The sequence below is a fragment of the Halichoerus grypus genome, chromosome 13 (assembly GCF_964656455.1).
Source record: "Halichoerus grypus chromosome 13, mHalGry1.hap1.1, whole genome shotgun sequence".
Classification (NCBI taxonomy): domain Eukaryota; kingdom Metazoa; phylum Chordata; class Mammalia; order Carnivora; family Phocidae; genus Halichoerus; species Halichoerus grypus.
Window position 1 is genome coordinate 27,077,882 of NC_135724.1, and position 109,408 is coordinate 27,187,289.

General features: G+C 41.6%; 1 protein-coding gene and 2 long non-coding RNA genes across 6 annotated transcripts; all 3 read right to left on the minus strand.

The window, feature by feature from the left end:
- Positions 1-6,081: 6,081 nt before the first annotated feature.
- LOC144379845 (uncharacterized) lies at positions 6,082-7,744 on the minus strand. Its single transcript, XR_013443318.1, has 2 exons — positions 7,138-7,744; positions 6,082-6,248 (listed from the first exon to the last, which is right to left on the minus strand). It is a non-coding gene; the product is annotated as an uncharacterized LOC144379845 (long non-coding RNA).
- Positions 7,745-10,713: 2,969 nt separating this feature from the next.
- Positions 10,714-92,347, minus strand: ARK2N (arkadia (RNF111) N-terminal like PKA signaling regulator 2N). Of its 4 annotated transcripts, XM_078060373.1 has the most exons (6): positions 91,555-91,845; positions 87,390-87,558; positions 56,399-57,183; positions 34,503-34,685; positions 22,731-22,857; positions 10,714-14,736 (listed from the first exon to the last, which is right to left on the minus strand). In XM_078060373.1, the coding sequence occupies exons 3-6, from the start codon at positions 57,111-57,113 to the stop codon at positions 14,547-14,549; spliced, it is 1,215 nt and encodes a 404-aa protein (XP_077916499.1). In that variant the 5' UTR covers positions 57,114-57,183; positions 87,390-87,558; positions 91,555-91,845; the 3' UTR covers positions 10,714-14,546. The 4 variants fall into 4 exon arrangements, with proteins under 4 accessions (XP_077916499.1, XP_035963486.1, XP_035963482.1 ...); XM_036107593.2 differs by lacking the exons at positions 87,390-87,558; positions 91,555-91,845 and adding an exon at positions 92,167-92,347; XM_036107589.2 differs by lacking the exon at positions 87,390-87,558.
- On the minus strand, positions 42,227-56,392 carry LOC144379846 (uncharacterized). Its single transcript, XR_013443319.1, has 2 exons — positions 54,120-56,392; positions 42,227-48,395 (listed from the first exon to the last, which is right to left on the minus strand). It is a non-coding gene; the product is annotated as an uncharacterized LOC144379846 (long non-coding RNA).
- Positions 92,348-109,408: the final 17,061 nt, after the last annotated feature.

The window sequence follows — 109,408 nt, forward strand, 5'->3', positions numbered from 1 at the left end:
CCCAGCCACCCTCTCACCTGGTGCGAGTGGAGCAGAGAGAGCGGCGGGGAGAGGGACCAACCCGCCCTCCACCCTGGACCCCTGGGCCCGTGTATTCCTGCAACTGGGGACACAGCACCGTCCACCAGCTGTATTCTGGGGACTACGCCCAACTGAGTGTCCTCCTCGAGCTGGGACCTTAGCTGCAAACGGTCCCATCACTCTAGTCGGTCCGCTGCGTCCCGCGATTTGGTTTATGAACCAGACCAACTCGTCCCGCCGTCCCGCACCCACTGTTGCACTTCCTTTGTCATAAAATGGGCCTCTTGATCTGAGGCGATGAGTCATCACATGTTACTAAATCAGGCAGTCTGTAAACACTCAGATTAACACCAGAGTAAGTATCAATCCCCAGAAGGAGGATTAGCGGCTCTTTCCAGGGTGGGAGGGGCCCAACGTAATCAACTTCCGGCAAGCAGCTGGCCGCCGGTCAAGGGCTCGGGGCCTCTGTGCCCACAGACCAGTCAGCAGTGGCAGGGCCAGACCGCCTTCGAGAGGGAGCTGGTGCTGCTGGGCCCCTGCCTGCCTCCATCCGTCACCATGGCTACCCTGTGCGTGAGCTCAGCACGCAAGCCCGGGGATGGCTGAGGACAAGGCTGACCCTCCACGGAGCACCATGTTGTCCACGTGGTGGGTGCACTCTGATGAGCATGAGCGTGAACACAAAGACCCACACGCTTTGTGTCCACGCCCATAGAACAATCCACACGCCCCTTCCCCAGGCCTCCTTGTCTCCCTCTTCTCGGCATTTTCTTTTCAGGCACCTGACCAACCAACCCAACCAATGGCCACTGCACAAGATACATATCCTTATTAAAATACACACTTCTCCCCCTGGACCGCACTGAATTACAGGTGTTCTGCTTGAAGTTCTGCCCACCTGGAAAGGCTCCACGAACCACTGTCTTTCAGGGCTACCCTGCATGGGGCTTTAGTGAAACCCACAGTCCGTTTTTGGCCAACACCAGCACATTGAACCAGGCCTAAAACCTTTCTTCCTCCATCAGCTGATCACAAGAAAATGCTTGGCACGAACTGAGAGAGAGACATCAATGCAACGGCGGGGGGCGGGGGGGGGAGGGGGTGTGCCTTGGAGGTCTGGAGAAGAGGCACATGCAGCGAGTCTGTTCGTGCAGCTTACTTGTGCCCCCTGGCCCTGCTGACACCTGATTCTAGATGTTGCCACTTCCATCTTTGAGTCGACTTAATTTATAACATGAATGGTACAAAACCCCGCTCATGATGAGCAACTCCAAGGTCTCGGTCAACTCATGTCCTGTGGTCAGGGCCCAACAGCATGCTAGGAGCTGCTTTTCAAATGGGGACTAGAAAGCATAGTCCTGCTCCTGAACCTACAGGGTCCATGATATACCTCTCCTCCTGGGGCTTTGCCACAGACTCCATGCTGCATCCTTACCCACCATGGATACCTCTATCACCACTGGACTTGCTGGGCTGCGTGGTCCACACAGAGCAGCTTGCCTGGGAGGCAGGCTTGCTGCAAAGCCCTTCCTTGCTCCAAGTCACTCCATGAATGGACTGGATTAGTATTTCCAAATATGCTATATATGTGTCCCAAAGCCAAAGGGGTCCATCAAGTGCTCTGTCTCCTTCCTAATAGCAGAGGATACAACGGACAATAACTTGTCCTCATCTTAGAGGAAGGTGACATGGGACACCCCAAAGCCTCTGCTACATTCGCCACACTTGATCCCTTTCTCGACCCCTTTTCAGCATTTCCTCCTCAATGGGTACAATAACCTGGGAGCCCCTTGCTTCCTCTTTCTTCCTCATTCACATGCTCTGCACCACCCCAACTCTGTCACCAAGTCCTGAAGATTCAACCTCTTACATTGACTTCTTCGGTCAGACCTCTCCTCCCTGTTCTCCTTCTCACCACCTTGATGCAGCCTTCTTCGTATCTGCTCAGTTCCTGCAGAAGCTTCCTCATCGAACTCCCCATTTCCAACCTCGAGTCTCTTCTAGTTCATTCACCCATTTTACCACAAGGGAGAGCTGCTCTCATTCCTCCCCTCTGCACGACACCTTAGTGCTCCCATCACTTCGGAGATACATCTTGATCGCACTGATGCCTTTCACTGTAGGCGGGCTGGGGGTAAGGTTCCTGTTCTACTGAGGAAGACCAGTACCCAGAGTGTCTGTGGGATGTTAGTGAGGCATTCAAGGCCCTTCCCCGCAGGGCTTCCAACTAGATCTCTGGCTTACTCCCCACCACTCACCCCATTTCTCCCAACTGGCAGCTTCTCTATTAAGCCAAACTTGCTCTTTCTCACCTTCATGCTTACCTAAGCTTTGTGCCTGGAACGACACCCACCACATCCTCCACTCTCTACTTCCTCAGATCCCACAGTTCCTAGCCCTCCCATGAACTTAGCCGTCACCTTCTGCAGGAGCTCTTTCCCTATTTGTTCATTTCACCCCAGTGCTGGCCTAGGCAGCCTTCCTCCTGTTCCCACTGCACGGAGCTCTGTCTCAGCGCCTGTTAGGATTTGTTACTCCAGACAGAGCAAAGCTACTTGAGAATGAGGACTGGCTTCCAGTCACCTTCGTGTCTCTGGGGACTGGCACAGTGCCCAGCGTATAGCGAGTATTTACTAAGGGTTTGCTGAACCAGTGAAATCTGCATGGTACGGGGGTAGCAAACTAGCAGCCTACAGGCTGAATCAGACCTGCAGGCAAGTTCTCTTTGGCCCACACACTTCCTGGCTGAGTGAGGTCAACCAGGATTGATCCAGGTTACAGGGCTGATGACACGGAATTGGCCTCTATTCCCTTCGGCTGACTGCCTAGCCAACTAGACATGTACTCAGGCGATACACCAGACCAAGACCGCAAGCGACCACAGCCCCAGGATGCACTGTCCCGTACAGCGAAGGCTCACCCGCAGCTTCCAAGACTCAGCAACCTGTACAGAATGAGGAACGGAGCACCAGACGTACTCGGGCTCCCTGCTTTTTATCCCATGCAAAAGGACTGGGGTGGGGGTGGGGGGTGGCAGGAGAGGTGGGGGTGGCACAGGTCCACCTTATTTTTATTTCTTCCTGTACCAACAGATCTACTCAGGTTGTATCTTCAGCAGGTCTGACCATAGCCACACAATATACACAGATCAGAAATTTCACATTTGCATTTTAAAAATCCTGATTCCCTTTCTCTCTTGAAAAAAAAATCCACAGACCTGACATCAAGCCTGCACTTTCTCACAAGAGATGCACCTTCCCCCTTAGACAAGGCCCAGGCTCTCTGCACTCTGCCACACCCCCACTGGTCTAGCTCAATGATTGCTTCCATCGCCAACCCTGCTTTATCATTTGGGTCTGTAACTTCTAAAGTGCTTCGAATCATCCTCTGCTATTTTACGATCTTCTTTGATCGCCCCATGGTAGGCGTGCATGTATCCTCCTTTCAGAGGACAAAAGGCTGGGATCCAGAGAGGTGGCCGATGGTAGTAGGTCACAGAGCTTGTGAGCAATGAAGGCAGGATTCAAATCCAGACCTTGGGACTTTCTCCCCCCCACCCCATGCCAGTTAGCACAGACACGAACTGTTGCTTGCCTTCTTGAAAGTACTTCACTTGTTTCGAGAATATTGTAAGGATTTAGTCTTGTTGCTGGGAAACTGTTAGCAGCCTACAGCCTAGTTTTATTTGATCTACACACTTCCTGGTTGAGCCAGCCAAGTGACTGGGGCAGGGCTGGCAAGACAGGGCACGGCTTGGACGTCACTCACGCACCCCTCTAATGACAAGCCTGTAAGGCGGGTACTGTCATCCCCACTTGATGGGTGGCACAGAGAGGTCCGACGGACGCAAGATGGGATCCTCTGATTATACACTAGATTGGTTCTATCGGGTGTTAAAATGACAACATCCTTCAGTCGCAGTTGGTCAGCTGCCCCTGCCGAGCCGCCTGAGTGCCCTCCCCACCGGTGCCCTGGGCACTTCGTCAGGACCTGCAGGTTACGGCAGCCTGTGACGGGCCGTCCTCCTTCTGGTGCTGCCTGGCTCGTGCCTACGCCAACAGGATTTGGACGATTTCATCAGAGGGGGAGGTTCACATTTGTAACTTCACAAACTAAGGTACTCTGCCAAGGGGCCCAAAAAGCTGATTGGCAGAATTTAGTCATCCACTTTGGGGTGTGGGAGACTATAAATGGATGAAAGAGAACAAGTACTACCTGGCACAGCCTAAAAGCCAAGGTCCCAACACGTTTTCCGCCTCAAGCCGTCTAGGGAACACCGGGCTCCCAGGCGGAACAGTGACAGCAACTTGGGGCCCGTCACCACCACGCGGGATGGGGACCGCTGCGACAGAACCTCGCAGGGCAGGGGCATGTAGTATAGTGGGAAACCGCCCCGGGCCCGCCCACCGTGCCTCACTGGCCGAAGGATGCAGCGAGGGCCACTCTGGCAGGGTATCGGCCGACAGACATGGTGCCCGAAGGTGGCTGCAAACTTTATGGGCCAGGGCCAGGGGCCGGGGGCACGCACTCGCACTTCAGAGGGAAGAGCTGGTTTCTTTCACGATAACCTTCATCCCCAGTGGCAAATCTGATCTGCACAGAAACCTCAGCACTTTGCAACTCTCTTTGGAGGGTAGGTCCCCTCCCAAAGCTGCATCTCGGGGGCAGGGCGATCTGCACTGAGGAAGTTGGGCCTGCTTGCCTTCAATTCCTGTCACATTGGTCTCCTGGGTCCCTTTTCATCACTGGGCTGTAATTTACCTAAACCCAGTTTCTGCAGAGTGTGTGGCACCCATTCATGCCAAGATAGTAACATCTTAAAAAGCGTGGTCCTCTTGATTCCAAAGGATTTGGTATTTTTTCAATTAACAGATATACTGAAATATACACATAACATAAAATTCACCCTTTTAAAGTGTAATAATTCAGTGGCTTTTAATATAGTCAGAGTGGTGTGCCATCACCACTCTGGAATTTTATTTTATTTTATTTTTTTTTAATAGATTTTTTTTTTTTTAAAGATTTTATTTATTTGAGACAGAGAGAATGAGAGAGAGAGAGCACGTGGGAGGGGGGAGGGTCAGAGGGAGAAGCGATGCGGGACTCGATCCAGGGACTCCAGGATCATGACCTGAGCCGAAGGCAGTCGCTTAACCAACTGAGCCACCCAGGCGCCCACCACTCTGGAATTTTAGAATTATTTTCTTCACCCACCCAAAGAGAAACTTCTTAACCCATTAGCAATCACTCCCTATTTCCACTTCCCCTTCAGCCCCTGGCAACCACTAATCTACTTGTTTCTATAATTTGTCCATTCTGGACATTTCCCATAGATGAAAGAGTATGTGGGCTTTTGTAACTGGCTTCTTTCATTTAATATGCCTTCAAGGTTCACCCGTGCTGTACCATGTTACCAGTACTTCATTCCTATCTACGGCTGGATACCCAACTATGCGGCTACATCACACGCTGCTCACCCACTCAACGGCTGGCTGCCGGCCACTTGCATTGTCGCCACCTTTCGGCTACTACGACTAAAGCTGCCATCAACACTTGGGTCTAAGTTTTTGTGTGAACCTAGGTTTCCATTTCTTTGGGGATATACTTAGGATAGGAGTGGCTGAGTCGTATGGTAACAGTCAAACCATTTTCCAAAGTGGCCGCACCACCTCACATTCCTACCAGCAACGTACGAGGCTCCTGATTTCTCCACTGCCTCACCAACACGTTATCTGATTTTGATTCTAGCTATCCTAGGTGTGGTGAAGCGGTATTTCACTGTGGTTTTGAGGTGCATTTCCCTGATGACTAATGACATTTAACATCTTTTCATGTGTTATTGACCATGAATAGATGTATGAAGACATACATCTATTCAGATCCCTTGTCCACTTATTAATTGGTTTGTCTTTTTATTATTGACTTGTAAGAGCTCCTTATTTATTCTAGATAGAAGTCCCTTACCAGACAAAGGTTTGCAAATATTTTCTCCCACTCAGTGAATTGTCTTTTCGTTTTCTTAATGGTGTCCTTTGAAGCACAAAGTTTATTCTGATGAAATCCAATTTACCAGTTTTATTTTTTGTTGTTGTTTGTGCTTTTGGTAACATATACAACAAGTGCTGAGGGGGAAAAAAGTGTTGAGGACATCTAAAAAGAATCAGCTTCAGATCTTAACCCATGCCCACTAATATCATCTGGGAAGTCATATGGAGCTTTTGTTCTTTCTACTTGAGACAGAGAAAAAAAATTTAATTTTATTACAAAATATTTAAGATACATAAAAAAGCACAAAGAATAACACACATCTGTGTCCCCACTACCCAACCTAAGAAGTTTTACGCATAAAGTTGAAGTCCCTGTGCCCCTCCCACCCTACCTCCCCTTCTGGAGGCAACCATTACCCTGAATTTGGTGTTTATTATTCTCATGAATTTCCTTATAGTCTTACTACACGTGTATGTATCCTTTATTAATATGTAGTGTTTTGTCCTTTTAAGCTTCATATAAATGGCATCACATAACACATAATCTGAAATTTCCTTTTTCTACACTGAGATTTATCTATGTTGACAAAACTGCTGTTAAGTATATGAATATAGATCTAGTTCATTAATTTCCACAGTGGCTAAACATTGTATAAATACACTGTTTATCCATCCTATAGATAAACATCCATATTGCCAAAAACTGGAGAAAATGACACTAAGTATTTTTTAGCACATAAACTAGTTTCTCTAGAACCATGGCTTTCCGTATCTTTTTGACTATAACCCCAGTACAAAAAATGTGCCTTGTATCTTGACCCTTTGCACACATCCATATACTTGTGTGTAGGTGTGTATCAGCATGTAACAAAGGTTTCATGTAATAATACTGTCTGTTTTCTGCTGTGTTGTTCTATTCCCTTAAATAGATAAACAAAAGAGGGTTTACAGACACTTGAACTGATTTCATGACTCCCCTATATAGGCTACCACCAACGTTTAAAACCTGCTCAGGAGTATTATCCCAAGGTGTGGAATTTGTGGGTCATGAGACGCCTTAGTCAGCTCAGGATGCCATAGCAAAATATTATGGAGTGGGTGGCTTAAACAACAGAGATTTTTTTCTCACCGTTCTGGAGGCCGGACGTCCAAGACCAGCGTGCCAGCACGGTTGGATGTGGTAAGAGCTCTCTTCCTGGCGCACAGCCTCCTTCTTACTGGGTCCTCACATGCGAAGCTCAGGTCTCCTCCTCTTCTTCTAAGAACACTAATCCTATCACAGGGACTCCCATGTAATCCAAATGTAATTACTGCCCAAGGGTACCACCTCCAAATATCATCAGACCAGGGAGTAGGGCTTCAACATACGAATTTGGGGTAGGGTAGGGGGGACATAAACATTCAGCCCATACATGGGGTATACACATATTCAGCTTTACTAGACAATTCCACTGTTTTCCAAAGTAGTTGTAGCAAGTTATGCTCACACAAAAAGACAAGTAAGTTGCCACTGTTCTGCATCCTGGTTGGATTTTTTTTTTTTTTTAAAGATTTTATTTATTTATTTGACAGAGAGAGACCCAGCGAGAGAGGGAACACAAGCAGGGGGAGTGGGAGAGGGAGAAGCAGACTTCCCGCTGAGCAGGAAGCCCGATGCGGGGCTCGATCCCAGGACCCTGGGATCATGACCTGAGCCAAAGGCAGATGCTTAACAACTGAGCCACCCAGGCGCCCCAATCCTGGTTGGGTTTAAATGTATTCCCGATCCTGCCTGTGTGAAATGGCATCCTGTAAAGTTAAGTATGTGTTTCCATAATTAGTAGTGAGCCCAACCAAGCATCTTTCCTATGTTTACTGGCCATCTGTAGTTTCCCGTTCCACAAACTATGAGACAGGGAATCTATCTATGGAAAAAGTTTCCATGGTCACTCCAGAGCCTGCGCTGGGACGCATACTCAAGTGTGTGGTTCTCAGGTTTAAATCTTTGACCACTTACCTAAGAGTAAAGGGACTCAACCAAACATTACCCTCTCAGGAAGACTTCCAATTCTTCTCAGGCCAGAGCAAAGTAGAATCAGCAGCAAAAAGAATGAAGGAAAACCAGGTGGAGAAAAGAGGTTTTGTTTTTCTTAAAGCTAAAAAGTCCTAATTTGGACCATAGAAAAAATCTGTTCTTGCAAAGTCTAGCCATGCAAATTTGGAAAAGTTGTTATTCTTCTGTTCTCAGTCTTCCAATCTGCAAAATTAGGATAACAATCTGTACCACTCCTTATTCCCATGTGGAAATTTTGAAATAAACATTCTTTTAAAACTTTGAAAATAAAAGAGATTGTCAAAAGTCAAGGTTCTGCGAGCATTAGTCATCCAATGCCTTCCAAAAGCCTAAGAGGACAGAACTGTAGTCCTTTGAACAGCTTCCTGGAGTGAGCCGCTCTCCTAAATTCTTGCCTGAAAAGCCCGATGGCTTTGCAGAACAACAAATTATCTCCTAAAAGAACACGGCCCTACCCTTCAGGCTCAGTAAAGAGATCTGAGAAATTCTTCATTTTACAGGTATAGAAATTAACTCCCTTAGGTGGTCAGATAGTCTTTCAAGGATCTCCTAGTCTCTGATTCAAGCTTTTCATACACTAGCCACCACACCCTCCCCTCTGGTCTAATGGCCCCTGGTGCTCCAGGTCCCAAGGTCCATCCTAATGCCAGACTTGCTTGCTTCAGACTCCATTACAGGTGTGAGGGCTCAACAGTGAACAATACTTCACCTTCCCACCCTTAGAATGGAGTCATCACGGAAAGGAAACAGAAATGACTCCTCTCAAGTGTCAATTATCAAAAGCACGAAGGAAAAAGCTGGTATCATATAGCTTCTTTCACTAAAGAATAAGAAGCTAGATCGATATAATTTACAAGCAAAGGGTACTCCCAACCAGCAGGCCAGGATCTGAGGTCACGTGGGCTGCTGCCGCCACAGCCCCCTTCTAAGGTTTGACTTCACTCACCCACCCCACCAAATGGGATCGCAAGGCTAGGCTGAAACAAAGAAACAGTGAATCCTCATCACACAAAGGGATCCCTGCCTAAAGCCCCCTCCATCTACAAGGCCTGCGCCTGCACAGAGATGCACCATTGCAGCACCGAACTGAATAGTGCCACAGCGTCCGGAGCAAATGGGTGCTCTTTCTGCATCTCTAGGAGGCGCACAATCATCATCTGCATCTTTGTCCGAGCCCACTGTTCTTTCCGGTATTTTCTACTGCTTTCTTCTGCTCCAAGCAGATTCTCCCAGCCAAAGCTCCACCACAGCCCAGGAACTTCTCAGACTCTGTGACTCGGTGCTCTCAAACATGGAGTCAAGAAAGTCATACCTACCAATGACCTAGGAAGTTCACTCCTTCCTAGATGAGGAATAGAGTTAAAACAACCAAACCCAGGGGCACCTGGGTGGCTCAGTTGGTTAAGCGTCTGCCTTCGGCTCAGGTCATGATGCCAGGGTCCTGGGATCGAGCCCCGCATCGGGCTCCCATGCTTAGCAGGGAGCCTGCTTCTCCCTCTGCCGCTCCCCCTGCTTGTGCACTCTCTGTGTTAAATAAACAAAATCTTTAAAAAACAAAACAACACACACACACAACCAAACCTAGAAGAGGTTCACTTTACTTCAGCTGCAAAATTGGAGCCAAAGAGCTATTTATATATTTGGTCAAGTATTATCTATAATTTTTCTCAGGAGTAAAGTTATAAATAGCTGTCATCTACCATGAAAAACACACCAATAAGGCAAGGCGAGGCCAAAAGCCAGCCAAGCGTAGAATGAGAAAGGCAGAATGAGATTAAGAACTAGCCACAAATTATTTTACTTACTCATTCTATAAAAGCGGCATCCAAGGGCAAAAGGGATCAAAAGCAAGGACCTAGATAAACAGTTTTCTTCTGGAGTCCAAGAAAAGAAGAGTTTCTCATAGGCACTAACATGTCGAGGTCTCAGATACGAGGTAGTTCAATAGAACCGTTCCAGAATGCTGAAAACATTTCCCAACAGCTAACGCTGTATTTCCTCATTGTTAATGGACCCCTTTCCAGTGCAAGTAGAACTAAGAATTTCTGAGGAACATGAAGAGATCCAGGAGTGGTATTTTAGTAAAGACAGGCCTCATTCTCCCCAGTTCCTTGTTCCCTTTAACATGAAGATAAATGAGAAAAGTCATGTGATGTTAATATGTAGTTACTCTAATTTTTATAGCTAAATAAAACCCCTGAATATAGAACCAAATTAAAGGACAAGTTCTTTTAGGCTGTTTTGAAACCCCTACATTTGATTCGATGTTCAACCACATGCCCAGTGCATGCGGTTGTGCAGCTGGTGCTGGCCCCTGGGAAGTAACCGTCCGCTGAGTTTTCTGCCCAGGAGCAAAGGTGCTAGGAAGCCTTCTGCTCTCTTTGAAATCTCACTGGTCCTAGCTGGAAAGGGAGGCAGGGGCCACAGGAAAGCCAGTGCAAAGCTACTTTTATCTAGATCTAACACACCAACAGCCACGTGCAAAACACCTTGGGAGTAGGATACAGCTATTGCTTGGAAAAAGTCGGCATACCAATAAGATCTGTTAACAAAATACAATCCACTTTCACATCCAAAAGCTAACTCAGAAGCTGCTCCAGACACCATCTAATTAACTGAAGCAGATAGAAAAAAAATCCTCAGAAATTATCATTGTTTAAATACACTCTATTTTATTTTGTCTTAAAATAGTTTAACCTTTATGCTACAGACTTATTTCAAAAAACAGAAAATCTTATCTTGCACCAAAAAATATATATATAACACTCTGTTTTATTATTTTTTTTCTCCAAAGACCATTAAATACTAAATGGAAACAAAAACTAAATAATGAATGTAAAGAAGAACTAAATTTTGTTTTAAAAACTAGAGTTGCACATTTTAAAACATTAATTCTCAGCAATGATTTCTCGTCACTGCATCAAGTCCACGCTCACACTCCAGCAACAGCAGACCTGTCGACCACCAAGTGCATTGGTTCCTAGCCATACAATGGCTAACATTTCATTTTCATGGTAAGAGGAGCAAAAGGCTTCATAGGACCTTTGTACTCTTTAAAAAACAAAACAAAACAACAAAAATATTTCCTAGTTATCCAGTGATTTTTCTTTTAAGATCACTAACCTTTAAAATTTGTTAAAAGAATAAGATGTAGTGTTTTAAATAAAATGAAAAATACAACAGCATTGGACTAAAATACGTGATTATTTTAAACAAACAGTGCACAATCTGAGGAAGTTTGGTTAGGGCGCAATCATTTATATATATACATGGAAGTCACATCATACACATACTGGAAAACAGAAATTACGGGCTCCTTGCATTTGAAAAAAAAGTTTAAACTAAAAGACAACATTGTGTCCCCAGCTCTTTCAAAAACCTTGTGACACAGTATAAAAAGCAGGCAACAAATTCATTTGTAAGTTAACTATGGTGCTAATCTGCTAAAAGTAACAGTGAACAACTGACTAACTTAGCAAATCAGAGGGTTCATATTCATAATTGAGAACAATAAAAGCAGAGTTTATGCAATGCTCAATTGTAACGAATACTGGAGTCCATTCAGTCTGGCCCCTTCCATCAGAATGAAAAGACAGCTACTGGTGAGCAGCACGTACGTGTTCTAGGGCAGCAACAAGGACGCAACAGCCAGTTCTTGCTCTGTGGTTTCAAACTGGAGGGCAGGAAGGGACTTAACTGAATTTGTGCCACAATCCAACCTGTGACCCAAGTGCATCATTTTAGCAGAGATATTACTTTGAACAATGTTCTGTGAAGCATAAAGAAGTATTTATGCTACCAAATCCAACACTTTGGTTAACAACAATCCCTTTAAAAGAAATTTCAAATGTCACAGGAGTTGTTACCCACAGAATTTTATCAGTACAATACCTTGCCAGAAACCACACCCCCGCTCTTCTGGATCTGGCAATGAAAGAAGAGTTGAAACAGAGTCTCTCTCTAGTTAGTAGGTGGAAAAATCCCAACCCTGCAGGGGAAAACAGTTGACTGTCTCTACCATCCCTTCCCCTCCCCCTTTTGCATATTAATTTCTAAATCCCTGTTCTGGTGCATCAAGTCAGGTAGTCAGGATGCTGGAACGGGGGCAGGTGCGGGAAAAGTGCGACCTGGTGTAAAAGGAAAAGGCCACAGAAGAGCTTGGTTATGACTCTGCTCTCTGCTCCCAATCCAGAGTGCACACAGCACACCAGAAGAATTCTCTCTAGAGGATGACTACTAGGGGCTAAAGAAAGTATGTCATGGGTAATCACCTGCTGTGTGGAACTGGACAAAACACACTATTAACATAAGAATAGGTAATGCGAAAACATTCTTTAAAATGGGGCTCTGCCCTGATGCTGGGGAAAAAATAAGCTGCAAAAACTTCAAGTCATATAATCCACTCTATTCTTTTCCCAATGATTTTCCTGGAAAACACAGACCAGAAATTGTACATTTCTGCTTTGTCTAGCATTTTAATTCAAGTCAAAAACAACGTGTAACAGTAAAATTCAATAAATTAATCCTAAAGTAAAATATGAAGGTCCAAGGATACACCAGTAGTGAATCTGCAGAAGGTCCTATTTCGCTCTGGCCTCTGGATCTTTGGTTTTTGTCTAGAACTGTGGCCATGTGAGAGACTTGATATATGAGGTGCTAAAACTGGAGGTTCATGATCTTTTATAAGCCTGATCTATTAAAAGTAGATTGACAGGAAAATAAAAAGTTGATGAAGAACAGAGGCCAGATCAAATGAGAGGCTATCAGAGAAGATCAAAGAACACACGCTTATATCCACTCCCATGGAAGAGGTACATGGAAGAACTAAAGCAGCAGGAAGGAGGGTAAAGGACTAAATGAGTCTTTACCAAAAAAAAAAGAAGAAGAAGAAGAAGAAGAAAAGGCCAGGCAGGTGGAGCCAGGCAGACTCTGACACATGTGCATGCAGGGGTGTCCCCAATTGTCTTGGCAGCCCCGCTGCACCTACCCTGCACCGTGCCTTACGCAGGACAGGTACCTGGTACATGTGTGTCCACTGATTGACGACTGAAAATGGTAGTTCCATGCTCTTATGATAAGGAAGAGCCACCAAGGCATTTGGGGAGGGAAGCAAAGGGCTACAGCAATGTTATATGGCAAGTATGGGAACAAAAGAAAAGCAAACAAAAACTACGGAAAAACAAAAGATGAGGTCTTCTAAGCCAATAGTACTTCACTCCTCCCTGTGCACAGTACATAGTGTTCTAACTAGGTATTGCTTGTAAAAGAATTCACTAGTAACTACAACATGTTAGAGGAAAAAAGGTAGTAACTAATGCCACAAAACTCCAACACTGGCATTTCCTGAGTTCCCTGAAGCTCCTATCACCCTTTGCTTATTGAGAGACTGTAAAACCTACAGTGTCATTTATGTGCTTTGCATCTGGTTTCTTGTGGTGCATTTTGCTTTTTCCACTTTTAGATGGTAGAGGAGAAAAAGACCCAAATATAGCATCAAGTCTATTTCAGCTCAAGTGTCGAACAGTTGTTCCTCCTCTATGAAGAGACCAGCTATGAAAGAAGGCACTGTCTTCTCAGACTTGTAAGTGCCCACAGTCTAAGAGGTGAACGCAACTCTTCATATTCTACCTAAATAATAGGTATCTGTGTTCTCCCGTTATTTGAACAAACCAGGAAAAAAAGTTGAGGGAGAGAGATTTTCCTACTGATCTCTCAATACTCTCCTCCCATGCCCAGAAAACCTCATGGTGGGTATCTATCTGAAATGCCTCTGCCCCAAAAGCAGACATTTTCCAAAGAGTTATGAATTATTGCAACAAGGAGACCAACTAAGTCACCTTAGCAGTATTTATAAACACAAAGGGCCACATCAATTATTTGTGTTGTGGGAAGTCAGCCAGGAGCAAAGTCAGGAAAGAAGGCAGAAGACTTAAGCTAAAAGAAAAGTAATACTTCTGTCTTCTATTTTTAAGGACAGGTTTTCAAATGCACATGCCCTACTAGGTGCCAAGAAGGACCTGACTAAATGTGTGCAAATGCCCTAAGGTAGGAGTGCCAATGGGTGGGCTGACAGTGGTCAAGTCTAGATATTAATTTTATTACACAGAAAAATAAATACAAGATTCAAAAACTGAAATCCATTTCACCTGGTAATTAAAATATTATTCTAAAAGGAAGGCAGAGTTTCCTAAGATCAAAAGTCACCAAGTAAAATGAAGCTCTCTAATAAATTCATCATCCTCATATTTCTACTGAGGGAAAGAAGAAATTCTTTTCTCTGTGCTAAGTTATTTTCCTAAGTGACTTCTTTTAATTTAAAAAAAAAAAAAAAAGGAGGGGAGGGGGGCAATTTTCCATGAGTTTCGATTATACAAATGCCACAAACAGCTTCTGAGGCTGAAGCTATGACAATGAACTTCCATGTCACAAAGAGGAGGAGGAGGAAGTGGAAGGGAACAGTGCAGAGGAAACACAGTGACCTTGTATTACAGTAGGTATTTACGTCTGCTATCCTCATCCAAGGTAAGATCAACAACTTCCGCGGGTGAAGCCCAAGTCTGCTGGGGAGTCACAGCGGTCCATGACTGTGTTTGCCGGGTGCTGACATACTGCGTGCCGGAACCGTGCTTCCACGACGAAACACTCTGAATCACACCTCCTCGAGGATGAACACACCTGCAATCGAGGTGAAGAGCAAAAGCATAAGCCTGATTAATCCCACCACAGGGAAAATAGAAGGCAATATGGCCTCAGTAGCACCAATTGATACTTTTACAAAGATAAGCCTACTGTGTGAGTTCATGAAACTCACAACCAATATCCTTCCCATCCTCCTCCCTCTTTGTCTTCCTTCCCGCCTCTCTCAATTTAGCCTAAAAACGGACAAGAGTCTTGTCTCAGTCAGAAACTCCTGAGTTATGTCTAGATCTGTTACTGAAATGGACAGATAACATAATGTTTCTCTTAACACAATTAAACCTCTGGGGTCTTCAGGACAGGGCAGAATATAAATCCAGAGCAAAATTAAGATACCCAAACAATCTTAGTCTAACCAAATGAAACAGTAAGAAATATAGGTATAAGCTGTTCTCCTAAATAAGTTCTATGCCATCCTGGGAATAATATCTTCCAAGAGAGTAATAGTAATACTCCTTTACAGATTGGATTTCTAGGAGTCTGTAAGTACTAGGTCATGCATAAAGGATCAATTTCCCTTACCCTGAAGGTCACAACAGAACACCTGGTTCATTCATCTGAACTGCTTATGTGTTTTATGTTTTAGTTCAGGGAAAGTAACAAAGGCTGAAGTGCTCTGTCCGTTAAGATCCTCTAAAAGTGTTTTATCAGAGGGACAGAACTGCCTTGCTGATAAATCTCACCAAGAGTTCACTGGAAGAAAACGGTTTCTGAAACACTGACATAATGAATTCCACATTCCAATCAAATGCTAGAACTGTGAGCCTCCTGGATGAATCACTGAGGGACTCTGGATTCTGATGAGTGGAAGGCAGGCCGCTCAAGCTTTCGGTGCTACTTTGGTCCTCACATCTAACTTACTGACCAGAGCCTGCGTAATATATGTGAAAGTGACAGCTGGTAGGATTCTAGTCACATAAACTACTACAGTGGGTCTTGAGCAGCTGCTCGAACAGGCTGCGTACAACGAGTGGTGCTGGATCACGGGAGAATTCCAGCTCTGCCCACTGCTACCTGCACTACCAGATGCAAAAGAACATTAGGGTAACAATGGACAAGATTTAGTTGCAAAACTGCTGAAGGACTCTTAAGATCCTGCAAAGAGGCCTTGCTCCTACAAAGGTAGCCTGAAAGTTACTCCCTTACCAAGACAGGTGCCAAAAAACAGATCCCCTGGGGCCAAAGCAAGGGGCAGACCGTAGATTTGTTACCATACCAGAAGCCCATTATCTGTTCAGAATGGGCAAAGTAGCTATTAACCCAGAGGCTACTATGGTTTCAAAGATTAGCTAGTGAAAAGCACTAAAATATGAGACATAAAATCCAAAGACTAATCCAGATCTGTCCAATCCATTAAGTACACTCAGATGAAGTGATCTTGTAATCACAGAAGAATGTCAGCCAAAGGAGACCATGTAACATTTATAGAAATGGTTTTGATGACTGATGGCACTAGCATACTGAGTTTCTTAAGCAGTCTCACCTCATCTGACAATCCCAACAGACCTATGAGGTAGACGTAGAAGTTACTATCCATACTCAACCAAAAGGGAAACTGAGGATTCAGGTGGTTACATGATTTGCCCAGGGTCACACTGCTTGAAAGTGGTGGGCCAAAGAGCTGCAAGCCAGGTCTGATCTTGAGTCCACTGCTTTTCACATCAGCTTGTCGCTTTACAATGTGTGTATTAAATTAGATAAGGCAAAACATAGTGAGTGCAAAGCAGAGTGCAAAAATAGGCCCAGATTAACAATTTAAAAATATAAAGTTCTTCAACAATTCGAAAGCTCACCTGTACAAGTACAGGAGGCTAGAACTTAGCAGAATTCAGAGACTGAATGGCTACAGAGAGAATCAATGCAATCTTTGGCAGAATTCCTAGAAATATCTCCAAAATAAAAGAGGTATTTAGTCCCAACTGTTAACTCTGCACTGCTCCCTAAGTAATCATACAAGGGAGCGGCTTTAAAAAGGATCTGATCCAGGGGCTCCTGGGTGGCTCAGCTGGTTAAGCGTCTTGACTCTTGATTTCAGCTCAGGTCATGATCTCAAGGTTGTGAGACTGAGCCCGGTGTCGGGCTCCCAGATCATAGTGGAGTCTGCTTGAGAGTTTCTCTCTCCCTCTGCCCTCCCCACCCCACGCTCACTCTCACTCTTGCTCTCTTGAGTGCACTCTCTCTCTAAAATAAATAAATAAATCTTTAAAAAATAAAATAAAAGGGATCGGATCATTTTACGGAAGAGAAAACCAAGGCCAAAAGACAACTGTCCAGGGTCTTAAGCAAGTTAAGCACAGGACCCCAAAAAAGGTCTCCATCAGGGAGTTTATTTTCCACTAAGTAACTATGCCTTCCTCAGACTGCACCTGAAGCACTATACTATGTCTGATTGTAAGGAGCACTGCCTGGCCCCTGGGAATCATTCGATAAACAGCAAAGCAGATTCTAGAATATACTCAGAGTAGGAGAGGGAGAGGTGTAGAGACAGTATATACCACTGAGGACGGGTAGACACAGAAAGGAGAATAAGGAGATGAGGCACTTCAACTATCTGAATTAGATCACTTCTGTAGTTATGTTACAAATGAATCCAGTTACTAGAAACCAACTTGGACTACTTTAAGCAAAAAAGAGAATTTGCTGAAAAGACACTTGAGCACCTCAAAGAACCTAAGGATGATGGAATAACTAGGTCTCATTCATTTAATTCAAGCCTCAACCCTCTCAGTCTGTTTCTCTCATTTCAAAATTTTAGATTCTCTGGATTATGTGATGATCCCATCTTCAGTCAAAAGCTTTCTCAGCTCCTATTTAACTGCAACTGGAAGGTCAAATCCCAAAGAAGAGAGAATCACCATGGAAGAAGGTGGCTACTCCACCCTGTACAGAGATCTCAAGAGCAAACTAACAACCACGAATCAAGTTTATGGAGGGAAGTTTTAGACGATCATTACTACACAACAACTGCAGCTAATGGAATACACTGCCTTTTAAACATTCAAGCAAGTGCTAGGGTATCTGTCAAGAATATTAGAGTATTCTAAGATGACTTCTAAGGTTAGTACTGACTTTAAGATTTTGAATACAGGCAAAACCCTCCTTTTAGAGGTGAGGCTGGTAGTCACAGGGGGCACAACGGTGGGAAGGTTGTAAATGGAAGATGGCACAGGAGGGATTTCTGTTTCTTGATTGGAGCACTAGTTACCTGAGTGTGGGCAGTTTGCAAGAAGTAAAATGTACACTTACAACTTTTCTGTGTGTGTTATAAGCCAATAAAACATTCAAGAAATTTTTTGTGATTTAATGACCTCAACCTTCTTGAATAAAATGGTAGCTAAGAGATGGATGAGGCCAGAACAAGGCTTTTACCACATTTCCTTTTTAAGTACAGGGCAAAAAGACTCAAGCTGGTAAACAAAAGAATGCTGGAGAAACATTTCAACTATTTTATAAGATGGTGTACATTATAGATCAACTTATACCAGATAGGGAGGGAAAAAATTTCAGGAGGAAAAGGGACCGGAACAATTGTTATCAGCCCTATAGAGATGCCCTATAAAGAAGGATATGAGAGGCTCAAATTTCTGGTAAGGCTGCGAACATAAAATACAGTTTCATGGATTATCACAAAACCCTTTTCTGTATGATGAAAGGTCTGGCATGGGAACACACTCAGCTGTTTTTTAATTGATCCAATCCAATTCTAGTGCAGGCACAGGCTGTGCTTTCACAAAGCCATTTATCTGTGTATGATGGGCAATAGGCATAAAACATAACCTAGAGTCATATTTTGAGTCCTATACCCAAGAAAATGCTTAGGACTCACTTTCCTCCAAAAAAACCTACTTTATAAATAATAAGTTTTGAAAGAATAATTTCCTGCTCTTCATATACTGAAACCAATAAAGGAGAGAATTCACAGTGGAAAAGAAAAGGTTAAGCTGATCATCAGAGGGCAGGCTCTGATGATCAGCTTTTGATACAGTTAACTTACTATCCTAAGAAAACAACATTAAACATTAATCATTTTTGCTCTCATTTACAGAGCATGAACGTGACCTCTTAGATAACATTCCTACTTATTTTTCCTAACTGAAGATGAAATGAATCCTTGGCTTCAGGGAAATGCCTGCCTGTCTCCCTTGCTTTTTTGAAGACTGATGTTTGCAATTGGTTCTAGGAAGCAATCAGTTTTAAATGCAAAAGGATTCTAGCATCAGTTCTTCTGTGGAGGGATGAACCAACATTAAGACAAATGAACACAGGATCAAAGACTACAGTGAAATGAGGTAAGGATCTGATTATTCCCAAAAGCTTCACAGGACAGGTACCAAAGAAACTGTTCCAACAGTTCCATAACAGAAAGGCCTGTTCTGTATGCATTCATCTTCCTAGGGCAATTACCAATGAGGCTAGTAGAAGAAAAGGAAAAAGGACCAAGGACAAAGAAAAATATTGGCAGAGGGCCATAAATTAAAACTTCTGCAAAATTAAATGGGCACAGAGGAACTAGAGGTGCTGGAAAAGTCTCTATCTCATTGGCGAAGAACATCTTGTGAAAATGGACTGTCCCAAAATTAACATCTAGAAATGATAACATTTAGGTAATGTCCGGAGTTAATCACAGCAATACAAGACAGCCATAAAAGATGCATTCAAACCATTAGTTCAGAAGGCATGCTTTCTAGTCTATGACTAGAAGAAACACAGAAACTAAGAGAACATATCAAAATCTAAATTTAAAAAGCAGGGAAAGATATTAACGTGCAGGAAAAGAAAAACTGTTAAAAAAAAAAAAAAAAAGACACAACATAACTAGAACTACTGAGTCAATGTGAAACAAAATGCTTCCAATATGGAAAAATGGCAATGCAATTCAAGTCAGAGCAATCACAATCCCAAAGAGAACAACTCAAGAACCAAGTCTGAGTTTTTTAAAAACTCTCAGAAAGCCCACAGCAAGGTAGAATATCAAAAGAAAAAATAAGAACAGGACAACTAAATCCACACAAAACATCTATGCATGCACATCAAATTAGAAAAGATGTGGATCAAAACCTAAAACCTTTTTCCAAGCGATAACCCTGCCAGAAGCCCATCAATACTTCATAACTGCAACCCTAGACCTGTAAAAGAAATAAATTCCAGATGAGATACAGGCAGCCAAAGTGGTCACTCCGAAGCAACCAACAAGAAAGCTTCTCCCCCCACCTGCTTCTCAGATTTTTAATCTCAAATGTTTGAAAGATTGTCAGGCTTCCTCTAAAGAAAGTACTGGAAAAATGTTCAAAAAGACATAGAAGAGCCAGTGAGACTCTATTCAGTCCTAGGCCCAAAAAGCAAAATAAAAGATCCCCTCAGAATGACACAGGAGTCTGTTCAAAGTACTCAAACAAAACTTGCCAGCTGTACATTCTATCATATGGGCAGTATTCACCATCTCTGAGAGTTCATAATCAATTTGTCACCTCTAACATAGCATTTCCACAGGATTCAAACCAAAGGATCAGAATAAAACATATCTTGATGATTCAGAGCCTGTAAGGAAAAAGTCCTTGAAAGTAACATTACCTCATATTATTTACAACGTAGCCAGTCACTTGACTTAGTTTAAGAGTGGAACAAACAGGTCTACAGAGTAAAATGACAATCTGGATAAAAGACCTATTAAGTATGGAGACGGGTGTACTAGAGAAAGAGAGAGAGAGAGTGAGAGTGTGTGTGTGTGTGTGTGTGTGTGTGGGTAAGAACTTAGAATTTAAATTTCCAAGTTTTAACAGAAATATAATGATAATTTTAACTCCAGATACCAAAATACTGGTAGAAAAAAAGAAGCTAAAGAGTTTATGATGGAAGAAAAGTTGAACAAAGAAGCCAAGAAGAAAGGTGGCTCACTTCTATAACACTTCTAGGCACAAGTAAACAGTAAAGAAGGGAGATCTGATAGAAGTTAATAGAGAACTGGACCAAGTAATATGTCTCAGAGACAAAGAGATCAAGTAAGCAACACAGGTTATTACTTACTCTTTGCTAGTTCAGTAGGAACACATGACTAATAGTGAATTAAAACATGAAATTAACTCAAGAGGAAGTTGGTGAATGGATAATGTGCTCCTGGCAAAATTGAAGATAATTTACCTCTATCAATTTGTTAATAGGCAGGATAAGGTTTATAGTAAGGATTAAAGGATAATCATGTCTTCTATATTGTAAGGAACAACGGTGAAATAAATAATGGCAAACACATGCTAAAGTAAAGGAAAAAATCAGAAGCTCTATCCTCTCATCTGAGGGGTAAGTCGGCATGCAGGGAATAGATGAAAAAAGAGAACAGGAAAAAGTTCTTGACTAAGGCAGAAAAAAAAGGAAAAAGAAGGAGATTAAGAAAAGACTGAAGAATGAAAATTCTTTCCCACCAGAATAGGGGAAATAACCATTAAAAACAGGAAAGAAAAAAGGAAGCAGCCATGCAGACATACTTATGGCATAAACACAGGAGAGAGGAGGAAGTGTTTAAGTCTGGTAACATCTGAGAACGGGCCACTTTTGGGGAGAAGACATATTAAAACAATGACTTAACTCTACATCCTTAAAGTCCCAACAGGTACGACCTGAAAAATGCTCTCAGAAACTAGGATCAGTTCTCATTAAGACAAACGTAGCCTCAATTTACACACATGTGTATTTTGCCTGCACTCTCCACTCCTAAGTTCACCTTTTATATACATGACAGAAGAAATGCTGGTGAATGTTTTATTACCTTTCTAACCAAAGAATAAAATCAGATCTAAGAGCCAGGTAATGTAGATATTGTGTCATATGCCTACTTGGGGCAATCAGGAAATCACAACTTAACTCTTGTGGCCCAGGAGAAAAGTTGTTTGCTAATGTAGAATACAGATTTTCCCAAGTCTACATTTTTGTTCTCTAGTGTGTGTGTGAAATGTTCCTCAGGAGCACCTCTGAGAGGGCTATAACTGATTCTTAGGAACATTATCTTAAAGCGAGAGTCAGTACATTTTTTCTACAAGGGGGCAGAGGTAAGTATCTTGGGCTCTGAGGGCTATGAGGCATCTGCTGAAACTTCTCAACACTGTCACTGGAGCGCAACAGCCACAGACAATATGTAGATGAACAAATATGGCTCCATTCCCATAAAATTTTATTTATGGATAAATGCAATTTATTTGAATTTCTTTTCATATAATTTTCACATGTCACAAAACCTTCTTCTTCTTTTGATCTCCCCTCCCCCTACCCTTAACCATTTAAAAATGTAAACCAGTCTGATCTTAAGGTCCATACAAAAACAGGCAGCGGACCAGATTTGACCTGTGGGCTACAGTTTGCTCACCCCTAAACTTAAAGAATGACAAATTTCAAAAATTTTCATAATACTACACAAAGTTGACATCTTGTGGCTTTTTTTAATCCTAAAAAAAGAGGACTGCCTGAGTCACATGAACATCACTAGAAATCTACTACGTTAGGAACAGACCGAAGTAACTCGCAAGTTTTAATGAAAGATAAGGAGAGGTGCTTTAGGAAACAAGCAATAGAGGTATGATGTCCGATGTATATTTCCCAATTGTTTGCTCCCAATATATTTCCAGATAAAGTGAAAGGCAAGAAAATATGAATGACAGGGGGAAAAGTAGGGTGATACTTAAGCCATAAGAGAAAAATCTATCAAGCTATCTAGACATTTGCTAAAAATAAAAGAGGAAAACATCAGTTCTATTTCCCATACATGTATGGTTGAAAAGTTTTTGACAGGAGACAATATGCAACACATTCTGAAGCTTGTATCATGTCTAATCAAAAAGCATTTTTTTAAGCCAAAGGAAGATGAGAGATAGCTCCCACCATTCATGCCAGCCATGCCATGAGGACTACCATTTTCTTCTCACTTGGCTTCTGGTTAAAATCAAATTCACATTTAAAATATCAGAACACTCCACTTAATATCCTACCTTGCATGTTCCTGAACTCCCACAATCTCCACTTCACTATCTGAAGAGGCAATATTAATTTCTTCATTGAGAGGTGCATTGCCACCTGATGTCTTGTCACTTGCTAGGAATCCTGGATCCAAATGACCTGAGAGAGAAGGGGGAAAAAATAAGCTCTACAGTTTGACTTCTTACAAGCAGCACGAACAACTCATTGACAGATTTCCCATCAAGGTTTAATCACAGAAACAGGACTGCTGTACGAGAGCTCACCAGAGTGAAACTGTCAAGTCTCTGGCTCTCTATTCCTTAGGAAGAAAAGAAAAAAAAAAAAAAAAAACACGTTGAGTACTTTAGTAAATAGGTATATATATACTGTGATAATACTCTATTATATTTTATTCCACAATGCTTTTTGCATTCAACTCCTGTCTGCTTTTAAATGACCTGTATAACAGGTCTGTCACCACCTAGAGGGCAACGGGGTTCTCTACTGCTTACCGGTGAATTTTAATAGAACAAAATTCTAAACCAGAAATGTTCAAAGGCATAAACGGAATAAATAACAGAAATACTCATTAATAACATATTTATACTGGAATGCTTTATGAAGGATTTAACAATTTTCTTTAAATTTTAAACAATTTTAACAGTCTTTCTCAAAAGGAATGGAGAGCTGACAAAATCTAAACCACATCTAAAAGAAAAGGCTAGAGGCAGATCACAGTTTTTGTTCTGAGCAACTGAAATATAACCTGTACGTTGCTGACAGTTCTTATTAGACAGAAGGAAACCACATACTCTTGGAAAAGCATAACAATTTGTGGCACTGGGGCATGTAAGAACTTTTTCACAAGGGGCTTCACAAAGCATCTATTACATGGTGCAGTAAAACACATTCTCCAACGCACCGAAAACATGAGCTTCATAGAACTCTCTCTCAATAAAGGCTAAGAGCAAGCAGCAAAGTACACAGCAATATAAACAATTCTAACAAGAGTTAAAATAATTCAGTCTATGTACCCAGCTCTTAAGTGTTCTGGCCTTTAGGAAATTTAGAATATCTAGGAGTTATGAAATAAACCGAGTTGCAACAGGTACAAATTTTCAATTACTCTTTAAAAGGTATTTTTATTTAAATATATTGTCATCTAACACAATATTATGTCTCTATATCAAAAAAAAAAAAAAAATCCTTGGGGCGCCTGGGTGGCTCAGTCGTTAAGCATCTGCCTTCAGCTCAGGTCATGATCCCAGGGTCCTGGGATCCAGCCCAGCATCGGGCTCCCTGCTCCTCGGGAAGCCTGCTTCTCCCTCTCCCACTCCCCCTGCTTGTGCTCCCTCTCTCGCTGTGTCTCTCTCTGTCAAATCAATCAATCAATCAATCCTTGGTGACACCTCATATAAACTAGACCACGATCAGTAAGATTTTACACACATGACTCTCACTTCCCCCTCCCTCACCCCTTCACATCACTCATTCCAATGCTTCAAGGTCACTGAGAAACCTTGTACTTTCATACTCCTGAGAACTTTTAGTATAACCCTTTTGGAAAGTTATAGACAGTACCAAAGCAAAAGCCTTCTAATTTTTAAACCCTCTGACCCTGTAGTCCCATCTCTGGGAATCTAGCCTAAGGGAAAAAACTTTGAATAAGCAAAATGCAATGATGTCCAAAGACAGTGACTACTGTCTACGTTAGAAACTTGGGGAAGTGGGGGCGCCTGGGTGGCTCAGTTGGTTGGGCAACTGCCTTCAGCTCGGGTCATGATGCCGGGGTCCTGGGATCGAGTCCCACATCGGGCTCCGCCTGCTCTGCGGGGATCCTGCTTCTCCCTCTCCCTCTGCTGCTCTTCTTGCTAGTGCAGTCTCTCTCAGTCAAATAAATAAAATCTTAAAAAAAAAAAAAAAGAAAAGAAACTTGGGGAAGTGTATGCATAACACAGAAAGTGTCACATATAACACTATAAAAGTATTTTGGTGCTGGGTGAAAGCTGGTAAAAAGCAATCAAGTTTGAATATAACTGTGGGTCTTTTTTTTTTTTTTTTTTTTTTACAATTCTTTAATATTATCTTTTTTTATTTGGTTGACTATGATGCATATGAGAACACAGAAGACCACAAAGCTTAATATGGCTCCCAGATACAACTGGTGATTGAGATTATATTACAGTCTGCAAGGGCTTAACTTTCTGTATTAAAGATCAGCAGAAATAGGATTCTAAATATTGGCAATGGGGAAATAACTGAATCCTATGAGCATATGAAAGGCGGCATTCACCAGACAAAACCCAGTTTTGTTAAATCTGGGGTGGTTGCTTAAATGGGGAGTATGTATGGTTAAGTCTTGATTTGGTAAACTCAGATTCTTGCTCTGACCCCAATACCTTGCTTGTGGCCAAGTGTTTTGTCCAATGTCCAGTTCAATGTTGAAGTTACAACTATTATCACACGCACTGTTCCTACTGCACTGCTAGGAAGGAACATAAATTGATAGTCTTTTTTCAAGCCTTCAGCTTGTCCATATTCAATCTTTTGAGCAGCGCTGCTTTGTCCAACTCTAACAATGTACCTCATCTATTTGTTCCTACAATAAATACTTGTTTATGACAGGCTATGCACTAGGTGCTAGGAATATTACGGAGAACAAAGACAGGAGGTGTAGAGTGTCTACCCTCAACTAGCTCACGATATACTCCGGGATTATAAAAAGCAGTCCATTATACTATGGCTTGAAAATTGCTCTGTTAGAGAAGCAAGGAGTACGTTTAAAGACACAGAAAAGGGAAATTTCCCAGACTTGGGAATAATCGAGGACGCAGAGCTCTTAGGGAAGAGTAGGCACAGGTGAGGGAAACTAGCAATAAGGAACACTGTGTTGCCGTTTAGGGTATAAAAATTCAGCAAAATGTGGGGTAATGTAGTAAAAACAGTAATGGGAAATGAGGCTGGGAAAGTCAGCAGGGCTCAGAGGGCAAGGTGTCTGGACTTGACCTTGAGAAGTCGGAAACCACTGAAGAATTTAAGCAGTGACATGATCTGGTTTTCCATTTTCAAAAATTTCCTTTTGGAGTGTACAAATGGAACTAATATCAGGGCAGGGAATATGAAAGGCAAGAAAACCAGTTAGACTGCTATAGTTTCCTGGGTGAGAAATGACTACGGCCAAACTAGTAAAGAAACAAAATGGGGGGATACTATCTGTGTACGTGTATATACAGAGGGCTAGCAATGCTGGGAATCAGGCAAATCAACAAACAAACTTAGGAAAAAATAATGGTAACTGGACAGAGTTACAGTGCCCTTCAGTGCACCAATGGACAGATGAGGGTGGCTGCTCAGGACATGATGATGGCGTGCCTCTAAGATGTCCAACAGGCAGCTGGAGGTACTATTCTGAAGCTCAGGTCAGAGGTCTAGAGAGGAAATAGAGTCCTCGGCAGTAGGCGGGAAGGTAAAGGGCAGCAGAGGAGTGAAGGAGGCCTAGAAGAGAACCCTGACAAACACCAATAATTAAGGATGGGCAGATGAAGGGGAGCTCACCAAGTTAAGTAAAAGGTAGGAAGAAAACCTTAAAATACGAAGCCAGGACACCATGGAATGAGCATTTCTAGGAAGAAGTGCTTATCAGTGCCCAATAGAGAGGTCCAATGAGAAGAGGGACTAGGTAGTCCACTAGAATCAGCAATAAGATGACCATACATGAACCTTGGCAAGAAGAGCCTCAGAGGAGTGATAGGGCTAAACCCAATGTAGCAAAGCAAGGTGAAGAATAACGGAAAGGCAGGAAGAACATACACATTTTAAATAGTTTGGCTATGAAGAAAAAGGCAATAGGATAGTACTGAGAAAGGAAAATGGGTCTGAGGGAGAGGGATGTGTGTGTATGAAGAACTTTAAAAGATGGGAGAGACCCGGCCATATGTGGAAAAAAGGCAGAGCAGAAACAAGCGTGATGGCAGAAGGCTGAGGCAAGGTTCATCTGTGAAGAATGCGGCAAGGCCGTGTGCAGAGCACAGGTGTGGGTGGGTAGCAGGGTGAGGGTTCAGAAAAGTGAAGACAGAACTGCCTAAGGAAAGACAGGATCTGCTGCGCAGCACTGAGAGCCAGGGTGACGCTGCACATTAGGAAGCTAACTCAACCCACGATTCTGCCGCTATTTGATTTTCTCCAGCTATGCTAAGCAGAGTGATACAGGTTCCAAGTGTGCGTCCAGGGATCAGACTATGCCAGCTAGGTGACAGGAAAGCCCGCTCTACAGGGAGCTGGGGCTATGGCACAGGACAGCTGGGCTTAAACATGCTGGAGCAGGGAAGAAGTGACGCTAGCAGGGGGCTGGCAAAGGGCCGCGTGATGGGTCAGTGAGGCGGAAGAACAGTATAAGGGAAGTTAACAGCATGAGAGTATACCAGAGCCCCCGTGGAAAAGGAGAAAGCAAGAGGAAGAGGCAGGAAGAAAACCAGTGATTATGAGAAGTAAAACATTGTAATTCTATCTTCTTGGCCACCCACAAACACAAGCCTCTGAGACCCATCCACTGCTCTCCTGTCTCATCCTCCACTCCACTGTTACTCTCCTTTGCTCCAGCCACCCACACTTACCTTCCTACAACTTTTCCACTGCCCTCTGGAATGCCAGATCCATGGAAAACTGCACTGAACTTTTCACCTCCCTGTGGAAATCTGACTCTCCTGAAAATGCCACCAACCCTGTAGTCCTTGGAAGCTGCTCCTACGCCACAGTTGGGGGACCAGAATCACTTATGAATACTGCCCTCCATCCTCATGTACAACACCAGCAGCCCCCACCTTCCAGAGCACTTCCAAATACTAACTACAGGACAGTTTCACCCCTCCATGGAACATTACTGGCACTGGGGTTAGTTTCTCTCTCTTTCCACTTTAAGTTCCTGCTACCATGATTACTTATGACTATATGAGTGCTCGTTATTTATGTGGACAACCACCCCCAAATTCTCCACGCCTACTCTCTAAGGAGCCAAGGCTCAAGAGGCACTTAACACTCCCTGTGGTTAGACTCATAGCAAGGGGCTCAGCCCTTACCATCCTAAAAATAAACAAGATAACTGAATTAAACCAAACTAAAAAGGCAGATTGTAGGAATCATGGTTGCTATAACTAAACTACTCCTCCTTGATTACTCAAATCTTTTCAACAGTAATTAAGAAAACATGACAAGAATATGACACAATTAGTTCTTAGTATCTCTGTGCCCAGTTCTATCTCCACAGTTCTAATTTTTTTAATTAATTTTTTTATCTGAGGGTAGCCTGCAGTTCTAATTTATAATTCCAACTTATGAAATGTTCTGTCTCAGTCACCAATATTTCTGAATAACCAATCTTTACTGATTAGGCCCCTCATCCTGACCCTATCACATATAAAGCCTCACTTCAGATCTGGAAATATCTCTTTGCCTTCCTTTGTTTAAAGAAAGGGGAAGAACAAAAAAATAATAAAATAAAGGGGAAGAAATGAAAAATTACTATGCTACTTTTACTCACAATTTCACTATAGTATCTTAAGAAAAGGTAACTACCGTCAATATTTAAGATTCTTCTAACTTTATTCATCCATTATGGATCCAGAAACTAGTATTTTACATACCACCTTCACATTATTACATCAATTCAAACCATTTTGTTAGCACGATTTGGGCCATAAAAATTGTAATCCCACCCTGCTGGCATTTACAGAACTTGTGTGATGTTCTAAAACTGATCACTTAAAATCAGGGTCGGCTCCTGGGGCCAGTATTTTTACTCTTTAGTCTAAAAATCAGTATAAAATAAAATAAGGGATGCTGAGTTTAAGTGATGGGGGCTAAATACAAATTTCCTGGTGAATGTTAACTCTAGACTAATGATTGTGGGAGTTTTGCCACATTTCTTGTCAGAGCCATTAGATAAAATGTGCCACTCAGATAACAAGTCAGCTGTGACCCCACCAAGTGTATGGGACACCATGCTCTGCAAGAGACACTAAGGCTTTCTCCAAGAGCCAGGAATATACCCCCTCTTCGGTCTATTTCAGAGCCAGGGCAATCAGTCCTTTTCTCTCAACGTAACCCTCTTCAGTATGTCATACATTCCTTTGGGAGCTCCTGTGCACAGCTTCACATTCTCTGGCCTTTGGGCCATCCTTCACTGTCAACCCTCCAACCCATGACCTCACAGGAATCCAGTGACAGAGCAATGGCTAAAACATACACAAAACGGAGCCTCAAAGATGCTCTGGGGTTCTCGAATACGGTCAGTGGCAATAATCTTTCCTGTTGCAGGACAAGAATAAGCCCTGTAGAAAAAGTGTAAATACCACAATTACCATATATTAAACTGAAAATAAATCAGAGGACTTATTTAACTATGGGGGCAGCTGGCTGTCTCTGTGTAGCTCTTCGGAAAGATAACTTCTTTCACTCTATGAGAAATTCTAAGTTTTTGTCCTCCTACTAAAGACCTTTTCAACGCACAAGTCAGAAAGAAAACAGCATAAAATCATAACTAAATTATCATGGCAAACATTTTCTTTTTGTCTTCAAAAGAAATAATGTAGCTACTTTTTAAATCACAAATCTACTGGGTAACAACTAGTCCAAAGCCGATCTGCAGCACATTAAAGGACAGGAGGACAGCGACACATTAGGTATAAAAAAGGTTAGTATCTCAAGTCATCATTCATTTAGCTTGAAAACAAGTGAATTATTACCTTGCATTTTTCAGTAAGAATGTGAAAAACAACTTTAAAAAGTAGGGCAAAAGAAGTCAGAAAACTAAAATCTTAGAGCTCATAAGAACCAGGTAAAAACAAGCGAAACCTGACCAAATGTGATCTCCTTCTCAAGACTGATACACTGACTTCAAAGTGCTATTAATAGAAACATGGCCATTCTGGTCTGATTATAAAAAGCCCTAGGCTAAGAACAGGAAACCCAAGATTTGTTTCTCTGCACTATAACTAGTGTTCTGGACAAATCAAGATCATCATCCCTATTTTAAGGATGGGAACATGCTCATGGGCTACCTTCTTGACAAGAAGGCTGATGGAAAAAACATATCATTTCTGTAAAAGTTTTAATTTCCGGGGGGGGCGGGGAGGTTCACTCTAAACAAACTTAGTTTACCACAATTATAAGCCTTCCATACCAAGAGTACTTCAGATTTCTGCTTGTTTTAGCCTTATCTACTTTTACATGTACAGTGAGCTACTACTAGCAATAAGTAAAAATTAAGCCATATTCCTATTTACTGATACAGTTTCCTCAACATGTCCAACACAAGAGTTACCTGGGAGTGATTACTAGAAACAGATTTTCCAGACCCCATACCAGATCTACTTACAGAATTCTCAGGGAGAAATTTAGGATTCTGAATTTTTAGAAGTACCCTAGGTAATTTTTATGCTCAGGCTAAGTATAGGAAATTCCTGTGGCCAGAGCAACTCACTCCGGGACAGAACAGTAAATTAGAAATTCACTGATTAGGTCCATTAATCACTTCCTTACTCAGCCTACTTCAGCATACATACGCTAACATAATGCTGGCCAGCATTCCTGAGGTCCTACCTTGTGCTGTATTCTGCACTAAGTACAGTATAGACATCATTTCACCTAATGGGAACAATAACCTTTTTGGGATGGATACTAGTTTTATCCTGGTTTGCAGAGAAGAATACCTGAGGCTTTATGTAACTTACCTGAGTTCAAACAGTATGTAAGTGGCTGCTGGTTCAAACCAGGATGTTTGTTGGCAGCAGGCTGCTACCTACACTACACTGTTCAATTCTAGCATCAGGAAAGGAGAAGGAAACACGTGACAACAGCTGAAATGGAAAGTTTAGGTCTTTTGTTGACCAGTGGCTTTCTGATTTCAATTCTTTTCCTTGGTTAAAACTAAAACTGAAGAGGGGTGCCTGGGTGGCTCAGTCGGTTAAGCGGCTGCCTTCGGCTCAGGTCATGATCCCAGAGTCCTGGGATCGAGCCCCGCATCGGGCTCCCTGCTCAGCAGAGAGCCTTCTTCTCCCTCTCCCTCTGCCTGCCGCTCTGCCTACTTGTGCTATCTCTCTGTCAAATAAATAAATTAAAAAAAAAAAAAAAAACAAACTAAAACTGAAGAGGGGCACGTGGGTGGCTCAGTCGTTAAGCGTCTGCCTTCAGCTCAGGTCATGATCCCAGAGTCCTGGGATCGAGCCCCGCATCGGGCTCCCTGCTCAGCAGGAAGCCTGATTCTCCCCCTCCCACTCCCCCTGCTTGTGTTCCTGCTCTCGCTATCTCTCCCTCTGCGTCAAATAAATAAATAAAATCTTTAAAAAAAAAAAAAAACTAAAACTGAAGAGTAAAAACTCTTTTCCATACACAAACATCACCTAGGGCGCTTGGGTGGCTCAGTTAAGCGTCTGCCTTCGACTCAGGTCATGATCCCAGGGTCCTGGGATCAAGCCTGGCATCGGGCTCCCTGCTCCGCGGGAAGCCTGCTTTTCCCTCTCCCACTCCCCCTGCTTGTGTTCCCTCTCTCACTGTGTCTCCCTGTCAAATAAATAAATAAATAAAAATCTAAATAAAGGGGGGGGCACTTGGGTGGCTCAGTCAGTTAAACGTCTGCCTTTCAGGTCCTGATCCAAATGCATCAGACTCCCTGCTCAGTGGGGAGCCAGCTTCTCCCTCTCCCTCTGCCGCTTCCCCCACTCATTCTCTTTCCTTCCCTCCCTCCCTCCCTGTCTTTCTCTCCCTCTGAAATAAATACAATGTTAAAAAAAAAAATTTATCTTAAATTCAAACCATAAGAATGACCATCTCATTGATGCTAGAGTTCAAATCTCAAAACTATAAACTGGCAAGCAAGCATGCATTCTGTTAACATTTTGTTGTGGCACTGTAAGTATATTCAAAATTTGCGAGATGGGTTCCCACTAAGATAATTATATCAAGACCAGAGTGTATTATTAAGTTTTATCACTCACATACCTGCATTGTCAGATTTAGAAAAAAAGACTTTGAGCCAATATATGGCTTCATAAGAAAATGTGATGAGGATCTGTTGAACAGTGATGATATACAAAAATCTACACACAATATGTGTGGCCCAATACATGCGTATGTTCTCTATATATTATATCTTAAATAAACTAATCACATACGTGTACCAAGAGACATGTACAAGAAATGTTAATGGTAGCATCATTTGGAATAGCATCCTAAATGTCCAATAAAGAGAATGGGTAGGTCAACTATGATATATTCATACAGTGAATACTAAACAGCAGTGAAAAATGAATGAACTAGAGCTATACTTATCAACAAGAACAAAACACAAAATGTTGAAAAAAGCAAGTTACAAATCATTACGTTCAATATAATATCAATTAGTATTAAAACATGCTTGTTGGGGCGCCTGGGTGGCTCAGTTGGTTAAGCGACTGCCTTCGGCTCAGGTCATGATCCTGGAGTCCCTGGATCGAGTCCCGCATCGGGCTCCCTGCTCGGCAGGGAGTCTGCTTCTCTCTCTGACCCTCCCCCCTCTCATGTGCTCTCTCTCATTCTCTCTCTCTCAAATAAATAAAATCTTTAAAAAAAAAAAAAAAAAACATGCTTGTTTACAGATACATAATAAATGCAGTAAAAATATAAAGAAACACACGGAATACCAAACATCAAATATACCAAATTCAAGACAGCTTTGGAATGGAGAGGGAAAAGGAAAGGGAACAGAGTTGAAGCTGTGGGTGTTTCCCTTACATATTTTTGTAATGTTTCATTTCTTAAGAATGGTGGTTCTTAAGAAGGTATCTGAGTGATATATTCTTTAAAAATCTGTGTGACTGAAATTCAAAAAAAACAATCAAAAATAGAATCAAGTACACAAAGGCTAGTGATGTTTTAAACAATCAAGCTAACAATTACTTGAATCTTAAAATGTGATGCTATTGGGGCGCCTGGGTGGCTCAGTTGTTAAGTGTCTGCCTTCGGCTCAGGTCATGATCCCAGGCCCTGGGATCGAGCCCCGCATCGGGCTCCCTGCTCCGCGGGAAGCCTGCTTCTCCCTCTCCCACTCCCCCTGCTTGTGTTCCCTCTCTCACTGTGTCTCTCTCTGTCAAATAAATAAAATCTAAAAAAAAAAAAAAAAAATGTGATGCTATCCCTGATACTGGTAACTTTAAGGATACTTTAAAGCCCACATCTTTGCACTATTAGGCTGAATTGTCTGAAACTGCTGGGTTTGTTATAGGTCAAAAAGTCAAATATTAACAATTCCATATGGCTCAAACTAATATGAAAATTCTCTACATGAAAAGCAAAACAAAAAGTAATCATTCATGTTTTCCCCAAGACTTTACTATACAGTGATCTACATTTAACAGCAAGACTAAGAAACAGGGAAATAAAAGTGAAGTAGAATGGATCACTGGTCAACAGAAGAAAAATGAAGATAAACTATCCAGTGTATAGAACAAGTCATATAACTTAGAAATACATATTGCACAAAATGTGGTCAAACTACTCTCCTTTGATATAAAATATTACTGCTTAATTTTTTAAAGTACTTATACATATTAATAAATCCTTAAAAGATCCTTGCTGGGCAAAGCAAGTATTTATACATACAAAAATTGAAGTCCAGAGGACACTTTGTCCAAGGTCAAATAGGCAGTTAGCAGTCAAAACATATTTAAAGCTAAAGTCAGGTCCTGTTCCAAAATTATCTACAATAAATTAAGCAGAAACTCAACAAATAAGAGATTTTTATTTTGTTCCAATCAGATTATGGAAGGAAGAATTAAGGGCAATGATCTGTGGAGCGCTGTCTCCTTTTTTATTTCCTAGCAATTTCAATATATATATATATATATGTTCTAAACCTATTATTATTTTTGTAAAACCCATAAACATAATATTTTAGGTAGTGATTAAATTATAAGAGTAGCTCATAAAAGCCAATGCAATTTATAATTTAACTAGGAAGCTATAATCCTTCTGTAACACTAAAGTAGGAAAATACACACTAAAAGCAGTCTCTCAATTCCCTCCCCCTCTTTTCAAACTTAAGTACTAGTGCTTTAAGAAAAAGGTTTAAATGAGAAAGAATGTTGAAAAAGTGTTGAGGAACACAATTAAGGAGACTTGGAGGCACTGGGCAATGTTTTCAAAAGCAATGCAATGTTTTTTTTTTTTTAGTGAATAAATATCACTCTTCAGAATCATCACAGAGCCCAGATAAATTATGCAAGACAGGGAGAGATTTTCCTGAGATACCAGAAGCAGAAACTGAATGAAAAGGGTTGGAAGAGACAACCTGAGAGCTACCGTAGAGGAACTGACAGGGACAGGCACACAGAGAAGCAGAAGAAACAGTGCAGCCCCGCACAGGAGCAGCCCCCAGGGGCCAGTTTAATAAGCTCCCTCCCCACACTGCAAGGTAAGGTCGCAGTACAGATTAAGTGAGGGAAGCCCCTGGAGAAGAGGAGCGGGGAGGAGTATTAAGGCCATCTGGATGGTTTTTAACGTATGTGAAGTATTTTTAACCCAAGAAATAGGTCTACTGGAATCTACCTATGCCTACCATTATTTCTCATTTTTGCTTCCTTCACATTAGGAAAGATGAACGACATGCTACCCACATCTCCTTTTCAGTTACAAATGGCACCCTGGATAGTCACAATCATCTAATGCCAGATGTCTAGTTGGCCTGCTCTCATTGGCAGGGTCACTACAAGGAAAACAGCCGCTGGGACACATGCACAGTACACCATGAGAGGGGGGAGGGGAGGGAGACCAACCTGCCTCCGCATTCAGCTCCTCTAGAAGCCCGCTGGTCCTCCAGGTAGCTCCTGTGTCCTGGCCTCCTACAGAATTACTGTGCTCTTGAACTACTGCAGCCGCCAATAAATTGTCCACATTTACCACTTCTGGGTCAGAGCTGGTGTCAGACATATCATAATAAGCTACAACTGGAGGTCCATCTAGGGAGGAAAGAAAATGTATACTTGTATCTAACTTCTGGGGTGAAAAATACTTCTGTAACTAAGAGCCCTCCAAATGCCAGTTGCCTTTATCTTATTATTCTATCTGGTCAGAAAAGCTGCACTTTATACACCTAATATTTTGTACATGATGTGAAAGTGGAAAAGATAACCCAAGCTTATAAAGATGAGGGACACATTTGAAAAGTAGAAAAGGAGCATAATTATGAAGAATGGAGGACAACAGTATACTGAACAAAGTTACATTGAGTTCTTGCCATATTTCTAAAGAGCAAAAGATTATGAAAAAGGGGAAGACTCCACAGAGTAAAACTGATTTTTTAAAGGAAAAAAACTGAGGCAAACTATTAAAACTCATTTTATAGTTTTTAAGAGAATGAGTCTAGTTCTTTCTCTTAATAGCTAATACTTAAAAAGTCACTAATAGATTCAGAGAAGAAAATCAAATACGTATTTTCCTATTCTAAAGAACTAAGGCTAACACTAAGAGTTCTACTTGACTATGTCCAGTAAAGCCCTTTACAAATATCAGGGATATTATATATTTTACAACATTCTACAAAAAAGAAAATACTCACAAAATCCACCTTCAGGATTTTGCTTTGGATGTCTTGTTAGGGAGAAATTTTCTTTTCCCTGAGAAAAACAACCAGCTCACGCTCCAAGGCAACGATATGCAACCTTATGGGTTATTTTAGAGGAAGACATTGAAGTCCTTACTGGAAAATAAGAGATCCCTTCTACCTCCAAATCACCCTAACTAACTGAAAAAGGCAGCAGAGCTCCAGAGTAATTAAACTGCAGTGATTCATGTTAAAATAACTCAATATTCATGCTTGTAGAACAGATACATGCTTTAAAATGCTAATGCTACCCTTTTTCTAATGCAACAGCAAAAAGCAAAAATACAGTTTTCATTCAATTATAAAACACATCCCTTACTACTATCTCCATTTTAGAATAAAGCAGAAATAAAAGAATGCAGTTTCTCCCCCAACAGCTATTTATGAAGTGCAGGCAAATTATGTATTTCCATAAAGATTTTTTAAGATCAAGACTGTTTAACATTAAACACGCCTATTTTATGAAACTCTTGACTATGAATACATATGCCAATGAATCATTAAAATAGAACACAATGAAGGATTAGTTTTAATACAAACATCCATTGTGTACATTGTCACTGAACAAAAGATGGAACACATTTGGGGTATTTATCCCTTAAAGCAAAGTTCTCAAATCACAGGTTTATGTAGCAACATTTTTAAAATAAAAATGACCAAATAAAAGCAAATGAGTTGTTAAGAGCCACTGTATAAAGAACAGACATGTCACAATATGAAATTCTGACGATCATGACAATTTCAGTTGACTACTTAAAAATAATTTCCAATTCTCCCAAAAGGGTAAATCAAGTTCATAAAATTCAATAGTGTGGCCTCAGTACCAGTTGGTAATGGATTTTAGCTCAAATAGCAAAAAATTGGTTCATGTTTGATATTTTTCTTTTCTAAAAAGGAAAAGAAAGCTCTATCATTTATGGAGTTCTCGTCAGAGTTCAAAATGATTATTATGGAATCAAGATACTGTGTGATGTCCAAATACTTGGGTGCAGAAGATATGAGTGAGGGTCAAGTACAATATTGACTATTTGACCAAATGTTCTATTTTTAAAAGGGCTTTAGTTAAGTGTTGCTTTTACAATAAATTAGTGATTTATTTTAAAATTTATACCACCAGTACCATTCACAACCTCTTGCTCACACATCCCCCCGCCCCAACCACCAAATTGAGGCATCAGGTCAACAGTCAAGTCAAAATTGTACCACTCCTACATGTAGAGTCATGCAAAGAGTATAGTTGTATATGTACATGCAGAGTTAACATCACCTACCCATGGCAATAACTTGTCTGAAAGTCTTCATCAGTAGGAAATACAAGCATAAACTTGTTATCTGGCTTCATTCTTGTATCTTCCATTATTTCCAAACAGCACACCTTATAACTTAGCTTAAATTTAGTATTCATCATAAACAAAGACAGTAATATTTTCATATTTTAATTACACTTAAAAGTTAAATTATCATCAGTGTCATTTCTCAGTTCCAGTGTATCCAAAACAATGACAATACTATTCAAACTTTAATAAAGGAATGGCTGGGGCGCCTGGGTGGCTCAGTCGTTAAGCGTCTGCCTTCGGCTCAGGTCATGATCCCAGGGTCCTGGGATCGAGCCCCATATCGGGCTCCCCGCTCCGAGGGAAGCCTGCTTCTCCCTCTCCCACTCCCCTTGCTTGTGTTCCCTCTCTCGCTGTCTCTCTGTCAAATAAATAAATAAAAATCTTTAAAAAAAAATAAAATAAAGGAATGGCTGCCTTTTTATCTTTCTTCCAACAAGAAACCACAATTAAGAATCTTGTGTTCTTGGGGGCGCCTGGGTGGCTCAGTTGGTTAAGCGACTGCCTTCGGCTCAGGTCATGATCCTGGAGTCCCGGGATCGAGTCCCGCATCGGGCTCCCTGCTCGGCAGGGAGTCTGCTTCTCCCTCTGACCCTCCTCCCTCTCATGCTCTCTCTCTCAAATAAATAAATAAAATCTTTAAAAAAAAAAAAAAAAAAGAATCTTGTGTTCTTGGGGCGCCTGGGTGGCTCAGTCGTTAAGCGTCTGCCTTCGGCTCAGGTCTGACCCAGGGTCCTGGGATCGAGCCCCGCATCGGGCTCCCTGCTCCGCGGGAAGCCTGCTTCTCCTTCTCCCACTCCCCCTGCTTGTGTTCCCTCTCTCGCTCTCTACGTCAAATAAATAAATAAAATCTTTAAAAAAAAAAAAATAATAATAATCTTGTGTTCTTGAGCGCCTGGGTGGCTCAGTCGGTTAAGCCGCTGCCTTCAGCTCAGGTCATGATCCCGGGGTCCTGGGATTGAGCCCCACATCCCGCTGGGCAGGGAGCCTGCTTCTCCCTCTCCCTCTGCCTGCCTCTCTGCCTACTTGTTGTCTCTCTGTCAAATAAATGAATAAAATCTTTAAAAAAAAAAAAAGAATCTTGTATTCTAAGGTCATCTTACACTTATCATTAGCAAACCAAGATTAAATAAGGTATGTTTAAAGCACTCATCATCAGGGCATGGACTTTAACCACTAAGTATTAGCTAACTGATGGTGATAATTTGTGATATTCTTTTAAAAGTGATTCTTGCTACATAGCAGAATTAAGAGACAGGTAAGATCCTGTAGTAATTTTATCTGCCTTTTAAAAGAAAGGGGGGGGGGGCGCCTGGGTGGCTCAGTCGTTGGGCATCTGCCTTCGGCTCGGGTCATAATCCTGGGCTCCTGGGCTCCTGGGATCGAGCCCTGCATCGGGCCCCCTACTCAGCAGGAGGCCTGCTTCTCCCCCTCCCACTCCTCCTGCTTGTGTTCCCTTTCTCGCTGTGTCTCTGTCAAATAAATAAATAAAATAAAATAAAATAAATAAAAGAAAGGGGGGAAAAAGCCACTGAGGAGGAGCTAGGAAAATTCAACACATTAATAACAGAAGCAACAACTATGCTTCCAATTTGACTCTAACAATTCATTACAGGATGGAATAAAGATGGAGATACTGTCCTCCCTCCCAACTTGATTCCTCTACGCTGCTAAAACAAATGCAATGCTACTAAGATTTTCACTTTCAAAAACATCAAAATAGTTCCTTTAAGTAGTTATACATGGAAACATTTCCAATTTAAAATTTAATCATTAATGTAAGCACATTCCATGTTACAATATTTATGGATTAGCCAAACTGCACAATCTCCCATCTGCTAACTTTGAAGTCTGTCACAATCTTAAAACACAAATTTATAATAATGAACTTACTAGTTCTTCTATAATCATTAAAAGCATATCTCAAAAAGGTATATTTAACACGATTAGCTAATAACTATTTGGTCTGTGGTTAATCAAAGTGCTGTTTCTCCTCCTGATTGAAATATCTTGAAATTTTTACTGGTCGTTATGATTATAAGGCAAGAAAAATTAAAAGTCAAGCAATCCACTGCCTTAAGAACATCAATTAGTCCATTTTATGCTAGAAATAGGTTTGGACCCTCTCACTGACCTCCTAGCCTATAAACACTGTTTTAACTTTGCAAATAAGAAAATACAGATGTGTCTGTGTCATCATACATTCCTGATATAGTGAAGTTTACACTTTTATGGACCTTAAACCTTCTGTACTGTTGTCATCGTGTGTTTAATTTTATGAATTCGTTTTCTCAATCAAATATGTTCTTTTTAAAAAATACGCTTTTAAACCTCATTGAAAGAATGTGAATCAAAAATAAAGAGGCAAAACAAAACCAACATCCTTTACTATGTTTATCCCTGACAAACCCCTTTTCAAATTTGATAACCAAAAGCACAGAATTTTAAAATTATGTAAGGTAATACATAATTTACCATTCTTGTTTTACAGATGAAAGATTTAAGTCCTACTTAGGTGGAAGCAGAATCAATTATATTACAGTTGTTCAGTGTTGAGGGAACTGGGAATATACAGGCAACTGACAGCAGCACAGGAAACACATAGATCTTTGGCAGCAAACATAATAGGTTAAAAGTCCTGCCTACTACTACTTAGCTGTAAGACTGTTTCTTCACAAGGTTATGGCAAGAGTTAAAGATGACCTAACAGCACAATACTGGTCCACTGCCCCATCCTTCCATTATAATTAGCACCTGCCCTACTTTATTATTTGGCTGCTTTTCTTTACATGCAAATTCTGCCCTACAGAGCCTGCAAGCAAGCAGCTTTGAGAAAACATCACTGTCTGGATTGGTGCCTCATACTGGTCATAAGATTAACCCAACTTGTGAAGTAAATGCTCTGCTAGGATTACTGAGATCACCACAAATGGGGCTTTTGTACTTTTATTTTTGTCTTAAGTGTCATATCAGTTTGGGTGTATTCATATAAAAGTGTTTCAAAGACAAATAGAGAACATTTTTGGATTGTTTCCTATTTTGCACCATCCTTGCCTCTAGAGCCCTCCCACTAAAACAAGGGTTGTCAGGAGCGCCTGGGTGGCTCAGTTGGTTAAGTGACTGCCTTCGGCTCAGGTCATGATCCTGGAGTCTCAGGATCGAGTCCCACATCGGGCTCCCTGCTCGGCAGGGAGTCTGCTTCTCCCTCTGACCCTCCCCCGTCTCATGCTCTCTCTCTCTATCTCATTCTCTCTCTCAAATAAATAAATAAAATCTTTAAAAAAAAAAACAAGGGTTGTCAGTCTCCCAGTATGAAGTCTGATTAGATCTAGGAGACAGGAACTCCTCTTGTGTCCCAGACATCCTAGAAATGCCACTTCTCTTTCTCTATTGGTTAAGTCTTAGGCCCAAGGAAAGGTGGGGCAATGGCCCAACAGATGCTTTGCCCCTTCAACTCCCATTTCTATGACTATAGTAATATACAGTAAAGCCCAGAGGAAATTCCTTCTGTTGTCCCTATTACAGCCAATCTCCTGAACCCCTCATGAGGAGAGGAAAAATCTATCTTGTTACTGCCAAATGATCCCATACAAGCTCTACTGCCACAGTCATTAGAGGGCCTAGGCCCAGTGCCATTACCTACAACATCAAGACAGTGATGGAAATCACACTTGACCTCAAACCAGATAGATTCAAAACAGTTACACCTGAAAGAAGGGTTCTTAGAAATTACCTACCCAAGGGGTCTAAGAAGGGAGAGTATGTGTGTGTAGTGGCCAGGTGAGAGAATGAGGTGTGGGGGAATAAGGGTGTGCATATGAGGAATCGAGGGAAAGGGCAAACCTCAAGAAGGAAATTTGCATGTTAGCAGAACCTACTCAAGAAAAAAGCCTTTTTTATTACCTACCAAAATACTTACCAAAGTGAAAATTTATATTTGCAAATGAGAAAAAATACTTGAGAATACTTATGCTATATTTTTATTACTATCAAAGTGTGTGTATGTATATATACACACACACAGAACAATTTGAAGAAACAGAAAGCAGTCGTTTTCAAAGCAGCTCTTGGAAAAGACGAATAATTACATCTACCAGAAGAAAACAAAAACCTATATAGGAAAGTGCCATCTCTAGAAAAACAGCTTTAAATACCAAAAACTGTGTGCGTATATTTTCTGCAGAATAATATCAAAAGCTATTTCGGTGAAAAGAAAAATGTCTGAGAAAACAGGGCTAAATGGAAATGAAATGCGCAATATGCACTGAAAATTTATGTTTAGGCAGTAAGTCATTTCTATTTTTTAATTAAATTTGTACTTGTTTTTTTTAAGTAATCTCTACACCCAAAGTGGGGCTCGAACTCACAACCCCAAGATCAAGAGTAGCATGTTCCACCAATGGAGCCAGCCAGGCACCTGGCATTAAGTCATTTTCAAAATAAAACTGAATCAATGTCTATTTTGTACTTTTTCTATTATACTCATCTCAATTATTCAAATTTTTGAGATTATAAAGTTTGCAAGGTGGGAATAAAGTTTTAAGCATTACATCTATCCTTATATCATACTGGTAAACGACAGGTCATTTTGTCCACCCAGAAAAGTTACCTATGATACTGATTAAGAGTTAATTTTGAAAGGATCAAAGAGGTAAAAGCAAATATTTAAGATTATCAGAGTTGTTAGAAAGTTGATCACAAGAAAGAAAATTTAATTTTAACATTTCATCACTAACTATAAAGCTGGGAAAATTGGGAGGTTATTCATGAGGTAACTTGGGTAATATGTATCTGGATGTTCAAAAAAACCCTAAAAATACAGAAAACAGGGCACCTGAAGAGGTCACCATCTTTCAATTTTTCTTCCTTTTTCAGAAACAAACTCACAACCTACTGCTTTAGTATTCAAATCTATAGAGAACTAAAATAGCTGTACTACGTACAGGAAGAACATTAAAATTAGGTATGATTTTAGCCACATCTCCATGCCTATGCTCCCTCCTAAAGATACCTCCATTCCTTTCTGACTACTCCTTGTAGTCTAAATTCTGCTATTTTCCAAATATTCCTCAATTTTTAAGAGGATAACTTACTAGGACATATAAAGGAAAAGAATCTCAACTTTTGTATTAACATTGGTATTTGTTATTACCTTTCTCAATACACCAATTACAAAAAACCTGAAAATTATCTCAAAAACATCATGTAGGGGCGCCTGGGTGGCTCAGTCGTTAAGCATCTGCCTTTGGCTCAAGTCATGATCCCAGGGTCCTGAGATTGAGTCCCACACTGGGCTCCCTGCTCCATGGGAAGCCTGCTTCTCCCTCTCCCACTCCCTCTGCTTGGGTTCCCTCTCTCGCTGTGTCTCTGTCAAATAAATAAATAAAATCTTCAAAAAAAAAAAATCATGTAAAACCTATTATTAATTATTCTAACTACAAACTAATACCATCATTTCATTATGGAAAAGCAAGCTTCTTGAATCCCAAACACCTAATGTGAATTAACTGGTAGAGAATCACTAATATAACCAATGCTGTCCTCAAGAGAGTAACAAGAAACATTTCTTTTTTAAAACTTTTATTTATCTAGATTAGTTATTACACTTCAAATGCAGTTAGGTAAAAGATATAAAGAAAATGCAATAAAATAAGATCAGTTATTTGATAACATTCTCCCCAAATCTTAAAGTTGTAAGATTTCATTACCAAAGAATATACTTCCTTATAGATTATTATTCCTTCACTTTTTAGGATGTCTTCTATTTTATGTTGTGGTAAATTTAATATAAGGTAAGATCTATTCAATGCTAGTAAACTAGTAGTTTGTTTTCGATCCCCACTAACTTTCCTAAAAGTCAGAGAAATTAAAAACAAAAATCAAGAAAAAAATGAGAAGTATAGAAACTCAGAAGTTATTCATGTTGTGTATAATTTGTTCTAGTCAAATTAAGAAGACAAGTTTCTTACTGTACAGTGATTATGGACACATGCCATTTTTAGAAAGGATTTTGAGATGAATTTTTCAAGAACAATTTTTACTGAACAGTAAAAAAATTTCAAGTTTAATAAATTTGCTGAAATGGTTTTGATGCTGTATTTTCTAATATGTGACATTCCACAAAATCTTTTTCATTGTCGCCATCACTGTATCATTTAAATAATTCAAACAGGAGAGAGGGAAATCAATAAAAATTAAACAAAACATTACAGGTACAATTACTTTAAAAGGTCACCATCTTTAAAACAGCTTGCCTATAATCTGTTATTCTAAACAAATGACAGCAAGAAACCTATTTGCCATCTTTCCTATGACTTCCATGTAGCTGTACCATTAGGCAAATTCAGCTATACATTAAAAATGAAAATTATCAGTAATATCAACTTGGGTGCTTTATTTGCTCAACAAAAAGATTCACTACAGCATTTCTTTTATTAACAAGCAGATTTAATACATTTAAAATTATTTCACTTCTAATATTCTGACTTGCATACAAATTTTAAGTAATAAATCTTAGGTAAATTGAGATATACCTAGACCCAGAGATCTGGATCTCTGCTGTTAAATCTGTAACAATAGAGAATGACAAAAGCAATGAAGCAAAATTATTTTTTTCACTCAGTCTGCTAGTGAAATAAACAAGAGGTCAAAAACCTTTACTCGACAAAAAAAGAAAATCCATAAAGTAATTTTCTCCCAATTTAATCACCCTAACTAGGCTTATATGTGGGCAACTCTTTTTCTTACATACATGTAGGAAGCAATGAATGGATGTTAATGATGTGAATCCATTAAAGTCCCTGTAAGACTATTACATAGTTATCTGTGTCCAACAACTTGTCAAATAAAACGTTAATAAAAATACAGAAATTATTTCAGAATTCTGAATGGGCACATGTGTACGCACGCACACGCAGACACACACATCCTTGAGATGAGCCTCATTCCTCTTACTTGGTAACAAGAAAACAGGCTTTTTCTTTCGGAGCCCCAAAATGACAGAATCCTTTACTTCTAAGTTAAAATAACACTTCATGCAAAACATTAAATCTTAAGATTTTAATTTCACTGTGTTGTGTTCTAAATTAAAATTTTATTTGGGCTTTTATTTCACTCATTTTTAATAATGTGCACAAAATACACATCAATACAGTTAAGAGAGTTATTATCTAACAAGTGGCTCGAATAACCAGATCGTTCTAATCTGCCGGTTAAATGCTCTTAAAATGATTAAAAATCTAATGTTTTAGAACACTGAGTTAGTACAACTTAGGCAGGAAGTAGTCTGTTGACAGAGTACCTGAAAGCACATCTACCTTTAGTAAGGGGATAATGCCCCTTTTTAAAAATCATCACCTAATTCCATATGTACATATTAGAGAAATGACATGCTCAAATATGGGACTTTATTCTTAAATAAAAGGCATTTCAACCATGTCTAGATTAATGTTTTAGGTTGAAAGAAGTTTCTTCCCAGCATTAGCCCTTTATATACTACAAAAAGGTCCAAATAGGATACATTTTTTACCCTTTGTAAAATTCTAGGAAAATTAAGGGAATTCAAGAGAAATTAGGGAATACCACTAGGCACTTCTAAAACAATACCTACATTAAAACGCCACACATGATCCAAAAGTCATTCCCACTTCTTAGCTGTAGTCCTTTTAAGTACAACAGTCCCCTTTAGCCGTGGTTTCACTTCCATGGTCTCAGTTACATCAGTCAACAGCAGTCTGGAAGCAGATGATCCTCCTTCTGACAAATGGTCAGAAGGTCAACAGTAGTCTAACACTATGTCACAGCGCCTGTGTCATTCACCTCACTTCCTCTCATCACGTACCCATTTTATCACCTCACATCATCACAAGAAGGGTGAGTACTATGAGAGATTTTGAGACTACAATCACATAACTTTTATTACAATATATTGTTGTAACTGTTCTATTTCATTATTGTTGTTAATCTCTTACTGTGCCTAGTTTATAAATTAAACTTTACCACAGGTATGTTTGTATAGGAAAAAACAGTATATGTAAAGTTCGGTACTGTCCGTGGTTTCAGCCATCCACGTGGGTCTTGGAACCTAATCCCCACGGATGAGGGGGTATAATCTCAAGGATACAGACTTTGCCTCACTAAAGGAGAATTCACTAATCCACAACAGCAGTCATATAAAAATAAGTATTAAAACTACTTCAATACTTGATACTTCTTTAAATATACATAATATAAAGACAAACTTTTTTGAAAGAGGAATTTTTAAATTGTGCAATCTGGACAAGGTGTAATCATTTTAAAGCACAACTCATATAAAAACTTACTGTTTTTCAAAACAATATTCCCTAAGACAGCAACACATTTTCAAGGCACTGTGAGAAACTGAAAATCAGGATAAAATTTGCACGTATGTTTCTGCTACAAAATTATTCTTAAGGTTAAACACTCCAAACCACAAAGTGTCCAATTTTACTTTAGAATAAATTTTAATATGTTGGAATATATTCTATGAATGAAATCAATATATTTTGGTGGTCCTTTTCTTTCTACCAAAACCTCTTTTCACCTCTTTATCCAAAATTATGCAGAAAGACTTCCCAAAATTATTGTTTAACACCTTCCCAAATATCCTAAATGTCATTCCTACCTAGAATATCAATTATTAAAACTTATGTTTGGTAATTCAATTCCATTGAAATTTTGTCATTTTTTCTCTTAAATGCAAAAAATATATCTGTAGACTTTTTGCTCAATTATCTAATAACAAAAACTAGAATATATCCAATCAATACTAGGAATAATTTGTTATTCTTAAAAGATGAATTCATATTTTCTATTTTAAAAATAAAAAACAGTACATGCTTAATATATCAAATATTAAATCATGAAACAAAAAAGAAACCTGCTAAGTGCTTAAAGCAGTTTATACATGCATAGAAAAGTAGTCACGTTAACATGCTGAAATTAACTTTTTTATTTTTTTAAGTAGGCTCCATGCCCAATGTGGGGTTTGAACTCATGACTCTGAGATCAAAAGTTGCATGCTCTACCAACAGAGCCAGCTAGGCACCCCCCTAAATTAACTTTTTTTTTAAAGATTTTATTTATTTGACAGAGAAAGACACAGCGAGAGAGGGAACACAAGCAGGGGGAGTGGGAGAGGGAGAAGCAGGCTTCCCATGGAGCAGGGAGCCCGATGCGGGGCTCGATCCCAGGACCCTGGGATCATGACCTGAGCTGAAGGCAGATGCTTAACGACTGAGCCACCCAGGAGCCCTAAATTAACATTTTTTTATGCCTAACAGTCCATGTCTAGTAAAATCTGTGATCCCAGTAAGAAACTGAAGACAGAACAAACTTCCCTGAAAATATCTCAAATTCAAGCAAAGATTACAGATTAGTTAAAATCTAGTCAGTCATCCCAAACCAGTATGTTCTTCCTGTTGATATAAAACTTAATCTAAAAAAAAGAAAAATACTGGCTGAGGTCATTTACAAATGTTGCACTATCATTTCAAAGAAAAATACATCAGTTATAATAAACTCCTATATAGTTTATGGTGAAAATTCATACTAACGTTATGTAAGAGCTTAACTGATGTTAAGAAATTTATTGCAAGTTGCACTGGTGTTCAAACCTTACCCCTATTTGTCAAATATCAAGTTCAGGAAATCTGATAGTCATTACACAATAGAGAAGAGACTTCTAGTCTTTTTCACCAATTCCTACCATACATTCTTCAGAGAGAACGGAGCACATTAACAAGCCTCCCCCAAAGTTAACTCCCAATTCTCATCCATCAGTTTCTAAAAAGAAAAAAAAAAAATCACACAGTTTATTTTTCAAATAATAAAAACTAGAAAAGAAAAAAAGCTGACTTGTTCTATTATAGTTAATTTAGAAGTTGCAAATATTTGGATAAAGAACTAAATAGAAAATGTACTGACAATTTTCTGAGTAAAGTTACTGATAAATTATTAAAATAAAGATCTTCACTGTTATATAAACTACCCATCCTTCCTCTTATAAAACAGAGAATTAGTTTTCCCAAAGTTGCAACTTCATTAAATATTAAAATAATTAACCTTTTTCATATTGAGAAGTTACAAGTTATAAATTTGAAGGGAAAGACTAATAAATTTTTATTGTAAGTAAATCCAGTATAAAGCAAAATCTTAAACAAAAAAAAGTGTTAGCAAAGTTACATATTCCTACTAAAAAATTTCATCCTAATTCAGCGGTTTCTCACAATAGTCTTACCAACCCAGAAAAGATAAAATACCAATATTTCCCAATCCCAGGCCGCACACAGAAACAGCTATCATGTTGCAAGACTTTCAATCCTGTGATATTTTCTCCCCTTTGACATACTCTATGGGCCCTTTAACATGCCAAAGGGCCGTTTATTTTCTCTCCGGGAATAAAAAACAAAATTAAATGGGTAGTACATTAGCTAATACACTTAGTCACTAGTAACTTAAAAACCCATTCAATACACACGCTTAATAGAGTGACAACTTCATCTGTTTCCTCTAGAAGTACCCTTTACATCAGGGTACCAGACAATTTCACTGAATGATGTCTGCCAGGTTACTGCCTCAGGCACTGAGCTTTAAGTTAATGCTCAAGATAAAAATTCATCTATGTAGCAATGAAAAATTCTCATGCATATACTCAAACTCTGTTCTATTCTGCTTTCTCTACAATATCTTGCATAGTAGGTAGAGTATACATTTCCTCAAAAGTTAATTCATTCTTCCTGCATACAAATGTTATTGAAAGTTATAATTCATTAAAGACTAGCAACAAATGCATTCATTAAATGACATACGTTAGAACGGTATAAAAATGTTCATGCAGTATACATTCATCATTTATGATCTTCAGAGTGGGATTAATTACATGATTCTCTCCTTTGGAAACAGAAGGGAGTCAACAGTGTTTGTAGAGAATAAATGCTAAGAGATTCTCAAGGAATTAATCACTTACCTATTTGGATTCACTTAACATTCCCTATCTTATATCTTATTTATATTTTTGGCATGAAAAAAGCATAAAGATGAGGATCGCTCCTATTATCATCTAAATATGGTTCTATGTTCCAACCATATGTAACGAAACACAAGCTAAAATTTATCCAACTCTGCTGTTTTAAATATCTAATTTTTAAAAGAAACTGTTTACTATTATAATTTTTACAACACCATCAAAAGAAACTTATAATAGGCAAAACCATATTCCTTCTTACACAAGCCAAAAACCAGATAGTAAACACAATTGACTTTGTGACAGATTCAAAGGTTGTTCTGTAATATTCCCATTTTTGGCAAAGTTAACTGGAAAACTGTTACAAGTCTTTGGGAATTCTACTGTACTGTCAACATTTCGACAAGTCACACAAGAACCAAAGGGCTGCTGTGGTAGTTCTTGGAAATCAGGCATCTGCATGTAAGCACCTGACTGGGTGAGAGGGGAAATTCTTTGGCCAACTAGTTGCATTTTAAGTTCCCTGGGTTCCATAGCTGCTTGTTCTCTTCGCCAGTGTCAAGGTGAGTTAGCTTTTCCATCCACACGTGAAACTTCTCCTCTGTCTGCCTCTGCATCTCGGAAAAACAGCTCATGGCCTCTTCCAGGGCACTGCCTATGCAGTTCCTATCATACACAGCACCCCTGTCAAGTAATCCTGGAATTTCCCTGGGCGCTCCTTCAGATCCCCCAGCACGACTGAAGTCAGCTTTAAAGACATTGAGGCCATTTGATAAAACATCATTAATTCAGAAAATATTTTTTATTATGACATGCTTAATTAGGAAAATGGCTTAAGCATTACTAAAAAGAGCCATATAAAGCATTGATAAGCAAGCACTTAAATTAACAAAAGTAATTCCAAGAAAAATTAAATAACACACTACCATTTTTCACAGCTTCAATATTATTTGCCTGGCAACTTGTATTCTGTTACTATACAACTAATTATTAATCTGTAAGAGTGGTTTTTAACTTTTGCTGAACATAAAAACCTGGAGTGGTTTAACAAATATCAAAATCTAGGGCTCCTAGGCACTGAAGGTTTGTTTTATTTTGTTTTAAGCTCCCCAGGTGATTTACTTGGTTGAGAACCATTGTATCCCTGAATATTTTCACTGTTTTGACTTTGAAATTCTAAAAGCTGTTTTCACAGCTGACCCATAATAAATCAATTAATTCTCAACTTACTGATTCTTATCAAATGCTCTTATAATTAAGTTTAAAAATATTCCTTATGGGAAACTACATAAAAGATATATACAATCCATGTATATGCCTCTGGGTCAGCTTTTTACAAACCGTGGTCTATGCAAGTGCTAAAAGGTATGCTTTAAAAAAAAAAAAAAGGTTTTGTGGTTAAGTTTAGGATATGCTACAAATCATATCCTCCCCCTCTACAGAGCACATTAACGGCTCTGAGTTGTCCTGCAGTAAAGAAACCTGTTTCGACATGGTCCAGCACTTTCCAAATGTGTGAACAGTGTACAGCTATTAATATCCAGTAGGAAGTCACCTCATGGGATTCCAGTTTAGGATATGTTCCTCTACATATACTGTTTTATCCTTGAACTAGGTAAGATTATCTTTGGTTTGGATTGGATTGGGTCTCCAAAAAAACTAATTATGCCGACCTCTTTTCCTTAGGGAGCTATTAAAAAAATGTTACCTCGTCAGACCACTCTTGACTACAGTACTATCTAAAATAGCTTTTCTACCTGTCAATCTTTATCTCTTATATCCTGCTTTATTATTATCCATAGTGTATATTTAATGAATTCATTTATAATCCATCTCCCCAAAAAAAGATTTTCTATGACTTAATATGTCATTCACTGCTGCACTCACATGCTGCATATATTTGCTGAATAAATGAATGATGGAAATCAATCCTGGCCTTAACCTTACTTCTACCTATCCCAAGAAGTCTTATAAAGAACAGCCCTATGAAATGCTCTATTGTATTTATTCCAGGGTATTTCTGAAAATATGGTTTACTTTATCTCATAGTGGCTTTTTATGATGATGCAAAAGAAAAATTTCCCAGGTCTCAGTATTAAGAATAGCAATGTTTCTCCTAGATAATGAGAATTGTTTAATCAGTCACGCCACCTCTTTTCAATGCCTAAACGGCTATGGGACAAATTTTTGGCCCAATTCTACTTAGCAAATAAAAACCTCATGGAGTTTATTATTCTCTAAGTTCATATTTTTCCTTTTCCCCTGACTACTCCATCCCTTGTCCTCATGTTTAAAAAAAAAAAAAAAATCTTGTTTATACAAAAATTTTCTCAAGAAAAACAAACCTTTCCCCAAAATTTGTGTTTGGCTTATGGAAACAGTAAATGAAATTTAAAGAATATTAAACTTTCTTTAAGCAGTTTATCCCCATTATAAGTGCTGGATAAACTTAAGTGTATAGGACAGGAAATTAAGATGGCTACTTTGATCTATTTCAGATTCTGGTGCTGTTTATCTTTCAGCAAACACTGAAAAATGGCTGAATTCAGAAAATGGTATAAGAATACTTATGTTAGGGATACTGAGATAAGTTGCAGCCTCATAGAAATGACTACCAGCAATAAACACTGATAAACAAGACATTTTAAAGTATTAAAATCAAGGACCAATTAACTATACATTTGTCAAGACCCACAGAATGTATAACACCAAGAATGAACTCTAATGTAACTACGGACTCTGAGTGATAATGTCAATGTAGGTTCATCACTGTCTCTGGTGGGCGGTGCTAACAGTGGGGGATCTGTACATATGTGGGGGCAGGGAATATATGGGAAGTATCTGTCTTCTGCTCAATTTTGCTATAAACCTAAAACTGCTCTAAAAAATAAAGTTTATACAAAAAAAAAAAAAAAACAAAAAACAAAAAACAGGGACCATATTCTCACCTTAAACACACATATGTCCTTTTATTAATATTAAGATATATCCTACTTTGAGAAAGAGACTTATTGAAAGCAAAGCTTACACTTTTGCATATACACAAAGTTAATATAGGCACTCAACTTTAGGAAGTTAGGAAAAGCAGGCCAAAAAAATAATACCTTAGTGCTTTAACATAAGAGATTGCCAAAAGATACCCACCAGTAAGATTGCAAAGCTTCCAAATTTAAGGTAACATTATCCAGACATTGTACGATAGAGAAAACCACATTTAAACAATGCATGCTTTCAAAATAATCACTTAAGTGGAGTAAAAGAAAAAAAATGCTTATGCTTGTTAATTAATACAAAACTGTGCTGTGGTTTTTATAACTAATATGATTTTTAAAAACTAGACTCTATTGTTCATAACCTGATACCCATTAGCAGTAACAAAACTGAGTCAGACTACCAGTTTCACAATGATTTTTAGCTATGGGAGACTTAACATCACCACTTAACTGAATAGTCGCTCTCAGCCCTGGCTGCTCACTGTAATCACCTGAGGAGGTTTAAAATATGCATGATCTCATGTGTAGGTAAAATCTAAAATAACCAAACTCATAAACATAGAGTAGCTTGTGGATGAATGGGGAGATGGGTGAAAGTGATCAAAGGGTATAAACTTCCAGTTATAAGATGAATAAGTTCTCAGATGTAATGTACAGCATGGTGACTGCAGTTAACAATGTGTTGTATATTTGAAAGTTGCTGAGAGCAAATCTTAAAAGTTCTCAACACATATTATAACTATGTGAAGTGACAGATTTGTTAACTAAACCTATTGTAGTAATCATTTTGCAGTATATACATACATCAAATCATCACATTGTACACCTTCAACTTACATGATGTTATATGTCAACTGTATCTCAAAAAAGCTTGGAAAAAATGCTGATGCCTTGGGTGAAACCCAAGGCTTCTGATTTAACTGGTCTGGGGTGGGGCCTGGGCATCATTAGTTTTAAATGCTCCCAAGTGATTCTAACCTAGAGTGAGACTGAAAACTGCACGGATCTTACCTGCCTTGTTTGCTTTTACTAAGCTGAAAATAGGCAGTTTTCACCTGATTACTATGTCTCAGTGTATTTGTTATCAATGTATTTAGTGAGTCTCCTAAATAGCCACCAAAATACAGTAAGATTATAAGAGGCTTAAAATGGGAAGGTGGAGCTTGTAGCCACTCATATTCAATCTAGGAAAAAACTTATAGGACTGCTGATGTGGGTTTGGGGTCTCCTCCCATGAGTTCCCACTGCTTAATATAAAAATTTTTCAAGTAATTCAGTCCTCAACAGGCTAAGAACCCTCACAAATCAGTAAGAAAAACAAATGTGGCAGGAGGAAAATGTGCAAAGAATATGAATAGAATGTTTACCAAAATAACAAATGGCCAAACATGATCTTTCAGCTTCACTAGTGATCAAAGAAATGGAAATTAACACTAAGATACAATTCTTCCATCAAATCAGCAAGAGTTTTTTTTTAAAGATTTTATTTATTTGACAGAGAGCGACAAAGCTAGAGAGGGAACACAAGCAGGGGGAGTGGGAGAGGGAGAAGCAGACTCCCAACTGAGCCCGATGTGGGGCTCGATCCCAGGACTCTGGGATTATGACCTGAGCCGAAGGCAGACGCTTAACGACTGAGCCACCCAGGCGCCCCTCAGCAAGAGTTTTTAAAAATATAAATATTCAATAGAAAGAACATAATGCAACGAATACATAAACTCCTGGATGCAATAAACTTAATATATTTTAAAAAAACAGTTTGACAGTATGTGTCAAGAGTCTTAAAGTATTCATAGCCTTTTCTCATAATAGCAAAAACTAAAAACAGCCCAAAGGCCAAACATTGGGGAATTTATCTTATAGTTAAATAATTCAAAATCCATACATTTTAGGGAGAATATTGTGTTTAGTTAAAATGTTCAAAACGCAATGTTAAGAGGGAAAGGAAGATAGAAGTATACATAGGGTGATAAATTTAGTTACATATTATGAAAGGCAACATACTCAAATGTTAACAAAAGCAGGATTGTGAATGATTTTAATCTTTTACTTCACATTTTTCTATTTTCAAAATTTTCTACAAAGCATTTACTACTTAAAAAAATTCTTTTTTATTTTCAAACAAGAATTAATTGATGAAGCATAGTAAGTCTCTGCCTCAGAAACACTGTGAGGTAAGATAATAGCTTATCAGGGTGCCTTTCAGCGCATAAGTGTGTATGGTGAGTAAGGGGTACTGAGATCCTGGCTTCAGTGGGGCTGGACCTGGCCACATGGACTGAGAATTAGGTGATCTTAGACAGCTGTCCTCAACAGCCTCCCTGACATTCTCTGAAACAGGTATTTTCTAAATGCAAAATTAGATTTTCTAAATGCAAACCCACCAAGAAAACTGACCCTTACCTATGAAGGTGGATACTATTTTTGGAACCTCAGTCTGAAGAGGCATTTATATGGTGGACTATTAAACCACACAAAAGCAGGTCATTATAGCCAAGACAAGATGAAGCCACCCTGAGGTTTACTCTATGCTAAAAACAACAGGTATGGGCCCCTGGGTGAAGTCGGTTAAGTCTCTGCCTTCAGCTCAGGTCATGATCCCGGGGTCCTGGGATTGAGCCCCTGTCAGGCTCCCTGCTCAGTGGGGAGTCTGCATCTCCCTTTCCCTCTGCTCCCCCACTCCTGCTCTCTTGCTCGCTATCTCAAATAAATAAAATCTTTAAAAAAAAAAAGTTATTGGAAAAACTTTTCCCTGCTGCCCATGTACACTGATGGACGTAAGTAAGTCTGTTCAGAGAACTGATTTCTTTAACTGAATGGAGTCCGATGTCCATTATTCATATTCACTAAAATCAAAATTCTCTGCAAGAGCGGACTTTACAGAACTAGATTCAACTTAAAGTGATTTTACAGAGAAGTGACATCCCACCATAAAACTGCAAGGAGTGATTAAAAGTACAAAAAGGTCATCTATAAAGATAAATGAGATATTTGATTAAAAGCCTTGAATACACAAGACCACTACAAAGTATTTTCACATTAATATTCACTTCAAAATACTCTATATTTTTGCTCATCTCTAAGTCCCCCAAATGCAAGAACTGCCAGAATTATCTTGATATGGTATCTCCAAACAGATTCTTAAAACAGCAATTTAGTCTCAAAAACCTCACGGAGAGAATGATTCAGTGTAGATAATAAGTTGCCTGTCAGTTAACTGTTAACTAAAAAACAATCTTCATAAACATCTGTTTCCAGATATCGAACTCAATTAAGCATGATCATGCACTATAGAATACAGAAGTCTCCATCATTTTCATTCTTTAAAACAAAATGCATTAAAAAAATAAAAATGAAAAAAGAAAAAGCATTAATTGTAAATTTGGCATAAGAGAACATTTAGCCTAATTCCTTCAACGTTTATGCTGCTGACAAAGCTTATAAATGAAGCATTTTCTGAATTACTAAATTAGTTGTACCTTGATGAAAAGAATCTGTTTTTACTTTTCCTCTTGATTTCCATTCTGTGTAAACAGCTTGATTCAAATGTCAACATCCAAGAGATTCTGTCAGGCACATCCAGTTTAAGTTCACCTGAATGTCTATGCTGCTGCACTCAAGTCAGTTCATAATTTATCCAATCTTTACAATTTATACAACTTTTCAACAATTGCCCTTGCTATTAGGTTGAGTGTATCCGCTTCCCTGAAGTCATAATGTGACTCAGGAAACTGACATATACATAATTATTACATTAAAAATGCACGATGTCACAATTTTTTAGGGGTAGCAATATAGACAGTTGAAAGGAACTTCCTAATATTTAAACTTGGGCTGTTCCATCCTTGCTGCTCGGCATGCCCACTTATATGAACAGCACCTCCTGAAACTGTGCAGTACGCACAGTGTAGGCAGTCATATATAGCGGCCCGGCACCTTACCTACCATTTGATTTTCCAGGGATTACCTTAGAAAACTCTACAAACTTTCAAAAGCCACAAACTTACTAAATGGTGTGAACGAGAGAAATTAAATCATAGATTCAGATAACTTACTTTGGTGTTTTGGTTTGTATAAAATTCAGAATAGACGAGAAACAGACCACCAGTGTTTTAGAAGTTTTAAACACTGGTGAAAGTAGTCAATTAGCAAGGAGGTTTAGATAATATAAACAAAGCACACCTAATCTATGTAAGCCAAACAGGAGAGTGCCCATGAACACATTTCTCATGCCACCTCTATAACTGGGTCTATTTTGTTGTTTACCCACCTTCTTCTCCCTTTCCATAAGGAGGCAAAATACTGGGGTGGTTACATCAAAATCTGTTTAGTGAGTGAAATTAAGCACTGTATCATTATGATCTTGATTAACAGATCAGAACACAGGACATAAGAATGCATGAACAAACAATTTTACAGGTGTTAATCAACCGTTCTAAAAAATATTAAATGCAAAACTGAAATATACCTAGAATCTGCCTGAGAACAACCCCAAAGTCCGCTTCTCTCATGCATTCAACTGATGAACTTCAAATAAACCCCCTCCCCAGCAATTTTAGCACAAGGAACTACCAAAGGAATTCAACAGATATTAAAACAGTAAGCATTTCTAATTGTTAAAAACTCATATTTAATATACTATATGGATGAGACTTTTATTATAATAAGATGAACACCTATAGGATCATTCTTGTTACTGAGTTTATGTAAGTTTGGTTGGCTACAGGCTTAATTAACCAATATGATTTTTCTTGAAATATTCTTTGTAGATCAGCAATATGCTGTCTTCATGTATAGAAACAAACTTTTCAGAAAACTAAGAGGAAAGAACAGTCACCCATAAAATTTTAAAAACCAAAACCTCCCCTTCTTTAATGTAGCAATAAACAACGCTGTCATCATCTATTAAATGCCAGGTACTGTATAAAATGTTCCTAATCGTACGAGTCTCTTCAATAACGAGAATTCACCAATTAAGAACCATTCAGACCTCCTCTTTCTTCCACCTTGAAATCTCAGGACTGCCTTTGTAGTACACACTACCACTCGTGATAATAAGGAAAAAGCAGATATGTCTAACATGTAATAATTACACACTCTTACACCAGTGAGAGCTAGAATAAGCAGATTTCTATCAAACTTCTTAAAGCTTGGGAGAGTAAAGGGAAAATACTGCAAAAAAGCATTCTTTTCAATGCAAGGGACAACTTAGAATAGAAAAATGTACAAGGTAACTATCTCATCATGCAGTGAACTGGGGAAAAACTCATAAAACTACTGTTTTAGGAGGAACAGTTACTAGAAAACTTTAACGGAAGATAGAACATGTCATTTCAGACACCATAAGCTCGAGTACAGTGGCTATATAATAAAGCAAAGTGCCTATTCCTGAGGAGAATTTACTTAGTAATAATGCTGAACAGTGAGTATTAAACCTAAGCAGTGCTAAAAAGGCAATGATGGGAGTTCAGATAATGTGTTACAGAGAAAGAGACGTGTGAGAAATTCCATTACTTAAAAATAATCTTGTCCCTATCATTAACCATTTAAATATTTTTTTGCTGACGTGCTAAAGGGCACTGGAAACCTCAGAACAGGTTTTTAAAATTGGCCATGTCTTGTTAATACACTGCAGTCTTCAAATTTACACAGAGCTGCAGGTCTCCTGGATTTTTTCAAGTGTCACTCATCTAACTGAGCCTGACAGCTTAGAAATGCCATCGGTCGCTCTACAGTCAGTTTAAAAAACATCCTCTACCTGGTATCTCTGCAGTGATTGTCTTGCTGCTCCCTGAAACCTCTTCATCATCATCTGATGAGCTCGTGCTTGAGTCACAAGTCAGGTCACTATCACTGGTACTACTGTCCTGCAATAGGTTATACTTCTTCCGTGCAGCAGCCTCCCTTTTCTGTCTCAGTAGCCTGATTCTCTCCTTGTGCTTTTGGCTCCGATGACCTTTAACCTTGGCGACTCGGCCATTCTGTTTATCACTGGATTGCCGGTTTTTCTTGGCAGCCATAGTAGATGTTTCACTTTCAGATCGGGAACGCCGAGACTTGCGCCCGACTGTGGCACCAGACACTCCAGAAGGGTCTCCTTCCACTGCTGTTTCTGCCTGGGAGGGTTCATTCTCTTCTGCAGAAGACAACGTGTCTGAATCAGCCAGGTGACCACTAGAGGAAGGGGAAAGCATGCAGTGATTAGAGGAGTCACTCTCATAAACTCGGCCAGTGGTCGGCTTGTCACTTTCTGTGGATGCTAACTGAGACTCAGAAGAGTCCCTTCTCAGTTCCATCAATAAGCAGGGCATTGAAGAAAGAACTGTAGAATCCACTACCCCATCTTTCTGAACTTGAGATTCCAGTTCTACAGATCCATCTTCCTCCTTAGCTGTCTCCTGTTCAGATGTTTTTGGTGGGACTTCAGACTCAATGAGTTCTTCGACTTTTCCCACTGCCTCCTCCATCTTCATTTCAGACTTTCAAGTTAAATCATGGAGCAGAGTTTAGGAAACTAGGTCAAAGATGCAACAGGAAAGCAACCTGTACAAAAACACACAAAATCAATAAACAGAAATGGAAGATTATTTAATCAACACAACATGCCTACCTTTCTAAATTAGTAGCAAAAGTTACCATCACACAGGCCTTTAAAATGTACCTGTCATCTGCTTAACAGTCAAAGGACTCAGTACTATCAAAATACTAGCATACACAACTACTAAAAATGGCATAATATTAATCCTCAATTACTGAACTTGCAAGCCCAGCAAGGAACCAAACAAGGATTTTCAATTTTAAAAACGTTACTTAAAATGTTCAAGAAAGGGGTCCTCAAAACTCTGATACAGTTAAATGTGTATGTTCTGACTTTAACATATATGAAAAAGAATGCTTAAAAAAAACTAGTCTCAAAAACAAGTTAGCTAGAATGATTACTTTTATACTCAAATCCTCAAAGAGAGGACATTATAGTGGAGTAACATCAAATGTACACACATTAAAAAAAAAAACCTTTCAATTATATGCATTTGGCAAATGAGCACCCAAAGTAATTGTATGCATCAAACCTATCTGCTATTCCCCTCAGGAGGAGTTGCTCTACATGGGTATTAAGAGGCCAGGCCTGACTATGCTGTTTCCTCACAGTCCTTCCTAGTTCCCACATACCTCTCATCAGGCTGAATGTGAGTCTAGTGTTTCAACATGTTTTGTTTCATAAACAGAGCCACTAAATACAGATCAACTACTTTGTGAACCCAGAAAACCTAGTACATTCTAGTCTATGAATGACTTAAGGAGTTTAAGAGAAAACACCCTACACACATTTTCTACCTTTTATGCTGACTTTTTTTTTTTTAAAGATTTTATTTATTTATTTATTTGACAGAGAGAGAGAGAGAGCACAAGTAGGCAGAGAGGCAGGGAGAGGGAGAAGCAGGCTCTCCAAAGAGCAGGGAGCCTGACGTGGGGCTCGATCCCAGGACTCTGGGATCATGACCTGAGCCGAAGGCAGCCGCTTAACCGACTGAGCCACCCAGGCGCCCCTGACTTTATTTATTTTTGTTTTTAAGATTTTATTTATTTGAGAGAGAGAGAGACCATGAGTGGAAGAGGGGCAGAGGAGGAGGGTGAGGGAAAGGGAGAGAATCTCAAGCAGACTCCTCGCTGAGCTCAGGGCTGGATCCCAAGACCCTGAGATCATGACCTGACCAGAAACCAAGAGTTGGATGTTCAAATGACTGAGCTACCCAGGCGCACCTATATGCTAACTTTAGAACCTAACATCCTTCCCCTACTGAGTGTGCTACAACTCTACTTAATCATGGAGAAACAGGATATAACCTTTAACTACAAGAGCTGTGACCCGTACAGAGCAAACTCCATTAACTGATGGTTTGGTTTTAAAAGGATGGTGCTAAGAATGTGCAAAGCCAGTAAATACCTCATTCTGTACATATAATGTTATAGAAGACAATTATCATGATTTCCCACTGGTAACAGACACAAACACTGAGCTAGATGGTGTGCTAATCAGGTGCCATAAGACATCTTCATCACTTCACTCTATCAACTCTATTACTTGACAGTTTAATATATGGTAGACGGCAACTAGAAGATATTCAGAAAATCCTTTTATTGCTCTAACATGCCAAGCCTACTTTTTGCTTACTATAAACATGAATATTCTATATTCCTATTTTTTGTTTTTCATGGCCTTGTTCTCAGCTGCTGATGAAACAGACATTCTGATGAAGGTTCCTCACAACACATTCATGAAAACCAGAACATTCACGGCCACTGGAAACATTCATTAATGTAAAACAATCCCATATGTAGCCTATTTCATATTTGCATCATTACTAATTTTTGACTTAAATGAAAAAAAGCATAAATGTTATTCCTAACACCATTCCAAAAGGAATGTAACACCTCTGAAAGCCAACAGAGGGAGTAAAAGTTAAACCGGCAAACTGCCAGTGTCATAACTGAAGCATGTTGGCAATACAAACAGGAAATAAAATATTGAGATATGAAATACCCCAAATATAAGGAATAAACCAAGATTTTGTAACTAAATAGAAACAAGACTTGATTCTTCTGTAGAGAATGATGTTATATATTCCAGAATAAAAATTTTTCTTACAGCTGAAATATTTGAGAAATATACTCAAATGAAATTAATGTCAGTCATAAAGCACAAGAATCAAAAGTCTCAAATTAATTTTTGAAAGCAGGAGGCACTGGACCTTTTTGAAGTACATAATATAACATCAGGTGGAAAGGTAAATATGTTAATATGACCATAAAACTCCTGTTTGTTCAGTAAATAAACTGTGTGGGTAGGACAAATAAATCTAAACTGTTTTTCTTTGTAAGAAAACAAGACATTATCATTGTCTTTCAATATGACAACTCAATTATCTTTCATTTCAAGATCCTTATACTTAACAGTTTACTGAGATCTACAATGACTTCTGCTGCCTAAAAAAACAATTTTAATCACAAACACTAGCATCAACCATAAATAGGACACCGTTAGCTAATAGTGATATGCCCATACAATGTGCCCATAAAGGATGAAAAAGTTCTTTAATACACTAATATGGAGCAATTTTCAATATATAATGTTAAATGAATAAAAAAGGTACATTATACCATTAGTGTAAATAAAGAAGTATAATTTTGTTTTACACTTATATGTGAGTTCGTCTGTAGATGTACAGAATCTCTGGGAGGATACTTAAGAATACAGTTAACACCAGCTACTTTGGCAAGGAAAGAAAGCGAATGAGAGAACAGGAGTCAAAAAACCTTTTTACTGTACGTAGTTTTTACCTCTTGATTCTACTATCATGTACAAGTATTGCCTATCCAAAACCCCACTCAAACATAAAAGTCTACTTTAAAGTCTTCTGAAGAAAAGGGGAGTTGGTACCTTTCTGCTCCTGACACCAACTACTGCTCAGGTCACATTTAGTCAGTGAAGTCTATTAGAGTCTCCCCCCTGTAGTGGAATTTTGTCATAATTCATAAAACACAAGAAAAAAAAGTCACAGGAAGTGAAAATACAAGCTCTGACAAAACTCCCTGCAGTGGAATAAAAATAAAGTACTCTAAACACGGGGGAAAGATGTCATGTGTACAGAGTAATCCTCCCCAACAACCAGAGTATTTACTGCATATATTGTTTGTTTATTTGTTTTTTTAAAGATTTTATTTATTTGACAGAGAGAGACACAGCAAGAGAGGGAACACAAGGAGGGGGAGTGGGAGAGGGAGAAGCAGGCTTCCCGCAGAGCAGGGAGCCCGATGCGGGGCTCGATCCCAGAACTCTGGGATCATGACCTGAGCCGAAGGCAGATGATTAATGACTGAGCCACCCAGGTGCCCCTACTGCATATATTGTTTTTGGTCTGGGAAAAAACGTGGATTTTCTTGGTAGAGGTAATCAAAAGTAGCTGGCAGTAGAAAAAGATAAAACTATTGAATGATAGTTGCATCTTACAAATGGGATAAAAGGCTCTCAACCACCCAGTTTAATAGTAAATTCACAATGAAGTAATAAATATATAACATACAGCATTTCTTTCCTTAGAAAAGCATTTTCCACTATGCTGTTCTTCCCTCCACTCTAAAGGCGGTCCCCTTCTACATGGATATTACAGTTAATCCCCCCTCATCTCCCTAGAGCCTTAGTGATTATTCTTTGGCATTCATCAACTTCTCACACTCAAAAGGATCGTCCAACCATCCATTTACTCATTCATTTGAAAAAAATTCTCCTACTTACCGCCTCAACCTCTCATCTCCTCCAGAAACCATTCTCTTCTCACAACCTCATTAAGAGAGCTGTCTAGGGGCGCCTGGGTGGCTCAGTCGTTAAGCGTCTGCCTTCGGCTCAGATCATGGTCCCAGGCAGGGTCCTGGGATTGAGCCCCACATCGGGCTCCCTGCTCAGCGGGGAGTCTGCTTCTCCCTCTCCCTCTCCCCCTGCTTGTGTTCCCTCTTTCGCTGTGTCTCTCTCTGTCAAATAAATAAATAAAAATTCAAAAAAAAAAAAAAAAAGAGAGAGAGCTGTCTAAATTCCCTACCTCTATTTCCTTACCTCTCGTACTCCTCCAACCCAATCCCATCTGACATCTGCTTTTATTAAACCTGTAGAACAGTTCTTATCAGGGTCATTAATGACCCCGGTATATTTAAAGCAAACAAACAGTTTGGCCCTCATCTTAATGTCTAAGCAGCATTCTATGCTTAACCAGACCCCTCTCCTCCTTAAGCTAATGTTTTTCTTTGGTTTCCCAGGCTTCCCTTCTTCTGGTTGCTCCTTCTCAGCCTACTTTATAGACTTAACTTCCTCTACCATACCTCGGGTGTTAGTCCTAGGACTAGGTCCTTCTCACACCCCTCAAAGTAACCCTCTTCTACATCCAGTTTCTTTTTTTTAAAAAAAGATTTTATTTATTTGACAGAGAGAGACACAGAGAGAGAGGGAACACAAGCAAGGGGGAGTGGGAGAGGGAGAAGCAGGCTTCCCGCAGAGCAGGGAGCCCCATGCGAGGCTCAATCCCAGCCCCCTGGGATCATGACCTGAGCCAAAGGCAGACACTTAACGACTGAGCCACCCAGGCGCCCTACATCCAGTTTCCAATACCATCCCTATACTAGTAATTCTGTCTCTCCATCTCAGCTCTTCTCCAAGCTCTATACCAGTCTACCCAAACAGCCATTTGACATCTGCATTTAGATTTCACAAAGGCACCATAATCTCTTCATGTCCAAAACCAAATTAGTCATCTCTGACTTACCCCACTCTGCTCCTTCTCTATCTTTCCCTAGCTCAGTAAAAACAGCACCACTATGGGTCACCTGGGTGGCACAGCTGGTTGAGCATCTGACTCTTGGTTTCACCTCAGGTCCTGATCTCAGGGTTGTGAGATTGAGCCCCACATTGGGCTCCGTGCTGAGCGCAGAATCTGCTTAACAGTCTCTTGCCCTTCTCCCTCTGCTCCTCATCCCTGCATGCATGCTTGCCCGCACGCTTTCTCCCTCCCTCTCTCTCTCTATATATTTTTTAAATAAATAAATAAATAATCTTAAAAAAGAAATAACACCACTAATACTTCAGTTGCTCATGTCAGAAACCTGAGGATTATCCTTGACAACGCCTTCTCCTTTACTCATTGCATCCCATCATTCACTAATTCCTATCAGTCCTACGTCATGTTTCTAGCCTAGTATTCTCCATCTCCACCGTCAACCACTCTAAACACAACCTCCATAATTTTTCAATAGAACGACCAAAAATCATCATCTCCTCTCTATATATATTCAGTGTTGCTCCTGCCCACAAACCTGTGCTCTATACAGCAGGCAGAACAATATTTTTACAAGGCAAATATAACATGTTTATAGAAAGGGGTTGTTTAGATTCCACATAAACAGAAAGTATTTTATAAATGTCTTACAAGAGTAGGGGGATGACCAAGAGAAGAGTAGTTCAAGGCAACTTGAGTTTTATCTGAGTTTCTCTCTCCCCTTTAAAAAGGATTATATGCAATAATTTTCAAAATCAGGCTGTCAGGGATGCCTGGGTGGCTCAGCCAGTTAAGCATCGTCGTCTAAGCATCGTCATCTTGGTTTGGCTCAGGTCATGATCTCAGGTTGTAAGATCGAGCCCTGCGCTCAAGTAGGAGTCCGCTTGAAGGGTCTCTCCCTCTGCCCTTCCCCCCAACTCACTCTTCTGAGCGCTTGCGCTCTTTCGCACTAAAATAAATAAATCTTTAAAAAAAATAAAAATAAAGGGGTGCCTGGGTGGCTCAATCACTTAAGCACCTGCCTTCAGCTCAGGTCATGATCCCAGGGTCCTGGGATTGAGACCCACATCAGGCTCCCTGCTCAGCGGGGAGTCTACTTCTCCCTATTCCTCTCCCCCCTCCCACCCCCCAACTTGGGTGCACGCATGCGCTCGCTCTCTCTCAAATAAAGTCCTTAAAAAAATTAATTAAAAACAGGCCTTCAGTTCTGGACAATCAAAATGCAGCATTTGTTTTATTAGTCCTGTGTTCACTAAGAAACTAAGATGACAAAAGATGAGGACAGGTAGGAGAGCTAAACCATGGAAAGGAAGCAATACACTGCCCCTCTGAAACAGGGAAGTGGAAAGTATTAAGTGAAAAGGAGTGGAAAGTACAAAGTATAAGGCTAAATGAGGCTACTGCGAAAATCTGGAGGGAGTTTCTCTCATATCAGACCTCATTCTTGGTCGGCAAAACTTAATACAAGGTGAAAAGAGCACATCTGGAGGTTTGTGAAAATGGAAAAGGATTATAACACTTGCTACAGAAAATGTGAGGAGAATAAAACTGCTAAGCACAGTAATTTACATAGTGTCAAAAGAATAATTTGCAATACTACTCAATTTCCACGCTAGGTAGGGACTATTAACACAAACTTAAGGGGAGAAGGTAGTGTGTGATTGCTCTTACCTGCTCAAAACCTCTGCCCACATCTCCAGCTTCATCTTGGGCCACTCACACCCTAACTCCTTCCAGATACAAAGAATGTGTCATGAATGGCTTTTTCAGATCTCTGGCCTTTCACACTCATTTTGTGCCTGCCCCCTTGCTGGCTACTCTTCACAGATATCAGAGTAAGTATCATTTCCTTGGGGTAGCCTTTGGTACCTTACTAATAGGATCCCTGTTATATACTGATTACACACCTATTTTGGGACACCTGGGTGGCTCAGTCGCTAGGTATCTGCCTTTGGCTCAGGTCATGATCCCAGGTCCTGGGATCCAGCCCCATATTGGGCTCCCTGCTCAGCAGGAAGCCTGCTTCTCCCTCTCCCACTCCCCCTGCTTGTGTTCCCTCTCTCACTGTCTCTCTCTCTGTCAAATAAATAAATAAAATCTTTAAGGGGAAAAAAAAGATTACACACCTGTTTTCTTTCACAGCACTTTGCATAACTGTTACTGTTTAATGTCCATATTCCATACACAGGGACTTATAAAGGTTTAACGAAATAAAAAAATATATAAATGAAAAGAAATCACATAATCCCCCAGCTTATTTATCTCTATGATTATTAGGCAAAACAGACCTTAAGACAGAAATTGTCAAGACTAAAGGTGTCATTCTAATTTTCATGGCCCAATGATAAACACAATGGGAATCTATGGAAGTTCTCTCTGACTACAAATTTTTCAAGGAAGTAGAAAGCAAGGTCATCGTTAAAAGTGAAGATGAATGAGGTGGTGTTGAGGCTGATCAGAAGACCAGGTGTGAAAAAGTATGGTGAAAATGAAGACACTAGAGAAGTTACAGTATATGATTTTCAGACCATAATAAAGGCCCACTTTAAGGCTATAGCATGAACTTCAAGTGAGACTGGCACACACAGGTATGTTTTTCTCCTCTGAAATTCAGCTGTGTAAGTCTAAGCACAGAGGAGGAAGAAGCTGGGTTTAACCAGAATTCTAGTTTTACTAAGCAAGTAGATCGGTCCAAGAAAGAAACAAGAGTGTATACAAGGAAATGATTCTAATGATCACATCCAGAAGGTACAGGGCAGTGAAAATTCCCAACGGAATGGACATCCCAGTGGAGTCAAGGTACTATAGTGAACTGCAAAGAGAAGGTGGCAGTCCGAGAGCGCTGTGAATGAAATGGATTACGGAAGGGTTGCATTTACTGGTAACTGATGAGATCTGAAATAGTGCCACTCAAAGTGGTGTTCTTAAAGGACTGTCTGCAATGAGAGAAGTACAGAAATTAAGAAAATTGATTAAGAGACTTATACAGCAATTTGGTATTGTCATGACATGTCATGACAAACAGCATTTCAATTTCCTAGTAAATAATTGTATTTTTTAAAAGATTTTATTTATTTATTCATGAGAGACAGAGGGAGAGAGAGGCAGAGGGAGGAGGCGGCTCCCTGCTCCCATGCACCCTAATTAATTGTATTTTACCAAAAACATTCACCAATGATGGATTGGAAATAAAAATACACTGGTCCTGGGGCACCTGGGTGGCTCAGTCGGTTAAGTGTCTGTCTTTGGCTCAGGTCATGATCTTAGGGTTCCAGGATCGAGCCCCATGCCGGGATCCCTGCTCGGGGGGGGGGGGGGGGGGGGAGTCTGCTTCTCCTTCTTCTCCCGCCCCCTCCCCCCGCTCATGCGCCCACGCAAGTTCTCTCCCCCCCAATAAATAAATAAAATCTTTAAAATATATATATACTAGTCCTTCACAACAGATAGTTCGAGAAGCACTGGTTAGAGTATGACTGTGAAAATAACTGGCTGAGGTAGAGAACAAAATCATTATGAGAGAGTTCACAGAACTGAGTGGGCAGTGTCAGAAGGATCATCTGTGTACACTGTAATCGTGAAGAATTAAGACAAGAGTAATAATGGACAAAATGACACTAAGCAAGGAACAAAAATCACCACAGTCAGTGGTCAAAAGAGGACAGCAATATGGGGATTAATGGAAGAGGAAAATTATCTGAAAAGTGGCAATGAGGAACAAGGAAATCCAGGCCAGAGGAGGACTGCAGGAGAAAAAAAAGTACAGGCACCCCTTGCAAGGTGAAGCTGTGCCCTCAGTGGAAACCACAGTGTTACTAGTGCAGGAAGGTGAAGGGGAAGTTCAGAGAGGAAGTTAAGAATATTGGTGATTTCGCTGATGATGAACAGAAGTAGAAATGAGGTGGAGAAGGAGGGGAGGGAAAGAACAGGGAATGTGCAGTGCTTTCTGAAGATTAGAGTGTAGGAAATAAGGGGTGACGTAGGAGTTTGGAGCTTCCTGTGGTTACATTCATGAGACAGAAACTTATGTAAAGCACTCAAGATATTTTTTCATTCTATATATTTAAAAAATGTAGTGTTGTTCATGACTCAGTCAATTGATTTCACAACCCAATAGGTGGTGACCTAAAAGCTTGAAAAACACTGTCTAGAGAAACACATGTGTCGTAGCAGCACTGTCTCTGTGATAGACAAAACAAAAACAAAACATCTACTGACAAACAGCGGAACGGAAAAATAAGCTGTGGTACATTCCTACAGTAAAGGAGCATATAGCAGTAGAAACAAAAGACAACTACATCAACACGGATAAAACAATAAAAACAATGGTAAGCAAAAAAAAAAAAAAGCAAATTGCAAAAAAAAAAAAAACCCCGTATCAGTCAATGTATATAAAGTTCAAAACAAGACGATACGAAATAACATAATATATCTGGATACTTAGTTGTGCTGTAAAACTACTTTAAAAAAAGCTCAGGAATGATTACCAAAATGTCAGGGTAGTGGTTACCTCAGTGTGAAGAAGCGGTGATAGATGATGAGTATGCAGGGTTTCATAAGTATTGGTAAGGCAGGACACCTGGCTATGAGCATGGGAAAAGGTCAGCAAATACCCCCAAAATGTAATTACAAAGCAAGACAAAATTAATCAAAACAACCTCTTCAGGGGTGCCAGCTGGTTGGGCACCTGGCTCTTGGTTTCAGCTCAGGCAGTGATCTCAGGGTCATGAGATCAGCCCTGCATCGGGGACCCCCCCACACACACACACACGCCCCTCCCCCAGTCGGGCTCCCCAGTGGGTGCAGTCTGCTTGAGATTCTCTCTCCTCCCTCCCACTTGTGTGTGCATGCTCTCTCTCTTTCAAATAAATCAGTAAATCTTAAAAAAAACACTTCAGAGCTCTGGAAATGTATCAAATGCCTGCACCAAAGAGAAGTACTGATGCTTAAAAACCTGCAGGACTGGGGAACCTGGTCAGTTAAGTGTCTGCCTTCATCTCAGGTCATGATCTCAGGGTCCTGGGATGGAGCCCCCCCCACCCCCTTGTCAGGCTCCCTGCTCAGTGGGGAGTCCGCTTCTCCCTCACTCTCTGCCCCTCCCCCTGCTTGTACGCACTCGCTCGCAAGCACTCTCTCAAATAAATAAATAAAATCTTAAAAAAAAACAAAAAACACTGCAGGTTTGGGGCGCTTGGGTGGCACAGTCAGTTAAGCAGCAGACTCTTGGTTTTGGCTCAGGTCATGATCTCAGGGTCCTGGGATGGAGCCGTGTTGGGCTCCCAATTCAGCGGGGAGCCTGCTTCAGGACTCTCTCTCCCTCTACCCCTCCCCCTGCCTGCGAGCTCTCTCTCTCTCAAATGAATAATTAAATCTTAAAATATAAAAACCTGCAGGATTTTTATTAAGAACAGTAGGGGACCTACTTGGGGCCACTCCCATTTCCCCCCACCTCCCAGCTCAATAGGTTCTGCCTAATTAGATGGCACAGGCCTAGAGGATCTGTGTTTGCATTTACAAAGGGGCCTCACTCAATCTGGAATGGTGGGCCACACCTACACCCAGGGGCATTATAGGTGCAAGTGACAATCTAAGCAGCAGGCGGACAGGGCAATCAAGGGTTCCACTAGCCTGAGGATGTGATCATGAACGAGTCAAGCATATTCTTGGCTAAGGCTACAGGATTATGCAGAGGAGATGCCAAAAATCTTTACTGGTGGGAGGTATTTGAGCACAATTTCTGTCCAAGTACTGGCTGACCAGTAAACTATGCTGGAAAGGATAAGAGCAAAGAACAGAAAGCCAGGTTGAAAAGTTAAAATAGAAAAAATTTTAAAAACTGAGCAGAGACATAAACAACAACACACTGCAGGAGAGACAGATTTCAGATTTATCCCAGTGACCTAAACAAAAACACAGCAACCCTTTCAAAGGGAAAAATAGTAAGAATCCAAAGCTGCTGCAAAATATTATCTAAAGTGTCCAGTTTTCAATAAAAAATTAAGAGACCTTTGAAAAAATAGGAAATGTGACTCATACACAGGAGATAAAAAGCAGTCACTAGAAAAACAATGTCCTCAGATGATGAACTTCACAAAGACATCAAAAGACCTATTTTACTTTTTTAAATATTTATTTATTTGTCAGAGAAGAGAGAGCACAAGCAGGGGGAGGGGCAGAGGGAGAAGCAGGCTCCCTGCTGAGCAAGGAGCCCGATGCGGAACTCGATCCCAGAACCCTGGCATCATGACCTGAGATGAAGGCAGACATTTAACCCACTGAGCCACCCAGGCGTCCCAAAAGAGCTATTTTAAATATGTTCAAAGTACTAAAGGAAAATAACTTTTAAAAAATTAAAGAAAAGTATAACAATGAGTCAACAAGTAGAGAATCTCAATAAGGGAACAAATTAGTAACAGAGGAACAAATGGACATTCTGCAGTTGTAAAGTATAAAACTGAAATTTCATGAAAACGGCTCAACAACAGGTTCAAGATGGCAGAATAAAGAAATCAGTGAACAAAATAAGTCAATAGAAACTGTGCAATCTGAAGAATAGAGAGAAAAAGATTAAAATGAATAGGGCCTCTGAAACATAAGGGACAATGTCAAGAATGTCAACATGTGTATAACAGGAATCCTAGAAAGAGAGAAAGAGGTAGAAAAAATACCTGAAAAAATAATGGCCCCAAACATCCTCTAAACTGATGAAAAACATCAATCCACACATATCCAAGAAGCTCAACAAATCTCAAAGTAGACCTCAATAAAGATCCACATAGATTCATCATAATCAAACAAGTGAAAGACAATTGAGAAAAATCTTGAAAGCAATAAAAGAAAATTCATCATATACAAGGAAACCATATTAGATCAACAGCTGATTTCTCATTTTGAAACACTAGAGGCCAGAAGGTAGAATGACACTCAAAGTGCTAAGGGGAAAAAATAAGAATTCTATATCCAACAAAAATATTCTTTCAAAACAAAGACAAAAGGGACACCTGGCTGGCTTAGTCAGTAGAGCATGTGACTCTTGACCCTGAGGTGGTGAGTTTAAGCCCCGTGTTGGGCATAAAGATTACTTTAAAAAAAATTTGGGGGGGGGGCACCTGGGTGGCTCAGTCGTTAAGCATCTGCCTCCAACTCCAGTCATGATCCCAGGATTCTGGGATCAAGCCCCGCATCGGGCTCCCTGCTCTGTGGGAAGTCTGCTTCTCCCTCTCCCACTCCCCCTGCTTGTGTTCCCTCTCTCACTGTCTCTGTCAAAAAAATAAAATCTTTAAAAAAAAATTTTTTTAAATTTTGTTAATGGGGGTGCCTGGCTGGCTCAGTGGGAAGAGCATGTGCCTCTTGATCTCAGGGTCATGAGTCCGAGACCAACACTGGGTGGAGGGATTGCAAAAAATAAAATAAATAAATATAAAATAAAATGTAAAAAAAAAAAAAAAATTCCTAGATAAGCAGACTAAGAAATTTCACTGGTAGCAGACCTGCTTTACAAGATATAATAAAGGAAATTCTTTAGGCTAAAAGGAAAGAATCTGTGACTCAAATCCACAAAATGAAATGCAGACAACAAAAAGTCGTAAATATGTATGTTAACATAAAAGACCCTATAAATGATTACTTCTTCTCTTACCTTCTTTTAAAAAATAAATGGTTGCAAAAGGCAATAATTATAACACTGTGAGATTTATAATACACACAGATGTCACATACATAAAAGTAATACTATAAAAAGGAGAGAGGAGATGGAGCTCTTCCCTATTGGTACAATGTTTCTATATTTTACTGAAATTAAATATTAATTTGAAGAGGACTGTGATAAACGAAGATACAGATATAATCAATCCCTAGAGCAACCATTAAAAAAAAGAAAAGAAAAAAGAAAAACCTCAAAAAATACAGTTAAAAAACTAACCCCCCCCAAAAAAAAGACAGTAAAGAAGGTACTGAGGAACAACAACAAATGAGACATTAAAAAATAAAATGGCAAATGTAAATCCAACCATATTAATATTTGTATTAAATATAAGTGGCCTAAATACTCTAACCAAATAGCAAAATATTGTCAGAATGGATAAAAAAGATCCAATTGTAGGGGCGCCTGGGTGGCTCAGTCGTTAAGCGTCTGCCTTCAGCTCAGGTCATGATCTCGGGGTCCTGGGATCAAGCCCCGCAACGGGCTCCCTGCTCAGTGGGGAGCCTACTTCTCCCTCTCCCTCTCCTACTCCCCCTGCTTGTGTTCCCGCTCTCGCTAACTCTCTGTCCAAAAAAAAAAAAAAATCCAATTGTAAAAACACGAAACAACAACAATAACAAAAGATCCAACTGTATGCAGTCTAAAAAACATACCTTAGGTTCAAAGATACAATAGGCTGACAGAAAATGGAAAAAGATATATTATGCAAAGAGCAATCATAGGAGAGCTAAAATGTTTATATCAACATCAGATAAAATAGACTTTAAGACAAGAAATATTACTAGAGACAAAAAAGGACATTTCATAATGATACAAAGGTTAATATATCAGGAAAATATAAAAATCAAAATATATGAAACAAAAGCTAACAAAATGAAAAGGAGAGAATTCAACACCAATAGTTGCAGATTTCTAGCCCTCATTGTAAATAGATAAAACAAGACAGAAAGTCAAGAAGAATTCAGAAGACTTGAACATTATCAACCAATTCAACCCATATGACAATATGGAACACCCCACTCCTGGGTGGTTGCTGGCATTTATAACTGGGTACAGGGTAACCCCAAATTAAGATGTGGACTACTGGAGGGCGCCTGGGTGGCTCAGTCAGTTATGTGTACAACTCGGCTCAGGTCATGATCTCAGGATTGTGAGATTGAGCCCCACGTCTGGCTCTGTGCTGGACATGGAGTCTGCTTAAGATTCTCTTTCTCCCTCTACCCCCCCCCTTTTTACTCTCTCCCTCTCTTTAAAACAAAAACAAACAAAAAAAGGATGCGAACTAGTGGAAAAGTAAAAAGAGAAATAAACAACTTTAATTTGAACTACATAATGCTTAGGAACATAGGTCTCGAAGAAAAAAATACAGAAATACAAATTTGGACATTATCAATGTAAGTAGAGGTGCTAGATGAATATATCAGCTAATCCAGGAAGAAAGCATAAAATTAACAGAGGAGAAATTCTAAACAGATTTTTTTTAAATGTGAATCTGTTGCTTTAGTGTATAAACTAATAGTAAAACAATTATCCTTGGGGGGAAAAAAAAAAGATATGAAAGTATCAATAAAACACACAGAAGAAAGTCTTCCTTCTCACAATATAGTCTTAGATGTTTAACAACTTCCTATGAACTAGAACTGTGAGAATGGACCATGACTGATGGGGTCTTATCTAAGGCCAACCACTATAGGAAACCCTCCTGAGAGTTTTGACATAGCAGTATATATAAAACCATTAAGCACTCAACATAAGAAAGGCTTGCCTTTTATGCTGTTCAATTTTACTCCTAATGAGCAACTAACCATCCTTTTACGCCATTATAATGACGCAAAATGAATGAATAAACTGAAACTGTATTGTCCTTCCTAATGTGACAAATGCAAACTCAAGTCATTTGCTGTTAGAAGTTTACTGTTGCTACAGGCACTTTTCCGTTGAAACCACAAGTTGACACAAGCACAGCCCATTAAGTGAAACTGCTTCTAGGTACGATTTTGCTCTACAGTCATGTAAAATGGGGCATTTTAATTGTAAGCACTCCTACATCTGTTTATTTCATATCACCACCCTAGACCTGTAAGAAATATAAGCAGGTAATGCTTCAAATAATCTATATGAACCCATTAACTTACACTGCTTCTCCACGTGTACAAGCCACAGCATTAGATAATTCATGAATTCCAACATTGCTCTTATACAAAACAATGCATTAAATACGGCTTTCTATTTAGACAAAAAAGCAACTTTTTTTTTTTTTAAGATTTTATTTATTTGACAGAGAGAGACACAGTGAGAGAGGGAACACAAGCGGGGGAGTGGGAGAGGGAGAAGCAGGCTTCCCGCGGAGCAGGGAGCCCAATGCAGGGCTTGATCCCAGGACCCTGGGATCATGACCTGAGCCAAAGGCAGATGCTTAACGACTGAGCCACCCAGGCACCCCAAAAAAGCAACTTTAAAGAGGGTCAATGTTTTAATGACAAAATAACAATGCTTCTGACCATTAGAGTAGAAGAGATAATATTTCCTCTGTCACAAAAATTTGAGTTAAAAAAAATCCTTACAAGTGATCCTATTTCCTTGCAATAAAGTGGGATTTTTCCAAACAGGAAACCTTCTACTGTTTTATCTAATCTAGTGTCAAATACCAAGTGATAGGGCTTACACCAACCACCCCTGGGAGAACACTGTTTCAAATAGAATTTATAACATAGTTTTTTCTCAAGATTTAGACTACCTTGGTTTTCCATTTTGTCTAAAATTGATATTAAAAAAAAATTCTGTCTATACTTGTGACCAAAAACTACCTAACATAAAAACAACTACAAGGAACACCAAAACCTTTAATGTGAGTCTGCTCTTAGCCTCAATATTTAAATTCCTTACCTACTTCCCTTCCCCCCAAAACTATACCCACAAAATTTCGAAGCTACTAAGTAGGTGCTGGACCACTAAAATATAAATTTGGATACAAGTTTTCTGCTCTTTAATCAAAACAGTCAGACTCTAAGGTTTTGGTTTTTTTTTTAAGAAATATTGAAAATATTACCAAAGAGAAGTACACACATCGTTAAGTATACAATTTGATAATTTTTACAAAATGAACATACCCATGTAATGACCACACAGATACAGAGCATTCCCCAAATCCCAGAAGCCTCTCCCATGCCATCTCTAATCATTACCTGCCCTCTCCCAAAAGTAACCATTTTTCAGACTTTACCACCACAGATCAACGTTGTCTATTCTTAACCTTCAAGATGTTACAAACAGGGCACCTGGGTGGCTCAGTTGGTTAAGCGACTGCCTTCAGCTCAGGTCATGATCCTGGAGTCCCGGGATCGAGTCCCACATCGGGCTCCCTGCTCAGCAGGGAGTCTGCTTCTCCCTCTGACCCTCCTCCCTCTCATGCTCTCTGTCTCTCATTCTCTCCCTCGCAAATAAATAAAATCTTAAAAAAAAAAAAAAAAGATGTTACAAACAAATGGGGGAATAGTCTGTATTCATGTATTGGAAGACTCATTATTGTTGAGACATCAATTTTTCCCAACCTGATCTAATGATTCAGTGTATTCCCAATCAAATCCCCAAGCTATCTTGCAGATATTGACATATAGATCCTAAAGTTTATATGGAAAGACAAAAGATTCAGAATAGTCAACACAATACCGAAGACTGAAGGACTGACATTACCCAACTTCAAGACTTAACTATAAAAGCTACAGTAATCAAGACAGCGTAGTATTAGCCAAAGAACAGATAACACAGATCAATGGAACAGAATAGAGTGAGCCCAGAAATAGATCCATGCAAACACATTTAACTGACCATTGACAAAAGAACAAGAAAAGCAATTCAGTGGATAAAGTCTATTAAACAAATGGTACTGGAACAACTGGACAGTCACATGAAAAAAAAAATCGTCTAGACACAGACCTTACACCTTCCACAAAAATTAACTCAAAATGGATGAGACATAAATGTAAAATGCAAAACTATAAAACTTCTAGTGGGGAACCAGGAGAAAATTCAGGTGAACTTAGGTTTGGCAATGAATTGCTAAATATGATACCAAAAACACAACCCATAAAAAAGACTTTAATTAAAAATTTCTGCTCTGCAAAGACACTGTCATGAGAACAAAAAGTCTGAAACATATGTCCAAGTCTCACCTTTAAAAAAACAAAAACACACTTCTCTCTTTTTTTTTTTTTAAGATTTTATTTATTTTTGAGAGACAGAGCATTAGCAGGGTGAGGGGCAGAGAGAGGGAACCTAAAGCAGACTCCCCGCTGAGCACGGAGCCCATGCAGGGCTCAACCTCACAACCCTGAGACCATGACCTGAGCCAAAACCAAGAGTCGGACACTTAACCGACTGAGCCACTCAAGCACTCCCAAAAGCACACCTTTCTTGTTCTTTCACTTCAACTATCAAACTTTAGGATCTATCAGCATCTCTAATTCCTTCTCTTCCACTGCTTAACCCAACGTAATCTAATCTCTGTTCCCATCATTCCACCTAAAGTTTGCTAAAACTACCTTTATTTCAAGTCACTAAATCCAAGAGACATTTTTAGTCTTCATTCCTTACGTCTCTACAGTATCTGATGCTGTTGACCATTCCCTCCTTGAAAATCCCTTTCCATGGACTTCTATACCATCACACTATTCTGGTTTTTCCTCCTTCCTCTCCAATTCAACCAACTTATATCTCCTTTACTGACTTATTCTCATCTCTCTAAATTATGTTTTTTAAGAATTTTTTTCCCCATTTAAACTGCCATGTTTCATCCCACTGAATTCTCAGCCCACGTGAGATCATTTAAGTACCACTTCATTAGAAATGGGAAGGCCACTGAGAGAAGCCAAATATTCCACCATCTGTTCAACCAAATATTCCATCATCTGTCGTCTGGCTTGATGAGGAACACTTCCAACGTGAGGTGTTAAGAGTGATGTTCTTCAACTTCAACAACGGATTATCTGTGGGAAAGGTCCCTGGGTGTGTCACGTCCAAAGTTGCTGCTTTAATAACCCCTGTCTGAGGCGCTTCCACCAGGTCATCTTGATGGACTAATAGACATTTACCAGTTTGTTAAAGGATATGAAGCAACAGCCAGATGAAGAGACACACAGGGAAAGTATGTGGAGCTTCCCTGCCACTCTCCCTGCTTGTTCATTCTCTCCATTACTTAAATAAAATATTAAAAAAAAAAAAAAGAAAAATTCAAATCTTTGAGAATGAGTTACCATTGTCTCTATTTCTGTCTGCACGTGACTCTCACTTTATGTAAAAGTAATGACATGAAAAAGAAAGGCAGCAAAGTAGAGAAAGAAAAAAATAATTTAGGTAGGAGTCAGAAACTTGGGTTCTAACCTTAGCTCTGCCACTAACTATGTAACCTAAGATGAGTCTCTACCTTTGTTCTTCAGTTCCTTATCTGTAAAACTTAAAAAGTTGAGTAGGGAATGGAAATACAGATTTTGCAGGTTAAGAGAAACAATGTAAGAATGCTTTAAAAAGTCTAAAGCATCATAGACATGTATTGCTCAACACACTATTTAGACACTTCTCAATACATAGCATGTATGTAGGAAAGACGAGCAGTTGTTTTAGTAGTTATTTTAGTGCTAATCTTACATTTTAGTAAAAAAAGACTGCAAATAATCCAGCCTTTGGCATGACTGCATAGAACTGTTTGATGCCCAAGGATACACTACATCTGTTTATATACACATAAATAATAACATTATTAAAATCAAGCACTCTTGGGGTGTCTGAATGGCTCAGTCGGTTAAGCTCCTGGCTTCAACTCAGGTCATAATCTCAGGGTCCTGTGGTTGAGCCTGACGCTCAGCGGGGAGTCTGCTTATCTCTCTGCCCCTCCCCCCACTTGTATGGGTACACACACACTCCCACTCTCTCGCAAATAAATAATATCTTTTAAAAAATAAAATAAAATAGGGGAGCCTGGGTGGCTCTGGTCATGATCCCGGGGTCCCGGGATCGAGCCCCACATCGGGCTCCCTGCTCAGCAGAGAGCCTGCTTCTCCCTCTCCCTCTGCTTGTGCTCTCTCTCTCTCTCACTCTGTCAAATAAATAAGTAAAAATCTTTTAAAATAAAGCACTCTTTAGTCTCCAGAAAATCAGCTAAGTATTTAAATGTATAACCCACCCCCAACAACTCTATAAGGCAGATACTATCACCCTATTTTACAGATGGGGTAAAGTTAAGGAATTTGCACAACATCAATACTGGAGTCGGGATTTTCACAGAAGCAAGTTCTTTATCACTCATCACTCCACAGTATATCCCACCTAGCACCATACCTTAAAATAAGGAGCTGCTCAATAAATATTTGCTCTTGATAATCTTCAATCCTATTTTTTCGTAAATAATTAGGTGGTAGTTTTGTTAAACCAAAGTGTAAGGGCTTTGGAGTTAGAGAAACAAATCAAGGTTATACAGAGGAGTTTATATAGAGAATCTGCAGATTTTGAAACACTTAAATACAACACTTAAAAATGTTAGGATAAAGTAAAGGGAGAGCAGAGTGCCATACAAAACCCACAAGATTTACAGTAAAATGACTTTAGTTTTTATCTAGCGCATATGTGACTTTAGACAAGTCATGTAACTTCTCTGAGCCTATTTTCCAGCTACAAAATGACACTACAATACTAACCTCAGAATGTTATTTTTAAGATTTATTTATTGGGGGCGGGGGGCAGAGGGAAAGCGAGAGAGAGTCTCAAGCAGACTCCCTGTTGAGCACGGAGCCAGACGTGGGGCTCAATCTCACCACCCTGAGATCATGACCTGCGCCGAAACCAAGAGTCAGACACTTAACCAACTGAGCCACCCAGGCAACCCCCTTCAGAATGTTATTTTGAGTATTAATTTCACTAATGTGTGAGAAAATATTTTGTAAACCACTGAATGCTAGATTAACAAAGGAGAAACATTTAATTTGCATTTTATTGTTTTTAAAACAGACCTATTCTTGTCTTAGCCTAGGAGAAAAATTTCTTCTAACACTTGGCATCTTCTGAAAAACTAGTAATAAATTCTTACACCATTGTGGGGGGGGGGGGGAGACATAAATATTTGTTATTGATAACAGTAATAAAGTCAAGAAAAAGAGTGCTTTCAATATTGTGATTTCAGTCAAAAGTGCTAAAGGATATAAGGCCAAAAACTGGAAGCCACCAAGATGTCCTTCAGCAGGTGACCATTCGAGTAAACTGTGGTACATCCAGACAATGGAATATTATCCGGTGCTAAAAAGAAATGAGCTGTGGGGCACCCATGCGGCTCAGTCGGTTAAGGGGCCAATCTGACTCTTGATTTTGGCTCAGGTCGTGACCTCAAGGTAATGAGACTGAGCCGAGCACCCCCCCCCAACCCCGTCGAGATCCAAGCTCAGCAGGGCATCTGTTTGAGATTCTCTCCCTTTCCCTCTGCCCCTCCCCCTACCTGTGCCTGCTTTCTCACTCTGTAAAATAAATAAATCTCTAAAAAAAAAAAAAAAGAAAGAAATGAGCCATTAAGCCATGAAAAGACATGGAAAAAACTTAAATGCATATTACTAAGTAAAAGAAGCCAATCTGAAAGGCTACATACTCTATAATTCAAACTATATGACATTTTTGAAAAGGCAAAACTATGTAGACAGTAAAAAGATCAGTGGTTGCCAGAGGTCTGGAGGAGGGAAAGATGAACAGGTGGAGCACAAAGGATTTTTAGGGCATGAAACTACTCTGTATAATACTGCAGTGGTGGATATACATTATAAATTTGTCCAAACCCAAAAATTGTACAACACCAAGAGTGAGCTCTAATGTTAACTATGGACTCTGGGTGACGATGTCAATGCAGGTTCCTCAGTTGTTAGAAATGTACACTGTGATGGGGGTTGTTGATAATGGGGCAGACTATGCATGTGTGAGAGCAAGGGGTATATGGAAAAATCTCTGTACCTTCCATTCGATTTTGCTCTAAACAAACTACTAAAAAAGAGAAATAAAGTCTATTAAATAAATAGTCCAAAAAAAAAAAAAAAAACCATGGTTGCCAAGGAGAAATGGAGAAGGGGGAGGAATGATAGGTGAAGCAAAGGAGATCTCTAGGGCAGTGAAACTATCTGTCGGATACCATAATGATAGTCAGGCATTAGACATTTGTCAAAATCCACAGACCTGTTATTCCGTGGTATGGTATCTCTATTTTTCAACACAAAAAGTGAGACCTAATATAAACTTGGACTTTGTAATGTATCAATATTAGCTCATAATTGTTAACAAATGTACCAAATTAATGCAAGGCATTAATAACAGGGAAACCGAAGAGGAGGTATATAGGAACTCTGTACTTCTAGGAACTCTGTACTTCCTCTCAATTTCTCAGCAAACCTAAAACTGCTCTAAAATATAAAGTCTATTCATTTTTCTTAAATGCTGAGGAAACTGTAAGCTTGGAGCTGCTGGAAAGTCAACTGTGCTCTCATGAGAGGAACGCCTGACTGAAAATGAAGCCCACAAAGGAAAGCAGTAGACAGTAGGAGCCAGTATACAAACAGAAAAAGGGTGCCCGGATATCAAATGAGTTCCCGGCTTCAACTAGGTTATAGAGGCCAGCTGCACACTGGACTTATCAAAATCAAAGTTAAGTGAACCTATTACATCTCATTCTTGCTTTTTAAAAAATGCATGGGATGCTACAATATACATATGTTACAGTCATCACTGCTAACAGAAAACCAGCATGGTTAACGGATTTACTTGCAGACTTCACTGAAAAGTCGACATGAGAGCAACCTGCACTGCTCTGGCCTTTGCTTCTCACCATTAGAAAACTAGTGCCTGTAAGCACTATTATTGACGACTATTGTCGATTTTAGATACAGCATAAAACTCAACCATGAATTAGCCAAGACCTCAATGTTTCAAAAACTTCCAAGGGTTATTTTATTGTTAAAGATTTATTTATTGGGGCACCTGGGTGGCTCAGTTGGTTAAGGGTCTGCTTCGTCTCAGGTCATGATCCCAGAGTCCCAGGATCAAGCTGGGCTGCGTGCTCAGTGTGGAGTCAGCTTCTCCCCCTGCCCCTCACCCTGCTCGTGCTCTCTCTCTCTGGCTCTCTCAAGTAAAAAATAAAATCTTTAAAATAAATAAATAAATAAAGATTTATCTATTTGTGTGTGTGTGTGAGAGAGAGAGAGAGAGAGTGCATGCACACGTGGAGGGAGGCGTAGAGGGACAGAATCCCATGCAGACTCCCTGCTGAGTGCAAAGCCCAACTGAGGGCTCCATCTCACTGCCCATGAGATTAGATCATGACCTGAGCCGAAATCACAAGTTGGATGCCCAACTGACTGAGCCACCCAGGCACCCCTCAAGGAATATTTTAAAAAGCAAAAAAAGATACAGGTGATTTCAACTGAAAAGCCTACTAAAAGAATGCTTTAGTCACTATTTTTAAAAACAAACTGATGACTATTTTATTGCCTATTTGTAGGCTTTTTTTAAAGCTATAATTTAAAAAGATACACACAATAAGTAGTCTATCCGCACTGACAACTACCTAAACAATTCCATTTAGGTTTCCAGAACATTATAATTATTTTTATTAATTACTGCTCATAGTTAACCTGAAATACATAATCCTCATTTCTAAGAAAAGAATATATAGGTCAATGGCCAAGATATATTTAGATAGATTTAGATAGATATATTTAGAACAGTTTCTGAATTCCCAACCTGCTTCTTAACCTAAGACTAGATTGTGCTACACAAGTAGCCTCCTTTAACCAAAACGAAGTTCTGAACATCTGGATCTTTACAAAAGATCATTTAGGTTATACACTTTAAAGATAAGGCTTTCATATAGACTCCTTTAAAATAAGCTTTCCTAATGTATTTGAGGTTTGTTATTTAAAATTTGGGTTTTGCCCATAAATATACAAGAATATCTCTTCTTCTGTGTGAATCAAGGCACATCTACACTGTACACCAAAGAAGGTAAACAAGACTGCTCCTTGCTTAGACCTACAGTTTCTACAGTAAGGCCTATAAGGCATGTATTGCTCAAGTCTCACCTCAGCATCATTTTGCTTCATTAGGCTCCAAATTCTTCAACAAGCTAAGATCTTTTCTGATTCAGGGGATTTTGCACTTGCTGTTCCCACTACCAGGAAAGCACTTCCCATCGCTCTTTTGAAAGTTGGCTTGCTCTTGTATTTCAGATCTCAATTCAAACTCACCTTTAAAAGGCCTTCCTTAAATATACTCTAAACACCTCCTCTCTCACCCATATCCCATTATTCTCTATTTTTAAAAGGAGACTAAAATTACCTTGCTCATTTGTGTTTACAGTTTATTGTCTCTCTGCTTCATAGAATATGAGATACAAGAGGGCAGGGGATTTGTCCCATTAATTACTGTATCTGCAGCATCTAGAAAAATACCCAAAACCTACCAGACACCTAATATTTGTTGAACAACATATATTTATATTCAGTATTTATTAAGCAAAAGATATTTTGCTAGGGCCTGTGATACCATTTTTTAAAAATAAGTTTCATTAAAATAGAATTTTGAGGACATTTTGCTTTTTCAAACATTGGCATTTTAAAAGCCCTTATTTTTTAATAATTTCCCAACCATTTAAAAATTTTAAGGACAAACTCTGCTACAAGTGCAGTTACCCTTTACTTCAGCACTAACTTTATCTACAAATGCATCATATTAGCTTAACACATGCCTTTCAGATATACACAATAATAATAAAGGCTTAAGTGACAAATATTTTTTCAATATCAGCTACAGGAAATGCAAATAACATGCCATTTTTTCCTTGTTTAAATCTATGGCTCAATTAATATAAGCTATTAGTGTTTAAATAAATACTAAACCACTTCATAATTTGGTTTCACCCACAATTATACAAGAATACATGTTTTGGGGGCGCCTGGGTGGCTCAGTTGGTTAAGCGACTGCCTTCGGCTCAGGTCATGATCCTGGAGTCCCAGGATTGAGTCCCGCATCGGGCTCCCTGCTCGGCAGGGAGTCTGCTTCTCCCTCTGACCCTCCCCCGTCTCATGCTCTCTCTCTCTATCTCATTCTCTCTCTCAAATAAATAAATAAAATCTTAAAAAAAAAAAAATACATGTTTTGTGGGGCACCTGGCTGGTTCAGCTGGAAGAATGTGCAATTTTTTTTTTTTTTTAAGATTTTATTTGACAGAGAGAACGCTCATGCTCAATCAGGGGAAGCGGCAGGCAGAGGGAGAGGGAGAAGCAGGCTCCCGCTGAGCAAGGAGCCCAACACGGGGCTTGATCCCAGAACCCTGGGATCACGACCTGAGCCAAAGGCAGATGCTTAACCGACTAAGCCACCCAGGCGCCCCGAGGGTGCAACTCTTTAACTTGGAGTCGTGGGTTCAAGTCCCACATTGGCTGTAGAGATTACTAAAAAAAAAAAAAATAATAAACTTTAACCAAAAATATATATATATATATTTTGTGTAAATCAAAATATATCTACATTTTACACTTAAGAAAGTAAACAGGGCTACTCTGATAACTTTCCCTAAAAACAAATATCCATTGTTTTTATTCACTTTATAGAAACCATACAAGCGGTATATTTTTCCATACTGCACTTACTTAAAACCATGCCCAAGGCATACCGTACAATTAATCAATAAAAGTAAGAACTATGCTGGGGCATCTGGGTGGCTCAGTCGGCTAAGCATCTGCCTTCAGCTCAGGTCATGATCTCAGGGTCCTGGGATCAAGCCCCACATCAGGCTCTCTGCTCAGTAGGGAGTCTACTCCCTATGGGCTCTCCCTCTCTCTCTCAAATAAATAAAAATAAAATCATTAAAAAAAAAAGTAAAGACTATGCCATATAGAGGAGGGAAGGAGTTATTAAGCAAGGGAAGTGCTGTCCAAATAGCCTCACAGCAGTCTAAGCAAATTTTTTAGTTATTTTTTTAATTGGTTTAGCTTTGAAATCCAAAAATTATTAGCTGGCTTACAGTTTAAATATTCAGTTATATGTGTTTGTTCAAGTGTTTGTTTTGGGGTTTTTTTTAAGGACTTTTTATTTTGGGGGTAACCGGGTGGCTCAGTCGGTTAAGCATCCAACTCTTGATTTCAGCTCAGGTCACAACCTCAGGGTTATAAGATCAAGACCCACGTGGGGCTCCACACTGGGCAAGGAGCCTGCTTAAGGTTCTCTCTCCCCCTCTCCCTCTGCCCCTTCCCCCTAAAAAAAAATAAATAAAAGAGGCTGTTCTATTAAAAAAAATTATTTTTAAGTAATTGCTATACCCAACATGGGGCTCTAATTTATAACCCTGAGATCAAGTCACATGCTCTACTGACAGAGCCAGCCAGGCACCCCTCAACTATGCATTTATTACTGAATCTATGATTCAAAAATGATGCACTCTCCTAGCGCTAAAAATCAAAGCAACTGGACTGCTTCTACGTTGTTGTAAAAACACTTCTTATATGAATGGAACTTAAAAAAAAAAAAATCATGAGACCACCAACAACAATGCAGCTTAACTCTAAGAGAATAGAAATTTCTGCCTCCAAGACAGTTAAGATATAAAATAGATTATAGCTTGCACATTCTACTAACTCACTTTGTTTAAGTAGTAGTAACTTTCCTAATAATTGGGACCAAGATTAAAAAAAAGCAAAATCCATGACAATCAATTATGGGTCTTTAAAACCACTTTCTAAATTCTTTGCCAAACTTAGCCTACCCTACACCTAAAAACTTAAAAAAAAAAAAAAAAACCCACGCTAAGGTGTTTTGAAGTTTTGCATGGTTTTACTTTTTAAAATAAAAACATGAACAGAAGACAGAGACCAAGAGACAAATTGCAACCCAAGAAAATAAAACTAGAATGAAGCAGGGCTTTCAAACAGTTCTGTATGCCAACTTCCTGCTGGTGTAGGCAACTGTCAAACATTATAAAGTGACTCTACAGTGTCAGGCAAGTTGGATATCAGAACAGATAATATGACAATCTAACGGTGGGAGAGAATCACAATATAAATAATCATCCAAAAAAATTAGCACCTACTAATTATTACCTGATTTTTCTGACTGTGGCACACAACACATACACTGCTATGAGAGTGATTTTTAAAGCAAAAAAAAAAAAAAAAACACACACACACAGCAATGACTGAGAAAATTTAAGCCCAAGAAATTAAGAGTTAACCTTAAACACGGGGGAGGAGGGAAACAGCATATTATGAAGAAAGCAAAAAAAAGAAACCAGTTACTTGTGCAAATGTTTTTACTCACCCCCTTCAGCCCCATTATATTGCAATCTCCTTTGAAAACAGGGATTATGTTAATCGTCTTCAGTTCATTCACAGTTCCTAATATAGAATGGTTTTTCCCTAATACATAATATTTAATAAATATTTGTTAAACTGATGAACTGAATCGTTTTTAAAAATCACCAAGACAGGGCGCCTGGGTGGCTCAGGCTGGTTGGGCGGTTGGGCGACTGCCTTCGGCTCAGGCCATGATCCTGGAGTCCCGGGATCGAGTCCCATATCGGGCTCCCTGCTTGTCGGGGGGTCTGCTTCTCCCTCTGACTCTCTTCCCTCTCGTGCCCTCTCTCATTCTCTCTCTCAAATAAATAAATAAAATCTTTAAAAAAAAATCACCAAGACCACTAATGAAACCCCTTGTTTGCTTAACAGCACTATCAACTTGTATATAAAAACGTATTCCATTACACAGAGTCAACATGATTTCTGACAGTGTAACTCTCCTTTATCTTTCCACATAAAAACGTAAGACAAAAACAGACACCACTGCTAATAGCCTAGTAAATCTGTTTCCTTAGTTAGAATACTGTATATAAATGTTGTGAACTTATGCATAAAGATGCAAAAATCAGACACTACGAAACTAAATTTCTTAGGCAACATAACACAAATAAGGTAAAAGCAGCATTATCTTACTAAAAGTCACACAAAGCCCCGTCTCCCCAGATGTTCAGTTCTAGGAAGAGTCCATTATGTCTATAACAGTGATGTTGCCAAATCTTTTGAAATAGAAAAATTAACCTTTTTTCTAATTTTTATATATACACACTTCATTTTTTTTTTAAGATTTCATTTATTTTTGAGAGAGAGAGAGAGCGCGCGTGAGCACGAGTTGGGGTGGGGGCAGAGGGAGAAGCAGACTCCCGCTGAGCAGGGAGCCCCACGCAGGACTCGATCCCTGGACCCTGGAATCATGACCTGAGCCAACGGCAGAAGCTTAACTCAGCCCCCCAGGTGCCCACTAACCTACTTTAATGACAACAGTACTCTTATCTTAGTAAGCACCAATATCTCAAAACAAATTTTGCTCCCAAAGGACTTCTTTTTGATTATTTGTTGGATTTGGAGTTAAGTTTTTCCCCTGAGAGAGGGGTAGGTAGCATGGATAATGTGAACAGTGCAGGAACCAAAGATCAGGACTGAAATAAACCCCCTATAATATTACAAGGTAGCGGAAATAGCCCTCTTCTCCACAGCAACTCATCCCTTCCCTTAGCTCTCAAAAGGGAGAGGTTGAAAAGGCTATACACAAGGTTCAGTATAAAAGCCTCAGAACTGGGAATGATGAAAGGCATTCAGAGTGAGGAATCGGGAGTAAGTAAGTAATGCAGCTCAGCAATGAGTATCAACAGCTGCTAACACCACAGAGAACCAAACGTTATGTGCCTCCTGATGCAATTACTCAACATCATCGATAAGGTGTATTTTTGCCCCTTCAAAGAAAAAGGAGAGAAACAATATACATTACAGGGGTGCCTGGGTGGCTCAGTTGGTTAAGTGCCTTCGGCTTGGGTCATGATCTCAGGATGCTACAACTGAGCCTCACATCCGGCTCCCTGCTCAGTGAGGAGCCTGCTTCTCCCTCTCCTGCTCCTGCTCCCCCTCGCTCTCAAACAAAATCTTAAAAAAAAAAAAAAACCACCAATATACATTATAGAAACTGAATCTGATCAAGCCTCTAAACCTAATACCAAATAACGAGAGACCAAGGGGACAGAGGAACATGTTTAAAACCACCACAGGAATGTAACTGACAAATTCAAATGGGGAAAACTGTTTCTTCAACAATTTGCCAGGGGAAAAAATGTAGGGGGAACCTTTAGATTACCAAACAATACACAGACCTTTTTTGGTTCAGTCAGAATAAGTATAAAAATACATTTAAGAGACAATGGAGCAATCTGAACACTAAATATCATATGACAGTAAGGAATTATTGCTAATTATTTTCAGTGTGATAATAGTTATTTGGGTTTTTTCCTTCATGAGTGAAGTTGACTAAGAAACTGCAGTGCTAAAAGATTGGAGTACAGAAAAGGAACACTAAAAATTAATGCAGCTGAATGGATTTGGCCCACCCAGACTGAAATATAAATTGTGAGACTGCAACCACGGGAAGAGAGCGGCTTTGCTTGCTTGCCAGCCAACCTTTTCTCCACTGATACAAGCTCTATAAATAGGCCAAGAGTGATAATGACTGCTCAAATCACTTCATGTTGCAGATACTACCACTACTGACATGTATCTGGCCCAGCCTTAGACTGTGAATAAACCAGCATCAAGAGCCAAGGAAGTACCAAAAGGAAAGAATGCACTATGGCTGATGTGAGACCCTCTAAGTACTCAAAAGCACCATCAGTATAAACCAAGGATACTTTAAAACACAGGTTCTAGATTTCCTCCAAGATCTCTGCTCTGGCCATTTCTATCTCCCTCAGAATATAGTACACATAAAGATGGGATAAAGATGGGTCACCACATGCTAGGACCTGAGGTCCCCAAGATAAATGATGCCAAAAACCTAACATAGCAATTATATGATGGACTGTAGTGTAATAAAGTAATGGGAAACCCTTGGTGATAAAGCACTGATGTAAGAATAAACTATGCTCCTATGCTAGGTTAAAACTAGGGCAGACAGGATACCACTTAAAACCTTAACCACATGAGGTTTTTGTTCTTAATACAGAAAGGAAAACAGTCCTGTTTTCCCAGAGTTTTAGTCCACACCCAACTTCCCTATCCCCAACAATACCTTTCCCTAATTATAAGGCACCTAGCAAAATGCTGACTCAGAACATCATAAAAGTTTTTTTTTTTTTAAACCAGACAACTCAGTATAAAATAACTTCTGGACACTTTGGTCGGTATCTTGTTTCCCTAATGTTTACCACACTAATGAAAACTTAAAACTCTAGATTACCTAAGCACAAGCCTAGTTTATCCACAGTCTTAGGAATGACTGCTATAAATTTTAAAAGATTTCATTTTCTTGCTCTTTGAACAATCAAAACTAATTTACTAATACATGGACTTGAATTCCAGGCAGAGGAAAAAGTATTTTATAAATGAACTGGCAGTACAAAAAAGAACACTCAAGTCTCCAATCATTTTCTTTCACACTTAGAGACCTATTTAAGAAAAATGTCATGGGGGGGCAAGGAGGAAGAAAAATGTCATTCTCCAATACCTTATTTGAAATGATTTTAGGGGCGCCTGGGTGGCTCAGTCGTTAATCATCTGCCTTCGGCTAAGGTCATGATCCCAGGGTCCTGGGATCGAGCCCCGCATCAGGCTCCCTGCTCAGCGGGAGGCCTGCTTCTCCCTCTCCCACTTCCCTCCTTGTGTTCCCTCTCTAACTGTGTCTCTCTCTGTCAAATAAATAAATAAAATCTTTAAAAAAAAAATAAAAAATAAAATAAAATTATTTTATAAAGGAAAAGACTAACTCCATACTACACTTTGCTATACAGTACTTTTTCTGCTATAGCCTACTTTTCTTCACATTTTAGGGCAGGAAAGAAACTTAGAGGTCATCTGGCTCACTACATTTGAGTACCTTATGCAGAAATTGTTTCTTTTCTCTTTCTACCCATCCCTACCTGGCACCTAAGTACTCAGTAAATGGGCTTCTGATTTAACCAGGTATAAACACCCCCACATACAAATAAGTCAGTTCTGTGGTAAGTTTCTACTTTTAATTAATCTTAACTAGAAAATAACCATCCAGGTAGTTTTAAAATTGAATCAAGTCAAATTAATAAATTAGGATTTATACCATCTATCTTTTGGCTATTAAGTGACAGAATCAGAGGTCCCTGTTTTAAATAAAGACATGAAAGAGAACAGAAACAAAACTTAAAATGAACACTATAAAGCCACAAATCCTAAACAAGACAATCATCAAATCTGAGTATGCTGGTTATTTTGTTATTTTTAAACCATGTTTACTATTATCATCTGCTACTAATATGTTATGAAAAATATGTATAATATATACAACACACATTTCCTCCCTTAGCCCAGAAATATAGAAGGAATATAAAATACTTCTTAGTTTCACCCTGCTCCTTCCTTTTACAAGGATCTGTAGGCTGAGTGTGAAAACTGAACATCAATCCCACTTGTCCTGAGAGGCTTCCCACACACAATCAGAAAACACTATTTCCCCTATCTATCATGAGCCCTGAAAGAGCAAGGAGTGTAGGTACAATTAAAGATAAACCTTAAAAGGATTTAGAAAAGTTTCATGACAACAATCAAATTTAAATTTAAGACTGGAATTTAAAAACTAAAGAAAAGGAACTATCAGTCTGACAAATAAGAATCAACCAAAATAAAAAATGAAAATCAGTGGGGCACCTGGGTGGCTCAGTCGAATGAGCGTCTGACTCTTGATTTCGGCTCAGGTCATGATCTCAGGGTCCTGGGATTGAGCCCAGCGTCACTGTCACGCCCCACACTGAGCCGACTTACGATTCTCTCTCTCCCCTTCTCCCTCTGCCCCTCTCCGCTCGCTCACTCGCTTGCTCTAAAATAATAATAATAATAAAATTAAACCAGTAACATTTCTACTCATTGAACATAAGGATGAAGAAAATCTTTCAAAAGGAATGCCTATCACATCCTTCATATTCCACCTTAGCTTTTTTCCCCTGAAAGAAAATAACCCTTTAGCAGACTAAGGTACCTTCACAACCCATCCCTCTGTAAACTCAAGGCACTGGCCACACTGAGCCAGTCAAGATTGATCCTCATGACTTTGGGTAAGCTGCTACCTAGCCGGAATGCCCACCTGAAACTCATCTCAAAGTCAGATTTAAATGTTCTTTCAGCATCAGGACCTTGTCAGTCCTATTCACCAGTGTATCTCTAGCAACCAGGGCACTGGGGCACACAGTAAGCAACCAATAAATTAGTGTTGTGAGAAGAGGTTCTACCTAATGTGCTGTCCTCTGTTTTCTCAAAGTTTTCAACAGCTCTTCCCCAACTACTAATACGTCTATTTCATTTTTACTACAGCTATCCAAGAAAATTTCTTTGGCCCCAGATTGTTTCCTAAAATAATACAGAATACCGTAATCTGTATGGTTCAAAAGAAAACACATTAATAGCACATTGTGAGGGGCACCTGGCTGGCTCAATCCATAGGGCATGTGACTCGATCTCGGGATCGTGTTTGAGCCCCATGTTGGGTGTAACATTTACTTAAAAAATAAAAATTTTAGGGGCACCTGGGTGGCTCAGTCGTTAAGCGTCTGCCTTCGGCTCAGGTCATGATCCCAGGGTCCTGGGATCAAGCCCCGCATCAGGCTCCCTGCTCGGCCAGGAGCCTGCTTCTCCCTCTCCCACTCCCCCTGCTTGTGTTCCCTCTCCAGCTGTCTCTCTCTCTGTCAAATAAATAAATAAAGTCTTTAAAAAAAATAAAAATAAAAATAAAAATTTTAGGGGCGCCTGGGTGGCTCAGTTGGTTGAGCGACTGCCTTCGGCTCAGGCCATGATCCTGGAGTCCTGGGATGGAGTCCCACATCGGGCTCCCTGCTCAGCAGGGAGTCTGCTTCTCCCTCTGACCCTCCCCCCTCTCATTCTCTCTCTCAAATAAATAAACAAAATCTTAAAAAAATAATAATAATAAAATAAAATTTTAAAAGTAGCATAATTTTGGGACGCCTGGGTGGCTCAGTCGGTTAAGTATCTACCCTCAGCTCAGGTCATGATCCCAGGGTCCAGATTCTGGGATCCAGCCATCAGGCTCCCTGCTCAGCAGGGAGTCTGCTTCTCCCTCTGCCCCTCCCCCTGCTCATGCTCACTGACTCTCTCTCTCTCAAATAAATAAAATCTTTAAAAAAAAAAAACAGTACCACATTTTTAATCTTTTACAGGTTTTCTCAAGTACTGTCAATTGTAAGCATGTAAGCATGAATATACATTTGTTTTCACATCCCTAGTTACATGCAGGAAAATTAGGAAGGTCTACGATGATTTGCCAAACTTACAAACATAGGGTTTGGGTCTCTACTATATACCTGTTCCAAACTTTAAAAAGAAAGATAAAACAAAAACAAAACCATTCTAATTTCACATACATCAAGTTTACTCATGCAGACGTCGGAACAAAACCGTAAGATTGAGTATCCCAGCAAAACAACTCCTTGAATAATAAGTTTACAAGTTACACGAGCTTGGAGAAGTTACCAGTCATACAGTAGACTGTATGGTACTTAAGGTACCATTGTCACTTACAAAATAAAATCTTTGAAGGACATATACTGAGCACTCAGTTCCAAAAGAACTACATTAAATTAAAATTTAGGCTGAATTTATCTTTAATATCAGATCTTGGGTTAATCACGAAGAGTATAAGACAAAGAGCATTAGAACACTTTCATAAATGCATTTAATAGTAATATAAACTAAATTAGTAATGTAACAACTACACTGTGAACGTAATATGAAGCTAGCACTGGGGAAAGCTTCCAACTCCACTTCTTTTTCACAAAAAGATGTCAGAAAAAAATATTTTCATTAAGAAATCATTTAGCTGATGCTTTAGGTATAATTACCTGGAAATTTCTCTCTGCCTTTCATGTTGTATACACCTATATTGAAGTTTACATCTACAAAATGTTAATGTTATGAAAAATAAGTATAGTTTGAAGTTTTAACAGTACAGTGATACTGAAAAGCACTCTGATTTAAAAATGGCTAAAAACAGGGGCGCCTGGGTGGCTCAGCCGGTTAAGGGCTGCTCAGGTCATGATCCCAGGGTCCTGGGATCGAGCCCCATGTCAGCTCCTGCTCCCTGCTCGCTGGAGAGCCTGCTTCTCTGTCTCCCTCTGCCTGCTGCTCCGCTTACTTGTGCTGTCTCTCTCTCTGTGTCAAATAAATAAATAAAATCTCTAATAAATAAATAAATAAATAAATAAAAATAAAAATGGCTAAAAATATTTTTATTTCTCAATGGAACTGCATGAAATTTCACTAAGATTCTTTTTAAAGCAGCATAGGTCATTGCAGTAAATTCCATCTTAGTTTCCTGAACTAAAATTTAACTCAATTTTTTATTTACTGAGCACCTACTGTGCATAAAGCACTAAACTAAGCATCCTATTGGCCAGATTAGACACCCAAAATATTACACTTCCCACTAACAAACGGTCAGCGTTGTGACTCCTCAGGACATCAGGTAATAACTATCAATTGTAGGCCTCTAAAAATGCTTGTTAAACCAAAAGGCAATGCTCTTAATGGAGGAATCCAGATTGCCTGGATCAGCAAAACTACATTAGAAAGTTAACAGCCTCCATCCTTAAAATATCCCAGGAGAAGAAAGGGAGTGATTCAAACTGTTAGCATGTGCCCAACGACACTACACAATAATAGCCTAAGCAAAACTGCCAGATGTATTTGTAATTAAGAGGTCCAACCTTGACAAAGCATCATCAGTGAGATTTTCATCCTACTGGGTGGATGGATTCAGAAAGCAAAAGCTCAGTCAAGAAATGAAAAGCACATTAAGCATAAACTGCTCGGGCGGTTCGATCTGGAAGAACAAGTAGAGAGAGAGGTTCATTCGCTCAACCTGCGAGCCTCTATTCTGCGACAGCGGAGAGGAGGACTTAAAAGAGAGAATGAATGACCTGCGGTTTCTCGTGGGGGCTGCGGCCCCAACCATAAACTGAGGTCGGTGCTATAAGAAATAAATTACAAAGCATGAAGTGCTACTGGGGAGAAGTGAAAACCCCCCGGGAAGAGTCAAAGAAGGCAACGATCTTTAACTTCGGGCCCGTCAGTTTACATCTTCGCCGATTTTCTACATAAAGTTGACAAACTCTCCAGAAGAGGTCAATTTTGGAGTCTGACACATGCCTCCCATCGACCGGCTGCGTCGGCCGACCGAAAGTAGAGGAAGCGCCGAGAAGCAAGCGGCGCCAGCCAAAGGAAGCCTTTTCTCCCTCCTCTTAGGCCACGGCACTGGGGCGGCCGCCTGGGCTCCTGGGAGCAGGGGCAGGTGTCGGCGCCAGATCCCGGCTCGCGGAGCTGGCAGAGTTGGCAGGGCCACCGCCGCCGCTTCTCCCGCGGGCCGGGGCGCCGGAAAGTTGCGTGAAGACAACTCCAGGGCCGAAAAGCCGCTCCCCCGCGCGGCCCGTGGGCAGCGGCAACACCAGCCTCCTCGCAGCCCCCCGGGAGAGGGACCCGCGACCCGGGGAAGGGGAGAGGAAGCTCCGCCCGCCAGCTCGGCCGGGCCGGGAGGACCCGAGGGTCACCGGCGGGCGGACGAACAAGGCGTCCAGCGATTCCGCTCCTGCCGGGAGCCCCCACCCGGGCCGTGCCTCCCGCCAAGTCCGAGCGCAAACACTCTGCGCCCGCCGGCCGGGCCCGTCACGACCCCGGAGCCCGGGCGCCGCAGAGCCCACACCCGCGGCCCGCACCCCTCCAACCCAACTCGACCCCTCCCCGGGACGCAGCCTGGTCCCACCGCTCGACCGGCAGCCGGGCCCCAGCCCTGCGCACCTTCCCGACTCACCTGCGCTCCGCGGCAGCTCTGTACCTCCTCGCCCGCTCCGCGCGCCCCGTCGGGGCACGCACCGACCCCCCGGCCGGGACTCCCCGGGCCGCGGTGACTCGGGGCGCGACGGCCACCGCCGCCTTCTCCACCTCAGCACAAGCCCCAGCGGCGCGCTGAGGGTCGCGGTCAAAGCCCCGCCGAGGCTAAAGCGAATCTCGCCACCTCCACAGCCTCCACCACCAAGTCCCTTCACTCGTCCGCGCCGCCCGGAGAAAATGTCACCAGAGGCCGTTCCGCTCGGCGCCTCACTTCCGCCCGGAACCACAGAGCCCGCACGGGTCGGCTAGAGCGGCCGCTGCGGCGGCAGCCTCCAGGGACTCGAGCGGGAGGCCGAGGGAAAGCCAGAGAGCGCCATCTGGCGGAAGGGAACAGGCGCTCCTCCCGCTGCAGAGTGCCTGGCGCGCAGGCACCAGCTTCCCCGGCTTCTTTCCCGCGCTCCATCCATCTGATCAGGCAGCTCCCTTCCAGACCTGTCCTTCCCAGAGGGTCGGAAATCAGTCAGTGCAAGCCAAGGACAATGCCCTAAGAGAAGGACAACACTCCCTTTTCCGTGCGCTTCTCGGTACTCACCCCTTCTGAAGCCTTCCCGAATGAAGCTCGTAATGTCTGAATCCTTGAGTGACTCCAGCAGGGGGTCCGCTCTCTTCTCTCCCCACTTTTTCGCGGATGCCGCCAGCTCGGCTCGAGGAAACTCGGCTGTGCTAGTCTCTTGCAGTGGCATCAACATCCCGTTCAAGTTTTTGGTCGGTTACCTTGCAGGCCTGGCAGATAGACCGCCACCTGCTGGTGAGTCAGGGTCAGCGGGGGAGAGCCCGCTCCGCCCCTCCGCGCGCTGCAAACGCCCCAAATTCCACCTCTGCAGAGTCACTCCTCTCATTTGCACTTCACCGTGGGCAGGGTGAGGCACCCGGGTACTCTGAGTTTTCGAGGCCCTTCCTTTAGGTCTGTGATTGAAAGAAACGTGCTGTACGCGGGCCCTGGAGGAAAGGTGACGTGGGCGCCCGGCCACCTGGCCGGTACTGGGCTCAGAGGTACGGCGAACAAAACGCAATTCGAGATCTAGCCAAGGGCCGGCGCTCCCAAAGTCAGGGTTTTGAGAAGTAAATGAGTAAATAAGAGCGTGAGGAGAAAATGTAGAAGGTCTTCACTTTTTCAGGAGCCGTGCTGACACCTGGGGTGACACTACGCAAGAGGAGATTATGGAAATCACAGCGCTGGCCCCACATCCCCCTTAACATCAGTCTCCCCTTCAGATCTGGTGCTTCAGCTCCCCCAGTTCACTCATTTATGCTGACTGCCCACAAGCATGGGAGTTTTCCGTCCATGATTAAACGAATACATTGATAAAATAATTTTACATTAACAGCTAACTTTTGTTAGCTGTTAATGTAAAGTGGGCCAGGCACTGTAGCATGTGTTTAAATGGATTCATTCATTTAATCTGCACAACAACCCTATAAGCTCAGTACCATTACCAGCCCCAGGTGACAAAAATGGAAACTGAGGCCCGGAATGGTTAAAGTGACCCACCCAAGGTCACACATCAGTAAGTGGGGCAGGACGGGACTCCAACACAAACAGTCCAACTCTAGGGCTTGCTCTCCCAACCTCTACCACGACCTACCTCTTTGAGACTCACTGAGAACATACCGTGTGCCCAATAAACATTTTGTCTATGTATATTTCACTCACTTGTTCATCCCTTTGTTCATTTATTTCCCTGCTACCTTAGTCCTCAAGGAATTTGAGAAGTTGTGGGGTAGTGATAAGAGCCCAAGCTCTTTCAGAAGAAAAAAGGAAAATTTTACTACAAAGAACATACCTGTCAGTCTTGAAGTGAAAGAATAAATGTGGGCTAATACCTTCGGTTTTAAAACTACTCCTTGACAATCTTATCTCATCAAGGCTGTAGACATACTGAATTGTCTCCCAGAATCCCACGTGCAGCACATGCTCAGCTCTCCAAGCTCCTGAAATCCCATCTCCATAAAACCAGGCTGGCCCAGCCCCCCCCCCCCAACATCACTAGCAACCCCCTCCATCCTATTGTCTCTACCAGAAATTGAACACGATCCCTCTGTTCACAGACACCAGCCTACAAACATGTCCATCCCTTAGCCTACCTGCAGTGTTATTACTGAATCGTAGCGGTGGTTCTCCTCTCAATTTCGGTCCTAAGTCTTGGAGGCCAAGGCCAGGCCTGTCTGAATCACTCTCTAGCATCACTGCTTACACCTGGTGTACCACCAGCACCGGGGCTGGGCCTGCAGCAGGTGCCTGTTAGAAATGGTGGCCTGAACAGTGGCATCAGAGCGTGGCTGGCCTTGCTTTGACTATAGCCCCTTCCCTCCTGACCAAGCCCGGAACTTCAGCCATTTCCTCCTGCAAGGTGGACGTTACTATTAGGACCACTCTCTAGATGAGGAAAGTGGGAGATCGGAGAGACAGAACCCTTATCTGTAGGCTCTGGGCTGCCCCCTCTCTTTCTTCTCAGATTGCTAAGAACCAGGCTACCCCTCCCTCAGCGTAACCACCCACCCCTCTACCCTCCAACCCCAGCATGACCAGCATTCACTACAATCTCCCAGTATGCGCTGTAAGGGGAAGTGTTGAACCTCTGCACTGCGCTGGCCACATAACCTCAGAAAAGTCACCCCTTCCAGAGTTAACACTACCCGCTTTAACTCAGAGCATTATTCCACAGAATTAAATTATGTCCTCCATGTGGAAGGCCACCCAGAACATTCTAAGGATTCCAAGTAGCAGAGGGTCACATGGTCATCAGCACTAGGGGCTCTGGAATCTGACAGATCTGAATTTGGATACTGTTCTGCCTCCCTCTAGCCACGACCCCCTGGGCCGTTCGGTAACCCTGCCAAGCGTAAGGGTCCTCACCTGTTCACCAGAGATGACTCCTGACACTACCTTGCAGGCTTTAGTAAGGGCTAGGAGTGAGGTGACTTGCATATGTAAAGCTGTCAGCACAATTCCTGGCTCAGAGAGAACACTCCATAAACGGGACCCTTGTTCTGATGGCAACACTCCGGCCACGCACCTCCCACAGGCACCCAGACTCACACTGGTTAAGTACAATGATGCTGCCAACTCAGCTCCCAAGTTCACATGGAACCAGAACGGAACAGGGCAGATGGGGCCATGAAAGTGGAGCCATTCGTGGCCCAGGGTGGCTGGGAGGGGCACCTCCCTCAGCTCCCCTGTTCTCTGGGGTGGCTGAGTGAGGCTTCTGTGTCTTGGGCTCCCCATCCCTCCTTCCAGTCAGGTGACCCCCGTGACATCCCCTCTATATGGAAAGTCTATAACTTGTATTAAAACGTGGAAATAAACGTAATGGACAGTTTAACATTTCTCAACAAGTGTGTGTTGTCCTCTCGTTTTTCAATGTAGGGACTAGCTCTGTGTGACACAGGACCTGACCTTGTGGGACCTCCAGGGTGGAAGGAGCGAGGGGTTCCTCGGACATGCACCCCACTGCCCGTCTCAGGAACTGTTTGTTCCCTTTGTAACGTCTACCCCTGTGTACCTGTTGGGCATGTCCTTCCTCCGCACCCGTCTGACTCACCGGAGAGGGCAGTGGGGCCCTGTTCTGTGGCAGACACGAGGACGTAGGTGTGAATGGAAGAAGTCCGTCTGAGCATCGAGCTGGGGAGACCCGGAAGCCTGAAGGGTTGTCAAGACAAGTGGTGCCAGATGCCAGGTGGGTGAGAGGCTGGGAGGAGGTAGACCTGCAGTCGAGGGCAGTGAGGGATGCCTGAGGGAGGAGCCGGCATTGATACAAAGGAGGAAGAGAGTAGGTGCCCGAGGGCAAAGCTCCTGCCTCCTTCCTCTGAGCTCCCTTGGTGTCCAGCACACAGCGCGGCAGACAGGACAATCCAAGAAATGTTTGTGACTGACGGAAAAATACGCAGAGAAGCTGACCTTGAGGGAAAAGGGGCAAGAGGTGGAAAAGCCCCTGGGATGTTTGGAGGATGACAACCCTAGGCCAAGCAGCCTGTGGCCGGACTGCAGAGGAGTGAGGGGAGGGACGGCCGGAAGGGAGGTGGGGGCTGCGGGTGAGTGTAGGGAGTCTGGGCTGCCTCCTTCAGCGCTAAGAGGGAAGCAGGCTCTGACGTCTCCCCCTCTGCTGAGTGTTAGGATCAAGACCTCAGACAGCAGATCCTTCCTTGCCCACGAACAACCTGGCAAGGAATTGACCCCACACTGACCAACCACGGGGCAGGGAGAGCTCTGGGAGGGGAAGGCTCAATCCGGTTGCTGTTGAAGGAGAAGGAAGGAAAGCACTAGGAAAGAAGGGAAGGGCCTGCAGCCCTAGCCCCTTCCTTGTTGGGGGCGGATAGGATGGTTCCGAAGACACACTGGGATTTGAAAGAAAAGACTCAAGGGCTTCAGAGCCACAGAAACACCAGCCTTATGGAGAAGATCCCTGGTCCCCCACCTTCCCCTCTCCAGCTCTGAAAACTATGATATTTAAGTAAGAACAACATCAGGGGATCCGTGGCATAATTAAAACTGTGTGGTCTTTGTCCTCAGTTCCTGGCACAGAGCTCCTAAAAGCCTTGGAATTTCCTAAGTGATAAGAGTGCCTTTTGTCATTCTTAGGAAAGCCCTTTCAACCACACCTGAGTTTATGCTAATGAGGGTTCTCTGGGTGGGCCCGCAGGTAGCTTCAGGATGGGGGCCAGTTGCTGGTAAAACCAACCTCCCGAGGAGAGTGTTGGAACGTTCAGCCCCACCCCCACTCTGGGCTGGTGAGAAGGGCTGGAGATTGAGTTCAGTCACCAATGGCCACTGATTTAATTAATCATGCCTACTTCATGAAACGTCGTAAAAACCCCTGAATGATAGGATTCACAGAGACCGCATGCTGGTGAGCACATTGAGATGCTGGGAGGGTGGCCCTCCTGGGGAGGGTTTGGAAGCTCTGAGCCAAACCCCACCATGTTTCTTTTCCATTTGGCTATTCCTGAGTTGTATCCTTTGAAGTAAGCCAGTAATCATAGATAAAATACTCTCCTGAGTTCTGTGAGACATTCTAGTGAACTTATGGGAGAGTCATGGGAGCCCCCAAATCTATAGTCTGCCAGGCATAAGTGTGGGTAGCCTGGGGACGCCCCTTGCTTCTGGCATCTGAAGTGGGGGCCCTCTTGTGGGGTCTGCACTAACTCAGGGAATTGAACTGAATTATTGGAAGACCCACGTCTTGTCAGAGAATTGGTGTGATCGTAAAAACTTTGACCAAAAATGAACACACTTGATTTTAAATAAATGTTATGTTAAGCAAGACCAGTCCTACCAAATCTCAGACTCCTCACCTTGCTTCCCTGTGGTGTCTCGACGTTTTCACTGGAGGTCAATGCTGCCGGCACCCAACACCCGGGGAGGCAGAGTGGTTTGATGCTTCACCTCTCCCCATGGTACTGGAACATAAAGGAGTGCCTGTGAGGAGGAATTCACCTTTCCTGGTGATATTTCAGGTACCAAATCCTGTGTAGAGACTGTCGCAACATTCCTCATTTGCACCTACTAAGTGGCTACTTCCTCTATTTGTGTCTCAGGAGAGCCCACGGAAGTCTGCATGAATGCCCTTCAATTTTATTTAAAAGACATCTATTGGGTGCCTGGGTGGCTCAGATGGTTAAGTGGCTGCCTTCAGCTCAGGTCGTGATCCTGAGGTCCTGGGATCGAGTCCTGCATAGGGCTCCCTGCTCCTTGGGGGGCCTGTTTTTCCCTCTGCCCCTCTCTCTCTCTCTCTCTCTCTCATGAATAAAGAAATAAAATATTTAAATAAATAAATATATAAATAAATGACATCTATTGAAAGCCTACCCACTAAAAGCAAGGCACACTTGACATGTGGTATCTCATTCATCCTCCCCACAGTCAGCAAGAGCAGGTAGGTTTTACAGAAGAAGAAACTGAGGCTCAGAGAAGACAGTGTGCCTGACCTAGGTCACATGAGCTGAAGGGTCAGAGCCAGGACTCCTGGAAAAGGACACCTCTCACCTCCTTCCAGAACACCGCTGTCTGTCCGGGAACAGGGCTCAATCTAGAAACAAATCCCAGGAGTTCACGGGTGGGACGTGGCAATCCCCAAAGCAGAGGAAGGACATGTGGGAGGAAGAAATGAATTCCCAAGAGCAAGAAGGACTTTGTAGAAGAGGCAGCTTTCGACCAGGGCCTTGGAGAAAGCAGGGTTTCCAAGGACAGAGATGAAGAGAAAGGTATGCCAGGCAAAGTCTGGCTCGAGGAAAGGCTGGGCTCCCGAAGTATGGGGCACACCAGACAGCCCGGAATAGGTGTATTTCTTGTTCAAGTGATGTATGAAGTCTGTGGTTTGGGCTCTCCTCCCCTACCCCTCCCGTGCTTTTTTTTTAAGCTTTTTGCTGATGAATGCCAACAATACAAATGTGTTTGGAGCTTACCTATAACACTTCACAAGTATGGTTTCGTTAGGTCTTCTAAACAGTCAGGAAAGGTAGTAAGAGCAGGCATTGTTAACATTTTGCAGAGAGGGGCACCTGGGTGGCTCAATCGGTTAAGCATCTGCCTTTGGCTCAGATCATGATCCTGGGGTCCTGGGATCCAGTCCCGCATCACATCAGGGCTCCCTGCTCAGCACGGGGTCTGCTTCTCCCTCTGCCCCTTCCCCTGCTCATGCGCAAGCACACATGTGCGCTCTCTCTCTCTCTCACTGTCAAATAAATAAAATCTAAAAAAAAGAACATTTTGCAGAGATTATATGACTAACACAAGGAGATACTGAATAAATGCTTACTGGATGAATGAATGAATGAATGAATGGACTTGCCCAAGGTCACCAGCACTGAACAGGAGAGTCAGGGCCAAACCCAGCTCGGCTGCCCCTAAATCCCAGACTCTTCACTACCGTACATATCTGGGGGACTTAGCAATGCCATTGTGTGTGCATGCGTGTGTGTTGGGGGGGGTGGGAATTAGACTCATTATTGTGTTTTATAATGTGCTGATCATTTGAAAAAGGCTCCAGCCCGAGAACAATACAAGCATTCATTAAAGTACTTCAATAGACTGACAGCAGCAACAATAACCTAAAATTAAATGAAGCAGAGTATCTCATGTGACTCCTCTCTTGAGGAGTCAGTGCAAAGGCACCAGGCTTTGGGAAACAGGATGGGGCCCCCTGGGAAAAAGACAAAGCAGAGATTTACAGAACCTGTGTGGGGGCAGCAGGCTGGGAGGGCCCTCACCGGCCAGGCCGGCCAGCACCAGGCAGCTTCCAGAGGTCTCCCTCCTCTAGAGTTACTGTCCTTTACTGAAAACCATGAGTAACCCTCAGGCAGAGAAGGGGACCTTAGAGATAGCCCTTTTATTTCGCAGAAAAAATGTTTTTGTTTGGCTAATTTTGCTTGTTGTGTCCCTTAAAGCACTCAGTAGAGCTGCTCTGGCTTTTTAATGCTGCTTGTGGTTTTTGCTGTGAGTCCTTCAAGTCACCAGAAGGGCAAAAGACCAGCTGGTGGGGAGGCCTCATGGAGTGATGTGTGTGTGCAAAGCCAGCTCCCGAGAGAACACACACGCATGCACTGTGGGTCAGTCTGGGGGATGTATGAGATGTCTACTGGCCAGTCCCTGCCCTCAGAGAACTAAGATCTTCTTCATGGGATGTACACATTGGCCTTACCTAAGGCAAAACCGTAAAATTGGTTTCTCTTTGGTGCATCCGTGCTCACTACATCCAGGACCCTCCTTGACCCAGTCAGTGTTGTCACCGCCACTCAAAGCCCCGGGACTTTAGCCTTCTTTGCCTCTCTATTCCCCAACTCTGACAACCAAAACATCCTGGCCTAGAACTCAATCTCTAAGGCTTCTAGTCTCCACATCTTAACAACAATTAATTAAGGAACCCAATTCTTACTAGAGTGACAGCTGACTAACACATGACCTCTCCCAGGCGATGGCATTTTGTCCAACTAACATAAACTCTTCTCTAGAAGCCATCAAGGAATGACATAAAAGACAGGAATTTCAGATGGCAAGGCAGGTCAGCTGGGAGGAGGGAGATATTTTTGTTAGCCAGGTTTTTCAGAATTCTCAAATCACAACAATCTGACAGCCTAGGAGGACACATTCATCTATACATTCTTTTTTTTTTTTTTTAAGATTTTATTTATTTATATGACAGAGAGAGACACAGCGAGAGAGGGAACACAGGCAGGGGGAGCGGGAGAGGGAGAAACAGGCTTCCTGCTGAGCAGGGAGCCCGATGCGGGGCTCCATCCCAGGACCCTGGGATCATGACCTGAGCCGAAGGCAGCCGCTTAACGACTGAGCCACCCAGGCGCCCCTCATCTATACATTCTTAAGGAGCCTCAACCCCAACTGTTTTGTAGTTCTGGTGTACTGGGAACCAAGAAGCTTTGGAATTTACAATTAAAGAAGACAAGAGTAACTCAAAGGAAAAGAACATTAAGAAGACAGTTGAGAGGGGCGCCTAGGTGGCTCAGTTGGTTAAGAATCTGCCTTCGGCTCAGGTCATGAGCCCAGGGTCCTGGGATCGAGCCCCGCATCGGGCTCTCTGCTCAGCAGGGAGCCTGCTTCTCCCTCTCCCTCTGCTGCTCCCCCTGCTTGTGCTCTCTTACTCTCTCTCTCTGTCAAATAAATAAATAAATAAAATCCTAAAAAAAAAAAAAGAAGAAGACAATCAAGAGATCAATCTGGGCTATTGATTATTAGTAGTACGATAATACTTCAGAGAAGGAAAGGTCAATGCTGTGTAATAAGAGTCCTACTCTATGGTGGGAGGAGGCTGGGTCTACAGTGTAGATAGAATACAAATATGGAATGTTCCAGGCCTTTCTAAACTTCAGAAGCTTCAAGAGCCTATCTCCTCAAATCTGCCCAGCACTGAGGGTTTGGAGTAGGGGTGGCAACCATGCCCCCAACTGGATTTCCCATTGCCACAAGGACTGCTGGAAGCTTGCTTCCATTCTGGCAGGTCATGATCCTTTTGTGTAGTCATATCCCATCAATCTGCCTCTTGGGAGAGGTGTGTTTTTAGCCAGAACCCATAAGTCGACGTTGTTGAACTAGAAGAGCCAGAAACACTGAGGAGAACTTTTATCTTCCTGGAAGGCCCCAAAAGGCTGCTCCTGGCTCCCAGGGGTGGAGATGTACCGTCACTGCCGATACTGCCCTGTGCCCGCCGGAGCCCGGTAGCAGACAAGGCGATGACACTGGGGCTCACCCCAGCCAGTTCCAGGAGCTCTGCGGAGGGTCCCGGGGCCACCGTCCTGCCTCTGCTGGGCTGGTAGCTCTCCCCCAAACAGGGACTATTCATGTTCATCTGTCCTCCCCTCCCCATCACCCTTACAGATTCCTCTCTCTCCATTCCTTTGTTGCATCTTCTGCTTCACCCTCTGCTCTTGCATTGTGCCCCGGCTCCCTGTGTGCTAATGTCACCTGCCCTGGGGCTTCCCTCCTGGGGCAGACAGTCGCCTCTGGAGGAACCTGGAAGAAGGAATCAACAGCCCACAGGGTGACACTCAGCTGGCAGAGGCCAGAACTGGTGGATAAATGTCCCGTCTTCTTTCCCTCATGTGGACAATTCTGTGGCCCTTCTGCAGCGCTGCTCAGGGGCCACCAGCAGGACCATGTCCCCCTCAGTCTCCATGGAGACCAGTGTGGTAGCATTCCCCCGGAATGGCTCTCCCTCTCTCCTCATGTCACTGTTGCCCAAGGAGCTTCACAAATCAACTACCTGTGTGTAGCTCTTGTCTCAGACTCTGTTTTGGGGGGGCACCCAAACCCAAACCCAGGCTCTCCTTCCTCTCTTCTGTCTCCTCCACCCAGTCCCCACTCAGCCTCCCCTCTTCTCTTTGCTGGTCTGCTCTCCTCCTCTCAACATATATTGTCCTCCCCAGTCTACCTCAGAGACAGATGGTGTGTCCTTGGGCCAACTGAGGGTGAGGAAGTTGGACATTTTTTTACCACACCATCCCTTGGGAGCTTTGGCTCTGCACCAAGGTAGAGGGGGGCAGCAGGGACAAGAGAGGGGCTAAAGATGGGAGAGAGATGTTTGTGGTTTCTAAGAGGTCTTAACTGCAGTAGAGGTGACTAGCTGGACCTGAGAGAGAGAGAGAGTTCTATTGATCTCACGACCTTCTTGGGCACCTTGCTCCCAGTGGCCCAGTGCTGGCTAGAAGGATCCTTCCTGTCACACACAGCCTCACCCCTACCCCCTACCCAGCTGGGTTCATTTTCCTGTGGAGCTTCTTCTCTGGCCTCCCTGGGTGCCTCTCCCTCCCATGCACAGAGCTTGACCTTGAGCAGCACCTTTACTCTCCATCCTCATTGAGGGAAGGATACAATTTTCCTTACTGGGACTTTGAGTCTCTGGAAGGGAACATCCAATGCCTGAAGGATTCGCCTTCTGGGGCTGCCCCAGGCTGCTGAGAGGACAAGTCACCATACAGTCTTGAGAATGATAAAGCTCTCCCCAAATTGCCACACTCCAGGCAACAGATGAGGGGACGAGGGGCTAAATTCTGAATCAGTTCAGGTCTTGGCAAAATTTCTAGGTCAGAAGAGGGGGAAAGGGAGAAACATTTCAGGACTTACAGGATCCAGAATTCATTTCTAGTGGATGATAATCTAGTCCTCCCAACTCAAGTATGCAAGAAACATCACTTTCTTTATGTCCTAGAAATCAATTTAATTTCTACTCCGAGGCCCCCACCTGGCAGGAAAGACCATGTCAGTCATTGCTGAATTTTTTTTAAAGATTTTATTCATTTATTTGAGAGAGAGAGAAAGAGAGAGTGATGGGTGGCAACTGGCTCTGTTTTCATGTTGTTTCGGGAAGCAGAAATCCTTGCTCCCACCCGTAAAGGAGGACTGGCCACCTCCATCATGGATGGCTGTGCAAGGGTGAGGGCACCCACACCTCTCTCCCCTTCTAGGCCTTCACGATTTCTTCTCTCTCAAAAGCCATCTCCCCTCTTTACTCCTTCCCCCACAACACACACACACACACACACACACATGCACACATGCATGCACACACGGACACACACACGAAACCCAATGAGTTGAGATTTTTTTTGAAGGACAGGAAGTCATTGAACTCAGGCTCCTCTGCTTTACACCAAGCCCAAATGAAGGAATTACCAACCGGCCAATCCACTTGAAATGGAAGGGGTGGGGTGGAAAACTATGAGAAACACACAGATTAATATGTCAAAAATGTCATCCTGCCACTCATTCATACTCCAGCACTTTATGGACACCTGCTTTGGAGCCAAGCACCAAGCTAGCACTGGGGACATGATGTGACCAGAGGAAGTCCTTCCAGGTGTAGTGCTCAGCCCAGTCTGTCCTGGTGGAGAACACAGACACGAGGCCACCTAACATTAGGACGGTATGACAAAATAATAGAAATATGTACCAAGTCATAGCTGACATGAGGAAGCTGCAGGCAAGACCTGGGCCCCAAGGAAGACTCAGCGAGGAGGAGGCCTCTGAGCCAAGACTTGAAGAATGAGGAGAATTTTGCAGCATAGAGAAGAGGAAAGACATAATAGGTGGGCATCCCCGTGGACTCTAAGAGCCAGGCCACGCTGGGGATGAGTGGGCCTGGACGTAGAGTGCCCATTTGGGAGTGGTGAGGGCACCTGTGGGAGTGGGGTTTAATATGTCACATGGGCTATGGTGCTTTTCCCTTTTCTGTCTGGTGTGGGGCTGGAGGTACAAGGTGCAATAAATAACCCCGACTCTCCTCCTCCTCTAGTTTGGGACCAACTGAGAAATAAGACACAGGAAATAGATGAACATTTAAAGGTCAACTTTATGGTAGATACAAACTAGACTGGAGGACACGGTACACATGTGCCATCCCTAGGGACTTCCTGATATGTCCCAGCCACTGCAGACATTCACCGGGCAGCAGACAGACCAGGACAGACTCAGCCCCCCCCCCATGAAGCAGGTTTGGTGCATGACGAGCAGCTCTGAATATACATCCCCATAGTCAGGCAAGTCCTAAAGACAATATGGTATTAGTTCGCGAGGGCTGCCGTAGTAAAGTATCACAGACAGGAGGACTTAACCAACAGAAAGTTATCCCCTCACAGTGCCAGAGGCCGGAAGCCCAAGATCAAGGTGTCAGCAAGGTTAGTTTCTTCTAAGGTCTCTTTGGTTTGCAGATGGTCTCCTTCCTACTGTGTCTTCACATAGCCCTTCCTCAGTCTGTGTGGTCTGTGTCCTGAGGACGAGGGCCATCGTGGACCGGGGCACACCCTAACAACTCCATTTTAACTTAATCCCCTCTTTAAGGGCCCCATCTCCAAATTCAGTCACATTCTGAGGTACTGGGGGTTAGGGCTTCAACATGTGAACTCGGGAAGCTGGTCTTAGTATAGCATGCTCAGGTCCTTCCCTCAAACTTTCCAATCAGATGTCTTTCTTCCAGAGAGAGAGAGAGACCAGGGAGACTCCAGGAACGTGGCTCAGTGGAGTCAGCTCCACATGGAAACACGAGGAGTAGTGAATAGAGGTTCCATGTCACACCCCACACCCACTCTGTGGGTGCTCACATTACTATTGTTTTCTGGAATGAAGGACAATCCTCCACTTCTGTAGAAATCAAACTTGTTGCAGCACTTGCCCATCCATGAAACAAAGCAAAGAAAGAAAGGTAGGAGAGTTTCCAGGAATCACCTAATCCCCCTCCCTCCTTTACAGGTGAAGGAAGCCAGGTCCACAAGTTCAAGACACCAGCCTGGGGCCACTCGACTAATTAGCTGCCACCTGTCTTCCAGCCATACCAAGTTCACTTGATGTTAAGGTCCCTGACATAAAACTCTCCTCCGTCTTTATGCCCTCTCCTGCGAAGTGCCCATGCTGAGGATCAGCACAGCTGTTTGAAAATGGAATTGAAGTAAAACATTCTGAGAGGGGCTAACCGCTCGGAAGGGGCTGGAGTCACTTGGCCTGGGCAGTGTGCTTGTTTATAGTTGCGTCCCCAGTGCCCAGCAGAGGGGCCGGGCCACGGTGGATACCCAATTCACCGCCTGCGAGCATCATGGCTGAAGAGCCAGAAGACTGAATACAGTCATTTTTTCCAACTGGGTGAAGAGGGATTCTTCAAATGATAGAGCCGTGAGCTTGGCATTGATCTGAGGCCCCTGCTGGGCTTGTTTGCTGGCACTTCTCCCCATTCTCCAGAGCTCTTTCAAGGTCATCTTGGGCACTTTCCTCTCCTTTGTCCTCGTATTAAATTGGTTTCCAAGTCTCCTCACATCTCCTTTTCCATCTCTGTTGCCACATCTTGGCCTAGGCCTTATCACTTCATGCCAGTCTGGACTCCTGTGTCGGGCAGGGTTGAGCCCAGGGGCCTGGGAGGCAGCTAGGAGGCTATCTTGCAGATCAGGCTGCAGGGCGCCCTTGTTTTTATCTCCCCTCCCAGTCCATGGCCTGTGTCTTCCGTCTTATCGGTCCCCCTCATGTGGAGCCCCTGCCTTCTCCTTCTCCTCCCCTAGTGTGAGACCAACTGAGAAATAAGACAGCTTCCACCAGCTCCTAGCTCCTCACCCCGCCAGTCCCATTGCCCACCTGCCCCCCACCTTGCCCGTGCCTACCTCACCCCCACCCCCTACTTCAGGTTTCAGTGAACTAGCTGCCCATAGAAAGATCCCAGCAAATTCATTCTCCCTGAAATAGAAGTGACCCATAATAAGGCTTAATGAGATCATCCCCTAAGGAATTTAATAAGGGACAATCGTTTCAGCCAGTCAAACGAGCCTGGCGGCTGTGTCTGAGGGATTATTTGGGGGAGGCAAGATAGAGAGTTGATGCGCCGGCTCTGGGGCATGTTAGTGGTCTGGGGCCCCTGTGACAGGCGGCAGGAGTGTGGAGAGCAAGGGGACATGATGGATTGGCCTGGTGAAAGAACACAGAAGCACAACCTCACCTACTTCCGAGCTTTGTCAAAATCTCATAGGAAACCTGATACCCTCCCTGACTCAGCTCCCCGTGAGTTCCCCAGGTCAGTTCCTGAGGCCGCCCGCCCAAGAACTTTAGGTGTCTGGAGATGAAGAGTTGTGAGAGGGGACCCTCTGCCCCTTCCTAAACTGACAGAGATGGGGGCGGGTGCCCAGGGTGGTGAAGCTTCCCTTACAGAGCAGGGCAACGAGGATGCTTGTTTTTCCTGCTTCTGAAAGATGATGGCTCCTGCAGCCAGGAGCGATGCCCGCAATGGCCAGTGTCCAACCTGGCAGCCGCGTCACTGGGGACTCAGGGTGAGTGCTCAGCTGCCTGCGTTTTTCTCTGCTTGTGCATTAGAAGCCTCAACGGCACACCGCCTTGGCATCCACGGCCCCTTCCCTGCATCCGCTCAGCCACGAAGAAAATCATTCTCCCTCCCAACACCGAAGCACCCAGCATCTGCCCCGTATATCGAGTCTCCAAGGCAGGAGTTGGAGAGGCTGCTAGGTGTGACCAGCCGCTGCCCCAATTTGCGGACGGATAACCAGAGCCCAAGGAGGTTAAGGGATGTCTCCAATGTGCTGGTTCTCTATACCGCATAACCAATGACCACAATCTAGTGGATTAAAACAACACACACTTATTAGCTCAGCTTTCATGGATCAGGATTCTGGGTTTGGCTTAGCTGGGTCCACCACTTCCCAGTTTTGCTATGCTGGAATCCGGGTATCAGTTGGGGCCCCTGTCTCATCAGAGTCTCCCGTGGGAAAAGATCTGTTTCGAGGCCCCCTCGGGCTATTGGCAGAATTCCCTCATGGGCAAAATTCATCTTCTCGTGGTTGCAGGACTGAGGTCCTCATTTCTTGCTGGTGGTCAGCTGGATGCTCTCTGTGACGAAAGGCTGCCCATAGTTCCCTGCCACATGGCCCTCTCCAGAGAGCCACTTACAACATGGCCGCTTCTTCAAAGCCAACATCTGAGAGCCTCTGACCTCAGGAAGGGCCTACTCCCTCTTTAAAAAAAATAAATAAATAAAATTACTTATTTATTTATTTTAGAGAGAGTGTGGGAGGAAGGGCAGAGGGAGAAAATCTCAAGCAGACTCCCCACCAAGCCCGGAGCCCAATCTTGGGCTTGATCTCATGACCCTGAGATTATGACCTAAGCCAAAATCAAGTCAGACATGACCCTGAGATTATGACCTAAGCCAAAATCAAGTCAGACTGAGCCACCCAGATGCCCTAACCTAGTCCCTCTTTTAAAGGCTTTTACCTGATTAACTCAGACTCACTCAGGATAATTTTCCTTTGATTAAATAAAAAATCAGTTGATTTGAGATTTTAATTATATCTTCAAAATCTCTTCACCTTTGCCATATTCTTTTACTTAGAAGCAAGTCACAGGTCCTGCCCACACTCAAAGGGAGGGGATTATACAGGGCACGCTTAATGTAGGAGACATGAATCTTAGGGCCACCCTACGGTCAGTCTACCATATCTAATGTCACATAGCTAGGTAATAGGAGAGATAAGATATAGAACCTAGATTTCATATAGAAATAGGTCCTGGGGCGAGTTATGTTTCAGAATTCAGAATGTTCGATTTTAGAGAAACAATCAGGTGCTTACACCATAGACTCAACGACTCATGCAGTGGAGTCTGGGACAACACCCTGTGATCAAGCATTGTAGATTTCTGTAGCGGAATCCACAAGTACTCACACCAAGTGGTACACATGGACCAAAATTAGTGGCATCGTGGTTCAGACGAGGTTTTGCCGCCAAATGAATTCAGGTCAGATTAGTTTTGCCAAATGAATTATGAAAGACCTTTGGGCTTTTAGAGCTTGGGAAATTCCAGAAAGGGATTGTGGACATAGAATAACTAACACTCATCAGGTTCTTGCCCTATGCCAGTCTCGGGCTAAGTCTTGTGCAGTCTCACAATCCTGTGGGAGGAGAATATTTTTGAGATACTAACCATTTTCCTCCCTTTCCTTCTTCTCATTCAGGCTGGCTTTGCCATCGTTGATGTAGAGAGGGGAGGAGCCTGGGTAGGGAAGAGCCTGAAAATCTCTGTTGCTTATGTGTTCCCAAAGCTGCTCAAGCCCCAGATTGGGAAGGGGATGTGGGGCTCTGATAAAACACATCAGACAAGCAAAAAGCAAAACAAAACAAAACAAGCTGGAAATAGATCATCACTCTAGGCTAGGAAAGAGAAGGACTGTGGTTTCTGGAAGCACCACCTTCACTGGCAGCACCCCAAGGGTCAGGGCTGCATGCTGCATCTGGAGAAGTTATTGTCTTGGGTGGTCTCCTGTGCACTTCCCCTGGAACGGACGCTCTTTGCCTTGGGGCTGTCCTTACTGCTTTCTCGTAATGTTGTGTAAGCGAGGCCTCTCTCTGTAACCAGAACAAGTCTGTTTTACCCCTGCCCATACAGGGCTGGTTGTTGCGAAGATACTGCTCAATAAATGCTCACTGACTGACTCTCCTCAGTGAGGACTTGAAAGGAGGTGGGTATGTGGGTACCCTAGGCCCCTCCCTGTGGAGGTTCCTATGTAGTTAACTTCTTCTAAACTGTTTAGTTTGGGAGACCCTCTGATCGACTTCATTATGGTCCATGTCAGTTTCCATGACGTTATCCTCCACTCAAGGGAACAGAGCCTTGTGATAATTGGTGGGATCCCCAGGCCCAAAGTGGGAGAGTGGTTTGGGTGCTGGGCTATGTCTCCGTTGGAGAGAATCCCACCATGGGGATTGACTCTGGCCCCGGAATCCTGGGAATAGCCTTTCAAGAATTGGGTTTGTCCTCTTTCTTCCCCTATGAAAGTGTTTTTTGTTTTTGTTTTTTTATGGTATTTTCTTTTTTAAAGATTTTATTTATTTATTTATTTATGTGACAGAGAGGCACAGCGAGAGAGAGAGAGCACAAGCAGGGGGAGTGGGAGAGGGAGAAGCAGGCCTCTCGCTGAGCAGGAAACCCAATGCGGGGCTCAATCCCAGGACCCTGGGATCATGACCTGGGCCGAAGGCAGCCGCTTAACGACTGAGCCACCCAGGCGCCCTATGAAAGTGTTTTTTAACTGTGACTGCCCTCTGGTGGCTAAAATTATACATGTAAATGCCCCATGTCTTCAAACAATTGAGACCAGTGATTGGATGGCACGGAAATGAGAGAGTCTGAAGGACCAAGTTACTGAGTTTCTTTGGAATTTGGGTGGGAGGGTGGGAAGTAACTCCACTTCCTGCATTTGTTGGCACAAAAGCTAGATTTCAGACACTGAATTGGATCTGGATCATTTTGGCTACAAGCTTCCTGAGGGCTGGAACCAACTTCTGTTTTGGCTCAGTGTTCTGTCTGAGTGCCTAGCAGAGGGCCTGGCACACAGGAAGTGCTCAGAAATACTCACTGAATGAAGGGATCAGCTACAGACGCGGCTCGAAGAGAGCAAACACAACCTCATTCATTTTTATCTTATTTTGATGCCTCTTCAATAGATGCTTCATAAATGCTGAAAAGACCTTTGAGAAAACTCACCATCTATTATTTACTTATTTATTTTAATTTTACTTCTAAATTAAAAAAAATTTTTTAAGTAGGCTCCATGCCCAGCGCAGGGTTTGGACTCACAACCCTGAGGTCAAGAGTCGGACACTCGACTGACTGAGCCACCCAGGTGCCCCTATTTATTTATTTTTTTAAAAACTTAATAAAATCAGAGTAGGGGGACTTCTTTGATATGATAAATAAATAAGTTGGAACTGAGGCTTAAAGTTTTAGTGGAAGAATTTCTATTCAACTCAGGAACACAATAAGGCCATTCCTTTTGGTAGAT

Excerpts from the sequence above, each read along its gene's own strand:
- ARK2N (XM_036107593.2), bottom strand. The coding sequence starts at position 57,113 with ATGAAGATGGAGGAGGCAGTGGGAAAAGTCGAAGAACTCATTGAGTCT. Across the intron at positions 34,686-56,398 it reads AATCACTGCAGAGATACCAG|ATGGACCTCCAGTTGTAGCT; the intron begins GTAGAGGATGTT and ends TTTCCTCCCTAG. Across the intron at positions 22,858-34,502 it reads GGAGCTGAATGCGGAGGCAG|GTCATTTGGATCCAGGATTC; the intron begins GTTGGTCTCCCT and ends CTTCTCTCTCAG.